At 44.4% G+C, this 123,828-nt stretch overlaps 3 protein-coding genes across 4 annotated transcripts; 2 read left to right on the top strand and 1 right to left on the bottom strand.

The window, feature by feature from the left end:
* Positions 1-13,408: 13,408 nt before the first annotated feature.
* On the top strand, positions 13,409-24,493 carry DUSP19 (dual specificity phosphatase 19). The gene is made up of 4 exons (XM_077319525.1): positions 13,409-13,826; positions 14,136-14,182; positions 16,372-16,524; positions 22,265-24,493. The coding sequence occupies exons 1-4, from the start codon at positions 13,601-13,603 to the stop codon at positions 22,481-22,483; spliced, it is 645 nt and encodes a 214-aa protein (XP_077175640.1). The 5' UTR covers positions 13,409-13,600; the 3' UTR covers positions 22,484-24,493.
* A 6,119-nt stretch (positions 24,494-30,612) lies between these two features.
* NUP35 (nucleoporin 35) lies at positions 30,613-45,941 on the top strand. 2 transcript variants are annotated; one of them, XM_077319524.1, is made up of 9 exons: positions 30,613-30,767; positions 31,883-32,053; positions 34,034-34,161; positions 37,975-38,035; positions 39,091-39,232; positions 42,113-42,182; positions 42,262-42,390; positions 44,490-44,654; positions 45,354-45,941. In XM_077319524.1, the coding sequence occupies exons 1-9, from the start codon at positions 30,725-30,727 to the stop codon at positions 45,429-45,431; spliced, it is 987 nt and encodes a 328-aa protein (XP_077175639.1). In that variant the 5' UTR covers positions 30,613-30,724; the 3' UTR covers positions 45,432-45,941. The 2 variants fall into 2 exon arrangements, with proteins under 2 accessions (XP_077175639.1, XP_077175638.1); XM_077319523.1 differs by lacking the exon at positions 30,613-30,767 and adding an exon at positions 30,942-31,224.
* A 7,523-nt stretch (positions 45,942-53,464) lies between these two features.
* On the bottom strand, positions 53,465-122,871 carry LOC143828623 (aldehyde oxidase 3-like). The gene is made up of 35 exons (XM_077318910.1): positions 122,743-122,871; positions 116,023-116,080; positions 114,410-114,506; positions 112,542-112,650; positions 111,200-111,326; positions 110,469-110,530; positions 105,414-105,521; positions 104,463-104,543; positions 103,388-103,532; positions 102,845-102,937; positions 102,258-102,409; positions 100,750-100,843; positions 99,632-99,741; positions 97,298-97,482; positions 94,417-94,579; positions 92,055-92,147; positions 91,187-91,356; positions 89,257-89,371; positions 88,493-88,612; positions 88,059-88,155; positions 85,614-85,738; positions 82,246-82,379; positions 80,002-80,089; positions 77,924-78,010; positions 75,179-75,370; positions 73,241-73,468; positions 71,578-71,673; positions 71,177-71,305; positions 69,200-69,274; positions 67,935-67,987; positions 65,502-65,616; positions 64,334-64,399; positions 60,053-60,241; positions 55,304-55,471; positions 53,465-54,097 (listed from the first exon to the last, which is right to left on the bottom strand). The coding sequence occupies exons 1-35, from the start codon at positions 122,794-122,796 to the stop codon at positions 54,044-54,046; spliced, it is 4,032 nt and encodes a 1,343-aa protein (XP_077175025.1). The 5' UTR covers positions 122,797-122,871; the 3' UTR covers positions 53,465-54,043.
* Positions 122,872-123,828: the final 957 nt, after the last annotated feature.

Raw genomic sequence — 123,828 nt, 5'->3', positions numbered from 1 at the left:
AGTGCATTTTTGGTCAGTCAGTGAAGGCTGTTATGTTTGTTTGTTTTGTTTCCCAGTTATTAAAACTGAACAATGTTAAATTCTCAGCAGGCATCTTACTCCGCAAACCAATAACACTCATCTGGAGGAAAAAAGTTTTTAGTCCAGTGGCACCTTGAAGTCCAACCAAGTTATCTGGTATTTGCATAACTGATGAAATGAATTTTAAGAACTTCCCCATTGTTGTTACATGTACATTTGACAAAAAGGTCAATAATAGCAATGTCAGTAGGACACTTTGGAAGACGGACTTTGTTTTCTTGATGTCTCTGAAGGGCTTCCCAGTCGTGCAATATAAATTAGATTAAAATCCATTATTGAGTGTGGCACTTAAGATTACAAAACAGGTTCATTAGTTAAAAGTGTTTTATCATATCTATTTTCCAGCAAATATAACTGCATTTCCACTACTGCTTTCCACTTAAACACTGAATAATGCGCTTTCAATGTGCTTGAGCGCATTTTTTGGTCAGTCAGTGAGGGCTTTTTTGTTTGTTGGTTTGTTTGTTTCCCAGTTATCTGTATTGTTTCTGTTTTATGTGAACTGCCCTTCCCGACGGCTGAGGGCGATTCACATAAAACAGAAACAGTACAGATAACTTATTAAAAAATAAATAATAAACTGTATTAAAACTAAACAGCATAAATTTCAAGCAAACATCTTACTCCGTACTCACTCATGCAGTGGAACAAAGTTTTAATTTTTCACCTTCAAGTCACAACTGACTTACAGACTGTTTCTGCACTTGGGATATGGTTTAGATTAAAATGTTGAGTTTTTTTGCCTGTTTCCACACTGAAATTTGTCTCTTTGAGCCCAGATCTGAGTTGCTTCCTGACTTGTTCCACAGCGAAGGAATCCTCAGAAAAATAATTTTCATTTTTGAAAGCAGGGTCTAAGGGAGTTTAATTCCGGGAAAACTAGCACTGAGAAGAGCTTTACTCCTTTTTGCATGCTGTGTTCATTTTCTCTTTGTGAGTGGCTTTTAAAATTTTTTTACAAAATCATAGCACTCTTAAATGTGATCATCCATGATTCTCCCACCTGTAGAACACAGGTTCAGCTCACTTGGTTCAGTGATTCCTGTAAGAATCATTCGTTGCAGTAACAAAATAGATTCCCTCCAGTTCACTCTTCCAATATGTCTGAGCAACACTGCTGCATCCGCGCACGCGCGTGTGTGTGTGTGTGTGTGTGCTGAATCTTCGTCTTATTGGGAGAAACAAGTGACATGGCGCTCAGCCTGTGAAAGCCAGGTTGAGGAGGAGGCTGTTCTAGCTGTGAGACATCTTTGGCTAGTTTTTTTGCCAGTGTAGACAGGCATGCCAAAAGATTGGCAGTAGCTTTTTCTATTTGGTTGTTGAGTCTGTGCAAAGAAGGGACTAAGCAAATTATTAATAGCAATCCAGACACGTTTCCCCACAAGACTTAGATGTATGTTCTTTGCATTCAAATTGCAGTCTTTTGGGACATTAGGAAATTACAGTTTCCCCTCAAATTAAGACATATGGGCATGCAATGCTACGGACCAATGGCTCAAGCACTGTTTCTGTATAATATAATATTTTACAAATCTGTCTGGACTATAATATTTTAGAAGAAGAAGAAGAGTTGGTTCTTATATGCCACTTTTCTCTACCAAAAGGAGTCTCAAGGCGGCTTACAGTCGCCTTCCCTTTCCTCTCCCCACAACAGACACCCTGTGAGGTGGGCGAGGCTGAGAAAGCCCTGATATTACTGCTCAGTCAGAACAATTTTATCAGTGCCTTGGTGAGCCCAAGGTCACCCAGCTGCCTGCATGTGGGGGAGTGCAGAATCGAACCCAGCATGCCAGATTAGAAGTCCGCACTCCTAACCACTACACCAAACTGGCTCTCACAGATTCCCCCCCCCCAATGAAGAATATAGTACCCAGCTTGCTGGGGGGTAAACGGTAATGACTGGGGAAGGCACTGGCAAACCACCCCGTATTGAGTCTGGCATGAAAACGCTAGAGGGCGTCACCCCAAGGGTCAGACATGACTCGGTGCTTGCACAGGGGATACCTTTACCTATGAAGAATATTTACCTATGAAGAATATGCAAATCATGTATGGATCTCAGAGTGAATTAGAATGAATTCTCCTACTGAAGCCTTTTTCAACGTTTTGACTGTGGAGGAACCCCTGAAGTATTTTTCAGGCTTTGAGGATCCCTGGAAGTGGTGACATGCCCCTTCAGAGACGTAGGCTCAGAAGTAAGATGTCGGAGCCCCCAATCAATTAATTTATCATTTACAGTTTCCATTGTGGAGAAAGAGACTACGCCTGTAGTGCAACAGAGGAAGTGGTCACTAGTGATGTCAGTGGCCACCCGAACTGGGAAAGGCTGCATAACCCCCGGGGAGCTCTCATGTAACCCCAGGGATCCCTGGGAAATCCTTGTCCTACTGCATCAATTATCTTGTGCGTGCATGTGCGTGCGTGTTTGCTAATGGATTCCTCTTATATCACTTGAGCAATACATTCCAGATATGATGTCCACATGAGGGCCATTTTGGAGACATTTTGAAACATTTATTATGATTGTTGTAAGATTTCTTTCTAGGTATTCCTTTGTTCTGATTTTCCAAACACAAACATTTACACAGCATATAAGGGGATTTTTAAAAACGCTGTTAAAAGCAACAATGCTATTTCCTCCTCGGCCTTGCCATTTCTTGAATCTTCGTGAGTTTTGTTTTTATTTTGCTTTTCATATTTAGAAGAAGAAGAAGAAGAAGAGTTGGTTCTTATATGCCGCTTTTCCCTACCCGAAGGAGGCTCAAAGCGGCTTACAGTCGCCTTCCCATTCCTCTCTCCACAACAGACACCCTGTGAGGGAGGTGAGGCTGAGAGAGCTCTGATATCACTGCCCGGTCTGAACAGTTTTATCAGTGCTGTGGTGAGCCCAAGGTCATCCAGCTGGTTGCATGTGGGGGAGCGCAGAATCGAACCTGGCATGCCAGATTAGAAGTCCACACTTCTAACTACTACACCAAACTGGCTCTATCTATATCTATATTTAGATATAGAAGAATCATCCTTGTATAGATGGGTGTGCATGGACACATGTATCCAGTCGATGCGCATAGATAAAATGCTGGGGTTTGATGATTTAGTTTGTGGGGATTTTACCTTGTAACCCGCCCCAAGCCAGCTAGTATGGGAATGGCAGGCAAGAAATCTAATTAATAACAACAATAATAATAATAGTTCCTACATTTTGGGCTGGAAAGATATTTGGGCAAGAAATGGACTGGGAAACAGATGAGAATGCCTTACGATACTACTTCAAGCTGCAGCCTGCAATCTTAAGCATAATTATTAGGGAATACATCCCACTGAACTGAGGTTTGCGTCTGAGCATACATGCCTTGAACTTCACTGTTATTTTCCTTCTCCTCCCCACCTTAAATGTAGCTGGGAGAAGAAACCGGACAGACCAGTCAAGCCATGTGCATACAAACAATGGAAATGCAAGATTAGGCAGTATCAAAGTAACTTCAGTAAGGGAGTGGTGAAATGAAAAGCCAAAAAACAAAAAAAACAACCTGAATAGTTGTAGGGCTCAAGAGTATTCTAAAATAAGAATTTAAACTTTCTTAACAAAACAATGTGTATAAAAACTCCACTTATAGCAAATTTAACTATTTATAGGAAATGTGTCTCTTTGCATTCACTTAAATATAACAGCAGTTAGTCTTGCTCATTTTTTTACACCTTTAGTAACAATTGCACTGTCCTGGATAGCCCAGGTGAGCCTGATCTCATCAGGTCTTGGAAGCTAAGTAGGATTAACCCTGATTAGCACCTGGATGGGAGACTACCAAGGAAGTTTAGGAATGATACACAGACTCAAGCAATGGTAAACCACCTCTATTCATCTCTTGCCATGAAAACCTGAAAAAGTTGCCATCAGTTGGCTGCACCTTGTTGCCAAAGAAGAATAAATAATTCCCACCATGTGACCCAGGTTTGAATCCTCACCTTTCCATGAAAGCTTGCTGGATGTGTGTGTAACAATAGCTCTGGGTGAGTGTGTAACATCAACCAGTAGACAAAGTGAAGTCTAGTTACTGGTTGATGTTACACACACATCCAGGCCCATTCTGCACAAGTTAAATGTAGCAGGAGTGTGGCAAATTGTAAACGCTAATTTGAAGTTATGCACGACATCGCACACAATCTGCCACACTCCTGAAACAGACCCGCAAAAAGCGCTTTGTTGTAGAGTTTCCAGGGAAATCCCAAAAAGTGGATTCACCCTCTGTAAAGCGCTACACTCTTGCAAACAATATGCAACAGTTTCAAAAAAGTTCTGTGCGTTACCATTGTTGCGGTTTCAGCAAAGTCCCTCCCCCTGGCTCTCTCCTCTAAACTTCCGGCGAAGCTATCACCATTTTTTTTTCTTGGAGCGAGCGGAGAGCAACGAGCGGTGAGCCTTCATTCACCCAGGAAGGCTTCTCCGGCTGCAGTCCCTCCACAGAGCTTCTTTAAAGCTCCCCTCAAGTCACCAAGCACAACACAGCCCTGTTTGCGAGTGCCCTTTATTTTCAGCCGAAAATCGCACCCGTGCATGGGGGGGGTTTTACTCGGGGGAGCATGGCAACGATGAAACAGCAGCTCACATGCTAGGTGCCAGCTAGATGGGTCTCTGAGTTAGGAGGAAGCAAGGATTCAAGGCAAAAAAACTGTTCTTAAAGGGAAAGGGGCTTTTCCGGAGCATGGTAACAACCGCCCATTGGCTGCTCGTTTGATTGACGTCCAGGGGCAGGACAAAGCACGGAAAAAATCGCTTCCTTTCTAGCGATATTTGGCGAGACCGGAAACCTGTGGGAAACGATTGAAATGCAAATTTTACAGCCTGATATTCAGATACCTAATGTTTTTAATTTTACATATGTGCACACTATATAATATAATCTTTATCCATGGTTCCTCTATATATTTGTGAAACAGCCTGGAGGGTGGAACGTGTCTGGCTGTCCGAGTTGGAATAGAGCCAATCAGGGTGCAGCCAGCAACAGGCAACCTCGAGGAAGACAGGAGGGGAGTGACAGGAGGTGACTTAAGTTAGGTGTAGGTGTGTGGGATTCACCCCCTCCCAGGCGCAGAAACCACAAGAGAACTCACACGCAAGAGGGAGGAGGGGCAATGGAAGTTGCTGGTTCCTTAGCCTGTGGACAAGTCCACTAAGGTAGATTGGGAAAAGGCCATTGATCTCCTCTGGACTCCTGTGAACCTCTTAAGTATCCCTGGTTGGGAATCCCTGCACAACATTATTGCATTTGTTGCATCCTAACTCTCCTGACTGCCCTATCAATTACAATACAACATGAATAACAACAGTGGGGAGAACAATTTGTTCAGTCATGGCAGGGTGTCGGTCGGCCTCAAGCAAATGCCTGGTAGAGGAGCTCCCTTTTGCAGGCCCTGCGGAACTGTAGGCAGAGCTCTGATTTCCTCAGGGAGCTCGTTCCACCAGGTGGGGGTCAGGACCAAGAAGGCTCTGGCCCTTGTTGAGGTCCGACGCGCTTCTTTGGGGCCAGGGATCTGCAGCAGTTGGAGGTGGCAAAGCATAAGACTCTTTTGGGGGTATCAGCAGGGAGGCGGTCTCTCAAATACACTGGGCCCAAACCGTATATGGCCTTAAAGGTGATTACCAAAACCTTAAGCTTAATCCGGAATTCAGCTGAGAGCCAGCCAAGTTGTTGGAGTGCTGGCCGGATGTGGGATCTCCACGATGACTGAGAATCCTGGCCACGGAGGTCTGCACCATGAGGGAGAGCCTTTTCAGTGGCAGCTCGTGACTGTGGAACAACCTATCCAGGGAGGTGTGTTTAGCTAATAAATGACTTAAATAAATTAATTAAAATAAAAACTACCACAGTAGATATGAGGAAGCTGAAACCATTTTCATGAATATGAATGAGGGATAGAGTTATAGAATCATTTACATCTTGACTGTGGGTTTAAATAATTATAGGCAATTAAGAACATCAAACAAAAGACAAATGTACCTTGATATTGACTTCTAAAGAATCAGAGGTGTGAAAGACACGTAATCATATGGTTTATTTTAGTATTTATTTTAATGACTCATAAATATTGAGAACTGGCTGACTTATTCAAAGGACTGCTTGTTTCCATGAATATATACCAAGTATTTATTTTTATTTATTCATTACATTTGTATACCGCCCTCCCCTAAGGCTCAGGGTGGTTCACATAGAACAAAAACAAAGAACAGTACCTCGAACTCTGTGACTGTATCAAGTAAGGTAACAGTAATAATAATAGAAATAAACAGAGAAAATAACATTCTAACCATAACAGTAACAATCTAACAGACCCTTGATTGGTCAGCGTATGGGTTCAAGGAGCCCAGTAGATGTTTGGCCTCAGTCGATCTCAACCAGAGCCAGCTTGGTGTAGTGGTTAGCAGTGTGGACTTCTAGCTGGGTGACCTTGGGCTCACTACAGCACTGATAAAGCTGTTCTGACCGAGCAGTGATATCAGGGCTCTCTCAGCCTCACCTCCCTCACAGGGTGTCTGTTGTGGGGAGAGGAAAGGGAGGCAATTGTAAGCCGCTTTGAGCTTCCTTCAGGTAGAGAAAAGTGGCATATAAGAACCAACTCTTCTTCTTCAGTAATATCAGGGCTCTCTCAGCCTCACCCACCTCACAGGGTGTCTGTTGTGGGGAGAGGAAAGGGAAGGCGATTGTACGCCACTTTGAGACTCCTTCAGGTAGAGAAAAGCGGCATATAAGAACCAATTCTTCTTCTGGCAGAGTAGCTCTCTTTTGTAGGCCCTGCAAGTAATGGAAAACTTCTATTATTGCTTTAGGATGCTTAGGGCTGATCCTGCGTTGAGCAGGGTGTTGGACTAGATGGCCTGTATGGCCTCTTCCAACTCTATGATTCTATGATTCTATGTCATATATTCTTCACAGGACATTACACAAATGTAAAATGTTTTTCTTGAGGAGTTTGGCAGGTATGTGCTACAGTGGATATAATTATTGTTGTATGTCTTTATAAAGGAAATAGTCTGTCAGTTTTAACACTTTGTAAAAGGCCTACATCTGTGAGCTCTCTCCCCACCAGCTTTTCACATGGAATTAAAATTGAATGAATATTTGTCCGTTAGTTGAAAATGACTGCAGGTGATACAGCAGATGGTATTTATAATAATTTGCCTTTTAATTAGGAAAATATAGGCCCCTGCGACATCTCGCTAGTGTGAAAAAATAATATTTGAATGCAAAACAGATTTATCTCCCTTATATACCGTCTATTCTCTCATAGGACTTCATTGCCCTCCCCTGATCATCAGTCACCGCTGTTAATAAAACACCACCATTAATCATTAGTGGAGTCTCCTTCCTTCCAGTGAAAATGAACTCCTAACGTGTTTGAAGTTAAGGGCTTCAATGCCTCTGGGGTTTTCCCCAGTCAGATTGCATTATGCCCACAGTTGAAAAATTTGTCCTGGTTTTTCATTTTGCGCTCATGTTTCCTAATCTTCACTAAAGGAAAGCAGAAAGGGTGGATTTTCAAAAAGAATCAGAACACCTCACTCCGCTGTGTGGCTTCCATAATGTAACAGAATTTTCTGCCACCAGCGGAGTAATTTTTTCAGTGATACAGAGATTTTTATTATTTTTATTTGTTTATATAAAAGTATTGTTTTCACTAACAAATGCCTGCTTGGTAGGAATAAAAATTACAACCATTTGTCCCTGAAGATACTGTAATACTTCCCCCCCCCCGAGATCCAAAGTGTCACCGTGTCTATTTACTCCAGTGTGCAAATGACAGAAACTTACCATGATTCAGACATAATAGTAAACTGAGTCATTATGTAAATAAGTCTTGGAGATTCTCTGACTCTCGTTTTCTCTCTGCTGTCAGCCCCTGCCCCCATCCAGGCCTGGCTCTTCTGACTGGCTTCAATTTAACTTGTAAGAGGTCAAGGCAGCCAGGGATCATCCCCTGTGGTGGGAATTTTCAGCACCTTACGTGAATTACCACCCCAGGATGTAAACAACTGACCATGCCATATTACAAACCATTTTGTGAGTTTCAGAAGCTGTTTGCCTTGTAAAATTTGGGTAGGTGGGGTTGGGCAGATGTTTTGTAACGGCTAAAATGTTGCAGCCACACAAGTAACACAAAGGAGTAAGTCCCAATACATTCACTTACCTCTGAGTAAATATGCACAGAATTGTGCTGCACAATTTTCTTGGACTTAAAAAGGTAAAGGTATCCCCTGCGCAAGGACTGGGTCGTGTCTGACCCTTGGGGTGACGCCCTCTAGCGTTTTCATGGCAGACTCAATACGGGGTGGTTTGCCAGTGCCTTCCCCAGTCATTACCGTTTACCCCCCCCCCCCCCCGTTTACTTTCAGACAAGATTTCTGCTGCCTTACCACTCTGCGCCACAAGAGGCTCTTTCTTGGACTTATGGGATCAATTTCTTGGTTCTTTGCTTTCACATTAGTGTTTTTACATTAGATCTTTACATTCACATTAGTGTTTTTAATCCCACCCATACTTTAGATAAGCATAGATGATTAGTAGATCATTTCCAATATTCTGCTGTGGAAATTAAACACTAGTCCTGCTTGTAAATGCAAACATTGCACAGTAACTTAATAAGTGCATCCCATCATGGATTACAGTGGTGCTTACTCCCATGAAAGTTCTTTTAGGATTGCACTGAAAATCCTTATAGCGGTTGAACTGAAAAAAAATCTGCTATCTAATTGCTATGTTTTGCTCTGCTACTATTAAATACACCCTAAACTGCCAATCAATGAGCCTCTTGTGGCGCAGAGTGGTAAGGCAGCAGACATGCAGTCTGAAGCTCTGCCCACGAGGCTAGGAGTTCGATCCCAGCAGCCGGCTCAAGGTTGACTCAGCCTTCCATCCTTCCGAGATTGGTAAAATGAGTACCCAGCTTGCTGGGGGGTAAATGGTAATGACTGGGGAAGGCACTGGCAAACCACCCCGTATTGAGTCTGCCATGAAAACACTAGAGGGTGTCACCCCAAGGGTCAGACATGACTTGGTGCTTACACAGGGGATACCTTTAGCTTAAGTAGTAGGGGTATTTAAAATGAGATTTGTCCTAGTGATCATTTGTTTGAAGTAGTCAGTCCAAAAACATATCCCTTTTTGTTTGTTTGTTTCAAAATATTGGCAACCCTGGTTTAGCAGGATCCAATGTTTATCAGGGCAGGTTCAGCCCGGAGGCGGTTGAGAGGAGACATGATTGCTCCCTTCAGGGATTTGAAAGGTTGTCACTTGGAAGAGGGCAGAGAATGGTTCCTGTTGGCAGCAGAGGAGAGGACCCGCAGTAATGGCTTTAAACTATGTTAGAGAATGGTTCTGGCTAGATATCAGGAAAAAAAACTTTCACGGTCAGAGTAGTTCAGCAGTGGAATCGACTCCCCAATGCAGTATTCTTCAGGAGCCCCTGATAAAATTTTTCAGTCTTCAAGGACCCCCAGAAATAATGTCAGCTAGCCACGCCTCCCTGCCTTGCCCCCCCCCCCGAAAGTGGCATAACTACCTACGCCTTTCACCCTTCTTTCACTTCCTCCCCCTGCCTTTAGTACTACTACTATGGTAGTTCTATCTTATGTAGGCCAGAAAGAAGGGTAGGAGCTGAGAAGACAGCCTGTAGCCCCCATACCATACCAGAACTGACTTCATCCCTTTTATATTTTTACTAGAAAATAAGCCCGCTGTAGTGTTAATACAGCAGGCGCTAGGTGTTAGCTCGGGCCCCCCCGGTCGGCGCGGCACAGCGGCGCTCCCGTGGCGGATCTCAGCTCTGCTGGCTTGATCGCAGCTCTGCTGGCTGGTCTTCCTAATTGCGTGTACCGCCGCTCGCAGCTCCGGCGCGAGTGGCGGCTCCGTCGGTGCCGGAGGCTCCTCCGCTGGCAGCGCTGCTGCCGGTGGCCTGGCCTCCGTCGATGGGCGGGCGGAGGGCGGCTGGTGGGGGCTCGTTGGGGTGCGGCCTAACGCGGCAAGAGGTGCTTCGCGCCTCTCGCCGCGTCAGGCCGCCGGGCAGGGAGCCCCCGGCAGCCGCGCTCTGCGTGGCTGCCGGGGGCTCCCTTGCGGCCGGCCTGACGCGTCGGAGGGGCTTTGCGCCTCCGACGGGCCAGGCCAGCGGCCAAGGGAGCAACTGCGAGCCGCGGGAATAGGAGGGACCAATCGGCAGGCGCGATTGGTCCCTCCGATTGTCTGTCATGAGGAAGGGTCCAATCCGGACCCTTCGTCATCACGGACACATCCCACCCTAGAACCCCTTAGCCTTTATTTAGTCCGTGGCGCCCGCGGCGCCACGGGCGGTTTAAAGATTCCCACAGCCTACCCAGTGAGCCCTCCTGGTAGAGATCGCCAGTTCCCTAGATTGTGACCAAGTCTATTTAGGTAGGAGGGGAAGGGCCGCAGTTCCCCTCCAGAGCTCTTACAAACCCTTGGGGGTCCACGGACCCCTGGTTGGGAATCCTCGACCTAAGGAGATGGATGGTCTGCAAGAATCAGCTGGACAGATCTTTATCATGGATGCTTTAGGCTGTTCCTGCTTTGAATAGGGGGTTGGACTAGATGGCCTTTATGGCCCCTTCCAACTCTATTCATTTTATATTTACCAAATGATTTCCCTCGGCCTCCTAGTAAATTCTGCAGAAATGTTCTCCCTTCCTTGAGCCCCTAGAGGCTGCAGTCTGAACCGCATGAAACTGGTTTCAGGGGTCCTGGAATGTTGTCCTTTCTTAGCAGCTCTGGCTCCAAATGAGGCTCAGGGCAGCAGATCCCAGGAGCACCGACAAGCCAGACCTCTCATAGGGAAGACAGAGAGCAGAAAAGAAGCAGGCATGAATTGTAGCACCCTTTCAAAGGACCAGGGTTAGGGTTACCACTCTCCAGGTGGTGGCTGGAGTAATGGGTTTAAACTTCAAGTACAACGATATAGGCTAGATATCAGGAAAAAAAATTTCATAGTCAGAGTAGTTCAGCAGTGGAATAGGCTGCCTAAGGAGGTGGTGAGCTCCCCCTCACTGGCAGTCTTCAAGCAAAGGCTGGATACACACTTTTCTTGGATGCTTTAGGATGCTTAGGGCTGATCCTGCGTAGAGCAGGGGGTTGGACTAGATGGCCTGTATGGCTCCTTCCAACTCTATGATTCTATGATTCTATGATTTCGTGCTGTTACAATAAATCCTCAGATGAGCAAGATCTGTCTGGTAAGATGGCTGTTTTGGAGGTTGGACTCTTATGTAGGGATGCCAGCCTCCAAGTGGGATTTTTCTGGGGTTTCTCAAAGGCTGAAGAATGTTTCAGGGGTTTCTCAGTGGTAAAAACTTTGAGAAAAGCTGTTCTAGCCATTAACCCCCAGTTGAATTCCGGATTAAGCTTAAGGTTTTGGTAATCACCTTCAAGGCCATACACAGTCTGGGCTCAGGGTATCTGAGAGACCGCCTCCCAGCGTGTACCCCCAACAGTGCTTTATGCTCCGCCACCTCCAACTGGCTGCAGATCCCTGGCCCCAAAGAAACACGTCGGACCTCAACCAGGGCCAGCGCTTTCTCCATCCTGGCCCCCACCTGGTGGAACGAGCTCCCTGAAGAGATCAGGGCCCTGGCCGAACTCCCACAGTTCCGCAGGGCCTACAAAAGGGAGCTCCTCCACCAGGCATTTGCTTGAGGCCGACCGACTGAAAACATCTACAGGCCCCCCCTTATCAGACTGAGAGGTCGAACCTACCCAGGGATTGTCAATGTTATCATTTTCTTGAAATACTGTTCTGGTTGGCATGTTATATCATGATCGTTGTTATATTGTTGTATGTTCTATGTAAATGTTCTACAATGTTTTATGTGAACCGCCCAGAGGGTATAAAAATCTAAATAAATAAATAAAAATAAAACAAAACAAATAAACTGAAGAGTCTGCCACACGGTTATCAGCTAAGCAGGCCTGTTTAGTATTTGGATGGGAGACCCGCAAGGAAGTCGAGGGCTGCTTCAAACTGGCAGGCACCTGAATTCTTCACCCTTAATCAACGGCAAGCTATATATAAATCACCCTCTGCCAAAAATAGCAACACAAACACTTTCTCCGCTGCTTGAAAAGGACGTCTGAGCCTGACGCTTTTGAAGCGCCTGATATCCCCCGATCGTCTTGAATTCATCGCGATGCTGCTATTACGTTACATAAAGCCGTGTCAATCGATAATGCAGCAGATCCGAATCACTTGAGACTCCAGTGGGTGGCAGCCCTCGTCTTGAGATAACAGGAGCACGATGGAGCACAAATAAGTAGATCGGTTACACAGGACATTCGATGCCGGTTGCCGCAACGACAACTGCATCAACAAACTTTGATAGATTTCCTGGGATGCTGAAATTCTTTTCGCCGTAGGTTTTTCAAAATCTAGCACTGCCAGAAACAAAGCCCAGCAAAGACAGATCTGGCCTATCTGTTCAAGCAACTCTGCATTCTTGAAGGATCACAACGGATTAATCGGTCTCTGTTTAAGCTTTTATTCAGTATTGTTCATTCAGCCGTTGGTCGCGTTCCTCTTAATGGGTTTTTGAAACGAACGGAACCTCGTATGGTGTTTTTGCAACAATAATATTCCTGGCCTTGAGCCAGCTTGGTGTAGTCATTAAGAGCGGCAGCCTGTAATCTGGGGAGCTGGGCTTGAGCTCCCCCCCTCCACATGCAGCCAGCTGGATGACCCAGGACTAGTCAGAATCCTGTTAGATTTTACAGCAGTTCTATCAGAGCTCTCTCAGCCCCAACTGTTGTGGGGAGAGGAAGGAAAGGTGATTTGGGTAGTGAAACTTCTATGGGTAGAGACTCCTTTGAGTAGTGAAAAGCGGGGTATAAAAACCAACTCTTCTCCTTCTTGAAAGCAAACCCCAGCCTCTTTTAATGACCCCCCCACCCCACAAATCCTTGCAATTTCTCTGCTTGTGAGCTAATGATTTCACACGTCTGATTAACAAAAATGGATTCATCATATTATAATTTTGTCTCTGCTTTGCTGAGGATTTTTTTTTTTGCTGCCTTTTTGCTTACTATCCCCCCCCCGCCCCCGCCCCCGCCCCCGCCCCCGCCCCCGCCCCCGCCGCCCGGCTTTTTGGAGCAAAACAATTTGACAGGGCGGTGAAAAAAAAAAAAAACAGAAGCGTGAGCGGATGCAAGGATGTGCGCGTGTGTCATTTCATCTGTGCCGGCGGCTCAATGCTCCTTGACAGAAAGGGCTTCTTAACCAATCAGGAAACCGATCTCAGCGGCCAATGGAAAGCTGCCTTACACAAGGCTCTCAGGCGCAGGAAGCTAAATAGAAAAGGCTTCTGTGCAGAGGAAAGGGGGGTACCACTCTGTCCACGGCCGGCGCTGGGGATGCGACTCCCGCAGAAAGAAAGTGACACAGGCAAAGAATAAGCTCTCTCCTCAAACGCCTCAGACCCCCCCACCCCCTTGTTTGTTGCCAGCTTGACAGCTTCTTTGCCCATGTAATGCACTCACTCACTCAAGAAATCAGATCCTTCTCCAAGACCAATTTAAGGAAGCAATGTACCCGAGTCACCACTTTATCAGGGAAGAGAATCATAGAGACGTGGAAGGATGCCCGAATGCAGGTGGTCGAAGCGGCTGATCTGAACGATGGGGATGCTTGCGGTTACGTACAGGACCTGAGCTTGGATCTGCAAGTGGGTGTCGTGAAGCCATGGCTCTTGCTGGGTGAGTATGGAGGGGGGGGGGGGAGGGATGGACAAAGAAAGGGGGTAGGTGGGCATTTTTTAAAAAATCCAAAACTGCACTAATGTAGTAATATCGTAGGCTTTGAGAGAGGGAGGGGTACATCTTTTCTCTGCAATTGGGTGCTGTCAAATATGCCTTTAGCATTCCTTCTAACCACGGCATGCTTATTGTGTGTCCGTAGCATGGCTTTCTATCAGTTACCTCTCTCTGTAAGGGTCCAGGCGGTCCTGATGTCCGCATGTCATGCCTTTTGCAAACAGTGAGACGACGTGTCTTCTCTCCTCACAGGATCCCAGGATGCTGCTCATGACCTGGAGACCATGAAAAAATACAGGGTAACGAGAATTAAGGCTATAGATGATGAGAACTGAGGCTCTGGTGAAGCCTCTATTGGATGTTTCAAAAAGTTTGACCTTCCCCTGCAAGAACATTCTGGTCATTATTGAATGGCGTTGCAGACTGGAGGGGTGTATGATCCTTTTGTTAGACAGCAGGTCTAATTGATCCTACAGCTGTGGGCCTGAAATTAGTTCCACTAATATGCAAGGGACTTGTTTTTGTAATCGAGGAAAAAATATAAGGGACTTGTTCTTGTAACAGGGGAAATGCTGGCCTCCCCGCTTAAGAATCCTACCCACAAAATAGCAATCTGCTCGGTATAAACTACCCCCTCCCATAAGTTTAAGTTAAGTTTGTAACTTTTATAGCAACTAATTAAATGATGTAAAAACTTATTATTTTGTATCTTTTTGTTGCTACTTACCCTGAGCAAAATGGAGGGGGTGGGCTATAATATATATATGTTGCTGTTGTTCTTATTGTTATTATTATATCTTTGGGACAGAGGTGACAATACTTCCACTGGAAAGCTGAGTGCAGTTTCAGTTAGGCTGATCTTATATTCTTCTTTGTCTTTACTACTTCACAATATGTAAATACTACAAGACACTAGATTATTAATTACTGAAATGTATTCAACATAAGCTTTTACAACAAACCTTTAATTGCATGTAAAAGTACAATATAAGGAAGGAAAGTGCAAAAGGATCCACTGCTCTACAGAACAACATAAGCTCATGTGGAAGATGGGTAATATAAAATGCACTAATAATAAAATTAAAAAGTTCAAGTCCAGCTGCACCTTTAAAACGAAAACTCAAGATATAAGCTTTTGCGTGCATACACACTTCTTCTTTCGTGTGACTCATACCCGGATTAAAACTTCGTCTTAAAGGTACTGCTGGATCAAACTTACAGATATTCCTGATGGATGAGTGTATCTTATGAACCACATAAGACGCATTTAGGCTTCTACAGCCTTCCTTAGTGGTTACAAATATATTATTATTAAAGATACATAACACACATTCAGAGATGATTACAGATTTTTCACAACCAGCTGTCCTCTGAAATTTAAATTTAAGCTCATGTGGAAGATGGGTAGCATAAAATGCAGTAATAATTTTTATTTTATCATTACTGCGTTTATATGTGGTTCACAGGATATTTTCATCCACCAGGAATGTCTGTAACTTGTACTGTCTGATATCCAGAAAGGCTAATGTATTTAATTGTATATGTGCACAGTGTATGATAAATATTTTATTAAAAATTGTTGTAGCTTGACCCTTTTGACATAAATTGGAAGATTTGGGGATGAGTTTGTTTCTCCTCTTTCGTTGTTTACTTCAGGCCTACATGGCTGCCCACCTAAATAATAATAGTAATAGTAATAATAATAGTAATACAAGTAATACCAGCACAACTCCAGGAGGCAGTGTTGCTTGGAACACCAAGACTCCTTCAAAGATACCTCTGCAATTCCCAAGGACTTGGTTAGAGCCAGCATGGTATAGTGGTGAAGAGTGGCAGCTACTAACTTGGTGAGCTGGGTTTAATTCCCCGCTTCTCCACATGCAAAAGAAGAAGAGTTGGTTCTTATATGCCACTTTCCTCTACCAGAAGGAGTCGCAAAGCAGCTTAGAGTCACCTTCCCTTTCCTCTCCCCACAACAGACACCCTTTGAGGTAGATGAGGCTGAGGAAGCCCTGATAGGGGCTTGGTCAGAACAGCTTTCTCAGTGCTGTGGTGAGCCCAAGTTCACCCAGCTGGTTGCATGTGGGGGAGTGCAGAATCGAACCCGGCTCGCCAGATTAGAAGCCACCAATTGGGTTCCCCTTGGGCTTGTCACAACCTTGATAATGCTGTTCATACAAAGCAGTCCTGTCAGAGATCTTTCAGCCTCTCCTACCTCACAGGGTGTGCAGAGAAGAATGGAAGATGTTTATAAGCTGCTTTGAGACTCCTTCAGGCAGTGAAAAGTGGGGTATAAAATCCAGCTCCTCCTTCTTCTAGATCTTGAATTGCAGAGCACCCTTTGCCAGTCAAATATCTGTGACAATTTATAATAATTATAAACTTTATGACAGATTACTCAGTGTTGGATGGAGACCCACAACACTGCTGAATGTTGGAGACTTCCGAAGCGGCTTGCTTTCCTGACCATTGCTTTTCTCTGTTTTAGGTCACTCATGTTTTAAACATTGCCTACGGAGTTGAAAATGCCTTCCCCGATGCCTTCACTTACAAGACCATTCCTATTCTCGATCTGCCCGAGACTGACCTTTTATCTTATTTCCCAGAATGCTTTGAATTTATTGAGCAAGTCAAGTTGAAGGTAAATCCCTCAAGCCAGTGATGAGGGGCAACAATTTTTCAGCAGGGCGAATGAAATGAGCAAGCGGGCCTTGTGACCCAATGGTCTTAATGCTACTGCTGAGATTGGAGCCCCTCTAAATCGCTAACCAAGAAGACCTGAATATAAAGTGAAACTGAACATATTGTTACAGTAATGCAATTTTCTGGAGAACTGTCAGATATTATTCTCGTCCTCTTTATATAGCCAGGCAAATCATCCCTGTCCAACTTAAGTGCAGATTTTCTCTGTGCTTAATTTTTATTCAAATATCTTCAGTAAACTAAACTCAACCGAAAGTTATTCCGCAGTATCTTAAAATATTAACCAAGACCAATGCTGCTTAGCTTCCAAGGTCCAATGAGATCTGGCTAGCCTCAGCCATCCAGGTCAGGGACAAAACCAGTTAGTATTAATATCAGATGTTAATTTTAATATTCAGCTTAGTGCCACCAGACAGCAGACGACTTACGGCAACGCCAGCAAGGGTTTTTCAACAAGTGAAGAGCAGAGGTGGTTCTCCCTTGCTTCCCTCTGCAAACCCTCCATTGGTAGTCTCCCATCCGAGTACTAACCCAGCCTACCTTCCGATATCTAATTAGATCAGACTATATCATATTGCCTTCCTTCCCAGAATTTAAAAATACTGTATTCTGTGAACAAGAATGAGATTCTTTTTAAAATTTACAAATGTATATACTACCGGTCTCCATTCCAACTCGTGGCAGTTCACAATAAAACAATAAAAAACAGTAAACCCCTAAAAAACCCTAAAATATTAACATTATCATTAAAGGTAAAGGTATCCCCTATGCAAGCACCGAGTCATGTCTGACCCTTGGGGTGACGCCCTCTAGCGTTTTTATGGCAGACTCAATACGGGGTGGTTTGCCAGTGCCTTCCCCAGTCATTACTGTTTACCCCCCAGCAAGCTGGGTACTCATTTTACCGTCCTCGGAAGGATGGAAGGCTGAGTCAACCTTGAGCCGGCTGCTGGGATTAAACTCCCAGCCTCATGGGCAAAGCTTTCAGACAGCTGCCTTACCACTCTGCGCCACAGGCATACAGTATTACAAGATGGTGATAAAAGAGTTCTAATTTCCACCCTCTTCACCACCCTCTGTCCAACTGGCAGTCAAGAGCTCTCTCTCAATTGGGAGCGAGGGTCCAGATCTAACCACCACTAAGGGATCCCCCGATAGTAACTCCAGGACCCCACCATGGCCTCAAGAGCTCTGTCTTACAGATCAGGGGCAGTCAACCTGTGGTCCCCCAGATGTCCATGGACTACAATTCATGCCAGCGTTAGCTGGCAGGGGCTCATGGGAATTGTAGTCCATGGACATCTGGAGGACCACAGGTTGACTACCCCTGTTACAGATGACCCAAAGCTAGCCCAGTGGATTGGAATAGGGCTTTCCTGTCCCTTCCTTCCTGCTTCAGGAGTTTGTGCCCTGAAAAGCCACCTTTTAGGGCAGGCATTTTCAACCTTTTCATCATGGAGGTACTGCTGAAATATTTTTCAGGCTTCAGGGTACTAGGAAGTGATGTCTGTTGGCCACACCTTCCTGCAGTGCCCTCCTGGAAGTGAGAGGAGTCTTGGGTGATAAAGGTTTAAATGGCTGGGGCCCACCCCCTCCAGACCCATCATGGGTTACTCTGGGAGGGGGGAGATTACCTGCCCAAATAAGGATAGAAATTGTTGGGGGGGGGTTTAAATTAAAAACTCGTTTATCTTTCACAGGGTAGGAGGGCTCTTCCCAGCCGCCATTTTGAAAATCCATTGAGAGGCCTTCGCAGTGCCAAATGGTATCTTGGTACTGTGATTGGGAAACCCTCCCTTAGGGTCAAGGGACTGGGAATTTCCTCTTGTGTCACTGAAATGTCTTCTGGTCATGCAAGAAGTTACCTCACTCCAGCAATCAGTGGGTATAAAGCAAGCCTTACATTGCTGGCTGGTGGCACTAAGCTGAATATTAAAATTAACATCTGGTATTAATACTAACTGGTTTTGTCCCTGACCTGGATGGCTGAGGCTAGCCAGATCTTATTGGACCTTGGAAGCTAAGCAGCATTGGTCTTGGTTAATATTTGGATGGGAGACCTTTGGGGAATATGCCAGGGACATGAAGCAGAGGCAAGCTATGGCAAACCACCTCTGAATATCTGTTATCCTAAAACCCCACCAGGGGTCACCGTAAGTTAGCTGTACTTTGATAGTGCTTTCCACGGCCATTTATACATTTTACTAGGACTTTGCTTTCTATCAATGCTAAATTGCATATCCAGATTATTATTTTATAATAGCCCTGCATTCTCAGACTAAGCCCGCATTGCGCGAACAGACATCAGTTTGACGCATTTTTTATTACCCATTCATGTGACCTGCAAGGTGACAGTGCCTTGTCACATCTGATTCCAGCTTATTCCATGACCCCCTTCATCTTCATTATTTACATAGTTTGGAAGGAAGGAAGGTAATATTGCTTCATCGGGCATTGTGCTATTTTAGAAGGGGAGAACGCAGCATATTGTTTACCAGTCACCTGAAACGGACATTCACTTAATGCCCTCCTTGAGGTTTCTGATTACAGTTTCCACTGCATTTCTCAGTTAGACTTGCTGTTCCAACTGCGCAATCCTCAGCAGAGTTAACCCTCTTCCAAGCCCCTTGAAAGCAACGGGCTAAAAAGGGTAGCACTCTGCCTAGGTTTGCAGTGCTCGTGCCTCGGGTGTGTCTTCAAAGTTTAATTTTTCAGTTCTTTATACTCTAGGGGGCATTGTACGCTTTCATTACAGGATTGCTCCATAATGCAAGTTGCTTTTGTGAGATGGACGGAAACATTAGATAATTTTCCCCTCACGAAAAAAGCTCCCCGTGTTACAAAGGAGCACAAGTTAATAAAACAAGGTTATGAAAGGACTCACTAAGTGACTAAAGCAAACAAATCTGTAACAAAGGACTTTGTCATATCACCAATATGTTATTACAGAAATGTTGGGAAGGCCAAGAGCCTAGGTTTACATCGGAAAATGATGGGCAATTTGTAGATTATCTTTTTGTTATCAATGAACAAGGGAAGAAGAGAGGCTGTTAACCAATGCACAAAGATGAATGCTTACTGTTAGACTTCTAACTTTGTTTTGTTGTTGTTGCCACCAAGTTGCAACTTGCAAGACGGAGCTCTTGCAAGGTCTATGGTTGAGGCCGGAGTGCTAAGGAAGAGCTATATGACTCCCCTTAGGATTCAGGAATAAGATACATCTATATAGACGGCAGCTATGGATTCTATCTGCCCCTTTCTTTTCTCCCTCTCGGAGAGAATGTTGAGGGAGCAGGTTGGACCGAGATGTATTGGGTTTCCTCTGCATTTTATCTTTCATCTTATGTTTTTTGGTTTTACTTGATTGTAAATCTATGCCTGTGATTTTAAGGGGTAGTTTTATTGTGGTTTTATACAGACTTTGCAACCCGCCATGAGCCATTCGGGAGTGGCGGGTTAGAAATCGAATTCATAAATAATAAAAAATGACTGACTTATGGGGCACGGGATGTTCAGAGGTGGGTTTGCCATTGTCTGCCTCTGTGTAGTGACCCTGGGATTCTTTGGTGGGCACCCATCAAAGTGCTAAAAAAGGACATCTTGGCTTAGCTTCCGTGATCTGATGGAATCAAGCTATCCTGGGCCAGCTAGGACAGGGCAAGACAGTTTACTAAGAATCAATCCAATGTGGCTGGTGAATCTTTCAGAAGTGACCTCAACCAGTTCAGCTAAAGTGGGAGTGGAGGGGGGGGACATGCCTCTCAGGATGCCTTGCAAGATGGGGAATAAATGCAAAGACAAATAAATACTCTTCACTTTACATATTTAGGGAGACGACTCTCCGTTCTCTCAAGTAAACTTCTTATACTGTTACAGTTCCTGCAACAGCTGCGATCCAATCATATTTGGAAGACAAGGTTATCGACTTTTGTGGTAGGGTTTCACATGGGAGGTTTTGACCTAGTTTCTTCCTCGCTCCCGTGACCTTGGTCCTTATCAGTTAATTGGAGCCAGTCTGCTAGCCCAGACAGCTTCTCAGGGTTTCAAGCAGTTCATTTTTCCACCTGGCAAAAGCTACCGAGTCGTGAGCAACAGAGATTTCTTTCATCTTTTGCTTAAGGTGGCTGAGGCCTGCTTTATGTTCCTGCATGTAGAGTGAAGTTGGAGGTGATGCTTTCCGATTTGTCGTTGGTGATTTCTTGTGGACACCTATATTGTTTAGGAGTAAACGGAAACTGCTTAGGACTAGGAAGTACAATATTAGTCTAATTTGAGTTAATGTTTCTGTCAAATATAGATGTCATTGGTGGGCATGCAGTTCCATGCTGGGACAGCCACGGATGGAGGGGGGGGGAGATATTTTGCTGTCCCCCTCCACCATACCATTCCAGAAGGTTTCCTCATACTTGGGAGGGATGCTTTCAGGAGATACAAGAGCAGACTTTCTCTTGTCTGAGAAACCCCTGAAACATACTTCAGGTTTTGAGAAACCCCTGAAATGGTGTGATTCTGCAGAATATGGTTGGGAAGCATAGCTGTGTACATGTCCACTTGGGGCCCCTCCCCTTCCCATCCCCTCCAGGCCCATCATTGGCAATTTTGGGGGATGGGGCAGGTTGACATGGCCCTGTGTGGTCATATCACCCAGTAAATGTTTATCAAATTTTAAAAATATGTTAAACATTAATTAACCCCCACCCTTTCAGGAAACCCTTCCAGGGTCATCAAGAGACTCCAAGGTTTCATGAAACCTTAGTTGAGAAAGCTTGCACAAGAGGATGTAGGGGGAAGACAGAGCTGGAAAGCTAGAGGACATGCAGAATGTTGTCCATGCCCCTTTAGATCCTGCTCTCCATTAGGATTACCAGATCTCCATTGGTGGCCAGGGGGTTGGGTTGGCAGATCCAGGTTGGATACGTCTGGAGATTTGAGAATGGAGCCTGGGAAGGACAAGGACCTCCATGGGGTACAGTGCAATAGAGTCCACCCTCCAAAGGACCCATTTTCTTCAGGTGAATTGATCTCTGTAGTCCAGAGATGAGCTGTAATTCCAGAGGATTCCTGGGTCCCACTGGAGGCTGGCATCCATAGTCTCTGTCTTCAGACCTTCATGGGAAGGATTGAAATTCAGCATTCTGATAAAATAAATGTGGAGACTAGCATGAAATTTTCAGATTCTTCTTTATTAGCAGATTCTTCTTTCTGTTCAGTGCCAAGCTTTAAAAAGAAGGAAAACCCCTCCCTTAGGCTCAAGGGACTGGGAACTTCCTTTTGCACCAGTGAAATGCTTTTGGTCTGTTCAGAATTTCCCAGTTTGGAACGGGGCTGATTTGAGCGCAGGCTTGACTTCCTTCCTTGAAGCATTCTGCCTGAAATGGCTAACGCTGTAATAATACACACCATTATTTGGAAGTGAACTTAATCATACCCTTTTGCTTTAAAACGAAGGCCTAGTTTAAGTTCCTGCAAGGAGACTGAGAAAGGGGTAGGGCATATCTCCTTATTAATCTGGGGAGATGTGCTTGCCCTTTTTTTGTATCTTTTCCAGCTCTACTATGTCCTTGATCAGAACTGCACACCTAAAAATCCTACAGCTGAACAGCAAATGGTCGTGAAACCTATTTTTGACTGCTATGGTTTACTAAACACGTTCTGTTTTTTCCCCCTTTCTTTTGGAGGATGGTGTGGTGCTTGTTCACTGTAACGCAGGAGTTTCCCGTGCTGCAGCCATTGTCATCGGCTTCCTCATGCATTCAGAAGGACTCGGTTTTTCTCAGGCTTTTTCTGTGGTGAAGAACGCGAGACCAGCCATTTGTCCGAATTCTGGGTTTATGGAGCAGCTTCACAAATACCAACAGTGCAATAATAAAGCAAATGGAACCTTAAATGATATTTGAATGGCAAAAGGGGGAAGGATGAACCTTTCTGGTTGACCTGAAAATGGAAGAGGCACCTGATACCTCTGGCTACAAAGTCATGGGCCATGCCCAGAATTAGCCCCTGAAGCTGAGCTGTCATTGTGGAATTAACCTTTGTGCTCTTGTACATTGTTTCAATGTTCTAATTCTCCCAGTAATGGGTGTTACAATAATGAATCAGTTTGGATTTGCAATGACTGGTTGGTTTGGTAGTTGCTGTTTTGCATGTAACTGTCCTCAACTGAATCAGGGTTGCCAGCCTCCAGGTGGAACCTGGAAATCTCCCGGAATTACAGCTGATCTTCAGAAGAGATCGCTGCCTTTAAAGTCTGATTCTGTGGTATTATCCCCTGCTGAGGTCCGTCCCTCACTGAACCTCGCTCTCCCCAGACTCTGTCCCCAAATCACCAGGAATTTCTCAACCTGGAGTTGGCAACCCTGCCACGGATGAAAGTTTGTTTAGGATTGCACAGAGAATTATGCCTGTTCAGCCATATCATCTGTGCACGAAACATATTTACTTCATAGCTGTCCTTCATTTTCTTCCAAAATGATTTGTCAACACGTTTGTTTTTATTTTAGTTATTTGTTATTTGATGATGATTGATGATTTTATACTGCCCCACTAAGCGACCCGCATTGCATACATTAGGATCGAGCCGCAAGGGAGTGGCGGGCTATAAATCTAATAATAATAATAATAATAATAATCATAACCAATTTGATAAAATTTAAAACCAGCGGTTTAGGTTTCCAGATTCCCAGTACCCGTGACTCATATCCCTGCCTCAGTGTCATGACCCTGAGGAAGTGTACCTTTGAAGACACCAAACCAGACTGAGAGCTTGTCATCAGAAATGAGTAAAATAGCTTTACTGGAAACCTTGAGGGAACTGCCATCGCAAAACGTACATTGTTGAAGACACTTTATGGAGTCTTCCAGGAACAGATATATCCGTGTCCCCCTTCTCCCTAAAGTTTGCCCACCAAATGGTTCCCACAGTTATGCAGAATGAAACCAAACATTGTGCCTTCAGACTCCAGGGATAACTGCCTAGTGACACCAAACAGTGACACCAAACAGAGAGAGGCTGTGGAAAGTAAGCTGTGAGAGCCACCCAGCGGGGAAGGCCAGGATGGATACAGGACACTTAGAACTTCTTTTGGATTATGTACTTCTGGGGGAAACCAGGGAGAAGGCACACGGGCCGACTAGATATCTACTGCTCTGGCTTCAGCCAAATGCCTGGCGGGGGAGCTCCATTTTACAGGCCCAGTGAAACTTGGCAAGCTCTGGTAGCACCTTAAATCCTTTGGGAGATCATTCTGGAAGGGTACCAGGCCAAGAGGGCCCTGGCTGAGGCCTGGTGTACCTCCTTGGGACCAGGGATCATTAGTCGGTTGGTGTTTGATGAGCATAATGCTTGGGAGGGGCTATAGTTGGGCGTGGGGTCCCTTAAATACACTGGTCCCAGCGTGTGTATGGCCTTAAAGGTCAAAACCAGCGCTTTGAATTTGATTCGGAATTCCACTGGAAGCCAATGCAGATGGTGGAAGACCAGCTGGATGTGGGCTCTCCAAGGAGTCCTGGAGAGGACTTGGGCTGTCACATTTTGGACCAGTTGTAGTTTCTGGATCAAAGAGAAGACCCATGATAAGCGAGTTATAGTAGTGTTATTTCAAGATGACCATTGCATGGATCACCGTGGTAAAGGTGCTCTGGGGCCAGGTAGGGCACTAGATTAGCTTGTCAAAGATGGAAAATGCCAGCTGTACTACCTTCATAGCTTTAGCCTCCATGGTCAGGCAGGCCTCACAGATGACACCAGGTTCATGGCTCCTCAGCCACGGGGACCCCATCTCTAGTACTTCATTTGCCTTTAATATCATGTGATGTTTAATGTACATCTAATTTTAATGTAAAAATCTAAATAAAACATTATTTAAAAAATCCTTTTATCTTTGAGTCAATAAAAATCTTCTAACCAATTTTTTTCTTACCTCTTCAAATTTCACAGCATGTCCTCAATGAATCAAAAGCCAAATTTGATCACATCAATCAGAAGTATATTTATTTTTGAACATCAGCATCACAGGATCTGTACAATACATTCTAGGGTTGCCCTTAGCAACTCAGCCTTTAAAGTCTGCGTAAGACAGAAAGCCATGCAGAGTGTTCTAGGCAAACTAGCTAGTAATCAGACATTATGATACTAAACAGAGACATGGTACAATTATTTTTGTTGCTGGCATATCTTTAAACCGCCCGTGGCGCCGCGGGCGCGGGCACCGCGTGCGCCACGGACTAAATAAAAGAGTAAGGGCTGGTGGGGAGGAGTTAGGGCGGGACCGGTCCGGGATAAAAACTCGGAGGAGCGAATCAGGAACCGCGAAACCAAGTGTCCAATTGTCCAGGGCCAAGTGTCCAATTGTTGGCCCGTCTCCCAGACTCCACGCCACTGACTCCACTCCTCCCAAGCTGCCATCCTCCATGGATGGCCGCCAGGGAGGACCCTCGCACCACGCCGCTGGCCTCGGGGAACACTCCTTCCCCTTCACCCAGCGCCAGCCCTTCACCACACCGCACGACAAGAGCCGTGAACTTCCCACCCCCACCCTCAGCGTCCGTCCCCCCCGCTGTCCTCCCTGTTCCCCCCCCCAAACCCCCACTTCCCGCTCGCGCAACCCGCGGCCTTCCCACCCCCCAAACCCCCACTTCCCGCTCGCGCAACCCGCGGCCTTCCCACCCCCAAACCCCCCACTTCCCGCTCGCGCAACCCGCGGCCTTCCCACCCCCCAAACCCCCACTTCCCGCTCGCGCAACCCGCGGCCTTCCCACCCCCCAAACCCCCACTTCCCGCTCGCGCAACCCGCGGCCTTCCCACCCCCCAAACCCCCACTTCCCGCTCGCGCAACCCGCGGCCTTCCCACCCCCCAACCCCCCACTTCCCGCTCGCGCAACCCGCGGCCTTCCCACCCCCCAAACCCCCACTTCCCGCTCGCGCAACCCGCGGCCTTCCCACTCCCCAAACCCCCACTTCCCGCTCGCGCAACCCGCGGCCTTCCCACCCCCCAACCCCCCACTTCCCGCTCGCGCAACCCGCGGCCTTCCCACCCCCCAAACCCCCACTTCCCGCTCGCGCAACCCGCGGCCTTCCCACTCCCCAAACCCCCACTTCCCGCTCGCGCAACCCGCGGCCTTCCCACCTCCCAACCCCCCACTTCCCGCTCGCGCAACCCGCGGCCTTCCCACCCCCAACCCCCCACTTCCCACTTCCCGCTCGCGCAACCCGCGGCCTTCCCACCCCCCAAACCCCCACTTCCCGCTCGCGCAACCCGCGGCCTTCCCACCCCCCAAACCCCCACTTCCCGCTCGCGCAACCCGCGGCCTTCCCACCCCCAACCCCCCACTTCCCGCTCGCGCAACCCGCGGCCTTCCCACCCCCCAAACCCCCACTTCCCGCTCGCGCAACCCGCGGCCTTCCCACCCCCCAAACCCCCACTTCCCGCTCGCGCAACCCGCGGCCTTCCCACCCCCCAACCCCCCACTTCCCGCTCGCGCAACCCGCGGCCTTCCCACCCCCCAAACCCCCACTTCCCGCTCGCGCAACCCGCGGCCTTCCCACCCCCCAACCCCCCACTTCCCGCTCGCGCAACCCGCGGCCTTCCCACCCCCCAAACCCCCACTTCCCGCTCGCGCAACCCGCGGCCTTCCCACTCCCCAAACCCCCACTTCCCGCTCGCGCAACCCGCGGCCTTCCCACCCCCCAACCCCCCACTTCCCGCTCGCGCAACCCGCGGCCTTCCCACCCCCCAAACCCCCACTTCCCGCTCGCGCAACCCGCGGCCCTCCCACCCCCAACCCCCCACTTCCCGCTCGCGCAACCCGCGGCCTTCCCACCCCCCCACCCCCCACTTCCCGCTCGCGCAACCCGCGGCCTTCCCACCCCCCAAACCCCCACTTCCCGCTTGCGCAACCCGCGCCCTTCCCACCCCCCAAACCCCCACTTCCCGCTCGCGCAACCCGCGCCCTTCCCACCCCCACCCTGACCGTCCGCCGCCGTCCGCCGCCACGCACGCCCTTCCAGAACCTCTTGCCTTCCTCTCTGCTGCTTTCGCCGCCGCCGCCGAGCTCCTGCGGGCGCTTTCCAGCTTCGCGCCCTCTCCAGGACTTCAGCCCACCAAGAGGACGGCGCTGCACCGCCTCACTCACAAGCCGCAAAATGGCGCCCGATGACTACTCGCTGCCACCGGCTGCCTGAGATCTTCGCTGCCTGAGATCCTCTTCTCGCCGCCGCCCCAAGCCGACGTAAGTTGCCGCCAAGCCCAGCCACTGCCCGGTAGCCGACAGCCGCCCCAGTGAGGCGCGCACCACCATTCGCCTCCAGCCTCCATCTCCCCGAGCTCCCACCCGCTCTCTCCACTCCATCCAAGAACCCAGGGAAGCCTTCCGCCTCTCAGGCCTTCCCTCTAATGTCGCCCCTAGCGCCCATTTTATTAAAAAATAAAATGGGCTTGATTACTAGTATATTATATAATGCAGGGTTTTGAACTCATTTGCCACAAGGGCCAGATCTGACATGTTACTTTGTCAGCCCAAGCAATGTGTGCCATAAAATGTAATGCCAAGTACTAGAGATATCAACTTTCAAAGAACAAGAGTTGTTTTTTATACCCCGTTTTTCACTGCTCGGAGTGTCGAGCAGGCTTACAATCATCTTCCCTTCCTCTCCCAACAGACACCCTGTGAGGTAGGTGAGGCTGAGAGAGCCCTGATTTTACTGCTCTGTGAGACTAGCACTATCAGGGCTGTGACTAGCCGAAGGACACCCATCTGGCTGCATATGGAGGAGCAGGGAACCAAACCCAGCTAGCCAGAATAGAAGCTGCCGCTCTTGACCACTGTACACTACTGGCTTTTATGGGAATATATATTTGCTCATTCTCTTAATGTGTGGACATCTTTATTGTACTCAAAACATTTCCCATGCAATTCAGTCTCAAGTGAATACAAACAAATCCAAATTGCTATTTTTTCTATTTATCTCTGGAATTTGTTACCCATTTTCATTATGCTGTATGTAAATTTACTCTTATAGTTTCCCTATAAGTATGAACTGATTACTTTCATTACATGACATCGTATCTGAGGAAGTATGCATGCAGAAAGTTCATACCTTGAATAAACCTTGGTAGGCCTGTGACTGACCCAAGGTCACCCACCTGGCTTCAAATGGAGGAGTGGGAGATTAAACCCAGCCTACCAAGATTAGAAGCTGCTACTCTTAACTACTACACCATCCCTGCTGTCTTTATAAAGGACACTGGCAAACAATAAGTTTTTTACTCAAAATATAAACAAAAGCAATTGATTCCTAGCAGTGACTGTGACTGATTTACTAAGAAACCCACAAAAGCCCCAAGAAATGTATTTGATCATACACAAGACAGGTTTTCCCCTCATAACAGGATATCTTACACATCCACACAAATCAATTACTTTTCGTATGCATAACACTTTTAGCATATGAGTCATCGGCCTCAGCAGCCCACTACAGCTACAATCAATCTCCTTTTCCCCCCCTCTATTCATCCTACCTTCATCCTACCTCTGAGGATCTCAAGGAGGCACATCGGACTTCTCCTTCAATCACCATCAACTACTACCACATGAGGTGGGCCAGACTGAACAACCAGCCCCGAGTGACCCAGATTATAGGGTCCTGGCTTAGGAGGAAAGGGGGCCTGAACCAGGCTCTTCCAGACCCCAGACCCCCCCCCCCCAGTTTTCATCCCTCCTGCATTTCCCACAAACACTGGGGCCGAGGGAAGGCCTGATGGAGAGGTTGTTTCCAACACTACCCAGGGCAACTTTTTGTTTATTTATTTATTTATATTTATATACTGCCCCCCCCGGGGGCTCAGGGCGGTTGTCCTCCTACAACCCCTTTTCCTTCATGGGCCAAGAACAGGTATGGGGGAGAAGGGAGGTCACCGTCCCCCAACCCAAAACTAATTGCCTCCTGGCTCTTCCACTCACTTCCGAGGCCAGGAAGATTTCTATTTATTCTTCCAATTTCTATGCCACCCTTCAGGGCAGCTCACATCAGTTCAATGAAATTAAAACATTTAAATGATGAAAACTAATTTACATTAAAACCCAGGAGCCTACTCTTCGATGGTAGGGCAGGGGAATAAAGTGCTGTGATGGTCTTCACTGTATGGCATCTAGATGTTCTTGTCTGTGTAGGGAGGCCAGTCCTTTTCCCCACAGAGCAACATGCATAAAACAGCCAAGTTGCCTCCCAGTCCAAGTACTGGCCCTCCTTCTCTTTTCCTTGCTGGCCCTGGCCCTTCGTCAGCTAACTGCTGTTCTGCACATCCACTCTCACCAACCTCCTCATGGTCAACATTTGAAAAAAAACAAAGCTGGTTGGTGCAGTGGTGACAGTACCAGCCACTCAGCTCAAACCTGCCCCCCCCCATGTAGTGGCTTCTCCAATCCTTGTTGCAAGTGGGGTCAGAGAAAACAAACAAATGGCCACTCAGTGCTAGAAAAATCCAACCAAAGGGGGGAAAAACACTGAGTTGAAGCTCCTAGATAAGATGTAGTAAATGTAACAGTTTATTCCATAAAAATGGCTGAAAACCATACCAGTTGAATTGGTTTTTCGGATAACTTCCTCAGCAGCCAAAATCTGTATTAAAAATAAAATGAAATATGTGAAACATATCCAACAACCAAATCAATTATATTTTGATATTACATTTGAAAGCATCATAACCAACTGTAAACAACTACCAAAACAATAAAGTTCTACTGAGAAAACATGCATACCAAATTTAGTAGTAATTCGTTTTATTTTAGACTTCAAAATAAATTGTCTATAAAACAATAAAAATAGTAAAAATCAATTTCTAAATAAGATTCAATTTTATAATGCAAGGTATTTTGTGGGTGACCTGGTCTGCTACGACAGCCTTACTATAAAGTAACTTTCAGTCAACCCAAATTGTTAATATTGGTCATTGATTAATATCCTGTGTAAAATAATTATTTAATTAACATAGTGTCAGAAAAATTTAAAGGGGAAATAACCATAATCATAAATGTACCCCATTTTATAAAAACACTGAATAATTCAGTGTTGCATTCAAACCTCCTGGAGATTGAGTCCCTAAATGATACATATAAAAAAGGCTTCCCTTTGCAAAAGCTCACGTTGCATGTCTACATTCTGAAAGTCCTTGGGTGTTATGCTGTAAGGCAAAGAAATGAAAATATGGTTCATTATGCAATGCTTCAAGAAAATGACTGACCAGAAGGGCCTCTTTAACCTGATTTCTAATTTGAAACCTGTCATTCAATATTCTAGTCTTAAGAAGTCGAGTTGAAATTCCCACACAGAGTAAACTACAAACACATTTTAATACAATATGCAGTGTTCTTTGAATGACAATTAACAGAGTCCCTTATGTAAACATGGAAACCATTAGGAGGCCTGAAGTGTGGCAGTGCTCGTATCTGATGACACACCAGGCAATTGCCACACCTAGTAAGATTCCTTTGAGGAAGTTGAAGTAAGATTCCTTTGAGGAAGTTGAGGGGGAACAATGTTTCTGGATTTATGAAAAAACACCAGATCTTAATTCCTTCTGAGGCCTACCAATGGGGATTCCCTACATCCCTGTAATTCGGCCCCAAAGTGTGTTTTTAATAATATGCAAAATGCAATAAGCAAACCTTGACTATTCCAAGGAGCAATGGCTACCATACGTTTAGCAAACTTTTAAAATATATTTTAAATTAATTCACTCCCACCCATTCAGGAAATCGTTCCAGGGCGTCAGAAAACCCAAAACTTCAGGAAACCCAGCTTGAGAAAGCCGGCTTTAGGCTGATCCTGCATTAAGCAGAAGGCGAATTAAATGGCTTGTATAGGCCTCCCAACTCTATGGTTCTATTATTTATTCGGAAATAACATCTTGAAAGCGCCTCAGGGGCCGCAGATCTCCGGTTTGTTTATTTATTGATGCAGAACATTTAAAAAAGAAGAAAAAAACATCCGCGAGAGGAAAAAAAGCATCTCTATGGTCAAAATGGCGCCGCCCCTAACTCGCGCTCCGCCGGAAGTGACGTCTGCCACTCCGCCGCGCTTCCTCTGCTTTTGAAAGCGCCCGATTCAGCCTGACGGGGAAGGCAGTCCGCGCGTGGGGCGTATGGCCGCCTTCGCCATGGAGCTGCCGCTAACGCCCTCCGTGGGTGAGTAGCCCCGTCGGGGCTCTTTCGGCGCCGCGATTCCTTCTTTCCTTCCGTTGGGCGGGCGAGCGCTCCTTCTCTTCCCGCGCTTTTCCCTCCTGCCTTCCCAGCCCTTGAGGGGCGTTAGTGGCGTTCGGCGGCGCTGCCGCTGCCCAACTGTCGTCGCCCGGAGAAGAGTGTCCGGCCGCGCGCATGCGCGTGTGCTTTCCGGCGGCGCGAGCGCCTCAGGTGTTCGCGGACTGTGACGTCGCTCGGGCTCCGAACTTTGGGAGATGGGCGGGGAGGTCCGGCGGCGGCCTCAGCCAGCCGTCTCACGTGGGTGCGGCGTCGTCCGCGGGCGAGCCTCCCTCCATGGAGACCAAGCCCCCGAAGGTCTGTCGGTTCGCGCCTGCGGCTGCCGTCACACCTGTGGTCCCGGGTACGCCTCGGAGGTCCACCCCCGCCAGTGTTCCGACAGCAGGTTTGGGGTTTTACCCTTGATACAATTCTGCCTCTCCCCCCTTCCTTTCTGAAATTTAATACGTTGCTGTTTCTTCTTAACCAAAAAGTCCGCCCTGCCTTCTCACCATACAATGTTCAGGGTTGCTCTCTTAACCTCTCATTAAAACAAAATCAGAGTCCAGTGGCACCTTTAAGACCAATAAAGATTTATTCAAGGCGTGAGCTTTCGAGTGCAGGCACTCTTCCTCAGACTTGCACTCGAAAGCTCACGCCTGGAATAAATCTTCGTTGGCCTTAAAGTAAGGTAACCAGATTGTTCCACTTTTGGAGGGACATCTGGGGGTACCTGGAAAATTGTACTTACGTTGAAATTAAAAAATATATATATTACAATACTATTTTAGCATTCTATGAAACTTTTTGTTGCTCCGTGTAGAACAATTTTTAAATCAAGAACCGCCCTGGTCAATGGTGTGCCGCTTTACCAATGTTAAAATCTGGTCACCTTATCTTAAAGGTGCCATTGGACTCTGATTTTGTTTTGTTGTGCTGCTTCAGACCAACACGGCTACCCACTTTAATTTAGCCTCTCATTGTTATAGTGGTGCATGTGGAAACCTCGGCCGGACGTCAAACCTCGTTGAGGTTATTCTCACAAATGGTGTTTTCCCACATAGGTGCTGAGCCGATGACGCTTGGTTCCCCTACTTCTCCAAAGCCGAGTGTTGGTGCTCAATTCCTTCCTGGATTTTTGATGGGTGACTTACCGACTCCAGTGACCCCACAGTCTCGATCTTTAGGTGGCTCTGCAGCTGGGATCATGGAAATGAGATCTCCGTTGCTTGCTGGTAAGACAGTTATGAATTGATATATTTGCATTGTGGTGAGAGGGTATGCTTAGTCCACATTTTGAATAGTCCTGATCTTTCCAGAGTGATCTCTGAAGTATAGTGCTGTGGGTCTAATAAGGTAGGGTGTGTTGTATTTAATTTTGAATGTTGGGATAAACTGTATAAAAGGGCTTTCCGCAGTAGGAGACTGGCCTCCGCTTGGTGGAATGAGCTCCTGGAGTTCCACAGGACCTGCAAGATGCAGCTCTTTTACCAAGCATTTGGTTGGGGCCAGTGATTTTAACAACATCGTATGGGCCTCCCCTGGACACCCCCATGGATAATGTCCTCTGATAAGTTTTCTTAATTAATTAATTACATTTATATACCACCCTGCCCTAAGGCTCAGAAAGCTGCCAGTGGTGCTGAGATGTTGTGATCTTGTGATTTTTAATTTAATTTATTTTTATTTATCCAAAACGAAAAGAGACCTATCCAAACAGCTTATCAATAATAAAAAAGGCATTGTTCAGTGTCCTTTTCTTGAATTCTTTGTTTATTCAGTAGCCAAGAACTTCAGCCAGAATGCTGAAAAATTGTTTGTTTAAATATTCAGGACTGGCCACTGATGAAAAACTGAACACGGTATTTATCTAAATACCATTTTCAGTTTTTATCAGTGGCCAGTCCTGAATATTTAAACAATCAAAATTAAATATTTCATATTACAGGTTATACAGCAATATCTCATATCTTGTGTAGAATCCCACTGTAAGGGTTTTTTGAAGCTTATTAGAATGTACATAGTGACCCATTGGTCTGTACCTATAACTTCAAGATATAAAAGAACAGGATATGTATTGTTAAATTTAAGCTCTTTGAATAGTTTGTTTTTCTTCTGACTAGTAGTTGTAGTGTGTAATTACATACAAACTCTGCTCCATCCTCAATATGGCTGCCTTTTAAATACTTGAAGATGGCTTTCAGATCCCCTCTCAGTTGTCTCCCCTCCAGGCTAAACAGACGAAGCTCCCCCAACCGTTCCTTATACGTCTTGGTCTCCAAAACTCTCATCATCTTTGTTGCCCTCCTCTGGACACGCTCCAGATTAGAAGTCTGTACTCCTAACCACTACACCAAACTGGCTCTTAAATAGATGATGCTGGGCAAGTGACATCTATTTAAATTTGATTCACTCACCTATAAAATAGAAATTAGAATATGACCAAGTGTTAGCTGGAGGATTTCTTGCCATGTTTCAAAGTGATTTTTAATGAAATACTTTGTCCCTTCTAATCTGCTACTTTAGTTTTAAAAAAGCCTTAGCTTTCACCAAAGCATTGTAATACACTGTTTATGGTGTCTGTTGAAGCCAAGCTACAGTTTTTTAATCCAGGTACAGCTGTGGATTACTTTATTATGCTGCTTTTTTAGAAAGTATGAGAGATGCATAAACACAGCAGAGTTGCAGTTCATTTTTTGTACACATGGGCTAAGGAAGATGGTGATAGTCCACTGTGTTTTTCACAAGGTTTATTTATTAAGATTTGTTTATTAGTAAGATTTGGTAGGTGTGAATAAAAATATGTAAATTTGTTAGGTGCGAAGTCGTGTCCGACCCATCGCGACCCCATGGTCAATGATTCTCCAGGCCTTCCTGTCCTCTACCATTCCCCGGAGTCCATTTAAGTTTGCACCAACTGCTTCAGTGACTCCATCCAGCCACCTCATTCTCTGTTGTCCCCTTCTTCTTTTGCCCACAATCACTCCCAGCATTAGGCTCTTCTCCAGGGAGTCCTTCCTTCTCATGAGGTGGCCAAAGTAAATATGTAAATTTGCTGGTATTCAAACCTATAATCATTCATTTATTCTTAGAATGCAGGTGCAGATGTAGTTGTGCAAGTGACTCGGATTTTGACTAGGTTTACAAGATACAAATGATAAAAATTTGACACAAAGAAACTCTAATGCCATTTTAATTGTTCTGTCTTCACTTAGGTGGATCTCCTCCACAGCCAGTAGTTCCGACGCACAAAGATAAAGGGGGTGCTCCACCAGTTAGAAGTATATATGATGAAGTAGCTAGCCCAGGTCTTGGATCCACACCCTTAACTTCAAGAAGGCCTGTAAGTGACTATAGAACAAGTTGAAAAGTTCCACTGAAATATGCAGCTAGTAATGAACGCCTTTGTTTAGATTTGCTGGTAAATCTTCAACTGTCACTAGATGTGTATGCTTTCAAGAAAACTATAGATTCTAGAAACAGTACTCACTATGTCTGTGTTAGCAGAACAGTTTAAAATGGTATCACTTGTAAGACTGGTTAAGGAAACCATGAAAACCATTTTATTTTAAGCATGCTGTTGTTCAGCATTCCTTTTCTTTACGTTTTTCTAATTCAAGGGTCCCCAGCCTTTTTTGGGCCTGCCTGCACATTTGTAATTCTGACAGAGAGTGGAAGGCCCAACCATCAAACAGCTGCCGTGGCAGGCGAAGGCAACCACAAAATGCCCAGGAGCGAGGCTGATATAAGTCTGATAATAGCTCTTTAGCATTCCAGACAGGAGCCTTGTCTAATGGGATACCTTGTGTATATATAATATAGGGATATAGATTGATGCCCCCCCCCCCCCGGTGTCAAGCTGCAACTTTGGTTATCTCTCCTGTCTCCTCCTTCTGGAGGTTGGCGATAGGGGGGCTTTCTCCGCCATGTTGTTGGGTCATCGGTTTATTGTATCAGTCTTTTCTTGTCCTTTTTAATGGGAGTTTTAACTGGAGACCTGTAACCTGCCACGAGCCTGCTTGTGGGTGGCGGGTAACAAATTAAATAATAATAAATAATAGATCTACCTAGGAGGCACTCATCTGGTATGATTTGTCACATCTAACACTCTTAAGCAAAAGGATAAGGAGAAAATGCTGCTTCTGCCTTTTCCACTTTAGATAAGCCCTTCTCTCATGAACTCAGACATTTTCAGCCTGCACTAATGCTAGAGGGTGTCACCCCAAGGGTCAGAAATGACCCAGTGCTTGCACAGGGGATACCTTTACTTCTTGTAGCAGCCATAGTTGCTGCTGAAAGGCTAGTGAGACCTCTAGCAAATGGGATCACAAAAGGATTTCTCCAACTCTATTCTTGCTGCAGCCCACTTGGTTGTCTGAAATGCTGTGTTGTAGTTTGGTGAGGGGCTCCTGCAGGGTTATAAAGTGGGGTCTGAAGTGGGGCAGAAAGGAGGGGGAAGTAATCATATTTCCTCCCTTCTGTGCCTCTGCCTCGCCTTGACCGTTTATGCACTGGAGGTTTCATGCTGGGCTGCAGGCTGGAGTTTTAGTCGTGGCAGGTTGCCCCACCTCTTCCTGCACCCATATGGGGGAGCGTTTGGCCCAGTGCACCTCATCTGCTCCCGATTTGTGCTCCTGCATGAGAGCTGGGGCAGTGAAGTGCCCAGTGCATAAACGGTCCTTCAGAAGGATCTTTCTGTGGACCCAAGATAAGTTGAAATCTAGCCAAATAATGAGATGCCAAAAAAGTGGAATAATTATTGGCTTGTTCCTCCCCCCCCCCATTATGTTTTTTTATTGTTCTTTTAACGCTTTGTTGATTCATTTGATGCTGCTGCTGTTCATAGTTTGTTTACACTCATCATTTCATATTTATTCATTCGTAATCCTTAATTTACTTTGTGGCTTACTGCAGTTGTTTTAATTTAGTTACTTCCCTTAGTGCCATTGTGGCAGCCAAGCAAGGTAAACATTCCTTATAAGTATTTGTCCCTAGACAGAGGAGACTTGCATGTAGATTGTACAGAGTTTCTAACAGTGCTTGTAACGTCTTTAAAAAACAAAATAATACAGTAAATGGCAACTCTACTTAAATATTCTTTTAGGTAGCTTTTTCAAAGCTGAGCTCTGAAGGCTGAAGAAAAGAAAAAGTATAAAAAATATTGAAATGGGTTAAAGATATTCAGCCTTATCTGTATTTTGAGCCCGATGACTTTAAAAGGCATCACGTGGTCCTGTAACATTGCTTCTTCGCATATAAATGAAAATGTCAAAAAATCTCCGAATCTAAATAGAGGCCTTTCTTCGGGTAGGTTTCTGCTGCCTGCTGATCAGCTCAGCTGTTTCTTCTCTGCTCAGATAGTCTGGCTTGAAATCAGGCTCTTGCTGTGAACTTAGAATGAATACTTGCTGTGAAACTAAGTTATATGCTGATAATTGTGGAAGGATAAATGTTTTCCTAAGGTTTTCAAGCTCACCTGGGCAAAGGGAGAAACTATCTGTACTGCCCTGAGCTCCTTGGACAAAGGATGGAATAAAAATGTACTTTAATATAATACATAATACTTCATAAAGTGCTTTAATGTTTCAGTCCTATTAAAACTGGACTGCATATTTCACATCTTTATCCCAGCTTTCCAACCAGTTCAGGACAATTAACAAAGTTAAAGATGGTCCCAACTCAGAATCCATTACATAGTACTACTGCAGATAGTTTTAAAAGAAGATATGAATGGCCAGGAGAGTTCATTAGTTCCTGGGTTCTTGATCGAGTGTGTTGGCTGGTTTGCATTCCTCTTATTTTGCCCTCAGAGGAAAAGTAAGGCTCGACTATCACAATAGAGGCTTGATTACTGCAATATTGCAGAAGAACAGAGCTTCAGCTGTGTCTGTGTGTGGCTGCCAAAAAAGACTGTGGATGCCAACTGGGTAGAAGAAGAAGAAGAGTTGGTTCTTATATGCCGCTTTTCCCTACCCGAAGGAGGCTCAAAGCGGCTTACATTCGCCTTTCCATTCCTCTTCCCACAACAGACACCCTGTGGGGTGGGTCAGGCTGAGAGCCCTGATATTACTGCACGGTCCGAACAGTTTTATCAGTGCCGTGGCGAGCCCAAGATCACCCAGCTGGTTGCATGTGGGGGAGAGCAGAATCGAACCTGGCATGCCAGATTAGAAGTATGCACTCCTAACCACTACACCAAACTGGCTCTCTGGATGTGTCAGAATGTACCTTTGGGGCAATGCAAGCAAGTGCCCCATAGTTGCCTTTCTATATCTTCTGGATTGTTGTTGTTTAGATCAGCCTTTCTCGACTTTTTTACTGTTGAGAATCCCCTGAAACATTCTTTAGGCTTCGAGAAACCCTAGAAAAGGCGTGCTCATGCACTATATGGTTAGGAAGCATAGCTGTGTTAATGCCCACCTTGGGACCCTTCCCACCCCCTCCAGGCCCATTGTGGGCCATTTTGGGAAGAGCGGCAGGTCAACATGATCATACATGGTCACATCACCCAATAATTTTTTGTCAGATTTAAAGAATATATACAAAATTAACTTCCACCCAATTGCGAACCCCTTCCAGGGACATCAAGAAACCCCAAGGTTTTTTTCAAAACCCTGGTTGAGAAAGCCTGATTTAGACTTTGAATAATAAACAAGTTGTCCTTATTTCCAGGAAGATGAACTGGAAGCCCTCCACTTATTTTTCCTAGCAAATTCTTAGGTTCGCATGGATGTTTTCACATCAGTGCTGTTGCCTGAGTTACGATAGAAGTACCTCTTTACAATATTGAAGTACTGTATTTGCTGGTGTATAAGACTACTTTCCTCCCCTGAAAAACATGCCTCCAAGTGGGGGGGTCGTTCTATGTGCCAGGTGCCCTTCAGTTGGGATAGACAGAGCTGCCCATAGTGGCCTCCCGATGCCCACCCACCTCATTCTACATTCCATCCAGTACTGCGGCGGGTCATCAGCGTGGCTGCGGCGAGCATCAGCAGCAAGACAGGGGTGCCAGCCTTTTCGGCACAAAACTCTATATTTTGAATGGAAATGTTGGGGGGTCATCTTATACACCCAGTCGTCTTATACGCTGGCAAATATGGTATCTTTCCTGAGTTGGAAAAGGAATTTGAATGGCACCTTCTGTCTTTTTACACAGACCAGCTTCTCAGTAACACAGAGTCCAGCGGCTGGATCTATGCCAGCAACCCCTGGCACAGGTAGGATACCTCATCAAAAATTCTCTGTTTCATTCATTGTATATGCCAAGCTGGGCAAATCACTGCATCTAGTAAAGTATAACTGGACCTGGCTAAAAGGTTGTTGTAGGCCCAGCTCACTGCACAACTATGCACTGGTTTACTCAGAAATAAGTTCCCTTCTTAGGATAGAACTGTTAGAAGGCTTTAGCCTGAAGCAAATATAAGAACCATAGATTCCTCAATATGAAAGCAGAAAAGCACAAACAGGAATTTGTGCTGTCATTAAATATACAAAGAGGGCATCTCTGCACAACAATGCCTTATTGATTCCTGATTGTGCTTTTTAGTCTGAAGCAGGCAGAAAATAAGTAGCAGAACATTATTGAAAATTAATGATCATAGAATCATAGAGTTGGAAGGACCTCATGGGTCATCAAGTCCAACCCCCTGCACTATGCAGCACACTCACATCCCTATCGCTCATCCAGTGTAACCTGCCACCCCCTTGAGCCTTCACAGGATCAGCCTCTCCGTCAGATGGCTATCCGTCTTTTAAAAAATTTCCAAAGATGGTGAACCCACCATTTCCCGAGGAAGGTTGCTCCACTGAGAAACCGCTCTAGCTGTCAGGAACTTCTTCCTGATGTTTAGACGGAATTTCTTTTAAACTAATTTCATCCCATTGGTTCTGGTCCGTCCTTCTGGGGCAAGAGAGAACAACTCTGCTCCATCCTATGGCAGCCTTTTAAATACTTGAAGATAGTTATCAGATCCCCTCTCAGATGTTAAATCTTTTGTTGTATAAGCCTGAGGACTCTTGATTTAAAATTCTTGTGTTGTGTTAATTTATTTTCCTTGCATTATTTGTGTAGCCTTTACTGGCTACTGGCCTCGGGACAGTGTATTGTCCCCAGCCCTTCTGTTCCAAAACTTCTCAGATGCTTAGAAATGTTTGGCTGTATTACGTCCAACATTCTTGCATAGGCTTCAGTGTTCCTGCAGTGGTGCCAGCTTTATCTTTCCTGCCAGACTGGCTGCTGTCACTTGGAAAGGTTCACCTTAAAACTTGACAGTTTCAGGTGTGTTCAATCCAGCAAGCCTTGCACAACCCAGGAAGACGACAATGTCTCCAGCTCAACTAGATCCATTCTACACCCAAGGGGATGCCTTAACATCAGAGGATCATCTGGATGACACCTGGGTAACTGTGTTTGGGTAAGTGCTGGACATGGCCTAAACAATTCTGCATGATACTGGTGGCTGAGGTGCCACTATGAATATGTGTACAGTCTTTAATTAACTTTTTAGTACATGTGGGAAATGCTGCACAAAGAAGCAGAATGCAAGTGTGGAAATGTGGGGGGGACGTTAGTCAGGACATTGTAACCCAGCCGACATTATGCTTAAGCTATACATTTGGTACACAATTATTTTGTATGTTGCTTTCTTTAATGTCCTAAGTATGGTAAAGGAAGTTAAAGCTGAGGGTGGTTTTAAAAGAATTGGGTGTGTCACAATTGTTATGACACAGAGCTTATACTTTGGATGAGAGGCTACTGTTAAGATAAAATATGGGGAAACAGAATGTTTTCTGGTTGGTGAAGTTTTCGGACAAGGCTGTAGTTTATATCCCTGTCTGTTCAATCTACCTGCAGAATGTATCATAAGGAGAGCTGAATTAGATTTAGATGAAGGGGGAATTAAAATTATAAGGAACGTTAACAACTTGAGAGGAGCAGATGACACCACTTTACTGGCAGAAATCAGTGAAGACTTGTAATGACTACTGATGAAGGTTGGAACAGAAAGTGCCAAAACAGGATTGCTGAACATCAAGGAAGCCAAAAGTAATGGACATTGGGGAGTTGCACAGCTTTAAGTTTGATGATGAAGAAATTGAAATGGTTCAGGTTTTCTATTCCTTAGCTCCATCATCAACCGAAAGGGAGATTGCAACCAAGAAACCAGGAGATCGAGACTGGGAAGGGCAGCCATGAAGGAGCTAGAAAACATTCTACAGTGTGAGGATGTGTTGCTGGCAACCAAGATCAAGATAATTCATGCTATAGCACTCCCCATTACTATGAATGTGTTTGGAAGTTGGGCAATGAAGAAAATTATTTCATTTTAATTGTGTTGAAAGAGAGTTTTATGGATCCTGTGGACTTCCCAAAAGACAAATAAGTGGGTTCTAGATCAAATCAAGCACGAACTCTCCCTAGAAGGTAAAATGACCAAACTGAAGCTAACATGGTTTGGCCACATTACGAGAAGACAAGACTTAATGGAAAAGACAATAATGCTGGGAAAAGGTGAAGGGGGTAGAAAACGACATAAAAGTCGAAGAAGCCACAGACCTCAATTTGCAAGACACAAGCAAGGCTTTTAACAAGACATTCTGGAGATCATGAAATGCATAGGGTCGCCGTAAGTCAGAAGTGACTTGACAGTGCTTAACACACACAAATACGATCATGTTTCAAAACTTCCTTCTGAAGCTTAGCCCCCTCCTTTGTAAAACTTCCATTTCTTTGTTTAAAACCTGTTTGCTGAGATGTGAGAATTTAGTTTTCTGAACTTCCATGGCAGTAATTGAGAATTTTTCTTCTGGTATAATTACTAGTTGTTTGTATATGAGTCACATTCTGTTAAAAAAGAAGTTGTTTCCTCTTATGCACCTTATAAGGTCACCCTTGCTAGCCAATCTAAGTATGCTATTTTATTCTCCCTGATAGGCAGTGATTTTTGTTTGTTGACAGTTTAAGTAAGGAGCATTAAGAGTAAGTTGGTTGCATCAAATGATGCTTAAAGCCCTCGAGGAAGACAGCAACCATGGCGGAAACTCTTGCCTTTTCCAAAGTTGGAAAAAGCAGCATCACTTAAACCGAGGGTGGCTAAACTTTGGCTCTCCAGATGTCCAAGGACTGCAATTACCATGAGCCCCTGCCAGCACCATGCTGGTAGCAGGTTCATGGCAATTGTAGTCCATGGACATCTGGAGAGTCACAGTTTGGCCACCTCGGCTTAAACATTGATATTAAAACAAAGAACTATCTGAGTAAACATTGAACCCTGCTTGGAAATGCATAGAATCATAGAATCATAGAGTTGGAAGGGGCCATACAGGCCATCTAGTCCAACCCCCTGCTCAACGCAGGATCAGCCCTAAGCATCCTAAAGCATCCAAGAAAAGTGTGTATCCAACCTTTGCTTGAAGACTGCCAGTGAGGGGGAGCTCACCACCTCCTTAGGCAGCCTATTCCACTGCTGAACTACTCTGACTGAAAATTTTTGTCCCGATATCTAGCCTATATCGTTGTACTTGAAGTTTAAACCCATTACTGCGTGTCCTCTCCTCTGCAGCCAACAGAAACAGCATCCTGCCCTCCTCCAAGTGACAACCTTTCAAATACTTAAAGAGGGCTATCATGTCCCCTCTCAACCTCCTTTTCTCCAAGCTGAACATTCCCAAGTCCCTCAACCTATCTTCATAGGGCTTGGTCCCTTGGCCCCAGATCATCCTCGTCGCTCTACTCTGTACCCTTTCAATTTTATCTACGTCCTTCTTGAAGTGCATCTGGCACTGAGCAGTACAGAAATGCTTATATTTCAGCTTCCTGCTCGAGGTAGCTTACAATATTAAAACACGAGCCATTTGACATGAGTAGCACAAAAAAACTATCCAGAAAAACAAAACCAGATTCCCAATGAAAAGCCTTGGTAAAAAGATGTATTTTAGACTTGTGCCTAAATGAAAGTGAAGTAGGTACCAGGAGAGTCTCAAGGGAGAGGGCATTCCACAGGCACTTGTGTATGTGGGGCTGTATATTATGTTTGGCTCTGAACACCTCCCCATGATTCTATGGTTGAGATAGCTATTTATCTTGTAATGCTGAGGCTAAAACGTAAGGCTATTGGATCGATGACAAGACTGATCTTCGTAGTAGTTGGGACGGCATCTGAAGATTGGCCAGGATTTGCAGTAGTATTTCTGCAAACGTTGCCAAGGGCCTAGTTAGATTTTCTATTGAAGGTTTAACATTTTATTTTTGATACTTAATGAGTAATGTGAGGTTTTTCCTATGACTGTTTCAGATTTCCTCAAGGATCCGCTTCCTATATTCTGCTACAGTTTGCACAGTATGGAAACATATTGAAGCATGTGGTAAGTCGAAAGTTGTGGCTTTTTAAAAATCGCCTCTTCGTTTTGGCTCCTGATGACCATTTCTCCTTGTTTTGTACAGATGTCCAACACAGGGAACTGGATGCATATCCATTACCAGTCGAAATTGCAGGCTCGGAAAGCCTTGAGCAAAGACGGAAGAATTTTTGGTGAATCTATCATGATCGGGGTAAAACCTTGTATCGATAAAGTGAGTTTATGTATGTTTTGTTATTTCTTGTCTTTTTTACTGGGACTCAAAAGTGGATTGCACAGAGTGAGTAATACAATCGATAGGATGGGACATTCATTAGACAATGAAATAGGATCTCGGTTGCAGAATCAACCAGAAATTAAGAATTAAAAAAAACAAGATGGAAGCAACACAAATTGTTAGCATATTTTATTTATTTATTAGATTAGATTTATAGGCCACCGCTCCTGGTCCAGCCATCTCGTGACAACTAACAGCAGATATAAAATACAGTGTTAAAAATAACAACCTTAATATCCAAAATTAAAACCAAATGCAGCTACCACCCCCATGCCTAGTCCCTCCCTTCCGCCATACTTGCCTCTTATTGTTATGCCAATAAAGGTTTATACACAAACACACACACACACACACACACTAAATTTAAATACCAGCCATTTTAATAATCTACACCAAGTTTGATGCCCGAGGCTCTAGATGGGTTCTATTATAACCAGTTAGACACTTTTTACCATATGTTTTATTGGTCACTATGTGACTTCTTTCTTTTTTCTGTAAACCACTGCCAGCCAGTTTTTTACTGAGAGTATGTGGTATATAAGCCTAAACATAAATAAATATATAATAAATAAAACCATAAATAAATAAAACCTAGTAGTGTATACAGTTAACTTTAGAAGAAGAGTTGGTTCTCATATGCCGCTTTTCTCTACCCGAAGGAGTCTCAAAGCAGCTTACTGTCGCCTTCTCTTTCCTCTCCCCACAACAGACAGCCCGTAAGGGAGGTGGGGCTGAGAGAGCCCTCATATTACTGCTCAAACAGAGCAGCTTTATCAGTGCTTGGTGAGCCCAGGGTCACCCAGCTGGCTGCATGTGGAGGACGAGCCGGGAATCCAACCCAGGTCTCCAGATTCGAAGTCCACACTCCTAACCACTACACCAAACTGAGGGGGTGAATGATTTTGTATAGCCTGTGTTCTTTATCAATTTAGAAAAGCCCTGCTGCATAATTTAGTTTGGCTCAGTTTGTGGAAAGCCAGAACAGTGGGAGTCTTCCTGACCTCCCTGGGCAGACCAATCTACAAGGTGAGGGCTGCAACAGAGAAGGCACATGTATGGGCAATTAGCTGGCAGGGGCTCATGGGAACTGTAGTCCATGGACATCTGGAGGGCCGCAGTTTGACTATCCCTGGTCTAGCTGATGCCTTCTGCAGCAACTGGCGTGTCCAAATTGATTTTGACGGGAGATCAAGGCAGTAGTCTAGTCTTGATGTCACCATTGCATGGATCTAGGTGGCCATATCAAAATAAATTCCTTTCTGTTTTGATGCTCTAGATATATATATATATATATATATATATATATATATATATATATATATATATATATATATATATATATATATATATATATATATATATATATATATATATATATATATTGTCACATATGGTAATAAGAAAAACATTATGACTAATACAGGTAACAAGGCATAGGTGGGAATAACAATGTAGGGTTAATGGGGCCAGAAGAGCTTGGTACTGTATTTAATTGCATGGCAAAATGATCAAATAGGTGAGAGTCCTTTTTTTGATTGAATATAAACCAAAGAACAGTCTACTTTACATGCCCCAATTGTTTTTGTTTTTGGCTGAAATAAATTGTGTACCTTATGTTATACACCATGGCAGGTTTTTCATTGAAACTGTATATTTTTACAAAAAAGTATTAATTATTTGCCCTAAAACGCAGAGATGTAATAGCTAATAGCTGAACAAACATTTAAAAGCCTATTAATATTATCACATCCCCTTTTTTCTCAGCTATGGGTATAGTTAGCTGGCTACTTGTCTGACATACGTGTTGTCGCCTGGCCATCTCGCCTGCTAACTTCATGTAGTCTTGAATCATTGGCTAAGATGTTCCAGTAATCAGCAGCTAGGAGCGAAGGCCTTTGTGCCTTCTTCCTTTGCTGAGATGAGAGAACCTCTTGAGACTATAAAATGTGAAATACGATCTTGTCGAGCTCTGGAAAAGATGATTCAAGAACTAGGATACAGTTTTTAACATTGGAATCTTCTATTTTTGCTTGCAGAGCGTGATGGAAAATACAGAGAGAAGTTCTGCATCCTCCCCTTCTTCCTCCTTCACGCCCCCAATGAAAACGTTAGGTACCCCCGTGCAGCCTTCGAGTGCTCAAAGGATTTCTACAATGAGGCCTCTTGCTACAGCCTATAAAGCTTCAACTAGCGACTATCAGGTACGTAGGAAGAGAAGTGAGGAAACAGTCCTGGTCACCTTAGTATTGGATGAGAGGATTCTGGGCATTTATTTATTTTATTTGTAATTACATTTGGATACCGCCGCTCCCAGCAAAAGCAGGTTCACGGCATAAGACAATAAAGCATTTAAAACATCTTAACGTTATCACAATGAAACGATAAGGCCCCCAAAACCTAATAAAGTCCAGATGGCGGTAGGAATTCCTCTGTAGCCAGTATAGGCCAGAAAACTGGGAATGAAAGGAAAAAAGAGAAACAGGTAGAAACGAACGGTAGATTTTGGCTGGTCTAATACAGTAGCCTAAGACAAGGGGCGGGGGTAGATACCAGATTTATTCCCCGGTACTCATTGCACTGAGCCTCAACCAAACGCCTGGTGGAAGAGCTCCATCTTGCAGGCCCTGTGGAACCCAGGGAGTTCTGACAGGACCCACAGTTCTTCAGGGAGCTCATCAAGGCCAGTTGCACTTCCCGGAGCCCCAGGACCATCAGCAGATTCATACCCGCAGAGCAAAGCACCCTGGGGGGGGGCATAAGGAGATAAGCGGTCCCATAGGTAGGTAGGACCCAGGCTGCTTATTTGGTAGGACCCAAGCTGCATTGTTGAAACGAACAGTAAACAGCTAGCGAGGCAAATATTATCTCTTGCTTACCCTGCGTCTGACTCTCTTTTCTAGGTGGTTTCTGACAGACTGACTCCTCGGAAAGACGAAAGCATTGTGTCCAAAGCTATGGAGTACATGTTTGGCTGGTAGGAAGAGACGACAGAATCAGCTTTGCTGGAGGGTATTACAGGACCCCTGATTAGTTGTATAAACTGTTCACAGGAGCATTTCAGATGTCCTGCCTTTGAAAAAGGAACTTGACACACATGTGTTTTGCACTTTAAAGAGCAGCTGAATGTACACCCCTTTGAAGCTGTTCAACCATTGTGGTTCGTGTTTTGACAGTCTGTCTTGGACAGCGATCGCATGACTCAAGCGAACACTGACTTTTCATATCAGTCTTGCTTTCCAAACCTTGTAACATCCTTTATAATTGCCTGATGGCATGATGGTCTTCTTCCAAAAATATGGTATCCTTTGCTACAGCCTTAAAGTCAATATTGGTTATTGTGTAAAGAGGCATAAGTAGGCTTTAACAATTTTAAACCAAATATTTTAGTTCGACTGCTCTTTCCTACGTCGATCAGTGTTTATTCTAAACCATCAGGTGTCCCAAAAGTTTTTAAAGATCTTTCTTAATAAAAATTGTGGTGCTACAGATATGTACGACTGGTTTGTGTGATTCAATTCAATACACACTGGCTCTGTGCAAATACCACTATTACCTGGAAACCCTTGAATTTGGGACAGAACTACCTTTCATAGTTCATTATTGCAAAAACCATGGAATTGAGCTTCTTTGGGAAAGTTCTAAAGCAGGGGCGGCCAAACGGTGGCTCTCCAAATGTCCATGGACTGCAATTCCCATGAGCCCATGCCAGCACCATGCTTGTACATGAAATCTTATATCTTGAAGAAAACTTTGTTGGTGTTAAAGGTGCCACTGGACTCAAAGTTGGGTAAGCTGAAGACTATTACCCTCATGGGATTAGATATTAAAACACTAATAAGCGCTTTGTACTGGTAGGAATGTTGGTTCACGTTTTGCCTAGCTTTGTTGCTTTGACATCTCCCTTTAAAGTACAGATTGCGGTTATGTTTGATCTATGAAGGCTAAAGATTTTCCTGCTGTTTTGCTGAAAAGTCACCTGATTGATTGAAGTGCCTAAAAAAAATCTTTAAAGCTTTCATGCAACTCTCCATGGTAAATGAATCCTTTTTTCATAGTAGCTTCCTTCTCTTGCACAACAGATTGTTGGTACGTAGCCATTTCATTTCAGTTTATATCAGTGGTCCCCAACCCCCACTCCGGGGACCGGGACCGGTCCGTAGATCAGTTGGTATCGGGCTGCTTCTCCTCCTCCTCCCCAGCTGCTGCCTGGGGGGCTGCCCTGCCATTCTGCCACTCTGCCGCCGGCTCACCTTTGGTGCTCTCCAGCGGCCGCCATAGCTGGGGCTCCCCCTCGGCGTGGCACTGCGCAGCTGCTGGCAGCAGCGCCCCCCAGTGGGTGGCGGGAAGTCAGGGGCGCCAGTGGAAAAGCAAGTGGAGCAGGGGCTCAGGCGGTGGCGACGTCCCTTGGCAAAAGACTACACCCCCGGGCCTCAGTGAAATTGTCAAGTGTTGACCGGTCCTCCGTGATAAAAAGGTTGGGGACCACTGGGTTAAACTACATGTAATTTCCTATTCACCATAAAGGTGACGTTTGTTAAATATTCTCAGCTGAATCGATTAGGTGTTTTGCGTCTAGGTCTCAGGAAAGCTTTCTCAACCAGGTTTCATGAAAACCTAGGGTGCACCTTGAGGTGAGCTAGAATTTCAGGCTATAATTGCATCCATAACATTAGCTAAGAAATGTTTGATGAAGTTTCTCACTGACATGGAAACAGGAAGACGCTCAGGAGAATTCAAGAAAGCAAAAATAGCCAGTATTCTGAAACCTGGAAAACCAAAGCAACTGGCAACAAGTTGCAGACATATTTCCCTTCTGAGCTCCTTGAGAGGCTAATCCTGAATAGAATGGGTGATAGAATTGAACATTTCCCTATAGAGGAAGCAGAATTTAAACTCTGTTGTAGTTATGAAAGCCATGTTCTCAGCTTAATTTTTTTTTATTGAGGCAGGGTATCAGAACTGTCTTAAGACTTCAGCAGTTTTCATTGATCTGATTGTAGTTTATGATGCCATCACGAGGGATGGGTTGCTGTAAAAGTTTTCCCCTGCAGAACATTATTTCAAGTCCTTAATACCATGCTGATTGATAGGACTTTCCAAGTTGTTATGGGTCAGTCATTTAACAAGTAGAAGAACCTAAATAATAATAGTCTACCCCAGGGCTCAGTCCTTCCTTCAGTCTTTTTCAACTTGTACATCTCTGATATCACCTGTACTATGTCCCTTTTCTACAAAATATGCTACTAAAGGTGCTTCTATGATTTTAATGTGGATTTCTTTTACCTATGTTTTATAATGTGTGTTTTTATAGCATGTACAATCATCCCAACATGGAAGCTAGCACGGGCATAAAAAGACATAAGGTAAAGGTATCTCCTGTGCAAGCACAGAATTATGTCTGACCCTTGGGGTGACGCCCTCTAGCGTTTTCTTGGCAGACTCAATACAGGGTGGTTTTTCCATTTCCTTCCCCAGTCATTACGGTTTTACTCCCCAGCAAGCTGGGTACTCATTTTACTGACCTTGGAAGGATGGAAGGCTGAGTCCCACTCTATGCCACAAGAGGCTCTAAAAAGACATACATTATCCTTTTAGTGTTACAGTTTGTAAAATGACATACATTGACTGCACATACATCCTATGGATGTTCAAACTTTTCATCTCGTGAGTGGACTAAAATAATTTGCACTGCATGGAAAAAAAATGTATTCTCTGTAGTCATGTACAGAGTTCCAGTTATTTTTGAGCTTACAGAACAAAGCACTACACATTTTTCTTAACTGTGCTAGTGATGGGCAAACAAACCCAATTTTGGGTTCGGGGCAATTCAGCACATCCCAAATCTCAATTTTGGTACAATTCAGGTTCAACTTGATTTGGGAAGGCTGAATTTTCTGGCTCGGATGCATTTTAAAAAGACCAAAGTCCATTTAAACCCCCTCAGAGCCACCAAACAGCTGCTCCATGGAGAGGCTTCTTACAATTCTTGGCAAGAATGTTGAAGGCTGCAAAGCAATCTTTTATATCTAATGAATGTCCTTCAGCAGCACGTTTCTCGTGCCAGAGGGAAGTCTCTCACCTTACCCAAACAGATTCCTTAGTATCCAACCTGGTAAGCATGGATTTCCTCAATCTTCCTTTGCAGACTAGATCTCTTATAGAATGATAGCATTTTGCTAACTACTCATCCATTGAATATGGCATATCATGTTGTGCATAGATCCCCTTCTCTTAAAAAAAAAACCCTTCACATATGCTTCATACTATGGAGGGTGACTGCCATCTAGTGATGCTTTGCTGAAGGTGTTTAGCTATGTAAGGAACCAGAAAGATGGCCGCTGTTCAGTAGCAACATGGCACAGCCCAATTGCTGCTAATGTCAATCATCTGACCGCAATAGTGGTGTAAGTGGAGCAGCTGCATAATCCTCCCAGCCTTCAATTAGATGGGCTCATATGCATACTAGGTACGTTCTGAGAAAATCCTATTTAATTTTGCATTTCATAAAGGTAAAGGTATCCCTTGTGCAAGTACCGGGTCATATCTGACCCTTGGGGTGACGCCCTCCAGCGTTTTCATGGCAGACTCAATACGGGGTAGTTTGCCAGTGCCTTCCCCAGTCATTACCGTTTACCCCCCAGCAAGCTGGGTACTCATTTTACCGACCTCGGAAGGATGGAAGGCTGAGTCAACCTTGAGCCGGCTGCTGGGATTGAACTCCCAGCCTCATGGGCAGAGCTTTCAGACTGCATGTCTGCTGCCTTAACACTCTGCGCCACAAGAGGCATTTCATAGCAGCTAGTTATAGTCATTGATTGCTTGAAATGAGTCAGTGAAACTGACTGCCGAAGTTTTAGACATATCTCCCTGAGCGTTTGCATGATACGAAAATGAGATGTGAATGCTACATGAAGTTTGGCGGCATTTTTTGTTCTTGAATGAGCAGGCGGGTTCTTCAGTGGTGCCTGCGTATTGTACAGGGAAGTAGAAGATGAAGTAGTCCAAAGTGTGGGAGAGAATCTGCATACCTGTCAGGCAGATGCTGTGAAAACCCTACAGATTCCCCCCCCCCCAGGCAGGGAGAGACCCAGCTGGTCAAGATACCGGACCTCAAGGAAGAAAATGCATTTACATTTTTATTTCACTTTCCCTTCCAAAGAACTCAGAACGGTGTTCACAGCCCCCCCCCCCCAATACATTAGATTAGATATAGATTCCCTTTAATGGCATAAAAATTCAAGTAGATAGAAATAGCCACAACTCCGATGAACATAGGTGATGTGCAATAAAACCTGTTATACAGGTTAGCATTTCTGCAAGCACAAAAAAAATTAAATTTTAACATTGAACCAAGTACATTGAGCACTTTAGATAGTAAAGCACGATTGTTTTCATTTAGCAGAGCATTAAGGATTTGATGTTCATTTTTGCCCTAATTTGGTTATGTAGGCCTCAACTGGGGAACATTGACTGCAGAGGGCCGTACAGATGAGGGGGATGTGGGGGAGGGTGTCGGGGGCACCACAGCCATGCAGGCAAAGTCTGCATAGTAGGTTAGGGGGAGAGAGGATAACCAGCCAAGGGTCTCCCAGTGAGTGGGCATCATGCTGCACAATGTAGAAACCTTTAACCACCAGCACCACTAGAGGTCAGAAGGGAGCTACAGATTGAGTCTTCTTAACTCTAACCTGCCCTTAATTTAAAATAGTTTGCTAAGCTGCTGCTTCTTACCCAAGCCTGCCCCAGCAAGTAACCTTTTAAAGGAAAGGTCTTTCCCAGCACCTTTAAAACATAATGTGGCTCAAATTAGAATGACAGTGATGCACTGAATGCTTTAAAATGCTTTAACGTACATTATAACTTTATCACTATCACTCTTTTTATTCCTCATCTATATATCTATATTTATGTCTCTACCTATATCATTCTCTCTCTCTCTCGCTATCTCTTTTATCTTTATCAAATTCTATCTCTCTCTAATCAAACTAACTTTCTCTCTATATAGATCTTTTTTCTGTCTTTCTCTATTTACCTTTATGTCTACCTCTATTTAAGGTGACCAGGTTGTCCCACTTTTGGAGGGGCATCTGGGAGCACCTGGCAAATTGTACTTAAGTTGAAATTAAAAATCTATATATTTCAATACTATTTTTGCGTTCTATGCATTCTATGAAACTTTTTGTCGCTCCATATAGACCAAAATTTTAATCATGACCCCCCCGGTCAATGGTGTCCTGCTTTACCAATGTTAAAATCTGGTCACCTTACTCTATCTTAACCTCTCTTTCTTTGTCTATATAGCTATCCTTATCTCTCTCTCTGTCTCATTATCTTTGCTTTTCTATCTCTTTAATCTATACATCTGTCTATTTATATTTATTTATATCTCTTTTCTCTCAGTGTATCTCTTTATGACTATATATTTCTCCCTTTCTCTCAAAATTTATCTCTGTTTATCCTGCTCATTCTCTCCCACTCTTCATTTTTTTTTGCAACTACACCAGTATACTTCCCACCATATTTTTTGCACCATCAGTTGTGAAGCTTTTTAATTTATCCCAACTCAGATCAAAATTTTCTACTTCTTGCTCTTATCTAATGCCAAAGGGAAAAAACGTCAAAAATCTTTTGCCTTGACAACCAGTGACATATGCAGCTCTTCTAGTTCTTTGCCTGGTGGTTGTAGAGGCAGATACACTGACATGACTAACACAAGATGCCTTCTCAGGGCATATTTCCTCCATTAATTTAGCAATGCACTTTTGAACAAATTCACTATCAGGGAATGGTCTACCACTTTCAGCAATACATTTAGCAACATGCTAGCTGGCCCTCACAGTTGACAGGTTCTCTTCAACATGCTTTTTAAAAGTGTAAGGTAAAGGTATCCCCTGTGCAAGCACCAAGTCATGTCTGGCCCTTGGGGTGACGCCCTCTAGCGTTTTCATGGCAGACTCAATAGGGGGTGGTATGCCAGTGCCTTCCCCAGTCATTACTATTTTACACACCAGCAAGCTGGGTACTCATTTGACCGACCTCGGAAGGAGTCAACCTTGAGCCAGCTGCTGGGATCGAACTCCCAGCCTCATGGTCAGAGCTTCAGGCAGCATGTCTGCTGCCTTACCACTCTGCACCACAAGAGGCTCTTATTTCTGCAAAAACATTGACATTTTCAGAGAGTTTAACTTGTTCACACGCATCTCTCCATATATCGAGTAGCTCTTATGACTTTAATGATTGCTAATTTCATTTCCTTATCCATTATTATTAGGAAAAGGTTAGTTTCAAGTATGGCTGAGGAATCCTTATTTTATGTATAATAATTTTATTCCACTTCGTTAATTTTATTCTGCACTTGCAATTTTCTTATTTATACTGTGACATATATATGTATATATATTTTCATTTTACTGTTTTAACGCTTTGTTTGTTTGCATGATTTTCATGGCTTCAAACAATAATTTTTTAAAAAATTAGTCTTCTTAAGAGTGTTCCCAGTAAGGCTTTTAAATAGATACACTGAAGCAAGTAGCCTTCTGAAGTTGAAGGATAGCTGGACTTCTCCGTTTACTTTGCTCGACTGATATCTGGTGGTTTCTGCCTTCTTCCATGTTCTACCACTCATGAAGATGCCAGTGAATCCATGAATATATACTGTTACGTTAAATGAAAATTCTGAAAATAAGCAAGTTTTAGTCCAGCCAGGACACAGACGAAGGTATTAATTATTGGAAAAGTTTTCTTTATTTTCAGAATTACAATGCAAAGTATCCTCCAACATGTCTTGTGGCAATTTAAAAAAATGCATATTTCAGTTACAATGTAATAAGCAAAACCTTGTCAGGGGAGTTTTCAGGAAGCTCTTTTGCATGTAGAAGTCCCAGGATGACTTTAGCGATGGCTGCCAAAATGAGGGGAGGGACTTAGTTGGCGCTAAATTTCTCAACCTCCAGGTGGGGCCTGCAAATGTCTTAGAATTACAACTGATCACCAACCTGCAGAAATCACATCCCCTGGAGAAAATGGCTGCCATGGAGGGTGTTCTTCGTACTGCTATTCACTGCTAAGGTCCTGTCCCATCCGTTCCCCTAACCCTGTCCTCCATAGGCTCCATTAAAAAATCTTCAGGAATTTCCCTATCCAGAGTTGGCAAACTTAGCTGGAGCTGATTGTTGGCACAATGAAAGGAAGCATAGCCGCCATTCATAATGGTGCACAACAGAAATTAAAGGCATAAAACCAAAAGTCTAAAGTAATTACTATTGACCCCCACCAATAGTTAATACGTTTCTATACAGTACACATAGTTACATATCATGACAGGGCGCATAATTGTAGTTTACATTCCAAGTATAATACTCCAAGTATTCTCATTTTCCCATGTGACAGGATTCACATCTCTAAAATAGTTTTCTCAGGATCTATTGGAGTATTGGCTGAAACTTCCACAGTCGGATACCATTATATCATTTGGGAGTTGGCAGAATCCTCACAAACATCTAAACCCAAAGCCAAAATAAGGTTCTGAAGTTTATTTTGAGGTCAGGCAGCAATGAAAATAAAGCAGAAAGTGCCTCAACTAGAAGGGCTCCACATAATAGTCCGAGCATAAGGTACAGTCTTTTGGATATTATTTATTTATTTATTTAATTTATATCTTGATTTTTCCTCCAATGGGGAACCAATGAAATTTACATCATTCTCTGTTTTATCTTCACAAGAACCCTGTGAGGAAGGCTAGGGCAAGAGTGTGCAATTGGCCCCAATGTCCCCCCAGAAGTTTCCATGGCAGAGTGCGGATTCGAACTTGGGTTTCCCAGATCCTAGTGTGACACTTTAACCACTACACCCACTGAAGGGACACCTTAGATCAGGGGTAGTCAAACTGCGGCCCTCCAGATGTCCATGGACTACAATTCCCAGGAGCCCCTGCCAGCAAATGCTGGCAGGGGTTCCTGGAAATTGTAGTCCATGGACATCTGGAGGGCCGCAGTTTGACTACCCCTGCCTTAGATGTTATTTCAGTATATCCAGAGGAGGCCTATTATTAATAATCTTTGAGTAAATATAAGACTCAAAGGATTAGAACAGCACAGGGACAAATTGCTATAAGAGCTGCTATTTATGTATTTGTGCTATTGATGTATGGCTATTAAATTTAGATAACTAATTTGTATGAGGTCAATGATCAAACAAAGATCTTAACAAGGTGACTGGCTTGAGCAAATGGCCTTAGATTTGGAGACTTGTGTTATGAAATATAAATCTCAGCTGGTTTGAAAGAGACTTAAAAAAACAGCATGGAATCACCTCTCATATCTTGCAGGGCTTGCTCGTGCCCAGAAAAATTTGCTATTCGGTGAAATCTGTCATCTTTTGCGGAAATTGTACATAGCCTTTAGTAATATTTTCAGGTTAAAAAGCTCAGAATGCAGTTTTACCACACTGTTTAATGATATTTAGAATTTCCTATCCCTAAATATTTCCTATCTGAAAGAATGATATAGTTTCTGTGATTAGACTTGGAATCACAGGTCAACAATTTACTAAGGCAATCACAAAGTTCTTGAGGGGGGGGGACCTGAATATTTCAATCTGTATCAATAGCCCATGGTTTAAAGGTCCCAGGTACATCCTTTGGAATCTAAAAGAAAAGAAAAGAACAATATATTTTTAAGTGTGAATGTTATGATATGCATTCAAAATCAAGTCCCATCATTCCATCCTTCCTGGCACATTGCTTTTAAATTTAAAATCCTTCAAGAGACCTCATCTCAGATCACCCTCCCCCTCTCCAGTCTCACCTAGGGTTTTCTGCATTCTTGTTTTCCTTGCTTGTGAGTTCCTGCTGCTTCAGGGGGCATTCTCTGTTTCACGTGTGTTTTACTCCCTCTAGTGGCTGATGCAATATTACATCACATTATGTCTGGTCTATCTGCAAATTTAAACCGAAGGTTTTTAATGCCGGACAGAAACCGATGGAATATTGAATGAACCACTAGATGGAGGAAAACTTGTGTGGAAAGGAGCTGTGAAGCAAAGGGGAACTCACAAGACCAGAAAATGAGAATGTGGGAAGGCACTCAGTTTCCCTTTAAGTCTGCTAAACAAGTCCCATTTCCTGCCTTCTATCCAGCATGTCTCCGCGTGGGATTCTGTGCATGTCCACATCCATTCCATCCATTGTCTATCTCTTGCTCCTCAATTAACAATGTCCTTTTACTGATATTGATATAGAGATGGATAGATGGGTATAAATTCCCAGAGGGGAAATGGTTTTGTTGGTTGGACTAGATTCAAACTGGTGTCTTGTAGCACATAAAAGACTAACAGCATTTTATTCCTGCATAATGTTCATGGTCTAGAGCAGTGGTCCCCAACCCTCGGGCCGCGGCTCCTTCTCCCCCCCCCCCGAAGCGAGAAGCTCACCAGGCTGCGAGCAAATCGGCCGCCAAAGCGGCCGATTAGCTCACGGCCCGGCAAGCTTCTCGCTTCGGGGGGGGGGAGGGAAGAGAAGCTTGCTGAGCCGCAAGCTAATTGGCTGCTTTAGCGGCCGATTTGCTTGCGGCCCGGAGGGGCCAGGAGGGGGAGCCGCGGCCGCCGGCATGGCGGTGGCGCAAACGCACATGCCCGCCCCTGCCGGGCGCAAACGTGCGTGCGCGGCAGTCCGCACATGCGCGCTTGCGCTGGGGCTGCCGCGCGTGCGCTGGCCCCCGGACCGCCCTCTCCCTGGACTCCAGAACAGCGGTCCGCAGCGGGTGCAAGCTTGAGGACCGCTGGTCTAGAGCCCACATCTTTAGATGCAACGGGCTGATATCCACTAGGCAAAGGATATTGAGAAAGTGGTTACCATCTCTGTAAAATAATCAGCACAAGCCATGCGAATCCTTTCTCCATTCAATGGGCTCTTCAGTGGAAAAATGCCATTCAGGCCTCTTTCCTTCCGGGCAGAAGCTATGGCATCCTTGATTGCAAAGAATACAGAAGATCCTAGAAATACACCAGTTTCTCCCATACTCTGTAAGAAGAAAAAAATCAACAACAGTTTTTTTTTTTTGAAATAAGATTAGAAAAAAGAAACACTGGTGGTTGGTACACAATGACCTTTTCCTTGTGAGGGGAGAAGGCTGGGTCAGTGCTGGTCTGGCAACAGGGCTAATCCTGTTTCCAGATGACTTTGGTCCTGGCCCAGCCAAAATCAGGTCCTCCATTGTCTCACAGCAAGGGAATGTAGGTATTTCCGCATTCTCTTTTTTTGCAGCAGGTGCCAATGGGGCCCATCTCAGGCCAGGCCCATGTGGAAGATGAGGAGCTGAGCCTTCTAGGCTTGTCTTGTCTCCTGCCTATGGCATCCCAGAAGGGACAAAAAAATGCCCCAGTCAGGTCTGCAATGCTTCACGGCACCGCAGAGCCAACTGGGGCTTTTCCATGAAAATATCCCCCCTCCCCGGCGGCAGAACCTCTCCACCCTGGCTGACTCATGTGAAGGCAGCAGTCTAGGGGAGACCCGGTCTGGCAGGGAGAATGTTCCCTGTCCAGACTTGGGAAGTGGTGGGGCTAACTGCTGCATCCGAAGAATTGCCAGTGGCCCAGTCCAATCGCTACTGTGCAGAATGGGTCAATGTTATTTAAAGCAGTGGTCCCCAACCCGCGGGCTGCGGCCTGGTGCCGGGCTGAGAAGGCCTTGGCACCGGTCCACAGCTCCTGCCCTCCCCCCCCCGAAGCGAGAGGAGCGAGCAAGCGTCCGCCGCTGATGGATGGCGCTTTCATAACTTCCTTTGTATTAAAGTGCGGGTTCACCACGAGGGCAGGCCCATCCATCACACCGCTGAATGGGCCTTTGATTTGCTGAGAGCACCAGGCGCTGCACGGGCTGTCTGCTCTGCGGGCGCGGTTAATATCTATCGCTGCAGCCGTGAGGGAGACGATGACCTGCCGGGCGCAAACGTGCATGCGCGGCAGTCCGCACATGCGCGTTTGCGCTGGGGCTGCCGCGCGTGCACGGGCCCCCGGGCCGCCCTCTCCCCCCACTCCGCCGCAGCGGTCCGCAGCGGCTGAAAGCTTGCGGACCGCTGATTTAAAGTCATAGAGAAGTTCAGATTGAGTCTAACTGAAAAGTTGGCCAAGGAAGTCTGGACATTTAATATTTTGAAAGACACTGGCTTTCTTTCAAGTGACAGCTCCCTTCCAGATACAAAAAGCTTAAAGACCCGGCCAAATAAAAATTGAAAATAAAGGTTCCAGAAATCACCTTTGCTTTTCAGAGAAGCATAGACCTTTCCTTGTAGTGTTACAGTCAGTTAAAGAAACATTTTGTCAGAGAAGCCACAGTCTAGATTAAATCCAAGCATCCTGGCGCCCCGCTTGACAGATAAGACCCCTGTTGTAAAAACCAGCTTTTTGGAGTAAAGGTGAAAGATACAGATTTTGACGTACAGAAGTATAGTTGGGCTTATTAGCATAATAAAATAACCACCCACTCCTGGGTGGACTTAGACAGCTTTTTAATGCACATGCAATTGTATGGAGTTGTATGTTTCGGGCGTAAAGGGAAAAGAGTGTGAGGTCGGCCGAGGAATCATAGATTTGGAAGGGGCCATACAGGCCATCTAATCCAACCCCCTGCTCAATGCAGGATCAGCCCTAAGCATCCTAAAGCATCCAAGAAAAGTGTGTATCCAACCTTTGGTTGAAGACTGCCAGTGAGGGGGAGCTCACCACCTCCTGAGGCAGCCTATTCCACTGCTGAACTACTCTGACTGTGGTCCCTTGGCCCCAGATCATCCTCATCGCTCTCCTCTGTACCCTTTCAATTTTATCTACGTCCTTCTTGAAGTGAGGCCTCCAGAACTGCACACAGTACTCCAGGTGTGGTCTGACCAGTGCCATATACAATGGGACTATGACATCTTGTGATTTTGATGTGATGCCCCTGTTGATACAGCCCAAAATGGCATTTGCCTTTTTTACCGCTGCATCACACTGCCTGCTCATCCACAAGTACCCCAAGGTCTCATTCACACACAGTGTTACCTAGAAGCGTATCCCCCATCCAGTAGGCATGCTTTTCATTTTTCTGACTCAGATGCAGAACTTTACACTTATTTTTATTAAATTGCATCTCATTTGCCCATTTTTCCATTGTGTTCAGATCTCGTTGAACTCTGTCTCTATCTTCCGGAGTATTTGCCAGTCCTCCCAATTTGGTGTCATCTGCAAACTTGATGAGTAGTCCCTCCACACCCTCATCTAGATTATTAATAAATATGTTAAAAAGTACTGGACCAAGCACTGAGCCCTGAGGTACCCCGCTAGTCACCTCCCTCCAGTCTGATGAAACACCATTGACAACAACTCTTTGAGTGTGGTCCTCTAACCCAGTGGTCCCCAACCTTTATTAGGCTGGGGACCGGCAGGGTATCGGGCCGCGCCTGCAGGGACCGTGCCCGTGCGGGCCACGCTCACGCTTCGGGCTGTGCCCGCGGATCGAGCCGCGCCCGGCCGCGCCCGCGAGCCGCACCGAACCGCGCCCGCGGGCCGCACCCGTGGATCGGGCCGTGCCCGCAAGCCGCGCCTGGCCGCGCCCGCGGGCCGCACCCGTGAATCGGGCCGCACTGCACGGGCGCGGCCCGGCCCTGATTCCCTCTCCCCGCCCTCCCGCAGTAAGTAGCTTCCCGGGCCGCAAGCTTGCGGCCTGGGAAGTTTTTTACTGCAGGGGGGGGCGGGGAGAGGGAGCCGCGGCCCGGCGCCATGGCCTTTGTGGCCCGGCGCCGGGTCGCGGCCCGCAGGTTGAGGACCACTGCTCTAACCAATTCCCTATCCACCTAACTATCTGAAAATCCAGATTGAAGTCCTTCAATTTATCCATCCGAACATCATGGGGAACCTTATCAAAAGCTTTACTAAAATCCAAGTAAACAACATCAACCGAATTTCCACGATCCAGCAAACTTGTCTCTTGGTCAAAAAAGGAAACCAGGTTGGTCTGACAGGACCTGTTGGAGACAAATCCATGCTGACTTCCTTGGATCACCAAATTGTCCTCCAGATGTTTGCAGATCGCTCCCTTTAATATCTGCTCCATTATCTTACCAACAACAGAGGTCAGACTCATTGGTCTGTAGTTTCCCGGGTCATTCTTCCTCCCTTTTTTGAAGATCGGAATATCGTTTGCTCTCTTCCAGTCCTCCGGGACATCTCCAGTCCTTAAAGAGTTCCCAAATATTCTGGGAGGTACAGTTTAGATGTGATGTTACTGGATGAACTGTGTAAAGGATTGCTTTGGACTAGCAAGTTTTGAGAAAGATTGAAGTCTTCACCAAAGAGGACTAAGCTATCTCCTTATCAGCACTGATATAGGTCATTCTTTCTTATTCAAATCTGTGAATTTATTTGGCCTAACAGGAGGAAGGAAAAGCTGTTTGTAAGCTGCTTTGGGACTCCTTCAAATAGTGAAAAATGGTATATAAAAAACAAGCTCTTCTATTGGAAGAAATGAGTCTTGCCTTCATTCGTTCATGAGTGGGTTGTTAGGCTTAGCAGGCACACTAAGGGCATTTCCGCACATCTGAAAAAATAGTGTTATGCCAGCTGAATGGCGAAGCACTAAATATTATCATGCCCCCAGCCATTCCTCACCTTGCCGTCTCACTGTACTCTTCCACCTTTTTGCGCTGCTTACCCTCCACAATGGAAATGGCGGAAGAGAGCAATGTGGTTTATACATGACTCTCTTCTGCCTGTCAATCAAGCCAGGCAGCCAATTCCCTTTCTCCTTTTTTTAAAGGTCCCACAATTCATAGTTCTCCATTTAAATGCCTATGCATCTAATCAAGATGCAAAGTGCTATTTATATCGCCATCCCTTTTGGAATCATGAGTCTTGAATCTTTAAGAAATTAATCTCGTTCCTGAATTTTTTGGGGGGAGACTTTAAAGAGGCATACTTTGTATGACAACTTTGGGGGGAAAATTAATTTTGGCTTTGCCTGCATGCTTGTATGCCTTACTCCAGGCAGTTCACCTAAAAAAAATCCTGTCCCCGGGAGAAGGGAGAGGGAGGCGAGTACGAGGGCAGGACATTGGAGGTAGAGATAACACTTCTTCGCCTCCAAACATATATTTGGCATGTAGTGTGCTGGTTGTCCATTGGTGAAAAGCGCTTTTTAAGTTTGTGAATCCACTTTTTGGGATTCACCAACTCGCTCTCTAAAATGGCAGATTTAGTGTGAAATTTGCTGGCTGGACATGGGAGGCTGGCAACATCATGCAGAGCACCTGGAATATAGCATCTTCGGGGGGTATGTATCATGCTAAATTTATGGCATGAGGAAAGTTCAGATAGGGGGCTTAGATGATATCTTTAATGTGGCATATAGTTGGGCCTAAAAGTAAGTTACTGCCTACATTCAGGAGTAACTTTAGATGTTACTGGAATATGATAACATTAAAGGCAACTATAAAGTCTTTTACACACTGTAGATGGGGAATGGTTTATCTTTCAATGCAGTAAATTTCTTTTGCAGATTAAATTAAACAGCAGCAAAACAATACAGAATTCTCCTTAATTACTAGATTATTGGCATATCTAATATATTTACCTTGGAGGAGTAGATCACAATGGGGTTCTCTGTGTTTGGTAGCAAGTAGACTCTAAACAATTCTGGGACGTCACAAACAGCAGGGATTTTATAGGTGTCTGGACCCCGCGTATACTGCTCTCCTTCTGGAGAGAATTTCACTTCTTCTTGAGTATAAAGTCCAAGTCCCTGCATAAAGCCACCTTCAATCTGAGGGAGTATAAACATACATCATTTCAGGATAGATATGGGAAACATTTAGGATGCCACCTGTAGAACATGGAAATTACAATTGATCTTCAGACTATATAGCAGGGGTAGTCAAACTGCGGCCCTCCAGATGTCCATGGACTACAATTACCAGAAGCCCCTGCCAGCATTCGCTGGCAGGGGCTTCTGGGAATTGTGGTCCATGGATATCTGGAGGGCCACAGTTTGACTACCCCTGCTATAGAGAGCTGTTTCCCTGGAGGAAATGGCTGTTCTGGTAGGTGGACTCTATGGCATTATACTTGGCTGAGGTCCCTTTCTTCTCCAATCCCCCTCCCTTTAGTCTGTTCCCAAAACTACATGAATCTCTCAACCTAGAGATGACAATGTTAGAGGCAGAGAGCTAGCTTGCTGTAGTGATTAAGAGCAGCAGCTTCTAATCTAAAGAGCCAGTTTTGATTCCCCATTCCTCCACATGCAAACAGCTCGGTGACCTTGGGCTAGTCACAATCCTGTTAGAGCTGTTCTTACAGAACAGTTTCTCCCAGAGTTCTCTCAGCCTCACCTACCTCACAGGGGGTCTGTTGTAAGGAGAGGAAGAAAAATTGATGCAAGCTGCCTTGAGACTCCTTCAAGCAGTAAAAAAGTGGTGTATAAAAACTACCTTTTCTTCTTCCTCTTAAAGCTGCTAGACAAAGAAGGTTTTGTAACTATAATCTAAACCTATTTTTTCCTGTCTCTTGTCATGTGCTCTGTAGCCAACAGTAAATCTAATATAATCTTCATTTACCAGGACATATATATATATATCAATGGGTTTTTCCTTTAACCCACAACCCATTACACTTGGAATATTGTATGATCTACAGTTGTCAAATTTTCCTCTAGGACCTGGGAGATCCCTGCTTCCAGCAGGCCTTTCCTGCCACTGTTTTGTTGGGTGGTGGGAGAAAAATATGGGGGAAGTGGAGGGGTGAAGGCCAGTCCATGATGTGCTAATGACATTTCCAACATGACATCAGTGCAATGCTGGTCATAGAATTATGGTTAAATTATAGAGTTTTGGCCAAATGGCAGAATATCTGGTTTGCTCCAAATGTCATTTCTGGTCATGCAGGATGTGATGTCAGTTTATCACTGGTAACATTATTATGTGGCCAATGAGCCCCGCCTCCCACCATGGTGGGTCTTCCAGCAGTCACCTGCCTTGGGCTTGCAACTCTAGTCTGGCTCCACACTGTTTATCTTTTATAGCAGCTTAGCATTTAAGATCTTACAGGACAGGGTTCTAGTATGTCTTCTCCCCACACTCCTTGTTGTGGAATTAACACAAAAATGGTAATTGTGATTGGTGAAAGAAATTTCTCTCTTTTCAAGGAATCTGTCACCCTTCACAATTCACTTTTAGCATCTGGGGCTTCCACAGAATGGCCTATTATGCACGGCCGCTGAAACGGCGGCATGGAGAACGCAGAGAAGGAGGAAGTGAAGCAAACCGCTTACGCACGGGACGGAACACAACGGCGGCAAAACCCAGAGTATCTGATTATGCACGCGGCTACTCCGGAGCCGCTTCTGGTTGCGGCCTGGTCCCGGGAAGCTCCACTTTCTTCTGCATCTCGCTAACACAGCTTTTTTGGCGGCATACGTTGAATCTGCACCCGGTTGCCGCCTGCAGTGTGCATAATTGGTGATTTTAGCCGCCGCCATTCCACCCTGAATGCAGACCTTCCACTCCGTGCATAATGGGCCAATGGCAGTTCTCTGTGGAACTATCCTTGCTATTGGAAAGGGGGGGGACGATACTGAGTATTCAAGAAGGTGATAAGACTTATATTGATAACGGAGCCATTCAAAAAGTCTTTCATAGTTATTACATTAATCCAGGCTTTGTCAGCCAGGGTTTCATGAAAACCTGGGGTTTCTTGATGGTCCTGGAAGGGTTTCCCAAATGGGTGGGTGTTAATTAATTTATATATATATATATATAATATATATATTTAATTAGTTAAACATTTATCAAGTGATATGACCATATATGGTCATGGAGACCTGCCCCCCCCAAATGGCCAGTGCTGGGCCTGGAAAGGGTGGGAAGGGGAGGGGCCATGGGTGGGCATGTACAGAGCTATGCTTCTAGCTGGTCAACCCAATTATTTGTTTAATTGCTCCAGATTACAATATATATGCATAATACATGTAACCCATTTGCTAAAAGAGATATTAAAATAAGGCTGTAATATAAAACCAATTTTCTTCTCATTTGTACCATCATTCCTTCTCTGTTACGGTCTAGAATTCATCTATGCAGTATTAGAGGATACATTTCTCAGAAATGGAGTAGATAAATATTTTTTATCTATTCATTTGTTGTCTCTTACTCGTTTTTACACTTCTTTTTTCTGTGTTTTTTTTTCTGGTTGGAACATCACCATAACATGATGTTATGTTTTAACATTGGATATGAAGTTATCTTGAGGTTTGGTTCTGTTTTGTTGTTGGGATTGTATATACATATATATACATACATATACATATACATATACATATACATATACATATACATATACATATACATATACATATACATATACATATACATATACATATATATATATATATATATATATATATACACACACACATAGCCAAGAAAATTAAATTAAAAATCAAAACAGAAATTATCTATGCATGTGACTTTTACCTCATTCATATAAAGGTAAAGGTATCCCCTGTGCAAGCACCGAGTCATGTCTGACCCTTGGGGTGACGCCCTCTAGCGTTTTCATGGCAGACTCATTACGGGGTGGTTTGCTAGTGCCTTCCCCAGTCATTACCGTTTACCCCCCAGCAAGCTGGGTACTCATTTTACCGACCTTGGAAGGATGGAAGATTGAGTCAACCTTGAGCCGGCTGCTGGGATCAAACTCCCAGCCTCATGGGCAGAGCTTTCAGACGGCTGCCTTACCACTCTGCGCCACAAGAGGCTCTTACCTCATTTATATAGAATAATAATAAAATGACTATAATTTGTAGTTGTAATAGACCAGCCTAGTCTGATCTCATCAAAGCTCAACAGCTAAGCAGGATCAGTACCTGGATGGGAGACCATAAAGAAATACTGCGCTTGAGATGTAGAGGAAGGCTATGGAAGACCACCTCTGCTCATCTCTTGCCTTGAAACCTCCGAAGGTAGAAGCTCATCGGATCACCATGAGTTCATTGCCAGTTGTTATCACTCTAAGAACCAAAAAACTTTTATAAAGGCCATTTTTGATCAGAAAGCCCATGGGACATGGATTCTTCAAGTCTCCAGTGTCAGAGAAAAGTGGGCTGAAATATTTCATAGAATCATAGAATCATAGAGTTGGAAGGGGCCATACAAGCCATCTAGTCCAACCCCCTGCTGAACGCAGGATTAGCCCAAAGCATCCTAAAGCATCCAAGAAAAGTGTGTATCCAACCTTTGCTTGAAGACTGCCCGTGAGGGGGAGCTCACCACCTCCTTAGGCAGCCTATTCCACTGCTGAACTACTCTGACTGTGAAAACCTTTTTCCTGATACCTAGCCTATATCGTTGTACTTGAAGTTTAAACCCATTACTGCGTGTCCTCTCCTCTGCAGCCAACGGAAACAGCATCCTGCCCTCCTCCAAGGGACAACCTTTCAAATACTTAAAGAGGGCTATCATGTCCCCTCTCAACCTCCTTTTCTCCAGGCTGAACATTCCCAAGTCCCTCAACCTGTCTTCATAGGGCTTGGTCCCTTGGCCCCAGATCATCTTCGTCGCTCTCCTCTGTACCCTTTCAATTTTATCTATGTCCTTCTTGAAGTGAGGCCTCCGGAACTGCACACAGTACTCCAGGTGTGGTCTGACCAGTGCCGTATACAATGGGACTATGACATCTTGTGATTTTGATGTGATGCCTCTGTTGATACAGCCCAAAATGGCATTTGCCTTTTTTACTGCTGCATCACACTGCCTGCTCATGTTTAGTTTACAATCCACAAGTACTCAACCAATTTAAATCAATAAAGGATCAGCCCATGAACATTTGCCTGCAGTACAACATTAAAGCTCCTGATGTCTACCTGTCCTATGTCGATTCCCGGATTGATGGCGTAACTGGCATCCATAACGATATCGGTTTGGAGATTCTGTTATACAAATAAGATGAACATGTTGAAAATTAAAGTATGAAGATAACCATCATCCAACCCATAAGAATCATGCATATGGTATAATTTCATATTCTGATCTCTATTTTATCGGTATTTGGAAGCTCCAGGGTCTGGGCCCAGAACTGCATGATTCCTTTCCTCAAGCAAGCTCCAAGGACAGATATTAGAGTGCTGCTAAAGGCCAACCTGTGGTCTATCCAGCTCAGAATCAAAGATATGATGACATGCATAGTCCAGATAAAGGGTGCTAAAGCAAAACAGCTACATTTGAGTCCAATTGCTTCTAAGTGACCAACATGATTTTGGGATAGGGTTGCTAAGTATCTCCTGGACACTGGTTGGGGATGGAGGGGTATTTTTAAAAGATTTTTATTTATTATCACATTTCGAGTCACCCTTCCCTGAAAGCTCAAGGAGGATCACAATATTCAAGCATACAATATACATTTACAGATTTATTAATTTTGAAATCTTAAATGTTAAAAATACAATTTAAAAAAATGCAAAATACACATTCATGCTGGGATATTCGTGTGGAGATGGAGCCAGGGAGGACAGGGACCTCAGTGGGGTACAGTGCCTTAGAGTCCACCCTTCAAAGCATCCATTATCTCCAGGGGAACTGATCTCTGGACTCTGGAGATGAGTTGCAATTCCAGGGGATCCCTAGGTCTCATATGAAGGCTGGCATTCCTTTTAGGGGGGAAGATAGGTTTTTCAGAATCAATGTTCCCTTCATCAGAAATTGTGGAGAAGTGGCACACAGAATGCTCTAAACCTATAGAATAAACTCTGCATGTTTATGACCATGAATGCCTTAAATTGACTTTCCAGGCTACCAGTTAGCACCGAGTCCCATTTTGCATAGAACACCGTTCTCTTCGAAAACTCATCCATATGGCATCACGGTGCTTTATCAGTGCTGTGGTGAGCCCAAGGTCACCCAGCTTGGCTGCATGTGAAGGAGCAGAGAGTCAAACCCGGCTCACCAGATTAGAAGTCCGCACTCCTAACCCCTACACCAAGCCGGCTCTTGACCAGCATGGTTTGGCAATGCTAGAAAATGGTAGCTGTTTACCTTGTGATCCCCTGTCAGGCAGTCAATCTCAACTTCAGAGCAAGCAGCGGCAAATACATAGTATGGGAAAGCATGGCCTTCTCCTGTCTCCCAGTCCATATTGGTGGGATATCCTCTGATGGCAGAAACAAACATAATTCTTGAGATGCTACAAGTTATTAAAAAATGCCTCTGCTAGACAACATGTGAATATATTAGATTGTTGGCATGTTTATTGATTGACTGATTGATTTAATTTGCAGACCACCACTCCCACACAGTAGCTCATGAATGATGACAACATAAATAATACCCACAATAAAATCTTCTTAATATCCCTTAAAAGATAAAACCCATTAACTCAGCCATAGTGGCAACAATACTCTCCCCCCCACTCCATAAACTTTGGTCTAGTGCCTCAGGGAATACAACAAGGGTAAGCCTGATGACCTGGCTAATTCAGGGAGGGGCCCAGATCTAATTGCCCTGGCCTCAACCTAGGACCTGGTGGAAGAACTCCATTTTATGGTCCCTGTGGAACTGGGAGAGTGCTGCTCCAGCATAACTGGGAAACAGAAAAGAAAAGGGTTGGGTAATGGACTGTACATTTATCATGGTTGTTTGTTGATTCCCATTTAAGGGTTCATCTGACTATTGCTAGAGAAACATACCATCAGCTTTCCCTTCTGGCCCAGGCACATAGCCCTCTTAATACTTGATTAACGTTGCTTCTTCTACATCCAGTGCTGAACTTCTCCAATGGAATTGTAGACCCTGCCTCTTTAAACCTGGCTATGAACCACATAAGAACATATCGATAGCATCCCTATCGACTCCCCTCTGAGGTTCCTCGGGGACCAGTTCTCTCCCCCACATTGTTTAATATCCTTATGCACCCTCTGGCCCAGCAGGTCCCGAGTTACAGGCTGGGTTGTCACCAATATGTCACCCAGCTCTATCTCCTGATGGATGACCACCCAGACACCCTCCCCCAATACATTCACCAATTGTTTGGAAGCCATAGTTGGATGGCTAGAGCAGAATCGCCTGAAATTCAGCCCCTCCAAGACGGAGGTCCTGTGGCTGGGGAGGAAGGTGGCAGATCAGGAAGCGTACCTACCCACCTTGGCTGGGGTACAGCTTAATATTGTGCCCTCCAGAATGAACTTGGGAGTGATCCTGGATGCCTCCCTTTCTATGAAGGCCCAGGTCACAGAAGTAGTATGAACGGTCTTCTTTCATTTGTGACAGGTGAAGCTACTAGTGCCATATCTGTCTTTGTACTGCTTGGCCACAGTCATCCATGCAACAGTCACTTCAAGATTAGATTTCCATAACTTGCTCTACGTGGGTCTACCCTTGTCCTTGACCCGGAAACTGCAGCTGGTGCAAAATGTGGCTGCTAGGGACCTCACAAGAACATTTATTAATTTATTAATTTATATTTATATTTTGACTTATATACCGCCGCTCTCAAAGACTCGTGGCGGTTTACAATAAAATAAATATATAAAGAATAAAACCACCCAGCCCACAAGTCCCCAATACATTAAAAGATTAAAAGGACTCACATCCAGCCTGTGCTGAGCTAGCTGCATTGGTTGCCAGTTGCAACCTCAATCAAGTTCAAGGTTTTGGTATCAACCTTCAATGCCATCCATGGTCTGGGCCACTCCTGTCTCCTTATGTCCCCCCACAGGGCTCTGTGGGTATGAATCTGTTGGAGGTACCCAGCCCGAGGGAGGTTAGCCTGGCCTTGACCAAGCTAGGGCCTTTTTGGTCCTGGGCCCTACTTGGTAGAATAAGTACCCAGAGAGCTGTGGGCCCTATCAGAATTTTCTCAGTTCCATGGGGCCTGCAAAATGGAGCCCTTCGGCCAGGGTTTTGGTTGAGGCAAAGGCATGGAAGATCTGGCCCCTCTCAGAAAATCAGGCTCCCCTTGAGATGGTCCTCTTGAGACACTGGTATCAGAAGATCTGTTGAGCCAGGGAGGGGGGAGGGAGTTTATCGCCATCATGGGGTGGTTAAATGGGGTTTTAATAACTGTAATAGGGGTTTAAATTATTGTTTTATGGGGTTTTATTGTGAGGAGATTCTTAAAACAGACAACAAAATCACAATTAAAAAAACTCCTCACCCCCCCATTCCTACCTCTGGAGGGATGGAAAGAGGGGTCAAGATGACACAGACTAACTACTGCCTAACACCAGGGGGGGCACCGATCTTCCTTGCTACCCTGGTCTCAACCATAGACCTGGCGTAAGAGCTCCATTTGCAGGCCCTGTGGAAATTGGGTCCTTATATGCCTGATTTCTAAAGGAAGAGTTTGGGCGGGGGCTCCTTCCATGGAATTTTCACAGTCCCATCTGTTTGAGCCGTAGGCCACACAGTCTGAACAAACAGCACCCATGATCCCCCAAGGCAGCAATTTAGAAGGGATAAAGCATTCCTTACTTGAAGTAGCCAGTAGCCGAGAGGCAGATGCTTTCCTCAAAAGCTTTTTTAGTCTGCAAGAGACACACCATTCAGCGACGTATAAATATTTATGTATTTTTATATTTATATCCCACCTCTCCTGACAATTGCCAGCCCAAGGCAGCTCACAATAAAACAATGAAAACAAGAATCGATCTCAACAATAAAACATCCCCAGCCCTAGTTAAATAACCTAATATTAAAACAACAGCAACAGCAAGATGGCGGAAACAGCACAAAAGAACTCCATAGCTCCGCCGCTCCAGCCAAAGTTGCCTACCACAGTCCTCATGTGGTGAGATCTTCCATAGCAATCAACCATAGGGTGGGACCCCAGATTGAAACTCCGGGCACCCTTTCTTCGGCCTCAACCAAATGCCTGGTGGAAGAGCTCCATCGTGCAGTCCTGTGTAACCTTGATAGCTCCGTCAGGGCCCTTAGCTCTCCCGGGAGCTCATTCTACCAGGTTGGGGCCAAGGCCCAAAAGGCCCTGGACCTGGTTGAGGCCAGGCAGAAGTGCTCTGAGGGGGGCATATGCAAACTAAAGTTGTGTGTGTGTGGAAAGACACCACTTAGGGTGACCTCAAAAGGGATTTCAAGGCAAGGGACTTAGTAAAGGTGGTTTGCTATTACCTTCCTCCACAAAGCCTTACTTGAAGGTCTCCCATCCAACTATGGACCCCGCTTAGCTTCCAAGATCTGTACCTTTCCACATCCTAACAAAAACTAGGGAGCATTAAAGAGAACTTCATCCCTCACCACAAAACAGGCACCATTTTTTTTTGTTATTAGTATTAAAACAGGAGGTGAGGAAGTATGGACCATGAAGAATCTCCTTGGCAATGTTTGAGCTCCCAGTTCTTCTAGCTTAGTGCATCTCATAATTAAGTGAATGCCAAGCCTGTGCAGAAGACGAATTATAATCATCAAGCAAGCCATGTGCTCTGGGAATTGACTAATTTGCTTGTAGTGGGCTTTTGCGGAAAGGTCAACACCTGAAGGTCAGGGGGTGCAGCTAGTTCCCCAATGTGTTGATTATCCAGTCGTCTGCACAGAGCAGTAATCAGAGATGCAAAGGCCCAAGGAGAAAATGGAAAGAACTGGGAAACAACGCCTACCCGCCATATATTTTCCAATGTTTCCCATGGAAAAACTGGACATTTTGTGGAGCACTGGAGCACCTTCTATTAAATATTTGCCATGGACCGCCACTCTCCAAAGTTGCCATTTCTCCCGGTGCTTACCCAGTCTTCCCATTTTCCTTCTGGATTTTCTTTAATGACAGGCTCCAGGCGCTTCCGGAGAATTTGGCAAGCTTGCTGGTAGAAAGAGTGGCATGGAAAGGCAGGATGAATATATCACAAGAATAAGATGTGGTTTTCATTTCCTAACATTATCTGAATAACTTTGCAAAAGAAACATGTGTTAAGACAAAAAGCAAGGTGAGTTGCTTATTTTTTTTAATGAGGAAACAAACAGCTGAGGCCGCTGAATGAATCCCTTTGTCTGGCTCAGCTAGGACCATGAGCTGCTTTTTACTGAAATAAACAACAGAGAAGTAGAATACGAGAGGACCCATGAGAAGCCCAGAGAGATATTTTAGTCATTGCCTAGGATACACAGACCTTACCTGTTGAATTCCTGCCCTTGGAATAGGTATGAACGGCATAGATAGCCTGTTTTCTACCATTATGGAAAACCAGAAAACACTCTATTCCAGAATAGGTTCTTAACTTTTCAATGGGAGCTCAAAGAGGACTATTGTGGACCATGCAGTTGGAAGCCTACAGTCTAACTGCCCAGGATTCATTTCCACTGGTTTAGATCAGGCTGACTTCTATATAAGTAGGGCACAGTTTGAAATAGACGTGAGTTCATAAGAAAAAAAAATGACATCCCCTCCCCCACAGGGGAAAGGGTAGTTAACTAGCTGATCTTGCCAGGTTAGCTTGCTAACTAATAATTGTAGGATTGTAGTTGTGTTAATTGGATTTTAATGGATTTTATGGGGTTTTAGAATGTTGTAACCCGCCACGAGCCGCAAGGGAGTGGCGGGCAATAAATCTAATAATAATAATAACAACAACAACAACAACAACATGCTTTAAGCAGTGAAATATAAGACTGCAGTTGCCAGAAAAGTGTTATAGACACCTATTGGCTAGTACCTGTGTCATCATTCATGTGACAATGGGCACTTCTCAATATTTATTCCAATTTAAATTTTACAAAAGAATCCCTTGGTCTTTTTAAATAGCACTTTAAAGAAGAAGACTAAGCCTGCTGCATGTGGCCCACTCATCCTGGTTGCTAAGAGAGAGAGAGAAAGTTTTTTAAACATCTGGATAGGCCCTAAGGGGAAGTGGGAGCAAATATACCGAAACAATAATTTTTTAGTCTCAAACTTTTCAGTGGCTAGAGGTAGGCGTTCCAATCCAGAACATAATAATAATATTTAAGCATACACAAACTAGTGGGACAAATAACACACGCATTTCCTCTATGTAAGTGGTCCCCAACCTTTTTTATCACTGGGGACCGGTCAACACTTGACAATTTTACTGAGGCCCGGGGAGGGGGGAGTCTTTTGCTGAAGAACATTGCCTCCGCCTGAGCCCCTGCTCCACTTTTTTTCTTGCCGGTGCCCCTGACTTCCCGCCACCCGCTGGGGGGGTGCTGCCAGCAGTAGCTGTGCAGTGTCACACTGAGGGGGAGCCCCAGCCATGGCGGCAGCTGGAAAGCACCAAAGGTGAGCTGGTGGCAGAGTGGCAGGGCAGCCCCCGGGGAGGAGGACGAGGAGGAGCTGCAGCTCGATATCGACTGATCTACAGATCAGTACCGGTCCCTGGACCGGGGGTTGGGGACTTCTGCTCTATGGGATTTACTATGGGACTAAATTCCATTGAAATTAACAGGACTTAACATGACCTGTTTGAGACAGGGGTCTGCAAATGCTGAAAAAGAATTCATCAAAAATACCCTAATTCTACTGCACATCAGATGACACAAAGGCTCTGGGATAAGAAATACCTGGAGATCTTGAAGATGGAGGCCAAGGAGGGTGGGGTTTGGGGAGGATCCTCAGCAGGTTACAATGCCACAGAGTCCACCCTCCAAAGCAGCCATTTTATCTCCAGGGGAACTGATCCCTGTTGTCTGGAGATCAGTCGTAATAGCGAGAGGTCCCATCTGGAGGTTTACAAGAACCGATAACCACCCACCTGGACGGCTTTACAGTTGGTCTCCGAGCTAATCCCTCCTGCTGTGACAACGGCGTTGGGTATTGGAACAGTACTTCTTTCATAAACATGTAGGTAAGACATGGGTATCATCAATTCATGGCTGGCAACCTTTTTGTTTTGAAAACAAAAGATAGCACCACTTCTGTTAGCAATTACAGCATTGTCTCAGACTGAGAAGAAATGTAATGTTTGCAAGTCAAGCAAATAAAGGAACAAACTTATTAGAAAAGCTGTGTTCTCTCCCTCTCATACACACACATACAAAAATACCCTGGAAGTTACCGAGTTACTTTGACATAAAACTAGAACACATTCCCCAAACAGCTTTCACTCCGTAGCTCTCTTTTGCAATGTATATGGCAGATGGATGTTCATCCTACCTGTAACACCTTGGTGTACATCCCTTGTCCCAGCTCACTTCCACCACATAACACCAACACTGACCCATCTACATAGATGTTCACCAGAGCTTGAGCCTAGGGAGGAATGATAGATGTCTTTCATTAGGAATCATCCTACTAACATCACACTTGTGCCTAACAATTGGATGTACAAAGAGTTACTGGGAGCAGGAGTAAACCTTGTTCAAAGTAACCACAACATCTGGTAGGTTGGTAACAGGGACGGACCCTACTGGGACACCCCCATGCATTTTAGACACAAGGTCTTCATTCTAGTTCAGTGGTTCTCAACCTGGGTTGAACGACCCTTTCACAGGGGTTGCCGCAGGAAAAGCAGCTTGGCCGGGGGGGAACCAACCACACAACAGTCTTGTGGGATAGATCGAGATAGAGCATTTGTCTGTCTGGAGCAGCGAAAAAGAGTGAGATTAGCATGGTGTAACAAGAAATTACAGTACAAAGAAAGAAAGGTTCACAATGAACGATCAACAGAAAAGAAAGGGAACCTTTCTAAGGCAATATGTTTGTAATATATACAACTAGGGGCAAAGCCCATTGTATCCAAGAATACAACGGGCAGCTAGAGCTTGGCAGTGGGAAGAGGAAGGGGAGGAGTTGTCCAGTCTGTCAGGGCATGGGGGTTGAATGTTGAGGCCTACTGCACAGGGTTGTTGTGCAGATGAAACACGAGACAAAAAAACCAGTTTCATCTGCAGAATAACACTGTGCAAATCTGCAGAGAGTTGCAAAGAAGAAAGACATATGGCTTGGCTGTGTCTAACCCCCGACCAGAGCAGTATTTTCTGTGGCCTCCCTGTCAGCCAGCTGTTTGGCAGAAGTGGAAAGCCCCCCCCTCAAAAGGAAGGCCTTCAGGCTCCCCTGTGTTGCGCTTGCAAAGGCCTCCTCCCCTCAGTCAGGGGCTGTCAGAGGCTCCTTCGCAGCAGGCCTGAAGGGAGGGGGGGGGAGCACTCTGCAGCCTCCGGCCAGCTCTGTCAGGGTTCTGAGGCAATTTACAGTTGGACATGACAGTTAGGGCAGCCTTGGGGCGAAAAGGGCTGGCACAGCCTGTCCAAGCCTCTGTTCTCATCCCCCTTGGCAGTCCTGAGGACCTCCTCTCCCTGCGGTGGTCAGGGGCAGACTGGCAGCCATTTCTCCAGATTGCCCCTGGCTGGATGGAATTTTGGTCTGTCCTGGTGAGGGGCCAATCGGAAGGCACTTCGTGCCTTCCGATTGGCCCCTCCGCTTGTCAGTCAGGGCCATGGGACCAATTGTTGCCCTTCCTCATCACGGACTGAGCCCACCCTAACACCCCTTACTGTTTTATTAAGAGGGAAAAGATATTATAGATGAGTAAATACAATTTCTTTTACATCTTTTATATACCAGAAGGAACAACCATAACGGCTTCCAGATCAATTCTGTTTTCATTGGCTTCACCAGTGGTTGAAACCTCCAGTCCTCCAAAAACAGTTTGTAGTATCAAAGGTGGCAGGGAACATGGAATTTACTTTTTGACAGAAACTCGAGACCCATTCCTCTTCCTCTGTCTTTCTGATTTTAGATTGAATTAACTCCTTCAATTTCAATAGGCCTTAATCATAAGAAAACGTGGTTATAGTGGGGGCTGCCTGTAGAGTATTACCTGTTGGTAATACCTGATGTAGTATCCAGCTGCAAATATCATGGGAATGATGGCAATCCCTTTCTTCTTCCAGTAGTTTTGCTTGTTAAATTCCTCTATGGCTTTCCTCCGGTTGTAGTAATCAGACCTCTCCAAGCATTCTTTCCAACACACAACCAAATTCCTGGGATCAATCTCTTGTTTGAAATGAGTGAGACCCACTGTTTTGAACATGTTCATCTCCCGGACCTTCACAAAGAGACAAGCAAGAGAGAGATTGTCATTTGTGCCAAGTACTTGTAAACCATCTTGGGAAACATTACCCTTTCCCCAGCTTATTTATTTAATCCCACCTTTGGGCCATCATGGAGCTCAGGTGCATGAGATAACCAAAGGGTCTACTACTCAGGAAATGATCAGACTCAGAGCTTCTTAGCTTTAGTATTGTAGGTCGCTCCAATCATATTCCGCTATCATAGAATCACCGAGCTGGAAGGAGCCATCCTGGTGATCTAGTCCAACCCCCTACTCAATGAAGGATAGGCCTACAGCAGGGGTCCCCAACCTGAGGCCCGTGGGCTGCATGAGGCCCTCGACCACTTTCTGTGGTCCAACCAGCTTGTCTGCTGCTATCACCCTCAGGGCATTTCCCCAAGACCCATACTGTTTTTCCTGCTTCAAGAGGCATGATCTACTGCTGTTCATCCTGTCCCTTTCTTGCAAAAAATACAGTAGCAAAATTGCTTGTTTTAGTCTCCATGGTTCCTTCTGTCAGCCCCCTCTTGTTCTTATCCTCCATCTGTGATTGCAGGAGCTGGTGAGTGGCCCCTTGAGTACTCTCTTAGCAAGGAAGCTAATGGCATTCCCATTCTCACATTTTCCTCCAGCCAAGTTCCCCTCCCTCTGGCTGCCATTTTACTCCCCGTTCTGAGCTTTCCCAATCGAGTGCAGAACACTTTCTGTTTCAATTGGGTGGTGGGGATAGAGGAAGACCTGAGTTCAAAGCAATCTGAATTCAGCAGGATTGGGAGATGAGTTTCCTGCAGGCCAAACTGGCAAGGGATTCTGGAGGGATCTTTGGGAAGGAAGGTTATCATCTGGGCATGGAATTGGGGTCACTGTGGTAGGCAGGTAGTTGTGAATTTCCTGCATTCTGCAGGGGGTTGTACTAGATGATCCTGGAGGTCCCTTCTAACTCTGTGATACTATGATTCTACAAGAAGTGAAACGTATGTTGCAATCCTCTGACTTGAAAAAGATGTTTATATGCCCAGGTATTTTTTTGGGGGGGAATAAAGTTTTAATTCATATGGTTGCCAACTCTGGGTATGGAAATTCTTGCATTGGAGACAGCAAAGGAAGGGGGAATAAATCCAAGAAGCAAATCTCTGCTGAGAGAAGTTAGGGCCTCTGGAGCGCAGTCACTTTAAGACAAGACTTGCAACAGGGAATCAGGAAAACTTTGAACTGGTGCCCTGGCCAATCAGGGAAGACTGCTTTACTACGAGGCACGGAGAAGAGAGTTAATTTGAAAAAAGCAAAAATCTGCACACTTTCAAATATTGAGGGTTATATCCACTTCTGGATATCGCGAGGGAAAGACTGCGGATCAATCATGCATGTTGCAGAGGGAAAATTTAAAGCGGCCAAAATCAAAATGCAAATCAAATTCAATGTAGACGGGAGGGATTCATTTGAACTGCGATTGGGTAAAAAAACGTGTGCAGACCCTAGTCACCTAAATTCTCCAGTCAGGCCTCAAAACTTCAAGGAAGGTTGGCTGGGAAATTATGTTTTCAGAAATGGCCATCTTTTCGGAGGAGTATAGCCTCTCTCACTGATTCGCCTCTGGAAGCGCCCTCCCACACCTGTATTTGTCAGCCTGAGAATAAGCGTTTTCTAAGCCACCCTGAATCACACAAGAACTCCCCCACCACCACCACGTGACATATAATTTACCTTATCGTGAGGCAACCCAAGTTTATCTGCCACAGCGGAAACCCACATTTCTGCAGAAAGAGCTGTTTGTGCAAAACCGAATCCTCGAAATGCCGTATTCGATGGCAGATTAGTCTTGCAGGCACGTCCACGACAGCGGAAATTGGGGATGTCGTAAGCGTTAGAACTGCTTAGCATTGCCCATTCTATGACCTAGTGCAAGGGAATAGATATTAGATTTGCAGTCTTGAACTCTGTGAACACACAAGGCTGAATACTGTCATAACACTGGTCTATTTTTTACTCTGTATTTTCAACTGTCAGAAGCCTTCCAGGCACAGGTCTTGGGCATCTCTCTTTAAAGGACTCGTCAGGGATTGAATCAGAGATTTTCTGCATACAAAGGAGATGTTCTACCACTGAGGAACGATCTCCCTCCAGTGTCTAATGGAATCTACTAAATTTTTGTAGATGGCTACAAAGGAAGCTTAAAACAAGCCTTAAAAACTGGTAGTATGAAATGGTTCAAATTATTTTTAGCTTCTGGTATTGTGGAGGGCTAGCCCAGTCTTGTGGGATTTTGGAAACTAAGAAGGGTAGGCCTTGGTAAATATTTGGTGAGGGACCACCTAGAACAGGGTTAGTCAAACTGCGGCCCTCCAGATGTCCATGGACTACAATTCCCAGGACCCCCTGCCAGCGAATGCTGGCAGGGGCTTCTGGGAATTGTAGTCCATGGACATCTGGAGGGCCGTAGTTTGACTAACCCTGACCTAGAAGGTAGGGTTATTCAGAGGCAGGCAATGGCAAACCACCTCTAAATTCCCCTCGCCTTGAAAACCCTACGCTGCTAAGACAGGGCTCACAAAAGGGCTCACAAAAAAGGGCTCACAGGTTTGTAAATTAATTATTTTTTGAACTTATTAGCCACTCTCTTGCCACTTCAGCAATATGAAGACAGTAACAGCACCAGACAGTAACAGCTTTTTGCAGGGCCAGTAAGAACCTGGTTGAGGCCAGTGCAGGAAGGAGATCTGTGGGCCCCCACAAAGGAAGGTATTCCCACCACCTTTTAACAGTGGTGGCCAGCAGTTCTCCCGTATTCCCCAGCAGGGGTAGGTGGGGGGTTGGTTTGCCGCCACACTTGTTATTGGCATCTGTATCTCTGTTAATCGTTGTAATTTTAGCGGGGTTTTAGGGGACTTTGTATCTTTATGTTTATCTTGTAACCTGTCACAAGCCGGCTATACCGAGAGTAGCGAGAAATGAATGAATGAATGAATGAATGAATGAATGAATGAATGAATGAATGAATAATAATAACCACCACCACCATAACAACAACAACAACACTTTAAAGAACTGTGGCATGGGTCAAATCAAGATAATGGGTATTTCTGTATCTCAAAATTCTCTATAAATGTAACTATTAAGTAGCTCTCGTCAAGAGCCTTCAAGCTAAAGGAGCTAGAACAATATGTTATATCTAATTAAAACCTTAGGTTTATAACTGTTTACATCTGACAGAAGACTGAGAAGAGGGAGGGGTCAGGGAACAAGGATTTTTGCCCCTTATGTGGATGTTCCATATAAGGGGCGAGAATCTTTGTCGGTAGATTTTTTAATCTCATGTTTTTATTGCTTCTCTTGGTTTTAAAATACCCTGTAATGTTTTCATATACTCTTCTAGTACCCTTGTGCTCTGCACTGAGACTGCATTTCTGGTAAATTAATACCATTTCCTTTTAAAGATTTCAGGCTGTGGTCAGAGATCTCACCCAGGGTGTGTGACTGTCCGTTCCAGGCTTAACTAGAAACTCCTGACTGGGCTATAGTCAATTGGCTGGCCAGAGGAGGGAATGTGTGAAGCAGTTTACACAGACATCCACAGGGCCCTTATCTGTGCCTCATAAAGTGAGCAGAGAAAGAAAGGCTGCCATATAGAGGATGGAGCAGAGTTGTTCTCTCTTGGCCTGGAGGGACGGACCAGAACCAATGGGATGAAATTAATTCAAAAGAAATTCCATCTAAACATTTGGAAGAAGTTCCGGACAGAGTGGTTTCTCAGTGGAACAGGCTTCCTCGGGAGGTGGTGGGTTCTCCATATTTGAAAAATTTTAAACAGAGCCTAGATAGCTATCTGACAGAGAGGCTGATTCTGTGAAGGCTCAAGGGGGTGGCAGGCTGCAGTGGATGAGCGATAGGGATGTGAGTGTCCTGCATAGTGCAGGGGGTTGGACTAGATGACCCATGATGTCCCTTCCAACTTTATTATTCTGTGATTCTATGAGGTTGAATGGTAGTGGCCGGGCAAAAGAAGAAAAGGTGCTAGTGAAAGACAAGGCCCTCTCTGTTACTGTTTTTTAATGCTCTGTTCTACGACCATTTAAATAAAGATTGATTGATTGCCCTCTCTCACATGCAAACGGAACCCACTGCCTTTTGGGCAAAATCAACAGGAAGGAAGGGGGAGAGGAAATCTTTTACAACTGTTCTTTTTAAAACCTGAAAGCCACATAGTTCATATTAATATTACTTACATGGCAAGTACTCACTACAAACATCAAATCTGCAACTGAAAAGTGGTAAATTTGTCATTTAGACCAGGGTTAGAACAGAGGAGTCATTCTGTACCAAAAGAATTTAAGGCATGGCCCTACTCCGAGTAACAACCAAGAAATTTTTCCTCCCTCACAAGGCAGAGCCGAACACATTTTGTCCCATTTCCCTAGTTGTGAATGTGATACTGCTTTGTGAAAAACTTACCCATACACTATAGTCTTTCGTACACCCAGCATTTACATAGTACTCAAGGTCAACAGCTTTGATTTTTCCATCATTCATGAATCCCACCTAAAAATAAAACATTTTATTCATTCATTTATTTATTTTTAAATTTATATACTGCTGCTCCCCAACAGGTCTCATGGCAGTTCACACAATAAAACATTAAAATACAATAAAACCCAATAATTTACCCAATTAACAGTAAAACAACAAGGCTAAGGTGACCAGATTGGGAAAGAGGGACACCACTGACCATTAGGGGTTGCCAACCTCCAGGAATAGCCTGGAGGTCCGGAATAACCTAAGGCCTGCACAGCTTGGAGACACCTGGCGTTGCCAACCTCTAGCCGTGGTCTAGAGATCTATTCAAACCAACTTGGACTTTTCACTTCAAAACTGCCATATTCCCATTTGCCACTGGGATTTTAAAGTTTTATTTAGGTCAACTGAATTTTCTTTTCTTATGTTTCTATTTTATTAGCTTTTGACAACACTGAACCTTCAGCTTTGGACAGGTAGCCAATATAGTCAAACATTAATTCCCTCCCTCCCCCCCCCCAAATGTTTTCTGCTGTCATGATAAAGAACAAAGGTAAAGTGGCACACCATTGACCAGGGGGGTGGGGGGAAAGGGAGCCTAGCTGTTGTCCAGAGGTGCTCTGTGTGGGCTGTGGTCGCCCAGCGATGCTCCAGAGCGCCAATATTACTGAAGGAGAAGAAGAGTTGGTTCAGAGAGCCAGTTTGGTGTAGTGGTTAGGAGTGTGGACTTCTAATCTGGCATGCTGGGTTCGATTCTGCGCTCCCCCACATGCATCCAGCTGGGTGACCTTGGGCTTGCCACAGCACTGATAAAGCTGTTCTGACCGAGCAGTGATATTACAGGTTTACAAACAGGTTTAATTAAATTCTGTTTTAATTACAAATGTCATGATGTACCATTCTTTGGGCATGTAGCACCAATATCTCACAAGGCCTACACGACTAGGAAAGTGTATTCCCCAGCTAACTCCCTTTTTTGGCCATCAAGTGGGAAATGAGTCATGAACACAAATGAAGACACGAGCCATCAAAATCAGTATTGTCTACAGATACATGGTTTCATGTATAGGTTCAGTTACATGTAAACCGCTCTGAGCCTTCGGGGAGGGCGGTATAAAAATATGAATAAATAAAATAAAATAAATAATAAATACTGGCAGTAGTTTTCCAGGATCTCAGATTGAGGTCTCAGAACCAATTTGCTAGAATTTTGACACCCTTCCTCCAGGATGTTAAGGGACCGAACTACTCTCAACAACTGTGCCAGGCAAGAGCTCACGGACGCACTAGAAGTGATGTAAAACTCTCACTGCCATTTTCACTACCATCTCAATACGCCTTCATAAGCATGCGGTAGGATGTTCTTGCAGCTTCGTTGTGAGTCTTCCCCCACACTTGCTCTAGCCATCTCACTTCCCTCTTCCTCTCCCAAAGCTCCCTGGTATAAAGGTAAAGGTATCCCCTGTGCAAGCACCAAGTTATGTCTGACCCTTGGGGTGATGCCCTCTAGCGTTTTCATGGCAGACTCAATACGGGGTGGTTTGCCAGTGCCTTCCCCAGTCATTACCGTTTACCCCCCAGCAAGCTGGGTACTCATTTGACCGACCTCGGAAGGATGGAAGGCTGAGTCAACCTTGAGCCGGCTGCTGGGATTGAACTCCCAGCCTCATGGGCAAAACTTTCAGACAGCTGCCTTACCACTCTGCACCACAAGAGGCTCCCTGGTATATGCCACTCTTAATCAATCCACCATGCTGGCTCTCAGGCAAAAAAACAAAGTCAAGGATGTCAAGCTGACAGAAGAACTCTGTTTTGCAGGCCCTATGGAAAGCCATAAACTCTCCGAGGGCCTGCAGCTCCTCCGGGAGCTCATTCCACCAGGTTGGGGTCAGGACTGAAAAGGCCCTGGCCCTGGTTGAGGCCAGGCGAGCATCTTTGGGGCCAGGAACAATCAGCAAGTTGGTACCTGCAGAGGTATTATCTAAACAGCAGAACGTGCCAAAATCAGTATTGCTTACTTTATATTTCCCAAATAAAGGATGTCGCCCTCCAGCTATGACCATGTCTTCATCTCGGTCCAGAGTAAACCGAACCGGGCAGCCAGTTCTGCAAACAGACAGACAGTCAAACAGACAGGGACTCCTGCTGACTTCAGAGTAAGTTTCAAGGATCTATTATGCACAGCGTCTGCTATGCCGGGTGGCCACTGGGCTATATGCACAGGGGCTGGGCTCCCCAGCGTACTTCGACGTCCTGGCATAGCGTGCACACACGCGCTGTGCACTAGGGCTAGGAAGCCTGGGATGCTGCCTGGCCTTGGCAGCGGCCGTGGGTGAGTGAGGAGGGGCTGGGCATCCACCGCATGCTATGGCGGGGGCAGGGGGATTCCCCTGATGACTCTGTGGCTCTGCAGCTCAGTGGAGCGCACAGGGGCATGTGGTATCTCTACAGGGACACCGTAGGTTGGGGCTGTGTGGGCTGAAAGGCCCAGCACTGTCGATTATGCACAGCACCGGCCCGCCCCACTCCTGCTGGCGCCCGCACTATCCCAGGGACCGCAGAAGTTCCTACGTTTCCATAACACGAGTCTTCCATGACCCTGGGCCAGGCCATCTCCATAATCGGAGATTTTCCCCGATGCCTTGCCACCGCCAGCATGGACATTCTGGACCATGCATAATGGGTCAAGGAGGACAAATATTAAACATTACATAACCTAGAATGAAATTGCAAAGTACCTAGGTACATCTAAGGGGCTTTTCGCACGCCTTCAAAATCCCCGGCTTCAGTCCCTCCCCAGAGTCACTAAGCACAAACAACAGAGAAGCCCGTTTGCTGATGTATTTTCCCTTTATTTTTTAAACTGTTTTCGGCCGAAAATCGGGCCCGTGAGAGGGGGGGGGATTTTTTTTTTTCACTCGGAGGGAGCGTGGCAACGATGAAATGACAGCTCAAACACACCGGGCAGCTGGATGGGTCTCTCCGTTGCAACGAATCAACACAGATTCGTTGCAATGGGTGTTTTTTTTTTTTTAACTTTCTTAAAGGGAAAGGGGCTGTTTGGGAGCATGCTAACGGCTGCCCATTGGCTGCTTGACGGCCAGGGGCGGGACGAGCTTGGCAAAAGCGCTACCTTTCTAGCGATTTTGGCCGAGACCGGAAGCCTGTGGGAAACGCTACAAAACGCAACTGGATTCCACTACAAAGGCAGGTATGCATAACGACGAATTCCACTATTTTAAATGGCGATTTTTCATTCAGCAACCAATTTGCTACAAAGATCCCGGTGGATTTTTATTCATATACCTCTTTTTCACCCCCACCTTTCTCCCCAATCAGGGCTCAAATCAGCTTACATTGCTCTCCTCACCTCCAATTTTAAATTAAGAAGACAGTGACTGGTCCAAGGCTACCCAGCAAAATTCTATGGCAGAATGGGGATTTAAACCTGGTTCTCCCATAGTCTAAGAGCTACACCACACTGGCTTGAGAGGGAACAGTGCCTTCCCCTTTCCACTGCAGCCCACAAAACATTGCTCCTGAGGGCAGGGGACCCTGAGGGTGGGATCCAGATTGGAATGCCTTACAAAATGTCCGGGATGAATTTCATGGAATGAATTTTTATCGCAGCTGGAATATTTTTATTCCCCTTTTGATGGTAGAATTTATTAAGGAGAGCTAGGGATGTTTTCATGGTTTTGGTGATCTGCTTCCAATGATGTGCCCATTTGTTATTAAAGGAAAAGTTGAGACCAAGGTATTTGAAATGGGACACTTGCTTAATGCTGTGCCCATCAATCTTCCATGAATATTTATAGCGGGTTTTTGCAAAAACTAAAAGTTTTCTTGAAGTTTATTTCCAATTGATTGTTGCAGCATTAGACCATAAAGCCACGCAAGGTGACCTACCTGGAGACCTACACGCGATCTGGACAGGATGACGGTGTCTTTTCCCCAAAATCAGGGGAAATATACAGTTTGTAATCATTTACTATCTTTGTTGCTCACAGAATAACAGCTGAGCATTTGGGAGTTGACCTGTTTTTTGTTTTTTTTTAAACTTGGGGCGCCGTGGTCACACGTAATGCCAAAACTGGGATAGGAAGGATCTGGCTGAAGGATCTGTATGGGAGAGGAGAGGTCAGGTACAATTGAACAGTTCTTTGCCCTCTCCCTAAATCCATATCCGGCTTCAATATTGAATAAGATATCGCTCACATTTAATTCATTTCTAAAATATCACAGACGATTGGAGCTCTTACTTGTGTGCTGCTACAGCAGCGGCCGCAGCCAGAAAGGAAGATCTCACGCATTTCCCTCCAAAAGCTCCGCCTGCTCGTTTTGTGTGGCATCTGATCCTATTGTACTGGGTACCCATTGCTGCAGCCACTATGTTCTGTAACATAGAGAGAGAGAGAGAGAAAGCAGGCTATAAAACAGGCCTGTCCTTTCCCATCATATTGACTGCACGTTTATTTCTTCCATATGCCTAAGGAGTAAGTGTGGGATTGCAGATTCACCAGCAGGAATCCTCCCATCACAAACAAGTGTCATGAACCCCTGATTCCTGTCCCAGTTTCCACATTCTTCTCCTCGCATTCTTCCCAGGACTCCTGCCCAATTCTGGCTTACCCCATGAGGCTCGGAGTGTCAACCCTCCCCTTGCTCTCAGCTTGCATTTCAAAGGCTCCCCCCTGGTTTCAACGGTGCCTTGCTATCTCCCTTCCTCAAGGCTGCTTTCTCTGGAGCCCAAAACAACAGATGGGGAAATTGCTTTAACACCACTCCATATTAAAGGATGCTGTGATCCTACATTCCTGTGTGAATGCCCGATTCCCGTCTACGTTGGTTTCTTGCCTTGCCCCTTTCCTATGGCCCAGGTATCTAGATCCTGCCACCCCCTACTATGGTGTCTCTGTCAAAACCTGCTGTCTGTGAGCATAAGCAATGTGTGGACTTTGCTTTGCTGATTCTTCCAAAATAAAGACTCTTCACTTAAAGCTTTCTACTGAAGCCGGATGCTGATATCTATGGTGTGAGTTTGTTGGGTCTCAACTGCTTGGTTCCTGACAACAAGCTTGTGGCAATCCAATGGCAGGGGTGGCGGCAGGCACTTCTGCTTGCAGCGCCTTGATACCAGCCTCTTTTGTGTTGCCTCGGTGAGCTCTGAGGAGGCGGGGCCAAGCTGAGGCGTTCTTTGGGGAATGCTGGGTGGAGTGTTGCTTCCCGGGCTCCCCCTATGGCGGTGGTGGCAGAGCCATGGCACTGGCCTCCTCTGCACCGCAAAAGAGGCCAGCGCCACAGGTGCTGGGTGGGACCTTGCTTCCTGGGCTTCCCCTTTAGTGTCGCAGAGGAGGCCAGTGCCAAGGTGCTTCTGCCACTGCCCTTCTCCCCTCTCCTGGCATTCCCCAGGGATCTGCGGCGACCCCCGTGAGAGGGTCAATCGAACCCCCTGGGGGTCACTGAGAACCACTGATCTAGTCAGATAGGTATGAATGCAGCAAGATTTCCCTTCCTGGAATCCCACTGGCCCTTGGATTTCTCTTCTGAGCCTTTGAAGTTACAGGCCAGCTGTTATATCAACAAACATTTGGTGCCCAAGCTGTTGGGTATTCAGAGGGGCCCTGAGTTGGTAGATAAGGGGAGAGCCTAGAGTGTATCCGCAGTCTTACCAAGGACTCCATGATAATCTGAAATATAAAAGGTTACTTTTCCTAATAAGGAAACTATATTCACATACAAGACTTACTCCCCAAGGGAAACTAACACCAAAATCATAATCAATAAGGGCATTAAACAGGGCTGTATAGTGGCACCCTTTTTATTTAACCATTTCTAAATGATTTAGCTCCATCACAATTTACTGTAGATGGCCATTGCCCTAAGCTCGGCTCTCTGCATACTCCATTTTTACTTTATGCTGATGATGCTGTCATCATGTCTTGTTCACAAGTTGGATTAAAGCATCTCCTCAATCAATGCTTTGCATATTGTGAATCTAACAGACACACATTGAATTATGAGAAATCCAAAGTGCTAGTCTTTGCAAAATCATGGAAACCTTTATGTTCAGATCAGCCAACTTGTCCCGTAGCAAGTCTCTGGGGATGGAATCAAATACTCTCTTTAGATCCAAGAAAGCAACAAAACAATTGGCTCTGTTTTTACTGCTAGATTTATTAACTAAGTGGGTCAGGGTGACACAATGGTCTAGGGTGGACTTTCCTGCACAAAACCCAATTTGTTTGGGGCCAAGAATCTTATTTTCAGAGATCCATTTGAGGACGTTATTTAATAGTCTACAGACTAAAAAGTCGACCCTTTAAAAATGCAAATCTCAACGATGTTGCTATTGCAGAAACAGTCTGAGCTATTTAAACCAAACAGCAGAACCCGATGCTGAGCTGCTTTCTGTGAACAGCAGAAAGCAGAGGTTTGAATGGCTCAGAGCCATTGAACCTCTGCTTTCTGCCAAACCACATCAAAATTCATGAAAGTTCATGGCAGTTCTTCAGTTCAGAAGCCTCATTTCGTAAAACGTGAACCAACCTAAATTCATGACGAAATTTTGTTTGTAAACCAGTTCATGCCAATTCCTAATAATGACTCTGTTCTTAGTAATCACTGACAGATGACTACAAAGTGGGAGTATCAAATCAAGCTTGTTTACATTACTTATCTGTAACATTTAGCTACCTTCAATATTTGAGCAGAGGCCTCCTGGCCAGAGAGTGTATAGCTGAGCTGTACAATAAAATAATGTAAAACCTGTTGGTTATTTACAATTATTATTATTTTATTATTATTATTTATTATAGTGCACAATTAAAAACAGAATAAAAACATCAAAACTATACAGAACTAACAGCACGTAAGACCAAACGCGTTTCGACCCTACTGGGTCTTCCTCAGTGGTCAGAACTGTGATAATACACTCTCTATAAAGTATCTATATTGAACTCTTTATAAAGTGTAGCTGAGTGGTTGAATGGGATCTGTAGATTATGGCTCCAACCAATATATGTAAATTTTATCCTTTTTGGAGACCACCTCTTAAGATATGTGCCTAGGGTCACTACTCTGCACTATTATTTAATTCTGTGCTGAGAGTGTATCTCATGTGCGTCAGAAAAAAAGCTATCATACCAACAAGTTTTACATTATTTTATTGTACAGCTCAACTTTTGAGTTCCTACCTGTTACGGTTGGGTTGTGTTCCTTTTTTGGTTTTTGGTTTGGAGAGTGTATTGCGCCTGCTTCTGGTTCACGGAAGCTGTGCGTGTCCTGATTGGAGCAGCCCCAGCCAGCCTTTTTGGGGCAGGGCGGGGTGCTGGCGAGAGGACTGCCTGGGAGGAGGGGTCCAGGAGTTCTCCCCAGCACTCCTCCTCCCCCCATGCTAGCTCCCATTGCATTTAACACTGCAACGGGCTTCAATTCTAGTAGCAGTTATATTTGAGCACTATATAAAAACATTGCTGTCCATGGTGCCCAATGAACCTGCAAGCCAGTTTACTAGAAGTCAAACTAGGATGAGCTAACATACCTTGAGCAACAAAGCCTCTTTAATATTCTGAAAACCACTGTTGTTACCTCCAATCTTTGGCCCAATAAGAATTTGACTTTGAGCTACCTGTACATGTGAAGCATCCTGGGTGGAGACATATAAATCCATTTCATTATCCTCTTTTCTTGGAATGACAACACTACAGTTTGTTTCCATGTAAAAATGGCTTTGTCCTCCAATATGGTTTTCACCTGTGAAAATCAAATGAAAGTTGGAAAAACCTGAAGCTCATCTCAACCATTCCCCCAAGAGCCAGCATTGTGTAGTGGATAAGAAGGGCAGCTTCTGATCTGGCAAGCCAGGTTTGATTCTGGGTGACCATCACAGTCCTGAAAGTGCTGCTCTGACTGAGCAGTGATATCAGGGCTCTCTCAGCCTCACCCACCTCACAGGGTGTCTGTTGTGGGGAGAGGAAAGGGAAGGAGATTGTAAGCCGCTTTGAGACTCCTTCAGGTAGAGTAAAGCGGCATATAAGAACCAGCTCTTCTTCTTCTTCAGTAATATCAGGGCTCTCTCAGCCTCACCCACCTCACAGGGTGTCTGTTGTGGGGAGAGGGAAGGGAAGGCGACTGTCAGCTGTTTTGAGACTCTTTTGGGTTGTGAAAAGTGGGGTATAAAAGCCAACTGTTCTCTTCTTCTTCTAACTCATCTGCCCTAGCAGTTTTGTAAATGATTGCATCTGAACACACTATCCCCATGTACACTTAGGCAATACTATTATGGGGCCAAAATCTCACCAAAATCTTGCCATCTCCTGGCAGCGAATGAATGACAACTTCAGATTATTTATAGGTCCTTGATAAAACCGGGTTATCATTTTATACTGCCTTCTAGGAGGGCAGTATGTAAATATATAAATATAAATATAAATATAAATATAAATGTAAATGTAAATGTAAATGTAAATGTAAATGTAAATGTAAATGTGTATGTGTGTGTGTGTATATATATATACACACACACACATACACACACACATATACATACATACATACATACATACATACATACATACATACATACATACATACATACATACATACATAATCGAAGTCTCTCCACATCTATATAAAATATACATTCAGAAATGCAGGGACATCAGCTTACCAGATGAAGTATCAATTGTAGAAGCTTAAAGAAAAAGATGTAATGACAAGGACTGGGACAGAAGCCCCTCCCCACCCCAATGCCTCACTAGAACTTTGCTAGCCCACATGTGGCTTGCTCATGGTATGCTTATGTTGTACAAGAAAAAGTCTGACACTACGGGAAAATAAACTGGAGTGCAGCCAGTTGGCAATGATATCATATGAATCCATCTCCAAACAGCATGAGAACCTCACAGCAATGAAGGTCACAGCAATAAAGGATCAAATGGAACTGATAGCCAAGCAGTCTAAGTAGGATTCTTTTGCCCAGCAAAATGCTCCCAGTTAATCATGTTGAGTGAAAAAAACTTTTTATATTTTTACTGCAGAAGAAATATAGACACAGGGGAGTTCCCAACTCTGCTCAGAAAACTTACATAGTGTTAAATACCCTTTCCTTGGAGGCTGGGAAAGATGATGCCCTTGCAGGATGAACCAATAGCTTGGGGTCTCTATCTCCCCACTCCACCTCCCTGGAACACCCTACAGCCTTCCAGGAACTGCCAACAGGGATCTGGGTCTTTGCCCAGCATCAGTTCCAGCCCCCAAGGTTCATATATTGTAATGGCTTGCTCATGTCTTCTGGCCTTGACACACAAGATGACCAGTTTGACCCTGCTCAAAACATCCCCTCCTCTGAGTGATGGGGAAGCTACATTCTGGAGAGGAACATACTGATCTTTTGATAAGAACCAAGGGTCAAAAACAGTCAAATCAATGTGCAGAAGTATAGTCAATTTCTAATAACTGTATGATCAATCAGAAGATTGCAATCATTTTCTCTATCACCATGCCATCAGAATCAATCTCCAATAGTCCATATCATAAGTAGGAAGACAGATAGATTATTCATGTACAAAGAGCTTGAGGGATACCAAGGAATAAGTAGGCCACTCCAAGTCAAAAACAACAACAATGAAGGCCTGCAAACAAAGGAGATTGGAACAGACTAGAGGAAAGCCATCCTCCATGTGAGGCCTGGGGATCCTCTGGAATTAAATGCCTCCAGGAATCAGTTCCTCTGTAGAAAATGGATGTTTTGGAGGGTGGGATTTGTAGCATTGTGCCCCAGTTGAAGTCCCTGTCCTCACCAAACTCTGTTCCTAAATTTCCAAGTGTTTCTCAACCCAGGTCTGACAGCCCTACTCCCCATCTCCTGCCGGTGGCCAGGGGGGACATGTCAGCCTTCACTGACCAATTAAGGTTACATTCACACAAATTTGTTTTCTGAATAAGGTGAGCTACATGATATGTGAGAGAAAAACTCACATGTAAACAAACGTACCATGGGACTGTCATGCAAAAAGGTTTGCTCTATATTAGGAGCACTGCAGGATTACTAAGACCGCATACAACTACTTACCTACAATAATTTGGTCAACGGTGTGAAATGCTTTCTCAACATTTCCTTGTTCTATTTTCTTTTCTTTGTCGAAATATGAATTATGTTGTATGGCATCCTGAGGGTGAAAACATAAGCTTGGATCTCAGCAAGTATTTCTACAGGAACAAGGGAAGGTAATTTTCAACCATTTCTCCTTCCTGTGGGGGACCACTGAATCCTCCCAGGTCATTCCTCGTTGGTCTCCCATCCCCAGAAGGAGCATTTGATGGGCCACCAAGATGTGTCATAACGCTGTCTCAGGAGATCTTGGTGGATTTCTTTTATTCACGAAGCATGTAGAAAAATGCCCCCTGCACGTGGCCCCATTGTGCAGATTTTTTAATCACCATTGTGATTCTAATAAAGAATCTTATGGCACCATTTTCTTTACTGGACTCAATGGTGGCTTTTACCTGAATTGTCAGGATCAATTCCAGATCTTCATATCCTATCTTCACTTTTTGGGTGGCTTCCTTTGCAAGCTCATAGGTCTCTGCAACCACACCACAGATAACGTGACCAATGTATGTTACCTGCATGGTATAACAAAGCAACAGAAAGTAAGGTGAACTGCTTTAACTCAAGGGGCAGCAACTGTGCCCTTTTTAAGCTGCTCTGACAAACTTTGTTCTAAGGAATCAATTTTCAAACTGCGTTCTGAACAATTTTGAGGTCCTTTCGATTGCCTCATTGGCAATTTGTCTAACATCCACTGCCCCCCTCCATCAAAGTCACCTCCAGACTACAGTCTAGTTCTAAGAGAGTTGAACAATATACTATCCATCTGGCCAATGCTTACAACCTTGTTTTTGCATGCCAAATGTAAGTATGGTGGGGGTGGACTTTAGGGTGGTCATACTGTTAAGTGAGCTTTTTAAAACATGAGTTTCAGCAAAGAATCTTATGTATCTGTTTCATTATATTATTTAATACAGAGAATTCTTCACCCAAAGAGTCTGCTTATTCAGAGTTTGACTGCGCATTAACAAATATTAAGTGTATGTTATTTGTGCAAGATAATGATAATGCCCTTGGGGGTCTTATTAGTAATTCATTTGACTGATAAGCAACTAGGTCCCATTAGCCTGTGTTCACATTAGCAGAGTATTTCTATATTAGTAGCTGTGGTAGGCAAAAAAGAGTATATTTAGAAAGAAAACCATCAATGAAGAACTACCTCCTCTGCAGCAAACACTTTCTCATCTTCATCCCCATTTTCCCCTGGAATATCAGCAGCTGTGACCACGGTAACCACCCCCGGAACTTCTAAAGCCTCAGAGGCATCAATGGATCTGGAGAGGAGGATAAAGGTTCTAATTCACGTAACAACAGTGAACCACTAAAGGTATATGATTCAAACAGAAACAATCAAGGCACAATAAACATATACTTCCTAAATAATATATGGCAGAGGTCCCCAACCTATTTGAAACTGTGGGTGCATTTGGAATTCATTTTTAAAATACATATAGATATCGATTTTATTTTTGTCTTATAAGAAAAGAATTACAGCAAAAAATTACGAAGATTACATAAGGTCATATAACAGTCCCAGCAGTCTTGAAATTCTTCTGGTGATCTTCAATTAATCAGATGGGTTAACTTTGCCATAACTGCAAGTTCTCTAATTTTCCTAATCCATGAGTCCATATTAGGCAGTTTTTGTTGTTTCCACCCTGATGCAGTTTGAAGTCTTGCTACAGTGGCAGCATGGAAAAAAAAATCTAGCTTGTTTCAGCAGTCGGGTCTTAAAATTTAAGATGGTCTGCAATTTATCACATACTTTCAGCCAAAACTTTTTTTTTAATAAACTATCAAGATCACCACCTACGGGAAAAAGACCCACCAGTGTTGTGACATTTCCAACACATATAGCGCATTCGGCATTCTGACACAGCATGGTAGTTGCCGCAACAAAATGGCCGCCACAGGAGGTGGAGCCAGCCTCAAAATGATTGCCACAGCTTAACATCAGCAACACAATGTAGATCCTTGTGTTGAGGTGTCAAGAGCAATTAAGGAAGCATAGTCAATCATGTCTCCAGAAGTCAATCAGACTACTGGGCAAAAGGCCTTCCTGGCCCCACTCAATTTCCTAAAAGTATTTGGCTGGTGTCCGAAAAGGTACTGTAAACAACCTGCATTGCAGTGTGTCTATATGAACAAACCTGGGCACTCAGTCTCCCTTCTTAGGCCTACTTTATACCCAGTAGTTGAAGATCTGCCCCACTATCTATTGGAACGTCCACTTTACACAGATCCAAGGAAGAAATTTCTAAATAAAATTATTCCAGGGGCATTTTCTTCAGCTCATGATTAATTATAGTATTTGCCTCCTGATATGCAATGGTCCCCAACCTTTTTATCACCAGGGACCGGTCAACACTTGACAATTTTACTGAGGCCCGGGGGGGGGGGTAGTCTTTTGCTGATGGACGTCGCCGCCACATGTGCTCCTGCTCCACTTGCTTTACCACCGGTGCCCCTGACTTCCTGCTGCCCGCTGGGGGGCGTTGCCAGCAGCAGCTACACAGTGCCACACCAAGGGGGAGCCCCAGCCATGGCGGCCGCTGGAGAACACCAAAGGTGAGCTGGCGGCAGAGTGGCAGGGCAGCCCCTGAGGCAGCAGCCAGGGAGGAGGACAAGGAGGAGCTGCGGCCCGGTACTGACTGATCTATGGACTGATACCGGTCCCCGGACCAGGGGTTGGGGACCATTGCTGATATGGACCCATTTGTGACATAAAGGGTTGCCACCTTTGCTTTGGCCACAAGAAAGATTCAAGCTGGCCTTGGGGCAAATACTGTGGTCTAATGAGCAGAATGTATGGGTTAAGTGTAATTTTTATTCTGGTTAAGTGATAACCGTGACAGATCTGTTTGTTTTGAACAATTTTATTGTTATCTGATCTTGCGATGGCCTATGGCCTAGTGCAATAAAGTTTGACTTTGACCTGCTTTATATTTGCAACCACTCCTTTGTTATTCTAGTTCATCCCCCCCCCCCACACACACACCACGAAGCAAACAAATACAGATAGAACATGACCTGTGGTTCCATTTGGTCAAATGAGTTATCTCATTTGACCTCTTAACAACATCACTTACATAATCTTCGCATGGGCTCGTGTGCTTTTTACCACTGCCATGTAGAGCTGTCCGTCTATTGGAGCAATATCATCCGTGTAGACAGCCTCGCCAGTGGCATGCTTAATCCCAGACTCATGCATGATGGGACGACCCACGGGGTCCCGAGGAGGCTGCTGTGGGTCGACATCCTGTCACAGAAGAAGTCACTTGCTATATAGATAGTTCATACTGTATAGATAGTTCATACATCATTATGTAGCAGGGTCTTCTGAATACACTTGGCTGCAAAGAAATTTAGGGATGGGCACGAACTGCATTTTTGCTGTTCAGTTTGTGACTGACTCATAAACCCAACCACAAACTGATATGCTGGTTCATGAGCCATCTCAAGTTTAAACCCTTGCTTTCTGCTCCCCGCAAAAAGCTCAGAACCATTTAAACCAGTGGTTCTCAACCTGGGGGTTGGGACCCCTTTGGGGGGGTCAAATGACCCTTTCACAGGGGTCGTGGCATGGCAAGCAGCTTGCCTGGGGGGGGCACCATGCACACAACAGCCTTGCGGGGTAGATCAAGATAGGGCATTTGTCAGTCTGGAGCAGCGGAGAAGAGCGAGATCGGCATGGTGGGACAAAAGGCAGAACTGAACTGAGAAACCCCAGAAAAAAATAAATTTATATACAATCATAAACAATGGATCTTCACGCCATTGGTCACTTTCAGTTTAATTTCTGTGAAAGAATACTTGCATGATTGTATGGTTGGGGGGGTCACAGGTCACATGTCTAGCCAAAAGAGGTCAATGAAAATGCTAGAATTAACAATGCCGTTGATGATGAAAGGGAGCCTCATTTTTTTCTGGGGATGAACTGCCTGGTTAACCACTGACCTGATATTCCTGCACACCCTGTGGGGGATGATCTCGGAACTCGCCCAAGGCACTCAAGGTTTCCTTGGGCAGGTCAGGATACATGGATGGGTACTGCAGTAAGGAAGACAATTTTGAAAGCATTTAATATGTCCAATATGTTTGCTGCTGATCTTTCCAGAAAAAATCCTCTTTCAAAAGCCGTCCATTGACTTCCTTCTCAAGTCCTGAGCCCCGGTCAGAAAGCCACAAAGTATTCATGTGGTGAAGAAGTTTTTGTTCATGCAGTAGAATGTGACCCTCACTAGTACCTAAGTTGTACAAAGGCCAGTATAAATTACTACATTTGATGTATCAGGTGGGTAGCTGTGCTGGTCTGCAGTAGAACTGCTAGATTTGAGTCCAGGAGCACCTTAAAAACCCACAAGATTTCTGGGGCATGAGATTTTGAGAGTCAAAGCTCCCTTGGTCAGACACATTCTGAGGAACGGAGTTTTGACTCTTGAAACTTCATATCCCCTAAAACCCACGGTGACTTCTATGCGCAGGAAGTAATATAGGACAGTTCTCTCACATGGATATAGAAACAACTCGACAGAACAAGTAGGTACAAAAGTACATGATGTTCTGTAACAGGCCTAGAAAAGGAAGGGCCATGGGTGTTTCAGTGGGGAAGGTCACTCTTCTCCTCCTGTGGAGTCCTTTGTGCTATGCACATGTGTCCTCTACAGCAGTGGTCCCCCAAATTTTTATCACCGGGGACTGGTCAACGCTTGACAATTTTACTGAGCGGGGAGTAGTCTTTTGCTAAGGGACATCGCTGCCGCCTGAGCCCCTGCTCCACTTGCTTTCCCGCCGGCACCCCTGACTTCCTGCCGCCTGCTGGGGGGTGCTGCCAACAGCAGCAGTGCAGTGCCACGCCGAGGGGGAGCCCCAGCCATGGCGGCCGCTGGAGAGCACCAAAGGTGAGCCGGTGGCAGAGTGGCAGGGCAGCCCCTGAGGCAGCAGCTGGGGAGGAGGAGGAGGAGGAGGAGCTGCGGCCCAGTACCAACTGATCTGCGGACCAGTCCCGGTCCCTGACCGGGGGTTGGGGACCACCACTCTACAGGAGAGATACTGCCTGATCAGAAAAAAATAACCCTGGCTTGCTCTTGCACCTTTAATCACAGCAGAAATCCAAAAAGTGATAAACAGTATCTCACACTAAGAGTTGCAGACCAAGCCAATAATGAAAGTGGAAAACATAGCTAGGAATAGCTATGTAAAAAGAAACATATATAAAAAGAAACATTTTGTGTGTGTCCTAGGGGAGGTGTTCCCCATTGTTCAGCTGGGACGAAGAGGCGATGCAGCTTGAACATCTGCCAGTCCTGCTCTTATTAAGGAATATAAGAAATAGCAAAAAACAAAAATAATTTTAATTTTATATTCCCATTGCGTACCAAGCTGTCTCTTTAAACCAATTCTTTTTTTCAACAAACACTTCACAAATGGAGGGGAAAATCCCAGAAAAAAATGAATGCAAAACAAAAGTAAAAATTATTTTGTAGAGGTATCTACTTCAACACGCCATAAATTTGGAGAGAAAACTTTATAAGAACAAAATTTCCTCCAAGTGACTTCCTGGATATTTATTGATTCTTACTAAGGTACATGGCAAGCCCATGAGGTGGCACAAATTGTTAGGATAGGGCTTGTCCACAGAAAGTTTATCATGGCATGTGGCTTGAAGGGACTCAGTGGATACTCTGAGATCTGTAAAATATACAAGTAGATATTAGGGATGGACACAAAACAATTCACGAGTCAAAATTTGGCATGAGCCCCTGAACCAATGCTTGGGAAAGGTCCCAAACATTTACCAGACTTTTGTTCCTTTTGGTTTAGCTATTTGGGCCATTTAAACCTAATAGCAGAACGACATGAGTCCACAGCTGACCTGTTAGGTTTAAATGGCTGGCAGCCATTTTACTAGTGGGTTTGGCTTCTCCCTGCTTTCAAGGGGGAGGAGGCAAAATGGACTGCTGAAATGGCTGCTGGCCATTTCAGCCTAACAGCTGCCAGGTGCACCCGCCCCACTGATAGGCTTAAATGGCTGCCAGCCAGGTGGGTCCACTCAGCAGCTTTTAGTCAGTTTTGTTCTCCCCTGATTCAAGGGGAAGGAAGCAAAACGGGCTAAATGACTCCCAGCCATTTAAACCTTCCCAAGAGATCCCCTAATTTTCTCCCGTCTGCAGCAAGCTATAGTCAGGAACAAGTGGGATCCAGTTCAGGGCATTTTGGGCTCTGTTTGAGGCCATCCTGAACCAAACCAGATTTTTTAGGTTCATGCCCCAGCCTAGTAGACATGCAAGCACATAGACATACAAGTACACAGACACACCATGTGCTTTAAATCTTGCAGCACTTCCAAATAGAATCTGTAAAAGAAGCTGATGAGCAGAGTTCGTCTGTATTCCACTTTTCCGCCTAACGCTGAAGGTGAGAGTTGAATCTCCTTGAGAATTAGCCGGCAGGCTTCATCCAGCATCTGCTCATCCCACTTTCTGAGGGAGAAAGGATAAGAAAAAAAGTATACTTATTTACTAGCAGAGCTAGGCAAAACTCTAATGTAGAAACTAAAGGCCAAATTCCACACTGGATCTCCCAGCATTTTGATTCTTTGTTTCATGCTGTTGCAGGGGTCCTGCATATTTTACCACAATTATCAATTCAGGCTTGAGTGGGATATATTCTAGCCCAAATCCTATACCCTCAACCCATGTCTCTTTTTTATTTCCTTTTGGTGACCTTGGTGCAGTGAAGTAGGACGAAGAAGTAGAAGAAGAGTTGGTTTTTATATCCAGCTTTTCACTACCTGAGGGATTCTCCAAGTGTCTTACAATTGCCTTCCGTTCCTCTCCCCACAACAGACATGCTGTGAGGTAGGTGGGACTGAGAGAGTTCTGACAGGACTGCTCTGGGAGAACAGCTCTAACAGGATTGTGACTGACCCAAGGTCATGCAGCTGGCTGCATGTGGAGGAGCAGTAAATCAAACCCAGCTCATCAGGTAAGAAGCTGCCTTTCTCCCGGGAATCTGCCAGCATTATTATTTCTTATTCATGGGGGGATATATTAGTCTGAAGACATTGTTGTGAAAAAAACTGTTATTATAATTACATTAAAACAGGAGTGCTGTTTTTGATGTGGTAACTGTGGCAATTGTAAAAAATGACCCCCTGTGAGAAACTGGGATGGTTATAAAAATATGCAGATACAGTGAAGGAAGAGTAGATGAAGAAGCTTAAATCATGATCTAGATTGCAAATCTTGCAATTGTATACATCGTTTTAGAACAGTGGTTCTCTGCCTTGGGCTCGCGACCCCATTTGGGGTCGATTGGTCCCTTCCTGGGGTTTCCAGGTTGCCCGCTGCCATGGTGGCAGCAGGCGGCAGCAGTGGCATGCGGAGGCAGGGGGTGGTGGTGGTGGCGGAGGCGTGTGAAGGTGGCAGAGCCATAGCAATGGACGCCTCCACACAATCTCAATTGTTGTGCACACCTGTGCGCACACGCCAACCATGCACGCAGTGCACACATGCACACTGCCGCCAGCTGCCGAGTTGGAGTCACAGGGGAAGTAAGGTTGAGAACCACTGTTTTATAGGAATACCTGTCATACTTCTTAGTTATATTTTCCCTCAAAGAAATAGGTGGTAGATCTAATTAACTAATGCTTTAGGAACAGGAATGAAAGGAAAGGCTTGTGATACCAGAGTGGCACTCAAGAAAAGATAGTCATGAAAAGAGTCAACTGACGGGATTTTCTTTCATGGCTCCATATCAGAAATTGGGATAGAATAATCTTCAGGCAAGGCCTTTCGCTGTGCTCTGCTAAAATTCAAAGAAATCCATGGTAACACCATTACAGAAAAAAATAGAAATGTGGTGATAAGCTGGAAATTCCCTGTTAGTTTGGTGTTTTTACGTTGCACTATTTACACCTGAACCTCCTGAATTTGTACTTGTCAAATGACCATCGGTCATTTAAACAGGTGCAGGTTGAGGAGTGTATGAAACAGATCCTGTGCAAGGTAGAGACATCAGGGCTATTCCGCACAACTGGCAATGTAGCTAAATCTGAGCGCTATTGAAAAGCGCTGCAATCAATAGCAGCAGGTCTTGGTAACGCACACAGCCGTTTCTATTGAAAAAAAGGCTCTCCCACTAGTGCTATTCTCGCAACGCACAAGTTTCTGGTCTCACCGAAATCACAACAAAGGAGGCGATATTTTTCCGCACTTCCCCTTGCCCCTGGCCGTCAATCAAACAGAACAGCGAATTAACTGTTGTGTTTGTGCTTCCCTTTAAAAACTGTTTTTTAAAAACCCGAAAACATTTGTAGCAATGCATATTTGTTCATTCAATGTATCAGAAAGACCTTTTTCGTTGGTGTAGGAGCTGGTGCTTAATCGTTTACAAGCTCTTTTACAATTTTTCGTTTACAAGCTCGTTTACAATTTTTGGACGAAATTGCGGGCAGTGTCAAACAGGGGGCTGTATTGTGCTTGGATACTTTACAGACAATTGCTTGTGGAGGGATTTCAGCCAAAGAAGCATCATTTATTCATTGATCGCAACAGTGGAAGCTCGGGTGCGAGAGATTAGGGAAGGACATGCTTGCTACCACTATATCGAGAATGCGCATGTCTTTTTTGGATGTGTTTTAGGTTGGTCTCAAGAGTCTAGTGGGTTTTTAAGGGCGAAAAGTGCTACAAAGAAGCGATTTTTGCAGGAGTGTTGCAGGAGTGTTGCAGATTGTGTACAACGTTGTGCATAACGTTTAAAAAATAGCATTACACAATAGTAAGACTTCAGCAACATTAACGCTGTGCGGAATGGCTCTCAAAATTGCAGAGGAACTCCCCTGGATGCTCCTCTACATGTCCTCCAATTTATATTGATTTGAAGTTCGGTAAACATTTTCATTGAACAGAGACAAATGGTTCTGGAAATGTATCCATTCACAAATGTATCCATTCACAAACTTCCATGAACTTCCATGAATCAGTGCTGTGGTGAGCCCAAGGTCACCCAGCTGGTTGCATGTGGGGGAGCGTAGATTCAAACCCAGCGCGACAGATTAGAAGTCCGCACTTCTAACCACTATACCAAACTGGAGATGGAAAATCCACCTCAGTCTATTTTGCAAACAGCTAGGATTACCCATCTTTCCTATTAGTAAAAAGGGCCATTCAGACAGGATTCGCAGAGGGTGCTTGTACCTTCCTCGTAGCTTCCGAGAGGTGTTTGGGGCACTCACTGTGGTACAGTCAATGCCCCCATATAAAATAGTCAAGTCCTCAATGACATCTGTGCCCGGCTGGAACCGGACTTGCATTGCAGAATTGGTGATTGACATCGCATTCCTCCTCCGGTCAGCTTGTCGGAATGCGGAAACAAATTCATCCTGGCAAGAGGAGGAGAAATCTGGTCATTTACCCCTCTACAGCTGATCCTTGCTTTCATCCAAATAGCCTAAGAGCCACTTTGCATATGAGGAAATGCTTACCTAGAAGGTGCTGCCAAGGTAAAGTACTGCAACAAATGAAGATTATTACATTTGATAAGCAGAAGCACAGGAAGATCTAAATAAAGAATATTTACAGCCTGAAATGGTGAACAAAATCTTCCTGCACTTTCCAGACTCGCAGGACCCATGCTGGTCTGTCTGGCTGTCTGTCTGTCTGTCTGTCTGTTCTGTGCCCCCAAAAATACACAGTTGCTGGTAAGGGTTGGCCAAAGCCCATAGCCCAGGAGGAACACACCCGCACCACTCCACCCCAACCTCAGTCTGCAAGCCTCTAGTATTGCCGCTCATCTCTAGATTTTAATGATCAACTCTGCAGAGAAAAATGGCTACTTTGGACTCCGGGGACTGGGACCGGTCTGTGGATCAGTCAGTACCGGGCTGCGGCTCGTCCTCCTCCCCGGTTGCTGCCTCAGGGGCTGCCCTGCCACTCTGCTGCCAGCTCACCTTTCGTGCTCTCCAGCGGCCGCCATGGCTGGGGCTCCCCCTTGGTGTGGCACTGCACTGCTGCTGCTGGCAGCACCCCCCCGCGGGCGGCAGAAAGTCAGGGGTGCCGGTGGGAAAGCAAGTGGAGCAGGGGCTCAGGTGGCGGCAATGTCCCTCGGCAAAACACTATCCCCCCCCCCGGCCTGAGTAAAATTGTCAAACGTTTACCGGTCCCCATTGATAAAAAGGTTGGGGACCACTGCTCTAAGGTATTGTACCATTTTAAGGCCCTCATCCAAACCTCCAGGAACATTTCCAAAGCAGGGGTAGCCAACCTCCAGGTGGGGCCTGGAGAGCTCCTGGAATTACAGCTCATCTCAGCTCCCCAGGCAGAAAGGGCTGCTTTGGAGGTTGGACAGGGTTGTTGTGCAGATGAAACAGGAGGCAAAAGAACTTCTGCAACAGCTTCCAGTTTCATCCGCACAACAATCCTGTGGGGTAGGCTTCAAATCTATGGAGATTCATGGAGAAGAAATATACATGGCTTGGCTGCATCTTCCCTGAAGCAGTGATGCCGGCCACATCAGTATTTTAAGTGAGAAGGGGCTTTTCTGTGGGGAGGAAAAGGTTTGGGTGTGAGGCAAAGCAACACTAATTCCTCCTCTCATGGGTTAATATGCATTGTGTCTCACTGGTTCCCTCTTGCAGGCGTCCTTAACTGGGCTCTCACGGCCCAAGGAACAGGCTAATCGTCTCTTACTTAAGAATCTGTGGGTCTCAGGAAGGGAAGGGAGGGTGAATAAGAGTGATGAGGTAATATTCTAGAGAATTCTGCTGGAACGTTCTCACTGGTCCATTGTCGTCACCTGCTTCGGGCAGTCCAGAAACCATAATTGGCCTAAGAATTTGGAGACCTGTGAACTGCTGCCTGCAGGTAGGATTGAGCTGTTCACTGGCTAGGCAGTAAATTAGCTTTTATTATTTTCTGGGCTATTTGATTTTAGAGAATTGTGTTGGTTGCTAATGTATACTGATAAATTCATATTTCTAAATTTCTAATGGCAGGTGTATTCCTTAGATCATGCTTCCTCAACTATGGTTGCTCAAATGGGTGGGAGCTAATTAATTTAAATTTAAAAAAATGTTAAACATTTAACAGGTGATATAACCATATATGGTCATGTCGACCCCCCCTCCCAAAATGGCCAATGAGAGCCTGGAGGCGGTGGGAAGGGGAAGGGCCCCAGGTGGACGTATACACAGTTATCCTACCCAACTATATTCTGTATCATGTGGGGGAGTGCAGAATCGAACTCGGCATGCCAGATTAGAACTCCGCACTCCTAACCACTACACCAAACTATACACAGTTATCCTACCCAACCATCTTCTGTATCATTGTGCCACTTCTGGGGTTTCTTGAAGCCTGAGGAATATTTCAGCTGTTTCTTAATGGTAAGAATGTTGAGAAAGGCTACCTTAGATGGGCAAATGCTGCATTCTCTGACATGCTGATATTTAATGTCTGCAGAAACTGATTTTTTATTGGCAGTTTGATCCAGGAATTCTTGCTAGACAAAAGGTACCAAAATGGAACACTCACTTTCTTTGAAAACGGTATAAAAACGGAGACGATGACCTCCGAGGGCAAAAGGTCTGCCTCTGGCACTCGTGCAAGGAATTCGCCGTTCAGGTGAATCTGTCTCCTCCCACCTGCCAGAGAAAAGTGTAGCCCTTACAGATGGTCCTCTTTGCAGACATGCAGTTTACACAGCCCATGAAAATTTTAAAAGATATCAGATCGTACGCCTGCAGCAGGATGAGCTTTTCAAAGATCGCATTGCAGTGTATCCAGAAATGGAATCATCCATAGAATCATAGAGTTGGGAGGGCTCTCCAGGGTCATTTAGTCCAAACCTCTTGCACAGTGCAGGAACTCACAACTACCTGCCCACCCACTCACCATCTGCCTAAGTTCATAAAATGAGCATTTATGCCAGATGACTATCTGGCCTCTGCTTAAAAACTTCCAACCAAACTCACCACCTCCTGAGGAGGGGCCTGTTCCACTGAGGAATCGCTCTGTCAGGAACTTCTTCTGAAGGTTTACCCGAAAATTGTTATAAATTAATTTTAACCCATTGGTTTTGGTCCAGCCCTCTGGGGCAACAGAAAACAACTCTGTTCCATCTTCTATGTTATAGCCTCAGAAGTATTTGAAGATGGTTATCATACCACCTTTTAGTCGTCTTCTCTCCAGGATAAACGGACCAAGCTCCCTCAAACTTTCCTCATACAACTTGGCCTCCAAACCCCTCACCATCTTTGTAGCCCTCCTCTAGACACACTATTCAAGAAGATAACACCAATATGCCCTTAGACTGATGCAGCCCCCCCATGCCCCAATGTCCAGGCATGGTGTGTCACTCCAGCAAGGTGATCCACCTGAATCATGGTATGGCGAGGATTCCAAGATAAAACCATGTTTTCCTTACACAGACATGCTAAATTTGGAGGGGGGATTTAGCCTTCAATTTGGGGGGGGGGAGGGTTCTTTATGCTTTTCTGAAAACCTGGGTGTTCCCCTAGCACTGCAGAATCCTTATGGCACATGTAGATAGTCTTGTTGTGTTAATCCACACTTGATTATTACATATATAGTTTCTGCACATCATTTTGTACTCAAATCAGCATTTATTAACAGACTGTAAGTTCTTTTACCTGTTGACGCCAGATTGAGGATAGCTTTCCCAGCTGCCAGAACGGGGTTCAAATCCCAAGGTGACCCTCTGCTTACAATGTGACCTCCTATGGACTGGGAAACAATGACACTGTTGCTGTTAGATCAAGTTGGGTAGCAATGTTAGTCTGCAGAAGTAGAACAGAGCACCTGAAAGACTAACAACGCTTGCGCAAGCGCTTTCATGAGTCCTTGCTCACTTCTTCAGTAGGAAAGTACAAGAGTCTTTTGACCTGATCCAACATGACTTCTCTTATGCTCTTATGTTCAGATTAAAATAAATAAATGAAATTAACTGATCAGTGGTTCCCAACTACTAGGTTAGATACATATACATATACATATACATATACATATACATATACATATACATATACATATACATATACATATACATATACATATACATATACATATACATATACATATACATATACATATACATATACATATTAATTCATATTATTAAGTGGTGGTTTGCACTGATTACCCCTTTCTGCTTCAGATTTCACTGATGATATTCCTCAGGGTCTCCTATCACCCCAGGAGTAACATTTCATGGAGATGAGTACACAGCAGTGAGAGGGAGAAGGCAAGAATGTCCCCAACTACTCTGGACAGTTTAATCTGGGCCCAACCAACTTTCATATAACTTCTTGATTTAGCTGGCTTGCCATGTTTGTGAATCAAGGGGCTATTATGCATGTACCAGTTTTCTCTGCACTCAGTTTGCCAACCCTTTTAAATAGTCCTTTAAAAAAAAACATTTTAAAAACATTCCCATTTATGCATGTCCTCTGAGACCGTGTTGTTTTTTCAGCACCAATTATGCATTTGAAACTTCCTCTATTGTGCTGCAATATCACCAGACCACAATTCTGGCACATGCTGGTGGCAGGGCCTCATGGAAATTGTAGTTCATGGACATGAAGACATTAGAACAAGAAATTTCCATGAGGACACACTGCCTTTTGAGTGCCAAAAGGGTATACTCCCCCCTCTGAGGTATACTGTTACTTGTAGAGAGTGAGCAGGATAGACCACAGCACACTTAAAGCCCCTACCATACCATACCCTCCCTCTCTGGCAGCAAAAAAAAAAAAACCCTCTCTGGGATTTTAGTTGGGGGCATTAGTTAGTTGGTTGATAATGGTTTTGATTTCTGTATGAAGTTTTGTACTGCTGTTACCCACCCTGTACAACATGGAAGGGCGGGCTAAAAAAAAAAACTATTATTATATTTCATGTGACAGTCGCCTCTCCTGTATATGTTGAAGGAGATGAGGGAAAACAAATCAGACCATGGTAGGGACAATCAAAGTGGGATCCTCAGAGACAATTGGCCCTAGTTAGATGAAGGGGTCTCTCAAATTATGAACTACATTCAAAACAGACCTTCTCCAAAAGGCTGTCTCATCAATGCTGTCTTGGCAGAAAGAGACATGAGGTAATCTATATTTTGTGAACAGGAGTAGTCTAGAAGACCTACAGCCAGATTCCTGATCTGTTCTCCCGCCAATGTTCTCAGCTGCTTTAACAGAGTGCAGTAAATCTTCGTCTTCTCTGTAGGAAGTTCTGGGACAATGTTTAACAGGATGTCCCTCAGCTGGGCCAAATGGGTTGCAGCACCAATCACAATCCCTGGAATGAAATAACAAAGGCAAAAAATAAGTTTGGAAGGAGCCGTGCCCACTCTGCCTTTTTACTCTGCCTTTATCCACAGAGTTCTTCCATCCCACCCTCCCCAATCTAGCGTCCATTATATTCTTGAATGCAACGGGCTTGGTCCCTAGTTACTATATAAATTATCTGCTAATTGAAAACAAACAAAATAAAATAATATATGTGTACTCATTTCATAACTAATGTTCCATTGGCTTCAATTTGACATAATAATCCCTAATCAGTACTGGATTGGTGGTACTTGAGCTCCTAAGGTAAATATTATTGCTTGTTCTTTCATACGTGTCGGGCAGAAATACATTAAAGTATCAGTTTAATTAGTTCTTCAGTCAGCCGAAAATCCAGATCCCATATATTTGCCCCAGTGGCTTCTTACATATATTTGAGACTTACCATTTTGTACTCGGTGGATGACATGCAGCTCTGGAACCCTAGCAGGATGAAGGATGACTGGGTACCAAACACCCAGTTTTTTCACATCAATTCCTAAAGAGATGAAATTGGATTATTAAAAGATAAGAATGGTATTGAACAAAATGGTAGCAGAACCTCAGTCGAATGCCTGGTGGATGGATCAGGTCTTGGTCACATGTTCTAGAACAGTACTACAGGTTTCCAGAACTTTTAGCAGGACTGGGTATATTTTGATTGTCTGTAAATCTGTCAATTAATGACATCTGATATCTGCTGCTCCATCTACTTTATTCCTCAAGTTGCAGATGGAGAATCAAATTCTGAATGCTCTGTAGGTTGAAAATTGGTATCATGGGGAGAAGAATGGGATAGCATTTCTCCTTGATGTCTTTGTTTAGTAGTAGTAAGGATTTTTTTTTGTACACACAATGAGTGGTGAATGGGAGCCATATGAGACAACTTTATAAAAAGGAATCCATCAAGTTGTGCAGGCTCTCTGCTGAGGCATCACTGGTCACCTACCTATACTTGTGTTCCCTACAACAAGAGGGGCCTTTGGAAACTTGGCTTTCAGGTCCAGAAGTTCCCGGAGGGTGACAGGAGAAATCCATGTTGTCCTTTCTCCATTGAAAACCAGAGTTCTTCGTTTGATCTGTTCAGCTATCCTCTGTAAGGAAACACATCCTTGTCTGACACTTTTCCCAACTGAAAACCATTCTGTTTAACAAGTAGTCTCTTGCTCAGATTACAGATTGCACATCAAAACAATAAGATACCATGGCATATCTTTTAAACCAATCCATAGTTTTTCATGATCCACATGGACAAAATCTTTACTGTTACCTTTGTTCTTATCGTGATCTAGCAGAGAAAGCTTAATTCCATCCGTGAAGAAATGCCTTTTTTTCCTTTGGAGGTTAGAAATGAGCAATACCTGCACTCTGAGTTTTAAAAGTTTTTTCCCCTCTGGGAAGAGAACAGGCAGGATGGGGGAGATTTCTTTCCTTTTACACAAATGCTAATAGATCTAGCAGGAGAGCTAATGGGTGGGTTAGGCTCTCCCCTTCTTCAAGCAAGTAACAAAGATTTAGAGGTAGTAAATACTAGAAAGATTTCAGGAAGGAATTCCTGGAAACTTCAAGAAAAACTTCCCTGAGCCAGCCAGAGCTGGTCAACAAATGGAGAAGCAGATATGATAAAACCTTCTGGCAACAAGGCGGTGATTTATTTGGTGCTGAGTACATCCGACACATAGACCCATACTGTCTCAGACATGCTATTTTATTAAGAGCACGGGGGTGGGGAAGCAGTCAGTTGGTAGGTGGCACTGGGTAGCAGGAAACGTAGAGGCAAGACCTCAGAACTTGGCAGGGAAGCTGGGCTCTTAAGCAGGCAATTCTGAACAAAGGTCAGGTGGTGACAGCATGAAATAGAAGCCTCTCCAGATGTTGGGAACACCTTGTTGTGGGCAGGAAGTCTGCAGGCAGGAACAGGCCCATTCTGCCACGCCATCTAAGACGGGCAAATCTGGACTGAAATTCTATATACCTATTAAAAATCATTCTTGACAAGCCCAGATAAAAGGATTATTTCCTACCATGAGTTCAGGTGGAAATATATAATCCTGGGTTGGGTCCCTGGGCTTGAAGTCCTCTGGTTGGCAGAGACCTGAACACATCTAATGAGAAAGAAATTAAAGTCCAGAATTAGCATACATGGTTAATGGGAAAAAATGATTAATATTTCAAGACTGTGTGTGTGGGTCTCTTGCCGTACATCACCCGACTCATCCTTTTGTCTCAGTGGGAAGAAAGGTCAATGGAAAACACATTGTGCAGATAATGCAAGTGATGTTTTAATACTTGAATGCAATATGTCCAGCCAACTACTGAATATATTGGATCACGTTTTCTTGCTCATATCTTAAAACCGTATCACCCGTCCTACATTTTTAAAAAAATGGTAACCAAAACTTGCCTATTCAAATATTTTTCAGCCGAGATTAAAATCAGCCAAGATTAAAATGAGAAGAAATGAATATTTGGGCAGGTTTCTACTAGGGTGTGGTGAATCTATTTTACATAGTGTCTTCAAAATAAAACACACAATTTAATTAAACCAATCATTTCCACAATTCCTCAAGCAATTAACAGCTTACGAAGCCTAAAAATACTCTCTCTGTCAGAACATGCCTTATTAGAAAACTTTGCAAACTGGCTCTGCTCAATTGTTACAGTACAGTGGCTGGATCCATACTCATTACAGGTTAGAGCTCATCTATCAAACAAAGGAGAAGTGGGAAACAAACTCAACCCAAAATATACTGAGAACACCTCAAGGACTTTCAAGGCAAGCAATTAAGCAGTGGTGGTTTGTCACGACTTTCCTCTGCAGAGTCTTCCTTGGTGGTTTCCCATCCACGTACTGACTCTGCTTAGCTTCCAAGATCTCATGAGATTGGCCTATACTGCACCATTCCACATGCCCCACAGAAGATTACAGATGCTGATTTATGAAAAAATATGGAAATCAGGAGGCCACAGCTTACCCGATCTCCTCTTTTAGGCTCTGGAGCCAAATCTTCTTCTCTTCCTTCCTCCTTCTCACCTTCTTGATCCAAGCAACACTTTCCACTCCCTGCTAAGGGACAGACCTTCTGCAGAAAACATAAAAAAAAACATAATATGATGGTTACAAATTTCAGGGAATGTACGGTGTGATTTACAGTGCAGTCCTAAATAAAGATACACCATTCTAAACAACTGGGCTTTCCCACATTCTCATTTTTCTTACCTATAAGTTCCTGTTTCTTTCACACCTGTTTTGCTCCCTCTAGTGGTCAATTCAGTATCACACAGGTTTGTGTCCAGCATCTCTCCCTGCAGATTTAAACTGCCCTATTTTTATGCTGGACATAAACAAATCCCATATCAAATTTGCCCCTAGAGGGCACAAAATACTTGTGAGATACACACTCTCACAGGAACAGGAACTTACAAGGGAGGAAAATGAGAGTATAGAAAATCCTTCAGTGGACTTAGAAGGGTATAATTTTGCTGAGGACTGTTAAAGAGCATGTTTGGATATTCTCTCTTGCTCATTATGAATTCTTGTACACGTTTTTCTATTTAAAATATTTAAAAAATTATTGCAAAGTGAAACAAATTCAGACAATATAACAAGGAAAGATTAGTATAATTCTGAAATAATGGATGGTTCCTTGAATTGTCCAACATCTTATCCTGAGTAAAGAAATTCAGGCAATAATATCCCATTTCATAACCATCAATGTGCTTATTTTCTGTTCCTGCTGTAAGACCTGGCATCTCTTAAATCTCACCAAGGCCTTTAGCTTGGGTTGCCAGATCTGCTTTGCGAAACTCATTTAGATTTGAGGGTGGAGCCTGGGGAAAACATGGACGCAAGCAGGATACAACACCATAGAGTCCACCCTGCAAAGCAATAATTTTTTCCATGAAAATTGATCTCTGTGGTTTGGAGATGAGACAGAGTTCTAAGGGATTCCTTCCTTCTAACAGCGAGGAGACCAATGCAGATCATTTTGCAGAGAAATGATCTCCATACTTTCTATCTCAGTGGTTCTCAACCGTCCTAATGCCGCAACCCTTTAATATAGTTCCTTGTGTTGTGGTGACTCCCAACCATAAAATTATGCAAGTGTTCTTTCACAGAAATTCAAATGACACTGACCAATGGCATGAAGATCCATTGTTCATGATTGTATATAAATTGTTTCCCCCCCCCAGGGTTTCTCAGTTCAGTTCTGCCTCTTGTCCCATCATGCTGATCTCGCTCTTTTCTGCTGCTCCAGACAGACAAATGTTCTATCTTGATCTGCCCCACAAAGCTATTGTGTGGATGGTGCCCCCCGGCCAAGTTGATTGCCATGCCGTGACCTCTGTGAAAGGGTCATTAGACCCCCCAAAAGGTCCTGACCCCCAGGTTGAGAACCACTATCTTTCTGTTCTTCAACTATATAGCACTTCAATGATAGGTACAAAAATAATGTAATAAATATTTATTGTATTTATTTTTAATCTATATCCCGGCTTAGGGCAGCTTCCAACATTATCATAAAAACATGGACAATAAAAACATTATAAACAATTGTTCAGATTTTTAAAATCCTCTAAACCAATACATCATGCCATTGTATGGGCAGACTAGATCAATAAAAGCATCTTGGTTTTTCAGGGTTATCCAATAACATCCTGTAGACTCAGACAGAACAAAACAAATACATATCCCTATCAATGGGGGCTCAGGTCACAAAAGTAGCCCAGACGGTATTTCTTCCATCTGTGCCAGGCTCGGCTACTAGCACCCTACCTGTCCTCAGAACACTTGGCCACAGCGATCCATGCAATGGTCACTTCAAGATTAGACTTCTGCAACTTGGTCTACGCAGGCCTGCCATTGTCTTTGATCTGGAAATTGCAGCTGGTGCAAAACGCGGCTGTGAGGGTCCTTACTAGGTCATCTTGGAGGGCCCATATCCAACTGGTGCTGTGACAGCTGCACTGATTACTGGTCTGGTTCCAGATCAAGTTTTGGTTTTGACTAAGGCTATACATGCCTTGGGTCCTAGCTATCTGACGGACGGCTTATCTGCTGATGCCCCCCACAGGACTCTTTGTTTTGTGGGTATGAATCTGCTGGTTGTCGTGGGCCCCTGAGACATCCACCTGGCCTCAACCAAGGCCAGTGCTTTTTCAGCCCTGGCCCCAACCTGGAATGAGTTCCCAGTAAAGCTAAGGACCCTGATGGAACTCTCTGGGTTCCATAGTGCCTGTAAGATGTAATTCTTCCTTCAGGCCTTTGGTTGAGGCCAGGGCCAGGGAATCAGAGTTGCCATTTGCAGATCTCACCCTGCTTTCTAAGACCAGCCTCCCAGCTCCAGGTATGTTGGATATCAGCAGAGACCCAGGAGCCGACCGATGAGGCTGAGTGTTAAAGAGTTTTTTAAGAGGTTGGAGACTCAAATTATGACATCATCTTTCTATTTGTTGGATGGGGATCTTAGGGGTATTTATATTGTAATATTGTGATTTTACTATTTTATTGTAAACTGCCACGAGACGGTTCTCTACAGAGTGGCAGTATATAAATTTGGATGGGTGGATGGATGGATGGATGGATAGATGGATGGATAGAACTGAGATTTTCGGCGATATGGTGGCAGCCAGAGCAATGACTTGTGCCGTTCTCTAAGAATGTGGATCCCTGGCCCCAGAGAAGCACGTTGGACCTCAACAAGGGCCAGAGCCTTCTCAGGCCTGGCCCCCACCTGGTGGAACGAGCTTCCTGAAGAGATCAGAGCCCTGCCCGAACTTCCACTGTTCCGCAGGGCCTGCAAGAGGGAGCTCTTCCACCAGGCATTGGTTTGAGGCCGACTGACTCAGAACACCTGCTGGTCCCCCCAGATGCCTGCCCATGACTCTCCCAGAGTTACTGTTATTATATTATAATTGTGGTTTTTTAATCTTTTGATGTTTTTTTAAGTTGGTTTGATGTTATAGTCTGCATAATGTTTCATGTAAGTTATAATGTTCTGTGTAAACCGCCCAGAGCTGCAAAGAAATGGGCGGTATAGAAATCTAAATAAATAAATAAATAAATAAATAAAATCATGTATCAGGTTCATGCCTATTTCGGCCTAGTATGCTTGTATTTGGATTTGTTCCAGGGACAGTCTAATTGTAACTTTTCTTGGAGGACAGATTTATTGCTTTATAGCTCACAGCTATAAACAATTAGCAATGCAGTATTAATGATTAACAATGTAATAACACATTTAAGGTTGGAAACAGCCAGGGTCAACAGAAAGGTTAAAGATGAGTCTTCACTAACTTTGTTAGCATCATCGTCGTCATTATTATTATTATTATTATTATTATTATTATTATTATTATTATTATTATTATTTGGATGTATTACCCACCATACTTGGCTAAGGAAGGTTAAAGTGCTATACAAGGAATTTTTAAAGAGAAAGATTTAAACCACAACTGCTACAAAAACCTGTATAAAGTTGATGAAAGAAGGGGAGAATTACGGTGGGATCTTATTATACCATTCTGTTTTTATGGTTTTATTTTGTAACCAGCTGAGAGCCAGCCTGCCCAAGAGCGGTGAGTAATAAATCGAAATAAAAAATAAACTCCAGTACTAAGAGCCACAAGTATACATATGCTACTGAAACAGCCAATTATTTTCTTTCCCTTGCTTTGGACTTGGGGGTAGAAGTGACAACTGGTGGAGTACTAGGTTGCAACAGCCTCCTTGCAAGGTAGTGGCAGAGGGAGCTGCAAACCCAAAGGATGGTGACTGTTTTGATCTGATTGCAAGAACAGTGGAGTACATTTTTAGGGGCATTATAGGAACTGACTCTCAACTGGAATATCCTGCTTCAGCTGTTTTTTTTTTAAAGAGCAATAGCTACAAGCTGCTATACAACTGGAAAACATCCCAAAGATCTGGCCAGGTGGTTGCACCCAAATGAGATAGTAAGTCTATACTCCAGGAATCCACTCGGTTTTACGGCCAGATAAGATCTGTTCGACAATTTGCAGCAATAAGGATCAGACATCAAGCTGGGACAACTTCCACCTTGTTAAAAGACATCACTGTGAGCTCCTTAAGATAAATAAATCTTTACTTGATTTGGTGACAATTGAACCACTTAACCATCCAAACCAGATCAAAAAGATCCTGCTCACTTTTATCTCTCCCAGAATCTCATTGCTAAGCCAAAGGAGTTTTGGCTTAGCAAAAGGAGGAGTTTTTCAGCTTGCATTTGGAAGTACAGTTTTAATGGCCTTATGCCCAAAGTATCTAAATAAAGCTGAGCAGCCAAAACAAGCCAGCAGTAGTGGGGTGATGGAGTCAGATCATCCCCAAGTGGACTTGATTAAATGAGATGATATGGTTGGACCACAATGTTCAGCACTTCCAACGACAAACACAATTACAGCATTAGCTCATGGACATCTGAAGAACTACACTGAAGATGAACTCCTGAGCTCCTTTGAGAATATACAAAAGCAACAGGCAATCATAGATACACTGGTCCAGGTGAAATTCAAACTTCAGGTGTCCAAAGAGCCTGAGAGCACCATCCCAAGCTGAACCTGTGGCCATGACATTAACATCACACGGTGGAACCTTTGGTCAATTATTTGGTAGTAAAGTGATTCCTTGACTGTTATATGGAGCTGAAATATAGAGTTGGGGACGACGACGACAAAAACTTGTTTACAAGAAGGATCGGTGCACTTCTGAAGATTCCCTTAGTCGTCAGAGCTTGCTGTTGTCACTAGAATAAGATAAAGTTTGTATCTCAAAGCCACAGTTCCATGCCAGCTTTTCAGTTGGCTGCAATACCACTGTACTAGCAGAATTTGGCTTTTGTGATGAAAGATTTTGGGTTTGCATGTGAAACACTCCCTGGGTAACATACATGATCACATAATCTTGGGGTCATAATCACTTCTACAAATGTCATCCTATTATTGAATTTCCCACTTAAGGTCACTTTTGATAGTATCAATGAACTGATCGATTAGAGGTCCCCCCTTCTTACCGGAGAGAAAGCGCTGAAGCTGTCAATTATAGGCCTGTACCCAGTGCAACGACATAAATTGCCTGGAAGAAAGGATCAGGTGGAGAAAAAGGAAAGAAACAAATATTAAAGGTACATACATCATCTGAGCCAGACTTCATCTCTGGACTGTTCAATCTGTGGACGTTTCTGAAATTTGAATTCATGACCCAAATCTTCTCCTGAAGGTCCAGCTACATATTACAAAGTCTTCACAGTTGTTTAGGAATTTGAGGTATTTGTATCACATGCACAACAGAAATTTTGCGAATCCAGTACGCACACCAGCTCCTTTCTGTTTGCAACCCCAGAACACAGGGCAGGGAAGAACTGAGAAGGTGGCCTGAAAACAAGTCATACTCTTAGCCTCCATTGTTCCTGCCCCAGTCAGCCCCAGCCCTGCCCCTCAAAAGATGTGCCAGACAAGTGTGGGCCAGGTAGGCATGTCCCTTGACATGGTGAACTGCTATCTTTGGACTATGGTAGGCTTGGCTGGCAAGGAGGCTCCTGGGGTTGGGTGACCCCAGCAGGGGGCAACTTCTCGGTCATCAGCCCAGTGGGACTCTTCATAATAGACTTAAAGGTCAATCCAGCCCAACAGATAGAGAAGCCATTGTAGCCAATTCCCCTGTTGTTTTCACATCCTGCAACAGTAACATGATCTCTACTACTTTTATTATTTCCAAAAGCCTTTTTGGAGAAAGCTGGCCTACCATCCAGCGCAGCCATTATCTGCTCCATGGTGGGTTCTGGATGATTCCTTAGCAGAGAATACATCGACATCACCATTCCAGGGGTGCAGAAGCCGCATTGGGAGCCGTGGCATTTCGCCAACCTTTTCTGGAAGAGAAATCAGCTCTGCTCAAAAATCGTCTTCAGACTGGTCATCCAGACAGAAAAGTTATCTTCCGGAAGCAAGCTTAACCCCCACGACATGCTCAATCCTCCCTGTTGTGGCCCTGTGGCCCCACCACCACCACCCCCGTCACATCAGTCCTTTTTGCAGCATGTTCCTTGTGTCCACAGTTTCTTTCCTGGGCTGAATCTGCACGGAGCTTTTATTCCAATCCCAGGCCAATTCAGTACCTGCCGTCTACACTGAATGTGATTTCCATTTTGATTTGGGTGATTTAAATTTACCCTCTGCAACAAGAAGGATTGGTCAAGAGTGAGCATTTCTGTAAATGCTTTATATAATAAATAATAAAATTATATATATAAAAAAGAGTGACCCTACCTTTCCCCCACAATATCCTGGAGTAGATATATCCCTTGATATTTGAAAGATCTGAAAGATCAGCATGACTAAAGGTGCAGCTGTTTGCTTGTCCCAAACAAACTAGCTGAGTCTCCAACGCTGTAGAAAAGCCCTGATTGGCCAGGGCATCAGTTCAAAGCCTTCCTTATTCCCAAGCTGCAAGGTTTCTCTTAAAGGGGAAGCCTAACATCTCTCAGCAGAGGCTCCAGAAGCCCTAACATCTCTTAGTAGAGATTTGCCTCTTGGTTTTTTTCTCCCTCCTCTGCTGTCTCCAATCCTCCCCCCCCTTCAAGAAAAGAAAGAGGCTCCTGCTGCACTTGGCTCCCCCCTTTCTGAGCTTCCCTAATCACATGCAGAACACTTTTCTGTTTCAATGGGGGTGGGCATAGAGGAAGACCCGAGTTCAAATCGATCTAAATTTAACAGGATCCACAATGGAATAAACAAAGTAAGTGCAGCATCAGCCCAGGTCCTGTTCCCATAATTTTATCTCCATCCTTATGAACATCCCAGGGAATGGTCTGAAGGCACATGCCATAGTCACCTAGCGAAGAAGAGCCAGATCTGGATGGATCCAGACTAAACCATAGCCACTTTTGCTGGTAAGTGCAGAATGGGAGGCTTGGTATCTGGGGAGCCCACATGCACACTCTTGAGAAGAAAGGTGAGATGTAATTGAAATAAATATAATACGGTATAAAACGTTACCAGCTAGATTTATGCAGTAGGTGTAAGGCTATTCTGGCTAGATACCGGATGTCACTTCAGAACAAGCATTCGTTCCCTTTAGCTCTCACCTGAATGGGATGAAGTTTGGTTTTCGTGTTCCCCACTCCTTCCACGGTGGTTACTGCAGCACCGTACAACGAACACAATGGAAGCAGACAAGAGTTGGCTGGGAAATGTCTTTGGGACGTTAAGGATGAGGATGATACTTAACTGGGTTGTTGATTCCTTTTTGTCATGCTCAGTACAGCTGTTTGGATGATCTCACAAGCAGCCTAGTACAGGGCAAGCCCTACAGCATCAGAATACAAAAAAAACCCTCCAGGTTCTGCTGGAAAAACCCCAGGACAAAATGCAGTTGTTGTTCCCCCAGAAGAATGTGACAACAGTGAAGCGCTGTAAGAAGGTACTCCTGTCTTTCCCAGTCATAACACTTCCTCTATCCCGTGTGGATCCAGGAAAGGGGACTGGGATCAAGGGGAAAGTCTAAGGAAAGAGTGTCATGCCCTGTCCCTTAGGGCTGCCAGTTCTGGGTTGGGAAATGCCTGAGGATGGCAGGTTTGGGGAGGGGAAGGACTTCAGTTGGGCATAATGCCGTAGAGTCCATCTTTCAAAGCGCTCATTTTTTCCATGTTGCCTGGAAATCAATCTCTACCTACTACCCCTGCTTATATCAAAATGCCAAGTAGGTAGAATGGGAAGCAACATTGATTTTTTTGCTTGAGGTAGTAACTTAGTTAGAATCAATTTCAGAGTTTGTAACATTGGTCTGCAAAAGAACGGCCAAATTGGAACACCATACAGCAAGATTTTGGGGGTATGCACTATGGGATATGGCCTTTGGAGAACCAGTGTGGTATAATGGTAAAGAGCGGCAGACTCTAATCTTGAGAACCGGGTTTGATTCCCCACTCCTCCTCCAAATGCAGCCAGCTGGGTGACTTTGGGTCTGTCACAGTTCTCTCAGAATTCTCTGAGCCTGACTTGTCTCGCAAGGTGCCTCTTGTGAGGAGAAGAAAGGAAGGTGATTGCCAGCTGCTTTGAGACTCCTTTGGTGAGTCAAAAGCAGGGTGTAAAAATCAATTCCAAGGAAGTATCTAATGAAGGGAAATTTGACTCTTGAAAGCACATATCCCCAAATTCTTGCTGATCCTTAAGATGCTACTGGACTTAAATTGAGTCTGAGTCAAACACTTATGGTCATTGCAGCAAAACTTGGCCCTCACAAAGACCCCTTAACTTTTCATTGCCAGTAACATTTCTAACTCCATTTTACTCTCAGACTCTGGCCCCTCCTCATCTCATGTTCCCCTCATCCATAAAGGGGTCAGTGCTGCTGTGCAGGTCAAAGCAAATCAAAAGACAAGACAAGAGCCTCCAATTTTGGTGCAAACCTTTTCTTGCTCTTCTTTGAATTCTCAGCTATGGGTGGACATGAACGGTCAGATGAACTAAAGTTCATCATGAATTTTGGCTTGTTTGTGGTTCATGTTCACATACTTCAGTACCACCATGGACTTCCATGAATTTTGGTGCAGTTAATGGTGGTTAGTGAAGAATAAAAAGCAGTATACCTCTTTCCTGCTTCCTGTGGTTTTTTGCCACTCAGATGTTTAGTTTAAATGGCTCAGATATTTAAACCCTGCTTTCTGCTCCCCACAAAAGAATGTGGGGAGCAGAAAGCAGGATTTTAAACTTAAATGGCTCACAAACCAATATGAATCAATATGAAACCCAGTTCATATGGGTTCATCGTTTGGTTCATGGCCTAGCCATGGACCACAAACTGAACTGCAAAAATGTGTCTTGTGCCCATTCCTGTTCTCAGCATGCAGAAGAATTGTAATTCCCAGGATTCTTTGCAGATGAGCTATGTCAATTAAAATAGTGAAAACCAACACAATCCCAGCATTTTTATTTCCCTTGTTTAAAAGGATACCGTATCTTCTTAGAGTCTGGGTTGTACGTGGAGACCATGACAGTGCAGGCTCCACAGCCTCCGATTCCACAGCCATACTTGGTTCCTGTGAGACGGACTGATTATGCATGACACCGTTAAGGAAAACAAAGCCACTCATAGAAAAATAGAATCATAGAGTTGGAAGGCACCTCCAGGGTCATCTAGTCCAGTCTCTGCTCTGATGCCAGCATTCCCACCCCTCCAGAGCATTGTGTGCATTACTGGAAGTTTGATTTTTAGTTTCCAAGCTAGAAAAATGGTGTGGGTGGGTAGATTGACAAAGAACCATACTGGAAAACAAGCAGTTGGCCTATATATACATTCCTGGGGCGCTCTCAACATGACTGCACTGTGCACTATTCTCCCTTGCTGCACAGATTTGGAAGGCATGGGTGATGTTTCTTCCAACAGGAAATAGGAGACTACCACAGAGATACCTGCATAGGGGCTTCTGGTAGGGTTGCCATCCTCCAAGTAGGGCTTGAAGTTCTCCTGGCATCCCCATATTGAAGAGCCGAAGGCCGATATACATGATATATTATTCAATAGAGGTTGAATTTATCCAATTTAACGATTTGGATATTCATGACATTTACATTCAAAGGACAACCATTGAGGAAAATTTACATTTGAAAATGGGACATATCTAGAAATCGATCTGGTTGGATCCTATACAAGAATAAACAAACAAATAATGAACAAATAACGAAACAAATAACAAATAAACAAATAACGAAGAACCCTTTACTTAATTTATTCTCTAATAATTTTAGTAACATTTATAGTAGCCATGGGAAAGGTTTTTTCTTTTTCTTTGTATTCACTACAAACCCTCCCACTTGTCTGTATTTGCTTGGTCTCAACCAGGGCCAGGGCCTTTCTGGTGGTCGAATGATCTAAGGGCCCTACAGGAGCTTTCATGGTTTTGCAGGGCCTGCAAGATGCAGCTCTTCTGCCAGGTCTTTGAGGCTGGGGTGCAGAAGATCGAGGGGAACCTCTACATATAAGAACTGTATACAAGATCAACAGATTTAAGATCTATCTGTATTGGACATAGTCGGCACCCTATGTCCTGAGGCATTGAGGGGCAGGGGGTTGAGTGAGAGGGAGGGTGCATATGGAAGGGATTCATTTCTCGCTGCCAGCGTAGGTTGTTTACTGTTTTTAACGCTTTAATGGATGTGGGGGTTTACTTTTTTGTAACCTGCCATGAGACGTTTCCCGAGAGCGGCAGGTAAGAAATCGAATGAATGAATGAATGAATGAATGAATGAATGAATGAATTACTTCAGAAGGTAGATTCTACAGAAACACATCTCTGCTGAGCTCCCAGGTTGACAAAACCCTAGTTGGGACATGTCTCATTCTTAGTGGGTACAACTGGGACAAGTATCTCTGACCAGCCAGAGATGCACTTTTGGGCTTAGGACTCCGTGGTTGCCCAGTCATATGAATTTTGAAACTGGCCCTGCTGAAGTGAACTTCCTTTATATCAAATTTCCCCCCAATGAATTAAAAGTGAGACATTTCACTTTGTTGTTTAGATTATGGGTTTTTATGCAATGTAAAAGGGAAAAAATATCAAAGGATACGGTTCTTTCTCAGGTAATTTACCAATAGTTCCTCAGGATCAGCGCATCGTTCAATTACCTGTGTTAGAAATGAAAGAAATGGATAATGTTAATACACTATAACATACAGGACGATCAAATTACTATAATATAGTAGTTTTTTTTTTCCAGCTCAGGCTTTTCTTTCTCACACAAGTCATACAGACAAACGAGAACAGGCCTAAATCAGGAAATATAGACATAAGTAATTTGTTAGTATTTGGTTCTTTGTTGATTATTCACTTTCTTGTGGCTGCTCTGGAGCACTTGGCTGGTCACTATGGAAAACTAGATAGACCAGTAAGAATAGAAGAATTTGTGGGCCGTAGGCTTAGAATGTATAAAAAGAAGTACTTCTTCATCCAAAGAGTAATTAACATATGGAATTCACTACCACAGGAAGTGCTGGCAGCTTCCAGCTCAGACAGTTTCAAGAGAGATACAGCTGGAGCAGTGGGGGTCATTCCACACAAGTACCAATGTTGCTAAATGTTTGCAGTATGCAGAAACGCTATATTTAATAGTGGAATTTCGTCATTCCGCACACCTTCAATTCTAGCGGAATACTGAAGTCCCAGTAGTGGTCTATTCATTCCTCACAGGAACAAAGGAGGTGATATTTTTCCACGCTTCTTCTCGCATCTGACCACCAATCAAACAGAACAACCAATGAACTGTTGGGTTCGTGCTCCCAAAAAGCCCCTTTCCCTTTAAAAGCTGTTTTTTTTTAAACCCGAAAACACCAGTAGTAACGAATGTTTGTTCATTCAGTATCTCAGAAAGACCCTTTTCACTGTCGTAGGAGCTGGTGCTTAATCATTTACACGCTCTTCAATATGGTATACAGTGGTTCGACCCAATAGGCTTCTTTTATTTTCTTAAGAAAATGGATGGAGTAGCAAATGCTGCTGTACAATAGCTGTGCAGGACTTAAAAAAACAAACAGTGAGTAACTGAACAGGAAATGTGTAATACGGGTGCGGGGTGCAGTGCAATTTAAAGCAACCGTTGCGCAAAATTTGTCCTTATGTATGCTTTAATGACCCTTCTCCACATCAGTGCTGTTAAATTCCCAGGTTGGACAATTTTCTTCCATTCTATGTAGACTTCTGTCACCAAAAGTGTCACAGAACAGAAAAAAGGCACAAGTAAGGTGTGTTTTGGTAGTGTTGCAAGTTAAGTGTCCAAGTGACAATCATGTACCACTGTACAGATCCAAATTTTCATTGAAAAAACACTGGCAAATCTTCCTGGAGGGTTTTCAACTTTGCCCCATCAGTGCTTTTTACAGTAAATTAAAACAAAAATAAACTCAGTTACCCAGCTTCTTCCCCAGGGCTATTCTGCTTGCACAAGGTAGATGTGGGAGGGCAAAGAGAATTTCCCACAAATTACTCACTCTGGAATAAGACCAAAAGACGACTCTGGGAGAAAACCAAAAGATCGCCCAGCGTCCAGTAGCTAAGAGGCAGCCTTGCTCTGGGTAACGATAATCTATGTTTATCTTTGACTGTAGTCAGGAACGTTCTTAACCACTTATTTCCACTTACTAATTACTGTCAAGATGTTTGTACAACAAATTTTGAGTCCAGCAGCACCTTTAAGATCAACCAAATTTTATTCAAGGTATAAACTTTCGTTTGCAGGGACACTTCGTCAGATACCAGGATGTTTGAATTGTTTGAATTGTCTGTTGAGTCGAGACAGATAATGTTGTGGGGAACACAACATTACTGACAACTATCTCAAAATAAAAAGTTAATGAGAGGGGGAGTCATTCTATTCCACTATTTTTTGCTGAATGAAATTCTTCCGGAATATAGCCCTTAGCACACAGGTTTGTTATTAACGGCTTTTACTGCTTGTATAAAACGATCCCCTTCAAGGATCGCTGCCTTGACGTGGCAAAGGGGCTTACGTAGCTCAGTGAAGCTATGAGCTATGCCGTGCAGGGCCACCCAAGACGGACAGGTCATAGCTGAGAGCTCTGACAAAAGGTGATCCACTGGAGAAGGAAATGGCAAACCACTCCAGTATATTTGCCATGAAAACTCTATGGACAGTTCCAAAAGGCAAAATGATATGATGCTGGAAGATGAGCCCCTCAGGTCAGAAGGTGTCCAATATGGTACTGGGGATGAGCAGACGGCTAGTACGAGTAGCAATGGAATGAATGAAGCGACTGGGCCGAAGCCGAAAGGACGCTCAGTTGTGGAAGTAACTGGTGGTGAAAAGACAGTCCGATGCTGTAAATACTTCTATTCCATAGGAACCTGGAACATCAGATCCATGAATCAAGGCAAGCTGGACATGGTCAAACAAGAGATGACAAGACTGAACATCGACATTTTAGGAATCAGTGAACTAAAATGGACAGGAATGGGTGAATTTAATTCAGATGACTATCAGGTATACTACTGTGGGCAAGAATCTCGCAGAAGAAATGGAGTAGCCTTCATAATCAATAAAAGAGTAGGAAAAGCAGTCTTGGGATACAATCTCCAAAATGACAAAATGATCTCAGTTCAAATCCAAGGTAAACCATTCAACATCACAATAATTCAGGTCTATGCCCCAACCACTGCTGCTCAAGAGGATGAAGTTCTATGAAGCCCTACAATACCTTCTAGAAGCAATGGCCAAAAATGATGTGCTTATCATCATGGGGGATTGGAATGCTAAAGTAGGAAGCCAAAAGATTACCGGGATAACAGGCAAGTTTGGCCTTGGAGTACAAATTGAAACAGGTCACAGGCTGGTAGAATTTTCTCAAGAGAATACAATGGTCATAGCAAACACTCTTTTCCAACTCTACACATGGACATCACCAGACGGTCAACACAGAAATTAGATTGACTATGTGATCTGCAGCCAAAGATGGAGAAGCTCTATATATTCAGTAAAAACAAAATCAGGAGCTGATTGTGGTTCAGATCATCAGCTTCTTGTTGCAAAAATTAGGCTTAAATTGAAGAAAGTAGGGAAAAACACTAGGCCACTCAGGTATGAACTAAATCATATTCCCGATGAATATACAGTAGAGGTGTCAAATAGATTTAAGGAATTAGATTTGATAGACAGAGTGCCTGAAGAACTATGGACGGAGGTTCGCAACATTGTACAAGAGGTAGCAACTGAAACCATCCCAAAGAAAAAGAACTGCAAGAAAGCAAAATGGCTCTGAGGAAGCTTTACAAATAGCTGAGGAGAGAAGGGAAGTGAAAGGCAAGGAGAAAGGCAAGAAAGAGAAAGATACACCCAACTGAATGCTGAATTCCAGAGAATAGCTAGAAGAGATAAGAATGCCTTCTTAAATGAACAGTGCAAACAAATAGAAGAAAACAATAGAACAGGTAGGACCAGAGATCTCTTCAAAAAAAATTGGAGATATGAAGAGAACATTTCATGCAAAGATGGGTATGATAAAGGAACAAAATGGTAGGGACCTCACAGAAGCAGAAGAGATTTAAAAAAGGTGGCAAAATTATACAGAAGAACTATACGAGCTTAACATCCCTGATAACAATGATGGGGTAGTCACTGACCTGGAGCCAGACATCCTGGAATATGAAGTCAAATGGGCCTTAGGAAGTCTGAACAACAATAAAGCTAGTGGAGCTGACAGCATTCCAGTTGAACTATTCAAAATCTTAAAAGACGATGCAGTAAAAGTGCTACACTCACTATTGAAGCAAATTTGGAAAACTCAACAGTGGCCACAGGATTGGAAAAGGTCAGTTTACCTTCCAATCCCAAAGAAGGGCAATGCCAAAGAATGTTCAAGCTACCGCACCATTGCACTCATTTCTCATGCTAGCAGTAGTAGTATTCTTTATTACGGTCATAGACCAGCAAAATCAAAACAATTTCACAGTTACATAAATAATATGGCTAAAACACAGTTTTACTCATAAAATAGCATTATGTTAAACACTTAGACTATGAGTCTACTAAAATATAAATTAGAATTAAATGGAAATATAGGAAATTGTTCTAAATGCTCTCAGGGTCTGTTAAGTTTTAGTCAACTTCCACCGCCTTTTCATGGCTGCAGCACAAAACCTGGCGACACTATATGTGATGGAACAATTTGTGTCTGTGAGCAGCAGGGAGATATAAAATTGTCCTAAGCACCCTGGGACTCTATGTAACCATGGTGTGATAAATATGGAACGTATGTCATCATAAAACTGACAATACAAAAGGATATGTTCCAATGTTTCTATTTGACCAGAGCCACAGGGGCATTTCCTTTCACCATATGGAGTTCATGCTAGCAAAGTTATGCTCAAAATCTTACAAGCTGGGCTCCAGCAATATGTGGACCGAGAACTTCCAGAAGTACAGGCAGGATTTCAAAGAGGCAGAGGAACTAGAGATCAAATTGCCAGCATACGCTGGATCATGGAGAAAGCTAGGGAGTTCCAAAAGAACAGCTACTTCTGCTTCATTGACTATGCTAAAGCCTTTGATTGTGTGGAGCCCAACAAAATGTGGCAAGTTCTTAAAGAGATGGGAATACCAGAGCATCTTATTTGTCTCTTGAGAAACGTATATGCAGGTCAAGAAGCAACAGTGAGAACCGGGCCTGAAATCACTGATTGGTTTAAAATTGACAAGGAGTTTGGCAAGGCTGTATACTGTTGCCTTGTCTATTTAACTTGTATGCGGAGCACATCATGAGAAAGGGTTAGATGAGTCACAAATTGGGATCAAGATTGCAGGGAGAAATATCAACAACCTCAGACATACAAATGATACCACTCTAATGGCAGAAAGCGAAGAGGAACTGAAGATCATTTTGATGTGGGTGAAGGAGGAGAATGCAAAAGTTGGCCTGAAACTCAACATCAAGAAAACGAATATCATGGCATCCAGCCCTCTCGGTTCCTGGCAAATAGATGGGGAAGAAATGGAGATAGTGACAGATTTTATTTTCCTGGGCTCCAAGATCACTGCAGATGGGGACTGCAGCAAAGAAATTAAAAGACGCTTGCTCCTGGGGAGGAAAGCTATGGCAAATCTAGACAGCATCCTAAAAAGCAGAGACCACTCTGCCAACGAAAGTGTGTCTAGTCAAGGCTATGGTCTTCCCACTTGCAATGTATGGCTGTGAAAATTGGACCATAAGGAAGACTGAGCGTCAAAGAATTGAGGCTTTTGAACTCTGGTGCTGGAGAAGACTCTTGCAAGTCCCTTGGACTGCAAGGCGAACAAACTGGTCAGTCCTAGAGGAAATCAGCCCTGACTGCTCCTTAGAAGGCCAGATCCTGAAGATGAAACTAAAATACTTTGGCCACCTCATGAGAAGGAAGGACTCCCTGGAGAAGAGCCTAATGCTGGGAATGATGGAGGGCAAAAGAACAAGGGGATGACAGAGAATTAGTTGGCTGGATGGAGTCACTGAAGCAGTTGGTGCAAACTTAAATGGACTCCGGGGAATGGTGGAGGACAGGACGGCCTGGAGGATCATTGTCCATGGGGTCGTGAAGGGTCAGACACAACTTTGCACCTAACAACAACGTAAAACTATGAGTCATAGTGCCAGCATTTGGCAGAGGAAAGGCTGACTTATGTTTGCAAGGCTTACGAATATTTTTGTTATTATACTAGATTCCCTGATCTTGGAAGGTAAATCCAGGGTCACCTAGTCCAACTCCCTGCAGAGTACAGGAAAGTCACAAATCTGGAAAATCAGTGCATACTCCCCCCCTCTCTCCCGGTCTAAGCATTCACAACCGAATATTCATTGATTTCACCAAAGAGGGGGGAAGGAGAAAGAAATACTTGAGCGCCCATGTCAGTTTTGGATTTCATATAGAATCACAGAGTTGGAAAGTACCTCCAGGGTCACCTAGTCCAACCCCCTCCAGAATGCAGGAAATCCACAAGTTCTTGCCCACCACAGTGACCCGACCCACACTTGTCTGGCCCAGATGATGCTCCCCCATGTGTCCTGCTTTTTAAAAAGAAGTTTGGAATTTGATTTGATTACTTTTTCTCCCCTCTTGATCACTTACCAGTTGAAGATGGAAGCAAGGCATTGAGCCGTAATGCTGCCAGTTCCCCTGCAACCAATGTCAGGGGTTCGTGGCTAGCACCAGAATGGAAAACTCCTGAAGATTTGAGGATGGAGCCTGGGGAGGACAGGGACCCCCCATAGAATCCATCTTCCAAAGCATCTAATTTCTCCAAGGAAACTGATCTCTGTAGACAGGAGATGAGCTGCAGATCTAGGAGACTCCCTCCTTAGTTTATAGCAGACTCCTGCATTATTTTAATGGAGTTGTATGTTTATTGATTAGTACATCAGATAAACCATATTTAAAATAGTTTTTTTAAAAAATAATGAATCACGCTAACATTGTTAGATACTCCATTATTATCCATTTTATATTAGACCTGGGTGTTCAAACACGAGGAAGTGTGTGTTGTTGTTGTTTTGCAGAGATATATAACAACACAGGCTTTATTTGCCTGTGAATAATAATAGCTCAATTGCACGACAATCTCAGCTTGTGAAAAACGGCACACAGTCCAATGCCACAGAAGATGTGTTCACATGGAATTGGTTTGAAAATCTGCCTTAAGATTTCCCTTATCCCTACATGACTAGCTGTCCTTATGAAAACTTTGCAGCGATTCTTCCAAACTAAAAAAGGGAAAACAGCAAACCACAAGATAAAATCAGTTAATCCTTACCTTTCTGCCGTTCACAAAAAAGATGAGCTCATCTGAAGGTCGGGAACCAGCCATTCTGTTACAAAAAAAGACCAACTGGAAAGCTGTCCAAAAAGCTCTCAAACACCAGCGAGTAAAGTCTGTTCCCAGCACAATTTAATTCTTGTACTTCAAGAACTATGATTAAAAATGAAAAGAGGGGAGGAGCCTAGGTGGAATTAGTCAGGACACCTCTACATGATGACATCATTTCTGCTTCAAAGGTATGGAAAAAAACTAGGCTTGGAGGGAATTCTTAGTGTGGTGACTAATTTTCCTATATCTGAAATTCATTAAAAATAATTTTTATATGACAGCCCACAGACCAAAAGTCCTTTGACTCTCATCCTTTGGTTTGTCCTATGACTTTCATCCTTTGGCTTGTGATAAAGGCTTGTGTATCTGTCTAGAAGAGCTTCTTGTGGTGCAGAGTGGTAAGGCAGCAGACATGCTGTCTGAAGCTCTGTCCATGGGGCTGGGAGTTCAATCCCAGCAGCCGGCTCAAGGTTGACTCAGCCTTCCATCCTTCCGAGGTTGGTAAAATGAGTACCCAGCTTGCTGGGGGGTAAACGGTAATGACTGGGGAAGGCACTGGCAAACCACCCCGTATTGAGTCTGCCATGAAAACGCTGGAGGGCGTCACCCCAAGGGTCAGACATGACATGGTGCTTGCACAGGGGATACCTTTACCTTTATTTGTCTAGGAGGAGCCTTACCATTCAGTGGTCCATAGCCCCCACAGCCCAGAAGCAACAGTGGGGAATGGGGTCTGCAATCAGCCCCAAGCAAACAAACCTTGCTCAATGAGTGACAGACCAGACACAAGACCAGACACAAGACCCAAATAAACCCAGACAAATCTACCACTCTCCAGCAGGCTAAACCCTCTCAAAGCAACCCCAGTTAATGTTACCCAAGAGTTTAGGAGAGACAAAAAACAAACAAACCCCACACCTTTCCAGCAGCTCTCTCGTGTGGCCTTTCTTCCAGACCAGCCATTGTAGTTCTTGCTAATCTTTAATGAGCTGCTGGATTTTTGTTTTCAAATGTTATGCTAGAAATTATTAT

This window comes from Paroedura picta, chromosome 2 (genome assembly GCF_049243985.1).
Source record: "Paroedura picta isolate Pp20150507F chromosome 2, Ppicta_v3.0, whole genome shotgun sequence".
Classification (NCBI taxonomy): Eukaryota; Metazoa; Chordata; class Lepidosauria; order Squamata; family Gekkonidae; genus Paroedura; species Paroedura picta.
Note: the sequence above shows the minus strand (reverse complement) of the source record. Positions and strands in the feature narration are given on the sequence as shown.

Coding starts and splice junctions, on each gene's coding strand:
- LOC143828623 (XM_077318910.1), bottom strand. CDS start 122,796: ATGGCTGGTTCCCGACCTTCAGATGAGCTCATCTTTTTTGTGAACGGC. Junction 78,011..80,001: donor CTTTATTTGGGAAATATAAA/GTAAGCAATACT, acceptor TTTTATTTTTAG/GTGGGATTCATGAATGATGG. Junction 69,275..71,176: donor CCAACTGTAAAGCCGTCCAG/GTGGGTGGTTAT, acceptor TCTTTCTACCAG/CAAGCTTGCCAAATTCTCCG.
- NUP35 (XM_077319523.1), top strand. CDS start 30,957: ATGCGCGTGTGCTTTCCGGCGGCGCGAGCGCCTCAGGTGTTCGCGGAC. Junction 32,054..34,033: donor GAGATCTCCGTTGCTTGCTG/GTAAGACAGTTA, acceptor GTCTTCACTTAG/GTGGATCTCCTCCACAGCCA. Junction 38,036..39,090: donor GCCAGCAACCCCTGGCACAG/GTAGGATACCTC, acceptor AAAACTTGACAG/TTTCAGGTGTGTTCAATCCA.
- DUSP19 (XM_077319525.1), top strand. CDS start 13,601: ATGCACTCACTCACTCAAGAAATCAGATCCTTCTCCAAGACCAATTTA. Junction 14,183..16,371: donor AGACCATGAAAAAATACAGG/GTAACGAGAATT, acceptor TCTCTGTTTTAG/GTCACTCATGTTTTAAACAT. Junction 16,525..22,264: donor TTGAGCAAGTCAAGTTGAAG/GTAAATCCCTCA, acceptor TTTCTTTTGGAG/GATGGTGTGGTGCTTGTTCA.